The sequence below is a fragment of the Perna viridis genome, chromosome 11, assembly GCF_037379345.1.
Source record: "Perna viridis isolate PV_CMFRI_1.1 ecotype Kerala chromosome 11, ASM3737934v1, whole genome shotgun sequence".
NCBI classification, from domain to species: domain Eukaryota; kingdom Metazoa; phylum Mollusca; class Bivalvia; order Mytilida; family Mytilidae; genus Perna; species Perna viridis.
Window position 1 is genome coordinate 30,708,352 of NC_142455.1, and position 136,610 is coordinate 30,844,961.

At 32.1% G+C, this 136,610-nt stretch overlaps 3 protein-coding genes and 1 long non-coding RNA gene across 12 annotated transcripts; 2 read left to right on the forward strand and 2 right to left on the reverse strand.

The window, feature by feature from the left end:
* Positions 1-14,201: 14,201 nt before the first annotated feature.
* On the reverse strand, positions 14,202-34,755 carry LOC148603698 (integrin beta-PS-like). 7 transcript variants are annotated; one of them, XM_088552780.1, is made up of 10 exons: positions 32,160-34,755; positions 31,326-31,430; positions 30,933-30,999; positions 29,368-29,498; positions 22,022-22,108; positions 20,584-20,636; positions 18,016-18,099; positions 16,926-17,657; positions 14,697-14,773; positions 14,202-14,389 (listed from the first exon to the last, which is right to left on the reverse strand). In XM_088552780.1, exons 1-4 carry the CDS (start codon positions 32,289-32,291, stop codon positions 29,389-29,391), a joined length of 414 nt encoding a protein of 137 aa, XP_088408906.1. In that variant the 5' UTR covers positions 32,292-34,755; the 3' UTR covers positions 14,202-14,389; positions 14,697-14,773; positions 16,926-17,657; positions 18,016-18,099; positions 20,584-20,636; positions 22,022-22,108; positions 29,368-29,388. The 7 variants fall into 7 exon arrangements, with proteins under 7 accessions (XP_088408906.1, XP_088408904.1, XP_088408907.1 ...); XM_088552778.1 differs by having other exon boundaries at positions 18,016-18,214; XM_088552781.1 differs by lacking the exon at positions 20,584-20,636.
* A 449-nt stretch (positions 34,756-35,204) lies between these two features.
* LOC148603699 (uncharacterized) lies at positions 35,205-60,520 on the forward strand. 3 transcript variants are annotated; one of them, XR_015916914.1, is made up of 11 exons: positions 35,206-35,831; positions 40,238-40,288; positions 46,297-46,408; positions 46,642-46,689; positions 47,031-47,078; positions 47,697-47,735; positions 49,157-49,270; positions 49,414-49,524; positions 50,761-50,910; positions 55,250-55,413; positions 56,822-60,520. XR_015916914.1 is itself a non-coding variant. In XM_088553975.1 (10 exons), exons 1-10 carry the CDS (start codon positions 35,553-35,555, stop codon positions 53,949-53,951), a joined length of 984 nt encoding a protein of 327 aa, XP_088410101.1. In that variant the 5' UTR covers positions 35,205-35,552; the 3' UTR covers positions 53,952-55,231. The 3 variants fall into 3 exon arrangements, 2 of the variants coding, with proteins under 2 accessions (XP_088410101.1, XP_088410100.1); XM_088553975.1 differs by lacking the exons at positions 55,250-55,413; positions 56,822-60,520 and adding an exon at positions 53,920-55,231 and having other exon boundaries at positions 35,205-35,831; XM_088553974.1 differs by lacking the exon at positions 55,250-55,413 and having other exon boundaries at positions 35,209-35,831.
* A 6,263-nt stretch (positions 60,521-66,783) lies between these two features.
* LOC148603700 (uncharacterized) lies at positions 66,784-80,970 on the forward strand. The gene is made up of 10 exons (XM_088553976.1): positions 66,784-67,724; positions 71,220-71,322; positions 71,673-71,729; positions 72,356-72,403; positions 73,401-73,448; positions 74,609-74,647; positions 76,029-76,145; positions 76,450-76,557; positions 77,063-77,230; positions 78,351-80,970. Exons 1-10 carry the CDS (start codon positions 67,506-67,508, stop codon positions 78,386-78,388), a joined length of 945 nt encoding a protein of 314 aa, XP_088410102.1. The 5' UTR covers positions 66,784-67,505; the 3' UTR covers positions 78,389-80,970.
* Positions 68,220-70,228, reverse strand: LOC148603701 (uncharacterized). Its single transcript, XR_015916915.1, has 3 exons — positions 69,586-70,228; positions 69,166-69,263; positions 68,220-68,380 (listed from the first exon to the last, which is right to left on the reverse strand). It is a non-coding gene; the product is annotated as an uncharacterized LOC148603701 (long non-coding RNA).
* Positions 80,971-136,610: the final 55,640 nt, after the last annotated feature.

Genomic DNA, 136,610 nt, shown 5'->3' on the forward strand with positions numbered 1-136,610 from the left:
GACTTTGAGGGAATTTCTGGAAGCTTATCACATAAGCGTATTGCATTAATGTCTAAACAAAAACAATTAGCTACCTTCCATGATGCAAAAATGTTGATGATGGCGTATCTGAAATTCCAAAGTATCTAATTACTATAGTTGTAAATGGAGTATGTAAAGTTTTCTTTATTACTATTGCAAGTCTGAACATTTATAAGAATTATTTCTTAGTCAAGAAACTCATTTTTCTTTTTATTCAACAGTGAATTTGTTTTTCAATTTCTGTATATTTGGTAATGGTAATCATCTTCGAAGCCAATGCAGTAAGATGAACATGTTCTAGGAAGTGTATTCCTAATAAGTTATCAAACTAAAAGACAATTAAAATCTTTATTTTTAAACGTCATCGTATTGTAATACAACGTATAGAGAGGACGTTTTGTATTCAGTGAATGAGTAGATCCAGTAGTATATTAGTCACGCCACCTCTTCACTAGTTCAGACATTTCAAATGCATTTTACATGTAGAACATGTGGCTGTTGTTATTTATTTTATTTATTTTTATATTTTGGAATTATGTTGGTGACATGTATTGTATTTTTCTATAAAAATAACTGGTGTCCTCTATTTACTATGGGCTATCGGCAATCATTTAGATTGTTTGATTTTAATTGTGTCTAAGATTATAGAATAAATACTGATGATTTCCTTGATTGTGGTTTTTAACTTTAATTTTCCATTTTTGTGCAAAATATTTCACCGCGCCGAATGAATTGCTTAAATATGTATACACTTCTATTCGTATTAATGGAAGCTAATCATTTTCAATAAAGTCTGTAGTCTTATCATACTAGTGAAGTTCGTTTTTTATAATTTATTATTTTCAGGTTAAGGGACCTAAAGGGGTCATCGACCTAAAAATAGTTCTTTTAAATTTCAGTTTGATTTTGATTTTTTTCCTTTCAAAAAATTCTGGTAATTTTGTATTTGTGTGTGTTTTTACTCACTTTTTTTCTAAATGCTTTGAAATATTGATCTGATGTTTAATTTGTATGCAGGTTTTGATGAGTTACATATAGAGGTTGGGTATTGTACTGCTTTGTTGATTTTTGATGCATTACTGATTGTAGTTATTCGTGTCTTACTGACACATTTTGTGCTCCACAACAAAGTGTTTGAGGCATATAGTTTTCCCGCCCTCAATCATTAAGTTATTTCATCCGTCTCATTCCAGGACAAGTAGTTTTCTTGACTTTTGTTCTACTATGTGTTCGTCTTCAGTCGTTGCTGCCGTCCGTTAACTTTTTTTTTCAAATATCATCTCTAAGACTTCTGAAATTATTAGACACATTATAACCGAATGTTGCTTAATGTTCTATTCGGTATATTTAACAAGCTAAATTTTGATAGGACGAAAATATTGCCACCATTACTTAAAATAGATCATAGACTGAGGTCAAATTGCAGAATTTTGCAAATAACTCAAAAACTGTTCGGTTTGCTGAAATCTGGTAGGGTGAAGTTGTTCAGCTTGGTGAGAGAATCCTGTGTCAAAATGTTTGGAACGATCCGTTGACGGATGTTTCAGTTTTTTTTTACAACAAATTTGTTCAGCATGTAATAGTTTTCGTTTCCTCTTTCGTCTCTCCCGCACTTGACTTTTTTACGCAAATCGGTGAGTGTTTCTAAAAAAGCAGAGGATGCTTACCCTACCGGTGCACCTTCATATGCTCCCAGTTTTTAGTTGAGTCCGAGTTGCCCATTTGCTTTTGTTACTTTGTATGTATAATTTTAGTTACTTTGTGTTCTTTGTTGTATATGTATGTTTTCTATGTCTGGTCTTTGTCCCTGGATTGTATTCGTTTGATTACCGCTAAAACCTTGGTTCCTTTGATTATTCCTTGATTTTTGGAGACTCGAACTCGTACTGCTGTGACATCTATGGCAACACCGCCTGCATAAAGTCCAGCGCCCTAGACCACTCGGCCAGCCAGGCTATACAAATATACCTTTCGATATACCTTTCGCTGGCCGGGTCATTCCTCCTCGTAAGATTAATCTAGGGTTGTAACTTAGTACATGGTGTATGGTAGTACGGGACAGTTCATCTAGTTGTTATTATGTAGGATAAAGGATCAAATTAATGATGCAAATCAATGTTATACAAACGTCTGAGAACGTGACGACTCTATTCGCTACACTGCTCCATCGGATTTTTTCAGACCTTATATCCTAGATCTCCATACTGATTTCAGGGAAAATAAATGAGCAGATTTCAACTCAAATTGTATGTATAAGTAGTGTCAGCCTTCATGATTTTGTTATCTAATTTTTTGGAAGATTTTGATGACATTGTCCTGTTTTTAACACTTTTCCACTTAATACAAAAGAGGTTAGGGATTCATTCCAGAGAATATACTGGACCTTTTAAAAAAATATACAACTTTCATAATATCATCATGTCCACAAAAAAAATATTATGTACATACACATGAAATAATCTTTGTATAAATCAATAAAGAAAAGTTCATAAATCAGGAATTATTTTAGAACCTACCACATTAGTATTCTAAGCACACCTGCAGGGGATTTAAAAATTGAAGACAACTGCGACTTGTTGTGTTTGAGCGTCGCTAGTACAATATTCTACACTAATTACGCTCTTAGAAGAACTTGGAAGATAATTGCTTTTCGTGCGTTTGTTGAAATTTTGTAAAGTTTTTCAAAACTTTTTTAAAATTTAATGCACTTACAATTGTTTCTCTTTACATCTCTCTCCATCATTACGCTATCGTAAGATGTGCGATACAAAGTTGAGTTATTTTAACTATATATATTTTACAACTTAAATTAAAACCAATAAATAATTTACACGGTTACGGCAAAATTGTTTTACTTCAAAAAATCGATAAATCACTTCCAACTATTATACGGCATGCAACATAAATTCTAACATTTTGCCTTTTTGCCGCAATTTAATAGAATTAAATTCAAAAAAAGGAAACATTTGATATTATTTAAATATAGATACAATATACCTTATAAAGTTATCAATACCAAATGTAAAATTGACTTTGAAATAAATTAACTTACATAACATTTTACGGGATATGACAAAAAACGTTCGATACGCATGTATATGAATACGATGAGTTTGGATATTTGTTTCGAGTCTCCTCTTTGTTCATCTATATATAGGCAAAATTAAACTTTCCGGGTGTGAGCCAGTCTTCACAAAATGAGCATGGCTTTCCATTCGTTACTATCGTCGCTTTTTGTATACAAATGGGAAGCATTCGTCTGGTACTATAATAGCTGTTTTATAAGCCAGTGTATTCTAGAGATATTGTGCGGTAATTCCCTTATTTACGAGACATATGTGTCGCTTTAACCAACTTTTAGGACCGTAAATATATAAACACATTTTAAATCATTCTAAAGCAGATGCAATAAGACAACGTGCGACTTAATATAGTCGAAATTTAATGCCATAATTCGTTTATCACCGTCGAGGCAATGCTTCAGCTATTCCACCATTTTGAATTAAACAATATGTTTATGAGTTGGGAGAATTTTACCGACAAATTGTTTTTAATTATACTTTCCCAAAAATACTTTTTAAAATGCCTACAACTGTGGCATGTAATGCTTATGTTGTAAGTAAGATGTCAAATTTTAACATATATTTTTGATTAACATCAAACATTGTTATCATTATTCTCATCAATTTCAATATTTATATTCATGGTTTTTGATCTAACAAATTCGCTTTTTGGCAAAACGTTTGATTCGTAGTAACTGGCGATATGAACATGCCTTTCATTGTCGATATGATTACTTATATGGTCATCCGTAGTATTATAAACAGTGTTCCTTTTGACTGGAAACTGATATATTGTCGTCAATTTGATTTACTGTTGTATCCCTAGTCTCAAGTTCCCCTTCATCTGATGCTTGTTCACAATGCTGTAATGATATTATAGTATATTTTAATATTATTTTTCGCAGTTTGCACTTTTATTCTATTACTTTATTTTGCAAATGTTTTTTTTTTCTCATCTTAAGTTATGTGGCTGTAATTGAATTGATTTCTACATTGTTAATGTAAATAGTCATCTTTTGCGTTTTGGTCATGTTTTTTTCTCATTTCTCACTACAGATACACAAATATCCCAATTTGTAGCCATGTGACAAATCCTTATCTCATCTTACCAACGGGTGAGATAAAACACCCGACCTTTATGACGTCTTGTGAGATCAAAGAAATAAAGCATAGAGTTTCAAATTTGCATAATAATAAATAAAGAAAATTTAAAGTGAGAAAAAGAATCAAACACTGCCAGAAAATGCAAAACTAGGAAATTTCAGATACCCATTGTTAAGATTTCGATGTTTTCTTACACGCCAGAGCCTCGTTGAAAACTCGGATTCCTACCCCTTGTTGTCTGACATTTATCTGACTTTATTATTATTAGGGGCAGTCTTTTTAAGGATCATGTAAATTATGTAAAATGTGATACACCAAAAAAATAAAAGGCTACATATTTTTATTTTTGTTATTCAGTTGCTTTATAGGTCTCTATGATGAAATGTATAATTATTCATTCAAATTTGTCTGCTCTTAGGAGATAATTCGCATGGAATATCCAATAGTTTCTATTGTATTTTAGCGTCATTTACATAGTTTTCTCCCTTAATTTTGAATTCTACAGTACATTCTACATAATTTGTATCTCCTATGAACAAGGGTTATATGGAAAACCGCATGTAAATTATAGAAAATAATAATAAATCAGCCCAATAGTTAAAACGCTTTTTAATTTTATTGTTATATTTGACACTTCAACATATAAACATTAAATATAGATGCTACCATTTTTTTACCTACTGCAGCGTACTATTATAGTAGTTCATTAATCTATTTTTTACATTGTACAATTAATTATTCAAACTATGTTCTAACTATTGTTTACTATCTAATTAACAAAATTTTATGTAATCATTTACTCTTTAAACAGCTTTTCCCATTTACCCCGTTTAAGATTCCAGCTCCACTATTCCCCATGTTTGTAGAGGTTGATTAATTTATCTGATTCCAGCTCCACTATTCCCCATGTTTGTAGAGGTTGATTAATTTATCTGTTTTCAATCCACTATTCCCCATGTAAACTGTTTGTAAAGGTTGATTAATTTATCTATTTTCAATCCATTATTGATTGTTATTATGATTATTCCCTTTTATTTTAATTTGTGATTCTGGTTGGAAAGTTGCATTATTGTTGCTAGACTATATCGGATGGTAGTTACTTGCAATATTTGCCGCTGACGTAGTACATTTTTATCATTGTGGAGAATATGTTGTCACATTTTCTTGTGGTAGTGTATATTGCTAGTGCTTTAATTATTTTTGTGTAAAGTCTTGTTTATATATGTTATTTATTTTATTCGGTTCGCTAGATAATGAAGTATTCGATTCTTGTGTTCACGTTCAGACCATTGACGCAGCGGTATTTTATTTTCCTGATGTGTTATTGAAATTTAATATCCCATCGCTTTACTAATTAAAAGACAACATACAACAGTGTCAGCTAGTTCTTCGTCTCCACAACCGACCTTTCCTAGTTCACGTCTGTTTAAACACAATACAACACATCTCAAAACGGACAAGAATAAAATCCCGAGGCCGAATATCCCTAATAGCAATCCTAAATATAAACCTTTAAAATTGGCATTCCCGCCGAGTGGTGAACAAACTGAAAAAAAAAGATAACTCTTTAGCATAGAAGCTTCTATAATTTTGTACCTCTCCCTACCAGTTTCAGCTCTGAAAGGCTTACACATGACCTTCGTAAAAGTATTTTCTCAAATTTATTAAAGATACCTTTGATAAAATGCTCTGTCAACTGCATACAACAAAAATACAACATATTATATGATAATAATATTGAAATCAAATAAAGAATCCTTTAGTCTTACAGAGATACTACTTTACAAAATAGGTATATATATATCCTAAGAACAAGGGTTCTATGAAAAGCCACATGTGAATCCCTTTTTACTGACATTTTAAACAAAATATCGAAAAATGAAAATATATAGGCTTTTCAACCCCATTTTGCATAACTTTTATTTGGAGTGCTACTTAACAATTATTTGTAGGGCACTTACTTCGCCATCGTTTAACTTCTACATGTATTCGTTGATCTCCTTCATCAACCTATGTGAATTCTATTAAACAACGTTCGTTGTCTTTGATCTGACATTTTATCTAACTATAAAATACAGAATATGAGTAACAAAAATATGAATAAATCAAATAAATAAACCAAATAAGTAAATAAATAGTAAAAAGGGAAATACTAAGAAATATCACACAATGAATCATCCGCAAATATCAACATTTCTTCAGAAAGAATAAATAAATTTATATTTCTCATTCTAATATTAATGTGAATTATTTTATTTGTATTTGTAATTCCTGAGTGGTCTCTACTGCTGGCTAGACTTTGATACTAATTATATTTCAACTATGTTTGCACAAAACAAAAAATACTGGATTTTTCATTTATTTGATTGTTTTGTTTATCGATCAATCCTTAGTTGTTTTTTTTAAAGAATAATCCGTGAACAAGGGCTAGACATGGAAAACAGACAAACAAAACAAAGAACATAAATTAGTCAAAATAATACATTCAAAGTAATAAAAGTAAATGAGCAACCCTGACTTCACTAAAAATTGGGAGCATGGACCATGTGTACTGGTAGGATAAGCGTCCTCTGTTTTTATAGAAACACTCGCCGAGTGTCTCATAAAAAGTCAGGTCCGAGGTAGACGAAAGAGGAAAGGAAAACTACTACAGGTTGAACAAATCGGTGTTTATGTAGCAGATTTAACTTAGGCACTCTCCAAATAAATGTAATACTTTTACACGGTTTTTTTTACATTGCGTTAGATAATTATCATTCAATTATGAATTATAATTACCATGCAAATTGTCTGTGGTTTGTACGTGTGAACATTGCTGCTGACACTCGTCTAATGCAAGTGGTCCACTCTTAAAACCAGCACACAGAGCACAGTCTTTGTTATTTTCGCACCCGTTATATGTCTACAAAGCAATAGTGCATGTCTTTTTATGTCCATTTGAACTTTTTTTGTAGGAAAAAGAGATTTTCAACATAACTCTTGATTTAAGCTGTCTTGTAATGTTTGTGTTGTGATTAGATATAAAATCAAATTTAAATTTAATTGGCAAAATAAAAACAGAATAACTGCTAACAATTAAGATGTTGAAGAAACTTTGAAAGACTTACCCAAAATGCATAGCCATGGAATATATATAGGAGTAGACGTTCTACATTGTACATGGTTTGGTTGTTTGGTTGTATCTCATCTATTGACAAAGAAAGAATCCTCAACTATAAAGATAGTTAACTTCAAGGGAAATCGTCTTGGTCTGTAAAACAATTGCCATATGACAATATTATTGTAGAATCTTACTACATGCAATATAAGCAGGAGTATGCTATGCAATTTACTATGAATCCTGAAAACTATGCATCATAAATATACTATAGGATGATCATACTTAATACACGGGGCCTTGTTTTATTTCATCTAGCAATTCATACAGGCATATATATTTCAATCAACTAAAAGTGTTTTAAATGGTGCAAAATAATATACATGGATTATTCTAAAAGAGTTTTGCCATAAAAATCGTTAGTAAGAAAGTGCCTTTTTCAAGGGAAAATAATTGACCGGGAAATTCTTCAAAGGGTAGACAATTTGCGGGAAAATATAAAGAGAATGGGGAATTTTTTTTTAATTTACAAGAATAAGAATTCAGTGACCCCCCAATTTTCTTTTTGTTATATGGAAACAAATGACAGTTATTTGTTCTTCATATAAATTTATTAGAAACTATATATACAAGGTTTTAAATAGTTCGCAAAAAACCAAAAAGCCCCACATAATCCATAAAAAAAATGAAAAAGATGCATGTATTAAGGTTCAATTATCTCGGACCTATGTTTTAACATTGAAGTTCTAAATAATATTCATTAAGGGTCACCTTTGAGAAAAAAACTAGGAAATTTTACTGAAAGTCTATTTGAAATGTAAGGAATAATATACCCTAAACTGTTTAATTAATGTACTTTTTGTTCTTTAAGGTTACCATATCACAAGAAGTTTCTTCAATGTCAACTATTTTGCAATCGACCTTTCAATTTTCTATCTATTCCAACGTAGACAAATTTTTGACAGAACTTCCCACTATAGTTTTTATCACATGTACATTTACCACAAACACATCCTGAACAGATTTTCCGTAAAAGTAAGTTTAAGCCATCACAGCAACCATTACTAGATTGGAAAGAAATGTACATTATACGGGGATAATGACAGGGCCTAAAAACAAGGTAGTATTTGTTTCACGAATCGACTAAAATAACACACATGGAAGCCAAAGAACATATGAACAATTTGGACTCAGCATAAGTATTGGCGAATGAACCAGTTAAACGGATAAGATAACCATATTGTACTTGTTAAAATAATTCAAATTGTTCAAATATATCAAAAAGTATTTCAAAAGGTTGACTGCCATTTGCATTTGATAAGGACAACAATGGATGTTTTGGACTGAAAACCGAGCTTAGGTTACCTGGTGAAGGTATTCCAATTTTTCTCGAAAGGTAATTTAAATGTTCTTAATTAAAATTTAGTTAAACAAGAAAAATAAATCAGTACCATATTCTTTACAATTGCGAGACAATTGATAAGTAAACATAATTAAATAATGTTTTAATAAATTGCATACTGTTTGATCAACCTGTACAAATAATAGCGAAGGTATGTTTTAAAAAATAACTCACTGCAGACGTGTTTCTACATGTATCAAATGAAATATGAAATTCACAGTTGAAGCCTGTAAAGTCATCCTTACATCGGCAAATCCCACACTCACATACACTATTGCCTAAAGATTAAAGATCGTTGAACATTGAACAACATAAACAGATGCAAAACATATAAGTTTCAACTCCAAATGTGGCGCAATGTAAGCGAAGTATATGCTTGCCCTTCTGGAACACCTTATGTCACTTCCTGTTTTTGTTGGATTTTATAATGCTAGTGCTTTAGTTATTTTTGTGTGACGTCTTTTTGCCCTGATCTTTAGTATGTAAGGTATAATGTTTTTTTTATTCGATTCGTTACATTGTGTATGTAGATCGTCGCGTTTCCATGTGTTCACTTGAAGGCCATGTTTACGGATTGAATCTTTTCATTGCTTACATGATCCGATGGACAATTCAGCCAATTAAGAGGTTTACATTCTGAGACGTATACTTAATATTTATTTGATTTGCATGTATCGTCATTTGATCCTCTAGCCTTCATTACAAAACCAATTGCATGAAATATATACTATACCACGTTATAAAGTGTACAAAGTTACAATGCTAAATCAAATCCAGGACATGATATCACTTAGTAAGCCAGAGCTAACTATTTTATAAAGCCTATTTGACCGAGTGGTCTATGGCTTTTGAGAAAATTCAGGTGGTGTTGCCATATATATTTCAAGTCCGGTAAAGGAACAACAAAATGTTGTCGTTGCAAAAATTCACAGTTCCAACATACATCACATCGCCTAGTGAATTTTTCCATATAACATACTGTTAAATAGTTCTTCAGTTGGAATGAATCCGCCACATGATTTGTTGTCACATTCACAATGTGTTCCATAGTGAGTTGGAGGACAATGACATAGTCCACATCGACATTCTTCAATATTACTACATAGTATATCGTGGTTGTTTGTCTGTAAAATATTTTTACGATTTTCAGAAAGAAGTAAAACATCATGGATATCTTTTGTTTTTTAGTGGAATCAAGAGTAAGTTTGTTTTACTGTTTTCTTTAAAAAAAAAACATGCCTTACTTTCATTTTTGTACAACAATATAAATTATATCGAGCATAATTCTTCTTGTTTAAAAAAATGCACGTAATTTTCACAAAACGTAACCAATCGATTAATAATTTGTAATGAAAGTGACAATGGCAAGTTTATTTTATTTTAAAGATTGTGTTAATGGTTTCTGAGGTAGAAATAAATTTTCAAGGTATTGTTAGTAGTAGATAACTAATAAAAAAAAAGAAGGAAAATAATACCTTAAAAACAAACACCCGAGACTATCATGCCGCATGACTTCAATGTTACACATTGTTTTCGGAATTAAAACAAAAATTCACAAGATAATTTGTAAGAAAACAGAGAGACATTGATCGATACGTCAAATACAACCTGTAAATGCAAACTCAAAGGACAATGTTTAAACAATAAGGCACGTTTTCCACTCATGATTGTATATTTTGCCACAACAAAAAGGGATGTAATAAGATGGAAAACAATTTTGTGAATTAAATCAAATAATTTATGAAACAAATAAAAAAAAAATCACCCATCAAAGGAAATTGTATATAAAAGTGATAAAAAGATAAAAACAAACATTTGATAACATGTTTTACATCATGAACTCGTTGATCATTAGTGTGTATCCATCTGTACCATGATAACTGATTTATTCAATGTGTCATAGATTTTTGTTGACTTGATTATTTATGAGTAATTTGTCGTGTGTTTTTTTCAAGCAAAGTAGAGGATGCCATCCCTGCTTCTAGAAGTGATAATTCAATACAAACTAACATTTGGTCACATGTCTCAAAGACATTTGTTTCGTACGCGCAAAAAGCACCATAATATCCATCATCACAGTAACACACACCACATTCTAGTCGACCATGGTAATTACATTTCATGGAATTAGTCTTGAAGAAAAAAGTAAATTCTTTATTTAATTCAGGGGTAATAGTTCAAAATTTATTTCAAAAGTAAAACATGCTTTTAAATACTCTAGCTAGATGTATGCTGTAACAAAGGTGTCAATAAAATTTGTGTATTTAACTGAACACACAACTTCCTGGAAAAGGATTTTACTATAAACATTATCAAACGCTGTTAAGTACGCTCCATGTGTAAGTAATGAAAATACGTTTACAATAGCTTATTACACGCACTAATAAAAACCAATGATGTTGTTAGAATAACAAGTTCATTTGAAATATAAATAAGGCAACAGGTATCGTTGAGCATGAATTGATATTCCGTCTACCAATAAACTATACGTAAAATCTGCCATATAAAATTGTCTGACCTTTTTGACTCTTCAATATACTATTTGTTTTATTCAGTTAAACTAACAATTCTGGTATAGCCTAATTTACTAGCATGTTTACTAACAATAAGTCCTGTCTTTTGACATTAACATTCACAAACATACTCCACATTCACTGTGACATTCTTTCCAAGCCCTATTGGACGTAACAGAATGGTTTGGTTTGATTCAGTCGCATTTTCATAACATTTCGGCAAATTGATCAATACGTCGAATTCAAGCTGTAAATGCATAAATATCAAACACATAAGTGCATTTTTGTTATGAAATACAAACTAATTTAAGGAGTTTTTCCTAAAGTTATTACTTTTAGATTGTGTTAATGATTTACTTTAAAAGCATCACTGGATGTAATTTCGAACACATTTAGTATTGAAACATCTTTAGCGAAAATAGTTAGGCTCAACATCAACAACTTTAGAATTTAGGATTTACCAATTTGTTAATTCCAATATCAGATATTTAAAACGGGCTCTGCTTGTTTATGATTGTCATAGCCCACTTGCAATGACACGAAGCCGGGACAGAATTTCGAACAAGTCATATAATTGTTAACATCATCGCGATTGCTAAATGGAAGCTTCAAAAATAAAATTAATTCACTTTTAATTACAAGACACATCCCGGTCAATAAATAATTTAAAAAAACTGCATTTTCAATGTAGACTTGGTTTTGGCAAAGAACGGACTAAGTTTGATATTTCCAATTAATGTCTCCGTGAAAAGGAGCACCTTTATAGTATACATTGTATGTAGAAACAACAAACAGGTTCTGATCAGAGATTTCAACACAGTACAAAACACAATCAAATAACTGTATGGATTATCATTAAATTTATTTTTTTACAAGAATTGAAGTTACAATTTTAATTCACAGTATTTAGGACCGGTATGACATTAATTTATTGTTCAGAACAGTAGATGTATTGGTGTAATGAAGAGTTGACAATGCTGAAGGCAACCACAGTTTGAACATCGTGATGCAGACACACATATTTGTGTAATGTATTACATATTAAACGCACAACCATTCACTTCAGTCTGGTATTCAGCATACATATACCGCACAACCCGCCATCTTAGTGCACTGCAATCTTAATTCATTGTCATCTGTGATTTTAGTTTGTTGCTGTTAATTTGTGGATGTTACATTTTTATTTCTTTTTTTATTCCCTGTCTTGCATCATTTCTGTCCACTTTTACTCTGAGTGTGTGTTTGATTTACCTGTAGATGGAGAGCATTGTCAGTCTATGCCTCTGTGGGTGAAGTAGGTTCGATAATCTTAGCTGGTGAACTAATCCTTGTGTTTTGTAAAGTACAAGGGAACTTCAACTTGATTTGCTTGTGAATAATCAATAGTTTCAGGTAATAGATGCGAAGCAAAATTATCCATTAAAAGGAGAACAAGTGTTGATTGTCCACAATTCGGAATAAAAAGTCCCTTAAGCCATTTGACAATGAGGTCACCGTTCATGTATCTCTTTAACTATTTCTCAAGCATCCATTTTTTTAAATTCATCATGGTTTCCTTGCACTGTTTTATTGAAAATGTGCATAAGCATGATAAATGGTTAAAATCTTCCAGCAGTTGATATGCCGTATTGATTGACAAATGACCACCACTTTTATTTCTTCTCTTCTGATACGGATGTGTCTATCCGTCACTTTAACTTTTCTACGAATCATCTCTTTTTCTACACATTCCGGTTTCTTGCTATAAAATACACATTCTGGTTTATCCAGCCAAATCAATAATCGACCTTCGTCTGTAGTAGTTGGAAGTATTCCTCAACTTCTTTTATGACGTCCATTCGGGCGTTTGATTCTCTGTCTGGCCATCATAGCTTGATTTCCGTATGACGTTTTCCTAACAGCTGACAGCATTAATCACTTGGATCATTATCCACGTCTTTTTTTATGGTGAGTTCTACGGATGATAGCTGTAGCAAGTTACGTAAGTGAGCCTCCCGCGCTCAGTCATTTTTATATAATTGACTGTGACTTGCTCTTCAGATTTTGAAAGTGTGCGACCTGGATCTTTTATTCTTCAATGAAGCCGTCCTTTCATCTAATCAAGCACAGTTTTTTTTTATCTTGTAAAGTGTGGCCGTTGCAGCTTTTCCCCTGACATCTAAAATGAGAGCATCTGTGTTAAATGTTTAAGTTGCATTAAATGTATCTCATTGATATAACGTTTGTGTAAATAAATAAAAATTGCATTGATTAATTTTCAAAAGTGTTATTTATTATTGATCTAAATTAAATGATACATTACTTATGAAACAGGTTTGAAGTCATCACTACAGAAGTTTTATTGTCGTCATCAAGAACACATGGATCGTTACGGTGCATCAATCGGCACCATGAAAACTGACTTGTTCAACGTTTCATAGTCTAGACTTGACTTTTATTTGAGCAACTTGGTTCGTTTTTTTTTTAGAAAAGCAGAGGACCCTATGTATTTGTTTTGGTTATTTTATGTTCTTGTTGTGTATTTCTGTTTTCCATGTCTTTTCTTCGTTCCTGGATTGTATTCTTTTTATATCTGGTCCCCTTTACTACTCCTTCAATATTTCAGACAAATAATGAGTTTTTATGCCGGTATTAAAATATTGTAATTTCGCAAGACTGTGGTTTAATAGGGAAATGTAAACATCATTCCTTTATTCATTCCAGTAAATTTCATCCCACTTTTTGGAAAGCTCTAGGTTTTACCAGAGATCAATACATATGTATTGAAAAAATGAATTTGAAGAAAACACAGTTTTTGTGGATTGTTTTTTTTTTAAATAATATATTTCATTGATATACAGACTTCAAGCACAATTCGGTACGTACTTTTGATGTAACAACCTTCAGAATCTAGCTAAACTTGGTATGTCTGCCTTCTAATGGCTCATTGTTTTGTCGTCCGCAAAATCTACGGAATGCGCGTGAAATTTTATTGCTTTTATGGACCCTAAGAAATTATGAACTGGAAATTTATGTATTTTTATCTTATCAAAGTAGCTGTAACTTTAAAAAAAAATGTTCGAAATTGTATGTGTTCGCTATCCCGTCCGTTGGTGTCCTTAAGGTCAAAATATGGACAAAATGTGAAAAACATACAATTTCGTTGGCGCTTAAGTTTTCACATGTACTTCTCTTGTCGTAGAGATTTCGACTGAAAAAAATGATAAAAACTATATTTGTATTATAACATATATTGGTAGATAATTCAGTTAATTGAACCGTAAAGAGAAAAAAACACAGCTTAAACATTAAACACACTAAACGAGAAATGATGATACTCTTGTTATGAATTCATCTGAATACTTAAGTTTTTGTTTGTTTTCTTTTTCGGTATTACAATTTTGTGTCAACATCAAATGTAGTATAATTTGATTGAAAGCACGATTATGCTGTTTTTTAGCGATAAAATTATAAATTGTTTTTGGCAAGATGTCGAACATAATAATAATGTATGATACCCATTACAATCAGTGTTATATTCTACGTTGATTGCCTCTGCGTGGTCATGCGCAAAGGTCAATGACTCTTGCAATGTCTAAAATGAGAACATTATTTTTATGACAAATCAAACATTTATACAAATTTAACAAATGGAAATAAAACATAATTTGTAAAAATAAAATGTTAAGAAAAGTCATATGAATAAGGATTCGAACGGTATTCAAAAGAATAAAATCCAAGGATTACCATGATACAGGAAAAACACACACAAAGAACACAAAATAACCAAAAACAATGATAAAATCAAATGACTCCACAAAAAATAGAGATACATTTCCCGGAGACGTCATGGTTTTGATGGTTTAGTTTGAAAAACAAACTGTCGGTTCTGTAAGTTGTTCAGATGCTAATCAGAGAAAGATGCAACCTTACTAGCGATTGACATTTTCAAATGTCTAAAAGAGTAACCATGGGGACTATGATTCGAGGCGTTATCAAAAAATATATTTCAGGGATAAATACTACACAAGGACAACGGCCATACACAACAAAGAACATGAACAAAAACCCAAAATAACACATACCAAGACCCACAATGAACTTGTAATCCAATGAACCAAGATTCTAGCAGAAATCAAAAGAAAGTAATCCATGGACAAAGACCAGACATGGATAACAAACACAACAAACAACATCACGAAACTAAAATAATACATACAAAGTAACAAAAGTAAATAAGCCACCACTAAAAACTAGCAAGGACTAGGTGCACAAGTAAGGTAAGTGTTCTCTGCTTTTCTAGAATCACCCACCGAGTTGCTCATAAATAATAAAGTCCGGGGTAGACAAAAGAAGAAACAAAAGCTATGACATATTGAACAAATCAGTTTTCATGGTGCAGATAGATACACCGTAACGGTCCACGAATGCATGATGACGACCATAAAACTTCTGTAGTGATGTTTTTAATATGGAAATAACATAACCCTGTTCCAGAAGCCTAATTGTATGAAGTCTAGCGCGATACAAAAAGTCTGTGTAGTTACGGCAAGCTCTGGGGTAACGTAAGAGTTGTGATATGAAAACTCCATATGCAGGTGCTGAAGGAATGTTGCCACAGATGAAAAGGAAGTTGACAATTCTGAATGAAAATTCATCACGTTTGTCATACGATCGATTTCCTATTGTCTGAAGTATTCTTCATCTTACGTTCTTTTGGGTAGATGCGATGCATCAAATCCCCGAAACTAGGATCGTTTAAAGATAAAACATCATCTATATAGCGGAAACTGAGATTAAAGGATCTAGCTAAACGATATGAGCAACCCGGACTCCACTTAAATTTTGAGCATGGACCAGGTGCACCGGAAGGTTGAGCGTCCACTGTTTTTTAATATCGGAAATTTGTCATAATAAGTCATGTCCGGGGTAAATGATAGAGGAAATAAAACTGATGACACGATCAACAAATATGTTCTCGTGGAACAGATGATGGATGCACCCTAACAATCCGCGATACAAAAAGTCCGAAACTTAAATCCTAAAGAAACGTTTTTCTAACTCAGGTCATGGCCCTCAGTATTTTACCTTCTTTGGTTATGCTAGCATATAATTTTTATTATATAATAATTTGTAAGTATTTGTGTCTTTCTTAACAGTCTTGTTTTTGTTTGTATATTTTCAGTCGTGCTCGTGACAATGTAAAAACGGAAGCTTTTAGATCACTATTCGCTCGTAACACGAACCAAAATAAAATGATATGTCTAAAAACAATTTTAAATATTTTTGTTAAAAGGGACACGGATACATGTAGAAGATTATTCATGGACTGCATAACCGGTTTCAGTTCTTCTGCAGTGATTCCGTTTTTATTGCTTTATCAAAAAGTCGATTTAATGTACCCCTTTATTTCAAAATAAACTTTCTGGTCATTTATTGAAACGGATTCAACTGTTTTCAATCCAAATCAACAAATGGTACTGCTTACTTTTCTATTTTCCTAATGCCTGATAAATTGAGAACAGCACTGCAGAAATATAAGAGGACAATTTATATTCAGTATATATATGTCTGCCTTTTTATATAAAGAAAACGTTTGCCTGTCAAACCTCTTCTATATTTTTATGTAAAAAGCAAATATTGGTTTTCTTCAAGAAAATGACTACAATACAAACAATTGACTAAAATGCAATATGAAATATGCTTAAAAGAGATTAGAAATATACAAACATATTTAACTTACTTACTTGATACGCTTTTCTCATAACTGAGATAAAATTGCTTGCATCAATATCAAAATTGTAAGTTAATGACCCTGGTATGTGTAATGTCGAATAGTTGCCACCACTCTCCTTCGTTGTAAAAAAAAACGACATTTATGTTGTTTTTGATTACGGCTGCTACGATCTGCCCTATTAATGGGTAATCCTAATTGAGAAAAAAAAACACATTCTTTTCCGATATGCTTTCTTATATGATAATCAATTCTAGCTGAAAACGAAAGCACTTGATCTAATAGTTTTTTTTCTTTATCTAAGGATGAGTCATTTTTTAAACGTGTTAAAAACTGCACTATAGCCTTCAGTTAAAAATGGTACCTTTTTTCTATTTCGATTAAATATGTTTTTAATGCTTCTGAAACAATAGGTATATGGTGACTTGTACCTCTATCGTATTGTTAGTAGATTTTAACATCTTTTTTTGCATTTTTTATTAATGTCTCCTGATGCCATGCAATTTTTGCACGATAAGAATATGATATTACATGTTATCACATATTTGGAATTGATAAATACCTTGAACAACATATAAACTGGAAGCCTTTCAGGAAGATGTATCAGAATGGTAAACAAGGGAATAATGATAATAAGATTGAATATCATAAAACATACCAACTCGGCTTCATAAGTGTATTTTAGATAGCCATTATCACTGGATAAGTGACATTGTGCGTCATGTGGTTGAACAATGCCTGCCAACTGTAACAAACATATTTCGTTTGAATCTTGTTTATATCATCAACATTTCCAAAAAAAAAAAGATAAAGTGGCATTCTTAAGATACAGAAACGCTTGACAAAACAAAAGCAATACTCCTTAAATATAAATAAAAGTATAGATGCCCTCATAAAATTAAATTACATTGAAGAAATACACTTTGAAAAGGACAATTAAGGACAATAAAGGACTTTCAAGGATAGTAAACAATTACAGTATTATTGATTCATTCCTTAGTTTGTTTCTTAAATATTGTCTCGATGACTAAAGACTTAATTGACAACCAACTCAGCAACTTGAACAAACAAGACCGTTCAAGAAATCATCTTACACTGTATACCTTTCCATCCCCGGCGAATTTGAAAGCAGCATCTGTGATGTAAAAAATGATTTTTCTTGCGTTATTTCTCCATCCCAACTCAGCCTATAAAAAATTGTTCAGATGTGATGTTTCTTTAATATCTCCTTCTTTGAAATATTCAGTAAAATTATGCCTAGCTGTTATGGTGTTTTAGAATTCTTTAAGGATGTTCGCTGGTCTATAAAAGAATAACATGGATTTCAAAGGGTTATGCAATCTTTGAGGATCTTTCATGCTAAAACAATATCAAAAGAAAAAAAATTGTTGCGGGAAAATATTACTCGATTTTCCATTGGTATTGTATAAGTAGGTTCTATCTATTCAAATGAATGAAAAAATAACAAGTTTTCATGAAAACTTCCCAAATACCATTATGACGGTGACTTTCATGAAATCATAAAACGGAAAATGGGGTCAAAACGCGAAAAAAATATTAATGCTATGAAATGGATAAAACCGGTAAAGTCCGTAAATCGGAGCAAAAAAGGATGCACATGACTAGGTATTATCCTTAAACAAAATTTTATGACGTAAGTAACTATTTCCTGTTAAGCGTTGACAACAACGATAAATATATAATACTAGGAAATGCGATGGTTGCGCTGATCTGCAATGGCCAACGCTTAATTTGTAACGCTAACACAAGGATGTGCGTTGGTCTACGCTGTTGTACATTGGTTGATAAAAAACGAAGATATGGAAGGGCGTAAGTATCCCATTCAACGTTACAACGAAATATTATGTGCATAAGCGCATATTAATGAGAGATTTTACTTAGATCGATTTCCGTTCTCTGTGTTGAGTCTTTTAGTTCATGGGATATATAACGATACATGGTAACAGTGAAAAAAATCGTGAATGATTTTGATACATTTAAGTCTAAAAAATAGTTAACAGGAGGAATAATACATTGTGTCCGTTAAAGTTAAAACATATTTCTTTAAAGTTTTAAGTTTTAAGCTTGCAAGAAAGTATATCAAGTTTCATAAAATGTGGATGCAAAAGCCAGTTTTCCTATGGGGCACCTTATTTTAGATGGCGGCCATCTCCAATAATCTAGAATATGAAACTTATTCATACGTAGATGGTTTTATATATCCTTTAAGTTTGGTGAAGATATCTCAAATCATTTTCTAGACTGTTTCCGAAAAGCATAGGACGCTTACCCTACCAGTGCACCTGGTCCATGCTCCCAGTTTTTAGTGGAGTCCGAGTTGCTCATTTGCTTTTGTTACTTTGCATGTATGATTTTAGTTACTTTATGTTCTTTGTTGTGTATGTCTGTATTCCATGTCTGGTCTTTGTCCCTGGATTACTTTCTTTTGATTATCGATATAACCTTGGTTCCCTTGATTACTCTGTCATTAGTGAAAAATATACAAACAAGGTAGATGTTCTAGATTTAAATAACCAGGAGCTGGCTATGAAAAGATTTACAGATAAGTAATCATCTCTACATAACAACGGAAAAATCACAAAAATCAGCCAAATTTTTCATTTTTTTTCGTTACCATGACAACACCTGAAATATCAATTCACTTTTTTGGGATAATATTATAGGGATCATCAAACTCTACCACAACACCAATTTTCAAGTTGATAGCTAATAAGATTTACAAGATATCACAATGTCCTATTTTTTACCTATACCCCTTTTCGACCAAAGCAGCTCTCCTTTCATATTTTTGTGAAGTGTACTACTATGGATTAATATTCCAAAATATTTGAATTTAGCATTTAATTTTAATGCTAAATATTAAGTTTCATAAAATCTAAAGACATTTACATAATGTTTCGAAGGGGGCACCTTACTATGGATGGCGGCCATTTAAAAATGGTTGGCATCTAAAACAAATCCGAAATGTGCATTCAATTAAATTTAGATTGTTTTATATAGCTATTAAGTTTAGTGAAGATATCTCAAGTTATTTATCTACATAAAGAAAAAAAACATCTAAAAATTGCAAAAATGGCGAATGTTTGTGTTATTTTGTAACAAAAAAATATGTTACCGAGGATTTCATTTCTTTGTTTTTTGAGCTTACTTTAAGGTGTGTTTACAATGACTGAATACCTTTTGGTGATCTCTGAAAGTATTTACTATTTTATTGGAGTTAAACGATTGTGCATTCGTTGCATTTTACGATACTGTTCTTTTTTCTATCAAACTATAAAGATATACAATCTTCTTACTTCTGATATGTTTTCGAAACTTTAGACTAGTAGAAACAATTGAGCTTCTTATAATATGGGATCATGAAAGTCATAAACATCGTTATATTAAAATTAAGTATATGATTTATTTCCATTTTTTCAAAAAGTGTTCATTTTAAAGAAACAAATGTGCAAGATAAGTTTACTTTGCCTTACTTAAAAATGCGTGAGAAAGGGATATCGTGATATATAACTACATTTGACTTTCACGTAATTGCATATATAACAAAATGAATTCAGAATTTAAAATGTGAAAGCCGTATGATGGTAAGAAAATAATATCCATGAATAACAACGTTTATATGCATGATCAACAATATTTTGAATACATACCTCCTCACTATGTTTCGCGAAAATGAATTCATTCATGATTACCACTACTTTGTCTATAGAAATTGAACAAAAATAAAGAATGAAAAAATGAAATATAAAAATTCCCACTTTTCCTTCTTTTACCATCAATCTAACAACACATGAAACAGGTTTATCAGATGTATATGATTGCAATACAGTTATGGAAATAAATGCAAGGGCTCAACTGTTATAGTCAAATTAGAGTCGAGACTTGACTCAAATGCACTTCTAGCACATTGTTAATATACAAAATTGCACAAGCCTCTTCGGAAGCCTATTATTTGTATGTATTTCTGAAATAAGTTTGATTAAAGTCTTTTCCATGATCAACATAAAAACTTTAAAAATTCCCTTCATATTTATGCTACATTAATTTTGCCTGCAACTGGGAGGGACAATTTTCATGAAAAATTAATGCTTCAATGCTGTAGTTACAATTTTGCAAACAATCAGGATTAAGTTACATTAATATCAGGATCTAAACACATACCTGACTTGTTTATCTAAGGGTTTACAACATTTAATAAAACTACCAACCATTCACCAATTCAAAAGTTAACTTCTAATTCAAATATTGTCAAGTATATGCATTGTCGTAACAAAAAACCCCTCAGATTTTATTAAATTCAGCACTACAATATTCAATGCCTTATTTTGTTTCGTAAATCCTGAACTACTGCTGTTATTATGGGTTTAAATAAATGTGTTTCAATACAAGTACTTTAATACAAAACTCCTTGAAAAGACTACAAAAATCCCTTTACCAAATGATTCATTTGAACATAAAACAAAAGTTTGGGCCATTGATCGAGTTATGTAGCCTATAAGTCAATTAATTTGGGCTTGACATTTACATAAAACGTAAAATCGTGGATTTGTTGGCACGTTAACACCCTGCCTTAGTTTGAAGTTAAATACAAAAAGTTCCAGACAAAAACTGACAGAAAAGTACAATGTTTTCCAAAGGTGTTAATATGATTCTTTATACAGGTCATGGGGGAATTTTGTCCTTAAGTTTGAAATTTTTTGAAAAATACATTAAATTTTGAAGGATCGTTCTACACGATCTTTGAATTAACTTAAGGGCCTTATTTGGAACACATCTCTAGTGTTTAAAGCGAAAGTTGTGGACCGAGTGTCTTTTGGTTTGGTAATTTTTAAGCTCTAGTTTAAAGTTCAAAGCATGTGCAACATGAAAATACGTTCAGCCGTTTTACACCCTTTTCTATGAAACAATATTTCAGGAAAATCAATGTTTTACTCGATTTCAAACAAATGTGACATTCAATATAACCATTTTTGAGTGTTAACAGTATATGCGTTTCATGCTTATTCAGTAACAAAATTTAAAAGATACATTGTGCTACTCGAGTTAACTGTACTGTAGTTAATATAAGTGCTCTTCACTAAAATATACCATGTACACAGAAACTTCGATAAGTCCATCAAGCATTCCTTCTAAACTATCTCGGTTAGCTGTCATTTTAATCCCAGAAAATGTTTCCTTGAAAAAAATATTCAAATTACAATGTAATACAATAAGATATTTAATATATAGACAATAATACAACATTCACAGCATGGTGCATAAATATTGAAAAAATGAAGACTACTAATGAAAAATCATGTTAAACCTTGCAACTTGAGTCAATCAGGTTAGACCAATGAAAGAACGATATTTATAAAACAAAGGACAATAAGCCAGAACGACAAAGAGTAAACGGGTGCCGACACAGCTCACAATAATACAAGCTAATCGAAATAAGCAAAAGAGAAGGATTAACACATTATATTGAACGTGTTTTGCTTATAGAAATACCTATCAAATCGTTTTAATAAAACATGTTCTAAAGAAAAAGTTTTATAAAACGACCACTAAAAATTATAGAATATGTTTTTATTGAATTGAAAAAAATCATAGTAGAAAATATTATAAACGGATATTGTCCCAAGAAAAAAATCCTTTTTTTCTTTACATTATAAATTGTTCATTTTCATAAACTACATATGTTTGTGTAAGACAAGTCAAATGGTATCTAAAAACAAATGCATTGCCCGTATACATTTATGTTGTGATTAAAACTGTTTTGGTGAATTTTTAAATTGAAGTAAAAAGTGAGATATAACTAAGGAACTTTGATAAAAGCAATGAACTCAATATAAATAAAAAAACACAAAATTATATAACCACTTTTAATTTAAAAACGATACACTGAACCAATCTTGCGTTTAAAAGTTTGTTACATGTATTATGATGGGATAAGTCATTCCTTATTACAATACATCATGTATTAAGTTACAGCCCTTTATTGATCCGTCGGGGAGGAATGACCCGGTCACCGAAAGGTATATTTTATATAGCCTAGCTGGTCGAGTGGTCTAGGGCATTGGACTTTGTGTAGATGATGTTGCAATAGATGTGACAGCGGTACGAGTTGGAGTCTTGCAAAGGGAACCACCAAACATTTGACAATTAGTCTAAACAAAATTTTGATACTTTTACCGCACATACCAACAATGCTCATCCAACAATCAAATTCACCCAAAATATTTCTGGCACTAAAAGTACATTTTTGGATACTACTACGTCTGTAAGAGACGGTGAAATGTCAATGGCTTTTCAAAGCGAATTCACTGATAATCACCAATACTCGTCTCGTAATAGCTGTCACCCAAAACATTGTACTAAATGCATGTCATACAGCCAGACACTTGCTCATCTGACGATACCACTAACAAACGTCTAGATGAACTGCGTGGTCATTTGTGATCGCTTGGCTACAAATCAACAGACTTACATCTGGGATTTGAATGTGCAAACAACATCAGCCTAAATTATCTCCTCTAGTAGAAACCAAAGAAAAAGAACAAAAAATGTTCCTTTTGTGCTGAATCACTATCTAGCCTTTGGGAAACTCTCCCAGCTACTTCATTCGAATTGGAAAGCAATTCACAGACATCCTAATCTCTCCAAAGTCTTTCCAGAGGCACTTATCCTGGAAATCCGCAGACCTCAGAGTCTAAGAGATGCCCTGGAAAGAGCAGAAATTTCATCTCAACCAAATCAAAATACAAGAGGCCAATGTCAACCATATGGAGATGCAAGATGTAAGAACTGTACCCACACTGCATATCCAAACGTTTAAAAGCTAGTGCACTGGATAGGAATACGCCATTTATGCAACGTGACTTGCAAAACCGAAAAAAAAACCACCATATACCGTCTCCACTGCCGATGTGGTATACATTTCGTTGGCCAGACAGAACAGTCTTTCAAAAGGCGAATGAATGGTCATCACAGTGACTACAAATGTAAACCAGACATCCAACTAAGTCTTCCAAACACACCGAGGAGGATCTCAAAAACGTTGTTACCATCATAGATCATAAAAGCAACCAGTCAAAAAGTAAACGAGTGTCTCAGGAAAGCTTTTGGATGAAAGAAATTACATTTTTTCAAGATGGATATTACGAGAATACAAAATTCATTGTTAGGTCCTGGTATAAAGCTGGTACAGCATTATGCTATACATCAATACACTGTACTACCATGATTTTACTTTACTTATTTGTTTTCCATTTTTAATTCATTTCTAGCTTCAAAATCTATTTTTTTATCTTAAACTTTGTTAGTTTTATGCTGAAGAAGGAAATTGGTTATCCGAAACATTCAATGTAAAGGATGAGGGTACAAAAGGCGCTGTAGCCTTATGTACCCTCATCCAAAAATGAAATTGTCTCCCTTTAATAAATTCAAAATTGTTCCATTTTGTTTAATCAAAATTATTTATTTCATCTTCGTTTTTAACAAAATTAAAAGAGAAAATTTGTTTTGTTTATAAAAGAAATAAAGTTATATGCATATTCAATTAGCATATGTTGTATAAAGTAAAATACAAGTACACCGTAGTGCTGTGTTTTACGCAATATGTTAGACAGTAATAGTAACAAGATGTGAAGAAAAACCTGGTCATAGGGGCATACAAGTATTTCTCTTCTAGTGTTGATTTGTTGTGTGTGTTTTTATCAATTCAACACAATATGTTACCATATCATACATGTAATGTTAATATTTTATAGTTTTGGGTTCTAGAATCAGCCAGAAAAATGTTTCATGTAGCGTTTTTTGTCTGCACATGGATTAATCTTTGAAGCTTTAAATTAAAGAGGCATATATATATTGATTTATCTTCAGTGCCCGATGTAACAATTCGTCGGGTAGTTTCGAATTGGTGCAGTCGCGCACTTAGCCCTGTAATTTCTACAGTTCATATCACAACTCATATGTTATTCCAGAGCTTGCCGAATCTACGCAGATTTCTTGTATCGCGCTAGAACTCTAAAAAATGGGCTTCTGGAACAGGGTTATGTTACTACAAGATTGAAGTCATCACTACAGACGTTTTATGGTCGTCATTATGAACTCGTGGATCGTTATGCTGTATCCATCAGCAACATGAAAACTGATTTATTCAACGGGTCATAGTTTTCCTTTCCTCATTTGTCTCCCGACTTAACTTTTTATGAGCAACTCAGTGGGTGTTTCTAGAAAAGCAGAGGACGCTTACCCTACCGATGAACCTGGTCCATGATCCCAGTGTTTAGTGGAGTCCGAGTTGCTCATTTGCTTTTGTTACTTTGTGAATGATTTTAGTTACTTTATGTTCTTTGTTGTGTATGTCTGTATTCCTTGTCTGGTCTTTGTCCCTGGATTACATTCGTTTGATTGCCGCTATGACCTTGGTTCCCTTGATTACCCTTTTATAAAGCTTTAAACAACTAATCATTTTTGTCTTCCCTTCCGTAAAATATCGTTTTACTTGAATCAAACTTGTATAAAATTAAAAACAAAATAAAATCATCAAGTCACAGAGTAAGTTCCGCTTAAAAAAGAATCAACAGAGATGAGGCAAATATACAAATCATGTGTTGTCGTTTCTTCTTCAACTACATAATAACACTGCATGAGTGGCTATATATATATCTTCATAACCAGTTAAAAGTCACTAATGATTATCGTGGTTAACTACAGACAAACAGACAGATCCCTGAGCAATGTGTTAAAAGTTTTCCGAGTACAATAGCTGAAATATAATAAGCACGTACATGCACAAATCATTGTTGGTACACTTATCAATACTGTTAATTAAATCGTCAATTTATATAATATTTGCGAAGTTTTAAAATACATAAACGAGAAAAATAAAAATGAAACATTTTTTTTATTAGAATTTATGATTACGAATAATAGTATATTAATGTGGGAAAGTTTGAAATAAATGCATATATATATATATATATATATATAGATATTAAATCTCCCGCTATCGTCCGTTTTTGACTGCAGCCTCTCAACATTTCATCATAATTCCGTAATCGTCAACTGTCTTGTCAGTCTCCCGGTAAGAGCTTAAATCCTGCCGCTTTCGAAATTTTCGCTATTCATCATTCAAAATATTGGGGATAAAACTGGGAAGTTAAGAAACCAAGGAGTGACACACTTCAATTTTCGATAAGAATAACAGGGGTCTCCATTTGTAGGATTTCCGAGAGCATCAAGGTACTTCCTCAGCTAACAGCTTTGATATAAAAACGGGTATTTTAAGTGTCTACATGTTGTTTGGCGTGTGTGTCAGTGTACAGTAAATACGTATGAAATGTTGGAATATTTACTTTATATACAAGAAACATAAGCAACAGGATTTTATCCACAGAAAGTTGCGTAAAATTGACCAGCATTTTACATATATTAAATTTGCAATATCGAATGCATGTAAGGACATGTTTAATATGTACACATGGTAAATGTATATGCATTTTCCGGAATAAAGAAAGCAGTGTTGAAAGAACTTTGTTATATAGAACTGTACTTAATCATTGCAATAGATAAATACCCAGACCTGGATTTTTTACAGGCAAACAAAGCAAACGGTTTTTAATTTTTCTACTTTCAAAATAAAAACAGAAACGAGTAAAACACTTTATTCGCGCTTGATGTTATAACAGTGTTCCCGACTTTGCCCGATCGCATAAGGAAATAAAATGCGTTGCACAGCATTTATAACAAAGAAAATTATCTTTAGTCAGCGTGCTGCAGGTTTCAATACACTAATGCTTATAGGAGCTTATTTAAAGTTTCTCATTTTGTTTGTTTGTTTGTTGGGGTTTAACGTCCGAGCAGCAATATTTCAGCTATATTCAGACAATGAACATGAAATGGATGATAAAATGAACATGAAATGAAAAAAAAGGATGGGTCACAAGGATAATAGTGTCGACAAATTTTGATTGCCACTGGAAAAAGGGGGGATGGGTAAGGTCGGGCAATTTAGCCTCCTGTGGCGGAGGGCAAACGTTCATACTCCTATCGAATACCAAAGCAGGGTTCTTTAACTTGCGAGAAACGTGGCACCTTTCCCAACACGGTGCACCACTATGGTTAGCGGTCGGGTTTTCCGTATTATAGCCTGACAACCCCAGCATGTAACACGCCAGGGGTACCCCATTCCACCACCTGGGGCACACATCCCAGTTGCTCTGTGGGCAGAACGCCTAGCCCCCGACTAGGTTTCTGAGCACTATTTAGTCGCCTAATACGACAAGCTTAGCGCTGCTGCAGTCCTATTCTTTTAAACCCGGACCTGCACGGGGCAGTTTCTCATTTTTGTTTCTCATTTTTGTTCAAAGTTCCATGCAAAAGTAAATCATAATGTAGAACAATCTTTTATCGATGAGATTTATACAGATATTAGAGCAAGAAAAAAATACTGAAAACTATTGGATTCCAATAATAAATTCATAGAAAAAAATCCCACGTAAATGACAGTAACGCGGGTCAAAGTATATAAGTGCATTCACGTACATGCATGCATGTTTATAGCAGTGGCTATATTACATTCGACGTCTGATCAAAGATTATTCAGACTTTATTGCATTCTTTGGCATAAAGGTGAGATAAAAGCTCTTTTATTAATATATCTACTCCATTTGTACAGTGTAATTAGGATTTCAGTGTATATTATACAGGTGGCCAGGTACTTAATCATGCGACAGTTAGCTAGGTCACATGATACATGTACCGGTTAAGTACGACATTCATTTTTGAAGGGATTTTAAGCATGATTTTAAAAGGTTGTTTTGTTAAATTCACATATAGATCCAGCGTTAACACAAAAATCCTTTTTCCTGTAGAAAGATTTTATAAATGCACACTTTCAGTATCGATCTTTTTTGATTAACGCACTATAAACTATGTGGCAGAAGAATAAAACAATGCTATTTTATTGACAGAATAGCCTTCCAGGCGGTTTTTGTGCATTCGTTTCTGTATTGTCACTCTTTAAATCACAAACTGAATGCATAAAATTAAAAATTTACCATATGTATTACATTATTATTTAGTTTTCTTTCGAATTCTTGATAATTTTTTTACCAATTATTTCAGTAGGCAGAGCAAGGCCTTATGGGCCCCGTCCTTCAGTATCATTTGGTGATGTTGAACATATTTAGACATTTATTGAATTTTTTGTTCCCAACTTTGTTAGAACAGTCAAATTTGCCTAGCAAATTTTTTGTCGTTTCCTCCGACTCGAACTCGTACCACTGTGAAGACTTTTATATATATATATTTGGCATATGATTCACAGATTAATATAGACATATCGCATGGCAAACTTGCAGAGAGACATGGATTTTGTAAGCTAAAACATAAATGGATTGTTGTTTTTCATCATTCCCAAAGAAAACATATGATAAGGAGAGTTCTCTATTTTGTATAGGTGAAATACCGCTAACAAATCAACCAAATCTGAATGTGAAAAAAGTTGATTTATCAAGAAATGAATCAACTTTTATGAGAACTATTTTTTAGCAATTTGGCGGGTGTTTTTAGAAAAGCAAAGGACGCTTGCCTTACCGATGCACCCGGTCCATGCTCCCAGTTTTTAGTGGAGTCCGAGTTGCTCATTTGCTTTTGTTACTTTGTATGAATGATTTTAGTTACTTTATGTTCTTTGTTGTATATGTCTGTATTCCATGTCTGGTCTTTGTCCTTGGATTACATTCTTTTGATTACTGCTATAATATGTTGTGGATCATTCCAGCATTTTGAAAATATCTTCTTTTGTATATTTGGAAGGTGATTTGGATTTATTCATTTATCTTGGAAAAAGCTATGGTTTGGTTAGTATTTAATCACGAAGCTTGCGAATGTTTCCATGACTGGTGCGGTTATCAATCACATTTACAAGGTATACGAGCCAAAATAATAATTTCAAGCTCCTGGTGTTACATACACATCTGATATTAATGATTTTTTTCTTTCTGGCTATACATATAGTGGACCCTGTTGATAATATAACTATAAACGTAAACGTATGACATTTTTTCATAAATTATAATTTGACATAAAATAATATTTTATGTCAAATTATTGCCTTAAGGAAAGGGTACTTAACTCTTATTTCAACTTCAATGATTCCAATACCGTGTTTGGTAAACGTCGTTGCCTTTTATCACCTTCATAATTACCCCGTATGCCGTAAGAAGTTTATAGTGATAGGGCTGTCCGTCCTTCTGTTCGTAATACCGTTCCACAGAGGGGTACCCATCTCTTATACTCCTCCTAGAAGTTTGTGTTACTTTCACAGAATGTTTAAAAATTTTGAAGACAGTGACTAATTTTCGTCAAGTGTTCTTGAATTTTCCCTATAAAATGTGTTGCAATTCATATTTTATACACACATGCAATATGAAATATCGTACCTATAACTGCAGCTTTTCCTGTCAAAAGATTAAAAACTGTCTCATTGAGAATGAAGGATCAAGAAGAATGTAGACATCGACAGGGCCTGTTGGAGCAACTGTATACTTTATTCGCAGTCTATATGGGTTATCTGAAGAAAAAATGTAAATGTAGTAGTACAATGCTTTGTTTACACGATATAATTAACATAACATTTAATAATTTCACTTCTTAACATACACCTGTAGTTGTTCTTTTTTTTCATTCCTATGAATAGCATACATATTCTGGTGTTTTCTGTTGTTGATATCTTATTTTAAATTCTTTAAATAATTGTCTTGTTATAGAAATAAAATGCCAGTTACCAAATCAGTAATTTATAATTTTGGCGATGATAAGTTCTATATTTCATTTTAAGTTTTTATTTGTTTTAGTAGAATTTCATTTTTTAGATTTAAAGCATTACACAATGATATGATGTTTAAATAAATTCCTGTCGTTGGTTAACAAAATGCGTGTTTTTAAAGTTAACATATATGCATGTTATATAGTTTTCGTATTGTTGGAAATGAGTATCGAGTATTAATGAAATAGAATTATTGTTAAGTGACTCTCTAACTAAGAATCATGCAAAATGTGATTAATGGGTAAAAAGCCTACATATTTTTATTTTGGATATTTTGTTTGAATTGCCATAGTACAAAGAAATAAATATGCATTTCTTCATACAACCTGTGTTCTTGGGAGATAAACATTTTATAGAATGCACTATAGATTTCGAAATTAAAGGTGATAAATCTGTAAATGACACTCAACTACAATATAATCTATAATACTTTTAATGTTGATCACATCTCCTAAGAGCAGGCATTTTGAATAGTTACACATTTCATAGTATAGACCTATAAAAAACAAGTTAATTACGAAAATAAAAATATGTAGGCTTTTTTGGGGTGTATCAAATTATTAAGATTATGGATAATTCTTTCAAAGACAGCTACTTAATCAATTCACCAGCATTGTTTATTGTATATTTAATACTACCATGTTACCAAATGCAGTTTGTTCATGAAAAAATGGACAGATAAGAGGACTTAAATAATAAGAGCTGTCATAGGTACAAAAATCTTCTCATATTCAAGTGCTTGGAATCGAAAATTAATGTTTTTGCAAAAGTTCCACAAACATCTTCAAAAAATACTAAAGCGTCAGCAGAAAGATTAATTCAAATACGTCGAAATCCACAACGTAGACTGAATGTGAACACAGAAACAAAGACAATCTACAAACAAAATGAAGCGAACCGAATAAAATAGATTTCAAATAAAAATGCAGTATGAACTCCCAGAAAAAAAAACAACAACTAAAAACAGAACAAAAACAAAAATAAAAAACAAAAACAGGAGCCACATCAGGTATACAAAAATGTATGGGAAGGTAAGCATGTCCTGCTCTGCCAGCGGCACCAGTCATACCATACGTGAGTATAGTCCTGCACAATTAGTTCGTTTTTTTAAGGTAGAAATACTTATATTCGAACTAGAATCTGCTGGACTTTAAGTGGATAAAAATATTTAAAACTTACTTGGAGCAAGATTTATATTGAGTTCCTGGGGCCGCATCTGGACAGTGTCATCACTGAATGGTTTATCCTTAAACAAAACAATTTTTAAACAAAAAAGATACTGTGTTTTACCTCCATACATTATTTGTTGTTTGTGTGTGATGGCGTTTATGATATATGAGCTTATTATCTGTTAGAATGGGGATATCATGACTGCCTTTACAATAATGTGTGCTGTTTAATATACGAAAAACTATACTTTTAAAACTGAACACACAATTCTTAAAGACGTACCACAAAGAAACTGTTCTGATATTTTTATGGTTGCATGAAATGTTGTAACACATTTTATCATTAGGCTCAATCAAAATTTTCTTATCACTACATTAATTGACGATTCTAGTCGTGACTTACTTTCACAATGGTTGATGCCGAGTTTGTGTGTTTTAGAATTTCACTGATCTCACAACCATTGGCTATTAAATCTGATTCTTCTGAACATCGTGGTCCATTGTACACCTATTGTATAATAATTTCCTTTTGCATCTCAATTTTATAAAGTCAGTAGTTACTTATCCTATTTTCAGAAGCTTATGGATGGTTCAATTTGGGCTTGAATTACAATTTATTTCAATTTATTTACCGTTAAGGCTTTAATATGGTTTCTATTTATAGATGTGTTTAATTACTAAAACGAATTGGTGTGATTTTCAAAAACGTTTGATTCCATTTTTGGTCCCAAAGTAAACAAAAACATAACACAATTTGGTTTTTTGATAGTTATTGCAACTGTCATCTTTTGATTTTCAAATGATATATTTAATTGACCACAGTATAGAAAGAAAATTTAACTCGGAAAAAAATCTAAAGTGGCTGAAATACTAAAGGCAAGAATTGTTACAGTTACACAGATAGTCCATGCTTTCATCATGAGTGAAAAAAATGCAAACCAATTCAATTAAGCAGTTTAAAATATTCAGAACGGAATTTAAGTATTTCCATTTTGATTAGTAATACCAGTCAGGAAGTAGATTGGCTTGATTTTCTTTAATCCCTCAAAATTGCAGGTTTTATTTCACTCAGACAATTTCACTTGTCATGTAATTTAGCTACACTATCAAGTTTATATTTCCATCATGATAGGTTAGGCTATTGTTGTCCATGTACAGTTCATGGTTGGCAAATTCTCTTTGAACCGCTAACCCTCTTAAAGATTTGTTTCTTTTTTTTTATTTAGAGTACACGTACCTCTTGTTTACACCAGTCAAATTGTCCTCCACTGGTAAAACACCCATTGCAATCTTCGCCGTTGCATCTCCCATCAACAGGTAAAAGCACAAATAGAAGTGTAAATATATATAAGTTGACAGCATAATTCATTTCACAAGAATTATCACAATACAGTACATGTGTGACAATATTTGACAATTCACTCTTTACTTATCACAATCAAATAGGTTAAACAAAATACCAATAATTTTGAATATCTATGAATTTTAACCAGAGCTTGAGATAAAGAATATAAACAATTGGTAATATCTGTTTGGATCTGCCTCTCGAATTCGACATCTCAGTACTAAGATTTATGATGAAAGAAAATACTACAGTTTTAAAATTACAAATTCCCTTTCCTTCATCTCCTGTATACAGTGCTCATATTTAAAAACTGATACGCTACACAAGAGAAAGTATTAACTACTCTGATTTACTTGAATGCAATAAATATCTGCATTACTGATCATGAGTCCTGAATCAGGGGTATGAGGTAATGCGCCTCAAAGGTTTCTTACCAAATACTTTTGTCATATATCCGTCCTTGGTTGAAAACTACTCAAGTTTCTTCCAAATAGTGGTGTAATGATTACTTTTTGTAAATCATTTTTTTCTCCTGATATGAACACTAATTTGCCAATATTGCCACTATAACATTCAAATACTACTTTATCACCACCGGTATATTTACGCTGCAACATAGAAAATGGAGATGAAAATGCTGCACCAAGTCAGGACCATTGCGATACCAGCTGCTTGATTGGTGTAATATCTATTTGATGTAAATTTTGAATATAATTTGATTGTGAATCGGATTAGTGTTCGGTAATAGGGTTGTTATCCTTATTTTGAACACTTGCTTAGATCACGTTGAGTGTTATTGTTAATTCTCACACAAACAAATATCAGGCTACAAAACGTATTAATATAGCTTTGCATATACTTTAAGATTTAAAACCTGCAAATAAGGTTATGTAGTCATTAGACATATAAAATTTAACTGACATATTTAAAAGATGTATTTTTGTTTTGGATATATATAATCATGATCTACTAATGCATGAACGATTTGTCTAGTTTTTCACTGGACTGTTTAATTTAAATGAAGTCATTTTGCCTTTTCATTTAAATTCAGAATCTCATTCAGGGATGCACAATTTTATTTAAAAAAAAAAACAAAAATGCTTCGTCCTGTAAGATTACGGTAATAATAAAATGATATAGAAATTTTTTATTTTGAAAAACAAATCCAGAATAGACGTCGCTTTCTTGAATATGTTGTTTGTAGACATTTTCTTCATAATTTTTTAACTATTATATAATAAAATCTTTTATTTTTAAAACAGAACCAAGACTTTTTATAATTTGTTTTCCGAAGGTTGTTATCATTAGAGAATTGAAACCTGCAAAGCACTTGAAAAACATAAATACACTATGTTATCGGCAGACTACACTTAAATAACACTTTGAGATGAAAAATGGGATAAAAACAAATAATGAGACTGATGATCTTTTTAATTGATTTAAATCACATTCGATACATGAAAATTTACTTTCAAGAAATCTCTTACTGTAATATAGAAATTGAGCTTGTGACATTAAAAATAAAAGAGGCGACAGTTACAGACTACTGGAAATTTATAGAATCACCCAAATCTTCATACAAATATTATGTAATTAAATGAACACTTTACAGAAAAAACTTTATGAAAACACCGAAAGAATTTGAATAGAAATGTCAGCTTTAATTATGATATTTATTACTTTTAACCATCCTCCATAACTTAATGTTTTAAGCATACCTTTCAAATTTAATTTAAATGGATACAATATGGTAAAAATGAGATATAAAATTCAAAACAATCTCATTGGCGTACAATCATGAGCATCATTCATCATATGCACAACACTATATGCTTCTACTGCATATGCTTTTCTATATCTCAAATGTGATAGATACTGCACTGATTATGCACATTTAAAAATGTCATTGTAATCGTAAGAACAGATTTAATATGGGACAGATAATTTTAAATACATCAGTCGTTTAGTCTTACGTAGCGTTAAAACATTTTACTTGTTTTAACAAATACGGTAATGGTTGGGACAAAATGCCCTCGGAGTAGCAAAAATGACGGCTGTCCCGTTTAACCTCCCCCGCATGAAAGCTGGAGTAATTGGAAAAGTAAACCACATATTCAAGTAAACCATCAATTTAATAAGTATCAGTATAGTATTAGATAATCTGTCAGCCGTTTAAATAAATGTTTTGACTGGAAGCCACAGCGAAAGAAAAGAGACAGTGCACAGGCGCTAAATGTTGGGTTTAACCGACTTGTACTTTTTGTCGATATTAGAAAGAACTATTTTGCTGTAGGTACGTACAATGTTGTTCTTGTTTTGGGGCCTGCCCAGTGGTGTGAGGGTTTCTTCGTCGTTCATTGAAGACCCATGGGTAACTTTTAGCTTACATTTTCATTCCGGTGGGGTTGTTACCTGTTTAAAATACTCACCATATCCATTCCACTTACAATATTCCACTGTAGGAACCGGCTAAAGGATCTTCCCTCATGCATCTGTACATAAAATACTCAGGTAAAATGTCATTTATTTGTAGGTAAATGTATCCTTTGAAATCTAGGTGAAAGACTAATGTTGAAGCAACTTCACTTGCAAAATCAGAAACACAATATCTTACCCTATGCATTTTGACATTTTTTTATCAATAAGTGCGTGTTGGTTAGGAGGAAATGATCTAACATCTCTTTGCATTGATACATTATGTTTCATTAGTTCCTTTCTGTACATATAAGCATTATACTTAACTTACTATAAAGTTTCATCAAAACCCCTTTATTCATTTAAAAGGGGTTGCACGTACGAGGTGTCTACCTAGGTCTTAACAGTTGAAACACTTAGATTTGATTATCGCCGCTTGCAGATATGGTGCCTTCTAATTCAATTGAATGTTATCGAAATTCGTTTAGCGATTATAGCTTACAACTTATGTAAACAAACAATCGGACAAAGAACGACACAATCCTTTTTTTCTGATTATTACGATACCTTAGCATACATGTGCCTTTAAATGGACAATTTGACATCGTGTCGGGACGTCATTACGTAGACTTGTTAATGATATTGTGTACAACATATTTCTCCTGTATTACTGTTACTTTATTCAATTTCACAAATTCAATAGGAGATTTCCGATCGAATAGTTTTTCATATTTAAATTTAATAAGGCAATGATATTTCTCTCGGTGACATCTTCCATGGTCATTTATAAATGCTATTTATAACATTATGCATTGACTACAAGGAACTGATATAGATTTAGATTTTTGTGTTGAACATTTCATTTTACCTATGTCGCGAAAACATTCATATAAAAGATATTATAGTGTTGTGGACCAAGACGAATATGAAGCTTCACGTAAACGGAGTGGAAGTTTTGATCAACATAGTGAAAACGAGGACAATTATGCATTCGATGTATTCGATGACTTAACAGCAAATATACAACATAAACATAAAAATCGACGACGAAGATCACAAGGCGATATAAACGACCCTGCATGCGAACAGTTAATGTTAACCACTGACCTATCTGAACCAGCAAACGATGTCATCAGGGACAGTAAAAAGGTAAATTTTGATAATGCTCTTTTACACACTATAAACATTGTGATATATTTTAAAAGGCCAGTATTAATGACATACACTACTAGTACTGTGCATCAACTAAATCATTGTTTATATCATTCGTCATACAGTGCATATTTTATTGTAAATTTATGTGTATCTCAGTACAAGTATCAAACGTTAAAACTCTTACGTTTGCGTCGTCTTGGTTTTACCTTTATTTCTCTTTTACAAACTATAACCTTTGTGATCTATGTTAAAAGGCCAGAATTAATGACATACATTACACATAAATGTGTATCGTGTATAAGGTAAATCACTTTTAAATCATACAATTATATCATTCTTCATACAATGTATATTTTGCTGTAAATTTATGTATATCTTAGTGGAAGAATCGAATGTTAAAAACACATATATTTTATAAGAATAGAACTCTACTCTTACATTACGTCGTCTAGCTTTTAGCTTTTAGCTTTATTTCTATTTTAGTATAGTTCTCAGTATAATTTTTTTCTTAGAGTTCTCGGAAACATATTTTAAGTGAATTGAAATAATAAGTAGGCGAACACGTATAAGTTAAATGGAAGGACTGGTATCAAAATGTTTAATCTATATATAGGAATAGGACGTACGACACACATACATTAAATGATTTAAGTAAAGATAACTGTCGTGCGTCTGCATGAACGAAGTAGGTAGAATTAAATGAGAAGTAAAAATTAGTCAAATATGACTACGAATACAGCGACGTAAGAAAAAAAAACTCAACGAGACAGAACAAAACAGAGACAACTAACATAGTTTAAAAAATACTAACATATGCATAAAAAACAATAATTCTCCCAACCTTGGATCAATGACCAGTAAAATATTATGATATTGATAAAATGTTCTTTAAACCGTGGTCCATATATACTTGGTCAAATCAGGAAAGTTATCGACTGGATATTGAAATCAATATCAAACAAAATTGTATACGTGATTCAATTATGCCCTTATTTGTTATACAGGGTTCATATAAAACTATATGCATCTCACTACCGATTTTTTACCCAAGCCACTACTTTTTAAGATAACTATCATTTAACTGTAATCTAATCAGTCATATATCTATCTAGCAGTTTACACTATATGGATGACGTAGTGTCGTTAAACAATCCCAGTTTCGGGGATTTTATACCTTGCATCTATCCCAAATAACTTTTAATAAAGGATACTACATACACTGTGAAGTCAGCTTCGTATCTTGATCTACACTGAAAGGGTGATTGAAAAGTGATTTCATTGACAAAACTGCATGACATACGCGATGACTTCTCATTCCATATTGTCAACTTTCCTTTTATCTATGGCAGCATTCCTTCAGCACCTAGATATGGAATATTCATATCACAACTCGTACGTTATGCCTGAACACCGTGCTAGACTTATTACAATTAGGGGTTATGTTGAAGATTGAAGTTACCACTACAGAATTATTATTTTCCTAATCACGAAACTTTACAGTGTATACATCTGCACCATGAAAAACAATCTGATCACCTCACCGTGTTAGAGTTTTCCTTTAGGTTTCTCGTCTACTCAGCTTTGTCATTTTATGAGCAGCCCTGTGGGTTCTTCTAGAAAAACAGTGAACGCTTTTATTACCAGTGTGCCTTTTTTAGTGGAGTCCGAGTTGCTCATCTACTTTTATTTCTTTGTGCATGTTACTCAGGATATTTCATGTTATGTGTCGTCTATGTCTCCTTTTCCTGTCTGATCTTTATCAGCTGGCGATTGCATGCTTTTGATTTCCGCTAAAATCTTTGGTACAAACTTACTCGGCATCCGTCACTGCTGCTCGGACGTTAAACCCAAACAATCAATCAATCAATCATGGTAACATTCTGGACTCAGTTACGTTAGATTAACAGAAATCAACTGTTTGGTATCTGTCAGTTAAATAGATGGCCCTAATTTTAAAACTCAAAATTAAATAGGAGCCTTCCTTAGGTCATCAGTAAAATCATATCAAAATGTCATAATTGATCAACTGAAAACAAAATGAAAATGGACGACGAGGACATGGACGCCACCGACGATGATGACGCTGTTAGCATCATACCAATATATGACCGCAATTATTTGCGGTTACACTATTATATTAAATATATACACAAAAATTAGACAGATTCGAGGACATGCACATTTCCAATTCCCTAAAAAGCATGTCAATTACTTTTTTTAGGACCAAATTAGTAGAATGTGAATTGCGAAGAATTTACATCTATAATGTCTTTGTTTTTACATTTATTAGTCCTAGTTAAACAGTTCTCTAGGAAAATAGAATAAAACTGCATAATGGAAAAAATTCCCACTTACAATTTATACTCAACAGAAAACATTCGAAATTCTTATGAAACAAAATTACAATACCGGTATAAGCTCAAATGAAGAAAATAAAATTTCACCATATCCAATGGAAAAATAATACTGAGGGAGAATCTTGAGTAATACAAATACATGCACATATATACAGAAACCCAAAAAATGATAAACAGCTTTGTCAAGTTAGATGTTGTTCGTTTTTACACATGTATTTAAGTGTTTTGATTTCAATAACAAGTTAATCTTTTATGTACTTTTGAACAACGCACAATAACATGTATATAAAGTCATATTGTGATAGTTTTCTATAGATCGGAAATTTAACAAAAAATGGTAATGTCATAGAATATTTCGCTCAAAATATTAAGCAAATTACTTTTATTTAAATTTCATTAATTTAAAGAAAAGTTAAAGAATTTTATTAACTGTAAAAATTTCTATATTTGATTTTAGTAAGATATTTCCTAAAACAACGTAGTGATTACTACAGTACAAAATGACACATTTTAGTTTACATAAAAAAGAGTAATATTTACATGTACAGTGTTTAAGCATGAAGAACAAAAAGTTAGAAATGCTGGTAAAAATTATCTCAAGCGCAGAATTCCAAAATGGATTAGGCCGTTGACTAAGTCTATTACATGTTTAGTCTTTCCATAGTTGGCTTTCATTGACTTCTATGACTTATTTCTTTTCAAAAAATTCAAAGAAAAATAAATTCCTACCTTCCAACCTTAAAAAAATTGAGAAGGGTGATAGGAAACATAACATTATTTTTTCGGCTTTGGAACTTTCTCATCAACTGACTGGCTTGCACCAAAAAGGTGACTTGCCAATCTGTCTTAAATGCACTGCAAAGTGTATTTTTTATCCAAAAAAGTATTTTGCTGGGTCAAGGATTAAGCAAATGCTGTATACTATACAAACATGCAAATATTTATACCTTTACCATTGCTTGTGCAAAGTCTTTTCAAACCGCAGTTACAGCACAACGTTTCTATTCCATTACCATGGTTACTATGCATTGAAAACTCCGATGTTTTCAAAGTAGTAAAAGACTTATCCCTGTATACCGGTTAAGGGGGTAGACCTAGGGTAAGGGACACAACCCTTACAAATCATTGAAACGTTTGTATTCAGCATTTTACATCAATGACATTTAAGCATCAAAGTAACTTAGATTTCATTCTGTGTCAAATGAAAGCGTGATAGGCTTTGGTAAAATTTAATATGATACAAATATATCACTGACTTCATGAGTTATGTCCCTTACCCTAGGTCTACCTCCTCAAGTGATATCATACTTGGGTTTCAAAGCATTTTGTAAGAAATGCATAATTATCATTCATATGTCATTTCTTTATAGTGCTAAAGTATTAAAGGATTTTTTTAATCCGTTGGTGCTTTGCTATTGAATTGATAATTGAAAGGTAATGTATATTTTTGTAGACATTACACGAAAAAAGTATATGAATAAGTAACTTATTTTACAAGAAACCGATAATGTTCGAGTCGCTAATGATAGTAAGAAAATATTTTTGTTCCAAATAATCATATTTAAGAAGTTTCAAAAAAGCAAAGTAAAACAAAATCAATTTGACGTAAACGTATAAAAATAACATATGCTCTTAATCTGATCTACGACCATGTTTTGAGATTTTTTTAACTGACAAAGGTATCTGTAAATAGATTGGTCGTAAATTAAAAAAAAACCTCCTGGAGTGATGATTCCAATCTTATTACAACATGTTCCAAAAGCCTAATTGTGATAGGTCTAGTACGGTACAATAAGTCCGCGTTGTCGGCAAGTTCTGGCATACCGTATGTCTTGTGTAGTAACATTATCAGGTGCTGCATTGGTGTTGTCGATAATAGAGGGAAAGTTGACAATACGGAATGAAAAGTCATCGAAACTATAATTCTCAAGAGAACTGAGATATGCTGGTTAAACGATGATCCTTCTTATGGATCAGACATCAGAGTCATTCGAAAAGATAATCAACAAATGTGAATGCATGTATTTGCGTCTTACATTTCAGAATAGATTGATAGTATTTCCGACATTAAGAGCTTGTTCTATAAAGAAAAAGGTATGTAGTTTGTGACGTATTAAACTTACCCTATATCTTAAGAAAATGTAACTAAAAGAAGCGAGTTCAAAAAGAGAAATAAATTAAATAAAATGCATGGGAATTAATTGAATAACGGGAAATAGCTTTGTAAGAGAACTTCAAAGTTATCTTCGTAGCAATTAATTAATCTTTTTACTTTTTTATATACATACACCAACTGAAATGTGTAACATTCCTGATTTAACGTACTTCGTGAGCTTCGTGTGCTTTGTGTGTGTGTTTCGTGGGATCGTGTAACGTACAGTGTGGGATTCGTGTGGGTGTGCCTTTGTGTAACGAGCAATCTTCTATCGTGCAACGTTCTTCGTGCAACGGTTCAGTAATCTGATTGGATGATAAAAATAGCTCCTATGGTAGATCAATTTTACGGAATACCGTTTTAATTTCGTTTTCTATGCCAAAATCAACATTCCTTTTACATTGAAAAGACAATATTTTGTCATGAATCAGTACATGTAGGAATTAATTGGTTTCAAATATTCGAATATTATTTGTATATATAATGAAATACCGCAAAGATTTGAAGGGCCTACCAGAATGGATGGGGAAAAGTGTTCCGAACTATAGCTGTTTGTTTGTCTTTTGAGAATAAAAATTGAGTATATATTACCCCTATTTTATGAAACTTCAATATTTTCATACTCCCAAACCAGTGAAAATGCTGCAATTTACCATGTATAATAAAAATTGACATTTTTCATATCAACAATGTGATATTTTCCTTTTTAAACAAATAAAATTGTATTGAATCTGTTAAAATAACTAAATTACTTCAAAATAGAGTATGTTTGACCACTACATTTTGAAATTTTGATATTTATTATTTTGAACATGTGTTCCAAATGATCCATATACAACAAATATGGGCATTTTTTGCATAACAAATACTTTTTATTCATATTCAGAGCAATAATATGGTATTGCATAAGTCAAAAATACTCTATTATCTAAGAATGGAGTATATTTTACTCGAATTTTATAAAATTTCAATATTTTCATTTATGAAAATGTTTTTGCAATGTACAATGTGTCATAAAAATTAACATTTATCAGATCAAAAATGCTACATTTACTTTATTAGACAAATACATGCCACATTAGCTCAAATAGCTAAATTTCTGCAAAATAGAGTATGTTTCACCAATACTTTTTTTTTTAAAGTTGTGGATATTTTATTCTTCTGGAACAAAGAAAATGTAGTCCCAATGATCAGCATACAAGAAATATGGACATTTTTCACATGAAAACTACTTTCTTTTCATATTCAGAGCAATAAGATGGTATCGCATGAGTCAAACATACTTTAAGTTTAAGCTTTACGAATATGATAAGTATTTGTGACAGATATGAAGTAATTTTCAAGTATTTAATGTTTTGTTACCGTACTCCTGAAAAAAAACGACACATTTCACGGAATAGAATAAGTCCATCCTGTCATGATTTTTCCACCTGACTCAAAATGAAATAATTTTTATATCAAATTGTGCCTATTACTGTAAGCTTTAAGAATAAATAAACTTTATTTGACGAACGTGAAACATTTTATAAATAATGAACTTCATTCACCGACATGTCCTTCTTTTTTTTCGCCATTTTATTGTCAGAAAAAGTTCGCCCTGTCAAGATTTTCGCTTTATTTTTTGACATTTTCCATTAAACTTTATATCAAATAAAAGCACTTTTCTTCTTTTTTTGAAATCATTAAATTTTGTTGAATTGCTTTTATCAATACTTTATGAAATTTGATACTTTAATTCTCCTGGAACAAGGAAAATGTGTTCTATTCAAAATGATTTAAATTCAGGAAATATAGACAATTGTCACATAAATATAGTATTACTTTACATTTAAAACAATATGATGGTATGGTAAAAAAAAAACTGTATTATCTAAATGTTTTGGAATTTAACTTCAATTTTAAGAAATTTTAATATGTTCATAATCACATGCCAATGAAAATGTTTTAGCAACGTACGTACGATGTAAAAATAATGCTATATCTAAAGTGATAAGTTCGTTAAAGCGTTACTCGAGATTTTCATTGAAATGACGAACGGACGGACGCACCAATAAGGATCGTGTGTTTGATGAAGTGGTAATGATGACAGTTTCAATAGAATTAATGAACAAACTAGGATCTAACTGTTTTCTAAATCATTGAAAATAAAATCAAAATAAATATTATGTCTTTACAAACTGAGCCTTTTATTTATTAGACTGAAAATCGAATTGAAATCTAATACATGCCTTTCGTTCAGTAACAAAGAAATACTTATCGCCGGGATTATGAAAAGAAGAAACGTGTAATTGGTAATTGTCGCCCATTATTTTTTAACTTTATAACTCTTTCATACAGTTTTTCAATGTTCATTTTATTTTATGATATAACCAGATTGACGGAATTATTAAATTTTATGTATTTTGAAGTTTGTAAAATTCAAAGTATTATATATTTACCTACTTCTGACCTCTAAGTGACGACATTTTTCTTACCTGTGCAGCAATATACCTTCAACTCCTGCATATGATATTTCACAAGAGTTTCACTATGCTTGAGCAAGTACTAACTACTCTGATTTCCTTGAACGCCATAAATATCTGCCTAAGAGACTCCTGAATTAGGGGTAAGAGGAAAGGCGTTTCAAAGGGGTTCTCATACCAAAACCTTTTATAAGATATCGGTTCTTGGTTGAAAATAAGTCAGTTTCTTCCAAAATAATGAGTAATGATTGTGTTTTGTGAATTATTGTTTGTGCTGTTGTGACCGCTGATTTACCCATTGTGACGCAATTTTTGTTCTTTCTGTTTATTTTTGTAACTTCCCTGAACATCCCACTTAAACCATTTTCAGATAATTATTAACTTAATTCCACACCGCGGTGTTGACTCAATGATATGCATACATAATTATATTCAGAAATAATAATAATAATAACTTTATTTTACATATTATTATCAAAAAGGAGATTAGCATAACTTGTGTATTTAGTAACTCGTGTGCGGACACTTTTCGTTCAGAAAGAGCTTTGAAAATCGTCAAATCAAAATTATATTTTGTGTTGCGTGTACATACAGGAACAATACACAGGCGAAATTATTTCACATAATTTTCACACGAATTTCACATGATTTTCACCCGAATTGGGCAAATAAACAACGTGACAGAGTTCACGTGAAATTCGGGTGAATGGAGCCTTCATGTGAAATTCACACGAAATGTTCACAAGAAATTCGTGTTTAGTGAATTTCACATGAAAATCATGTTACTTTCATGTGAATTTAACATGAAAATCATGTTACTTTCATGTGCATTTAACATGAATGTCATGTAAAGATCGATTGACAGGAATTTCACGTGAAAAATAGTTGCCTGTGTATGTTCTTCTTGTGTACAAGTTAGCCTTTGACCCATTTCACATGTAAATTCAAAAAGATTGAGAATATTATTACTTTGCTTGGTATTAAATGCAAAGGGGTATACCTTAGAAATATTTTTATTTTCCAAACTATATATCAAGTTTGAAGATAGAAAGTATGATGTCGAGCGATCGACCTGCCTTTGGACATTTAAAAAGGACATTATATGTTAAGAGATCTTGACAGTCAATATGAGATAATACCCCACTTAGATATCCCGAATAACAAATATATCACATTTTAGGCCTAAAATGCACTTCCGGTTGTCTACTGAGTAATTTTAATACCTCTTTTCGAGTTCACACGTCGTTTGTGACGTTACACATGTTAATAAACGTTATTTGTCTTGAATATTTCACACATTCTTTTGACGTTGACTTCACAAATAATAAATCCATACTATTTTTTCTAACTCTGCCGTCATAAAAACAAACAACACGTTTCCTGACCCGCTCCTATATACCAGGGTCTACCACGGGGATATTGTCTCATGTTCCCTATCCAATTTCAGTATTACATGAAATATTTTATTCCAGTACGATATATACATCTATTTGACTTACAGTAGAATTGAAAAGGACAAAATATCTCGCGCGTCATAAAAATATGCTTTATTCCATACTTTAACATAACCGATTAACAACAAAATTTCTAAAGATATGACACTTATTAAACTCTTCGTTTAACCTAACGATGGACTTGGTCCATGCTCCCAGTTGAAGTGGAGTCCGAGTTGGTTGCTCATTTACTTTTATTATTTTGTATGTACTATTGTGATAATTTTATGTTCTTTCTTGTGTGTGTCTGTTTTCCATGTCTGCCTTTTTCCCTGGATTGCATTCTTTTGATCTCTGCTAGAATCTTGGTTCCCTTGATTACTCCTTCTCCACAATACTTTAAAGTTTAGAAAATCATATAGTATATGTATATAAAACGCAGACAACCCTGTATGCATGTGAACGAACTTCGGGTTGATATTTCGAGCCCTCCGGACTTTCAATGAAAAAACAATGACTTATCTACTCTTGAATAGTTCTGTCCCAAGATTTGGAATCCCTCTTTTTTTACTGATAAGTTTGCTAGTTTCATGCACTATGACGACAAAACGAGCTAATAATAGCCTTGGCTGCCATTTTCTCTGCTCCATTCTCCTTTTTTGTAGAATCTATGGACACACCCTTGCTGTCAAATTTATCTACTTGTCGGAAGTACTGCATAAAATATATTTTAATACATTTATCTAATGTTGTTGGAAAACAAAAATGAATGGCCCGCGATTTTCACCTACACTAATTTATGAACATTTCTCCCTTCCTCCACGGTCTGTCGCGTAAGGTTATGTCAAGGCGATTTTCTCGGAGTTATGTTCGTCTACGGCGAATTCTGTCTATTTAGTGGATTAAAGATTTATCTGAAACTATTCATTTGTAATTAGTAGTTTCAGGTAGATTTATTATCATATAACAAATGATATCTTCTTTGATATTTTTTTTCTAAATATTAATTTTAGGTTGTAAGCTTCCATCATCTCTTTATACAATTATTGTTGCTAGAATATAACCGGATTATACTCACTAGTAGTATGGCGGGTGCCGCTGGTGGAACAGGACATGTTTACCCTTCTGCAGCACCTGATGTCACTCCCGGAATTTTTAGTTCATATTACTAGGGCTTTTTTTGTGTGTGACTTATACTTTCCCTTATCTTCATTTTTTATATGTAATATTTTTATTTGGTCCGTTACAATGTAGATCGTCTCTGTTTCATGAATTCACGTTTAGGCCATTCTTGATGTATTTGAATCATCCAACTGCTTACGCTTCGGTATTTTTTTGCGGATATTTATATCAATTTTATGTATGTAAAATGGGCAAAGAGGGCAATTTCCTTGGTTATAACTTTAAATGTATTTTTCCTTTTATCAATGTTTATAATTGTGTTTTTTTATGCAAGATTGTTGAATTGACTCAATAAATTTCATTGTGTATAATTTAATATTTTGTTTTGAAACAAGGCAATAATTAACTTATCTACCCAAGCAGTTCAGAAAACAATCTTATTACAATCAATTTAATACGTAACAAGCTTTCGAAGTGTTTGGTATTTTGCTCAAATTTAATTGATACTTTCGATCTAGCAGAAGGCTAAAAATGTTTGGAAGTATGGGAAATAAAATAACAAAGAAAAGACGTAGGAAAAACGAACCAGTCAATAAAGTATATCTTAAATAGAAATCAAATGTTCGTTTTGACTTATAAGATTCTTAAATAATTTCTTAGACAAATTGGAGTTTACAATGAAAACATCAATGAGACTTATGTGTAGGGGATATATCAGTACGGTTTATTACACATAGAATCCCCTACACCTTTTGTAATACAAACGAACTGTGAGAACTATTGCATACGCAACCAATTTTTTCTCGAAAAGAAATCGTCATCACTTGCAGCAAATAACATTTAATTTGTATCTCGCTAAAAGTCTTGGATATTATATGATTATTTTTTGTTGTTGATGACAGTCATACATACACGTGATTTTTTTCCCAGAAACTGCCTCTGATTTGTATCGCCATTACTGTGTTATGTCTCGTTTCCTTCTTTATTGGTAAAAACACATGTAAATGTGAAAGCAAGGAACCTCCTGCAGTTGGAGCTTTAGGTAAGTTTCTGATTAGTTCTGTAAAACGTACAAGAATAAGGATGACACCATCATCCAATGTAAAATTTGAAGTAAACCATTCGCAAGTTACATTTTTTTGTATTAATCTATGGGTCAAATTATAAGCATTTTGTAATAACAGAGCCTTCTATACTTGAATTGATCAACGTTTTTTCTCGCTACATGAAACGTTAACACTGCATAGGTGTTAAATTCTCGTGTTTTTGTTTTAGAATCATTTAACTCTAGTACAACCCAATGCCTGCTAAAGACTGCACAAGGTAACAGTCATGTTTTAAAGATTATCATCAGCAACATACACTTTAGATGTTACATCCAATCATGATCTTAAACAATTTACAGGAGAAATGTTTTCTCTATCTAACTCACTCTTTAGCATGCATATACAGACGTCAACTAATTTTCATGAATAAGTCCATTTATCATAAACAGGAAAAAAATGTTATTTCCGCATCAGATTCCATGTGAATGAACATGTATTCATGACATCGTCAATATTTGATAAAGAAATGCGCAGTATATTTGACGTCTTGACATAATTCAGACATGTTCCATTGCCTTTTTTGATTTTATTAGTTTCTTGCTTTGTTTTGTTTAACAGAGTTGTCTATCCATAATAATGATCCTTTACATAACAAATGCGACAAAGGTATGTACATTTTACATTTGTTTTGTAGATTCTATAGATTTAACATTTTTAAGAATAATTGTATTCATATAATGAACAATCAAAGCGGTCGTCAGAAACCTTAAGCTTGGTGTAGATGCCATGCTTTGTTGCCATGCTTGCTAAAAACTGTACTACTGTGGAATCTTTTAAAAAGTCATATTTAGAACTGTATTTCAGTTAATTTAAGTGTATATAACCTGTATCATTTTGTAAGTAATCTTATCATGAAATCTTAATTTGGTTTAATAATATTGCGGAACCATTGTTAAGTAGTTATGTAACTAAATATGTCATCCTGTTTCAACAAAGGATATCATTATTGTTATTATTATTAGTTTTATTATTATCATTATTATTATTATTATTATTTTACCTTCCAAAGGAGAAAACATCATGACAATTGGTACTTACAGGAAAAATAATATTGAATGCAGTCTCTGGGAGGGTATTTAATTATTATCCGGTACAATTGAATACAGGTGGTCATTTAGACAAAATGGACTGTATTTAATTCAACGTAATGCCATTTTCAGGAAAGATATTGATATGAAGTGACTGTCATACCTGCATTGTTATCATTTTTCATGTTTGTTGCAGATTCAGAATTTGTCAAAACGTATTGCGATCCAAACAAATGTAAGTTGATTTGAAATATTAACAGTGGTATTAAACTACCTAAATCTTCATCAAAGCATAGATTCATAGAGATAAGATTAAATAAAGAAATGTAGAACAATAAAAAAAACGAAAACAAAAGAATGTGAAACAATATAAAAAAAAAAAAAAAAAAAAAAACAACACACACACGGAACATGAAACACAAAAAGAAACACGATCAAAACAATATTTCAAGAATTCTTCAATAATTGCGTACATTTGTAACATTGAAAAAAAATTCTGCACATTTTGAAATTGTTTAACGTAAATGTTAACGGTATGAACGTTGCGTGGTTGTAAAAGATTTATCAGTTACGAGTATATGTATGTATAGGCTTGTAAGTTATATAAAATGTGCTATTTCTTGCATTGTTTGGACGCAGATTGGGCCGTGTGTGTATGATTGGTGTTGATTTTACTTTTAAAAAATCAAATCTTTATATACTTTTCCTTTTAACTACTGTCATGATTTTATCAGTTCGGTAATTTTGTTATTACGCTTCACTGCATGATAGGAAATGACACACACACACACACACACACACACACACACACACACACATGTATATATAAAAGTGAGGGGTAGGACTGAAAACATCTTTTTAATAACAAACTAAATGCATTCGTTAAAAAATGAAATACTTCTGTTAAATGTTTTTTTTTTGTCTTGCACTTTGTCATGTACAGCGTATGCATTAGATATTGATTATATACAAAAATACCATTCGAACATTGAATAGCTTAATTTCATAGACCAGTTATTTCCAATGTTATCAATTGTACACAGTTCTTTTTAATCTACAAACACAATGATGTACGTTATTACAGCTCTGGCCGCATACGGTTAAGTTATATGGAGAAAACGTATCGTACGTCAATATTCCAATAATATCAACAACACCAAGAATGAAGTGCCAATTCCATATGCTATCTATGCTGTCAACATCGAATGGAAAATTAAGAATTCGAATGTGGTCTTTCATTACATGTACTTGTGACGAAACGACTAAATTAAACTTGGTAGGATACTAAAACGCACGAATCCCCTCCTTTCTGGTCTGTACAAAAATTGCTACTTTAATTGGTATCCGTTTTTTGTATTTGGCACTATTTTTATAATTTAATCGGATGATCATTCTCTTTATGTTACGGCGTGCAAAAATAATGTAATCGCGTCATTTCTATCTTTGACAGAACTTAAATAAAGAATGTAATTACGTGATCCTTCCTTGTATTTGAAAATGTGTACAAATAAAATGAAACAATGGTCCTTCTTTGTACTTGGCAGTTTTCAAAATAATATAATAATGTGATAGTCCTTTTGTTGAAAGTTTATACACAATATTCCTTCTAAATTGATTTTCTTAGTTACACATATTTTATACATTCTACAATTGTAGCATTACATAGATGTCTACAATGTAAAGATGACGCATGGATTCCCAAGTTCTGTTTTTGTGATAAATCAATTCACTGTAAAGCTGGCAAAGATGACAGACCGAGGAAAAGATTTTGTAAGCACTTCTATGGATTAAATTTTGGTAAAAAACGCGTCAATGTACATTTAAGACGATAGTGCAATTGTATTTGTATAAAAGAGAAAATAAAATATGTTCCGAAGTTATAGAAAAATAAATAATATTATTTCATTTGACAGGTAGGGAATGTAAAGGAAACTTTTGTCCATGTTTAAACGGGGGGAAGTGCACATGTAACAAAAACGTGCTGACGGCCACAGCAGAAGAAATTCGATGTGAATGTTTACAAGGTACGTGCATTTCTTCGTTAATGCTAGAACATATGTGCTTACATTTACTGCAATTTATGGTTTATGAATCATGTAAAATAAAAAAGAAAAAGAACTTCTTGATTTTCATAGGAAAACATCTCTACTAATCCCATATACAATTGGAATGTATTCATCCAATATCCAATTTTAAAAACATTGTAGATATTAAACACACTTTTAGGCATTAAGATGGTAAAATATTTGAAACATTTTATCTTATAAAAGCTACGTGTTCCAGTATGCCCTTACCTTAAAACTGCAGTGACAGAAAAGGGGATATCTTGTTTTTGTTTTAGAACTGTTTATTGAGCCCCAGTGTTTTCAAAATATTTTCATCGAAGTTATGTTGTTATGAAGCGAAATATGGCGAGAAATCAAACATATCAAATACAAAAGACTGTTTACACGTGGAAATTTCTTTACCAGTACAAGTAATAAAAACATATTGGATTTTCACTAATGTTCATTTAATTTGTAATAGTTCAAAATAATAACTCAGAAATAGTTCCTTTTACTTAGCTTCGTTTTTGTCCTATAATACCAGGGTGAGGTATAGACCTTAATTACCTTAACTGGAGATACATTTTTTACAAACGTAATTATCCGTAGATGTAATGTTATCAATACATTTAATTCTTTGTATAACTTACGACTGTGCCTTAGGCCGTACTTTCAAGTAAGTACTTAAAGACGACTTCGGTTATGAACTTGAGTAAGTTTTAATGCATAGTTGTGATCCCGATTAATTCAAGTAGATAAGTTATGTTTAATTTTGTATACCCATGTATTTCTCTACAGGTATATAAATGAGTTCAATGAATCCTTCTATCTGAATCTAACCAAAATTTGATACGTCTTTGATGAGTACTAATATTGCTAGAATATTAAAACGAAATTGTTTTCAGAGTAATCAATTATAGCTACAGAAGACGAAATAGTATTTTCGTTGAAATATGATTATTCGCCTTGTTCCAGAATAAAGAAATAAGAAAATATATTTGAATTTATCCATTTATCAAAATTACGGCCGAACACAGAATGCAAAAAATTCACGTTACTAAATGTTGAAACAAAACATTATCCTACCGCAAAATGAATTTTTATATAATATGTTAGATATTTAAGGCAAAGATAGAACCTCACAATGAGTAATTTAATAAGCAGACTTACTCAACTTGCAGTTAAAAAATTAGCATTATATATATCGTATTTCAGGATTTACAGGCGAGTACTGTGAAACTGTTGTCAAAGTTTGTTCTCGTTCTAAAACAAAATTTGAAACAATTTGTAATAGTTCTACAACCAGTACGTGTACAACATTCTCATCATACTTCAATCAGAACGTAATATGTTCCTCACCTAAAGGTTGGTTTGTTCTACTACTTTAATGCTAATTAGAATATAATCATATATTAAAAAGGAATATCAATTTGTAAATGTGTAGGACATTGTATGTTTTGGTATAAAACTGTACCATTTTTGAATTTCGTCTTTTGTAATCAAGTACACTAGATAATATTTATATTTGAAGAAACAAACACAAATACGTTCTCCCATTTTAATATATGATTTGCACTTCGGAAAAAAAACAAGTTTCTGTTTGCTTTTTTTCATGAAATAATTCAAGCGTCCACTTATAGAAACTTTTCAAAAACCATGATATTCTTTTGTTATCTGTCTTCTGTACAATACAAAGGATTGACAAGGCTATTGGAATATTAAAACTTACCAGTTCCTATTGAAATACTTGATGATTACTCATCTGTGAATCTTTTCATAGCCAGGACCCGGTTATTTAAATCTGAAACAGCTACCTGGTTTATATATTTTTCACTAATGAGAGAGTAATCAATGAAACCAAGGTTATAGCGGTAATCAAAATAATGTAATCCAGGGACAAAGACCAGACATGGAAAACAGACATACACAACAAAGAACATAAAGTAACTAAAATCATACATACAAATTAACAAAAGCAAATGAGCAACTCGGACTCGGACTAAAAACTGGGAGCATGGACCAGGTGCACCGGTAGGGTAAGCGTCCTCTGCTTTTCTAGAAACACCCACCGAGTTGCTCATAAAAAGTCGAGTCCGGGATAGACAAACGAGGAAAGGAAAACTATGACCCGTTGAATAAATCAGTTTTCATGGTGCAGATGGATACATCATAACGATCCACGAGTTCATGATGATGACCATAAAACTTCTGTGGTGATGACTTCGATCTTGTAGCAACATAACCCTGTTCCAGAAGCCTATTTGTTAGAGTTCTAGTGCGATACAAAAATTCTGCGTAGTTTTGGCAAGCTCTGGTATAACATATGAGTTGTGATATGACCACTCCATACGCAGGTGCCGAAGGGTTGTTGCCACAGGTGAAAGGAAAATTGAAAATTCTGAATGAAAAGTCATCACGATTGTCGTAAAGTTAGATCAACAGTTTTCCTTTACCATCGATTTCTAAGTGTAGGTCAAGATATAAGGCTGATCTCACAGTGTCTGTAAAAAATAGTATCCTTTATCTCAAGTTCTATTGGGTAGATGCAATGTATCAAATCCCCGAAATTAGGATTGTTTTCTATGTCTGGTCTTTGTCCCTGGATTACATTCGTTTGATTACCGCTATAACATTGGTTCCCTTGATTACGCTTTTAAAGATAAGACGTCATCTATATAGCGGAAACTGAGTTTGAAAGATCTAGCCAAACGATAGTTTTTCTTTCTGATCAGATCAGCTATAAAGTCAGCCTGATAAGAGAGAAGGAATAGGTCAGCAAGTAAAGGAGCACAATTTGTTCCCATTGGAATGCCGACCGTTTGTTGAAAAACACGTCCACCACACTGGACAAATATGTTGTCGATTAAAAATTCGTTTGACATATTTATCATATAGATTTTCGTCATATTTTATGGATATTTTCAACATGGATTATAAATTTTGTGATTGGCAGATTGATATCAAAGTTTTGGCGGGAAACAATCAGAGAGTGGAATTACCGAATTAATTTCACATTTTGAATTGTCGAAATTTATTACACTGGGAAGAGTAATCAAGGGAACCAAGGTTATAGCGGTAATCAAAAGAATGTAATCCAGGGACAAAGACCAGACATGGAAAACAGACATACACAACAAAGAACATAGAGTAACTAAATCATACATACAAAGTACCAAAGCAAATGAGCAACTCGGACTTCACTAAAAACTGGGAGCATGGGCCAGGTGCATCGGCACCGTAGGGTAAGTGTCCTCTGCTTTTCTCATAAAGTCAAGTCCAGGGTAGACGAAAGAGGAAAGAAAAACTATGACACGTTGAACAAATCAGTTTTCATGGCGCAGATGGATACACCGTAACGATCCACGAGTTCGTGATGACGACCATAAAACTTTTGTAGTGATGACTTCAATCTTGTAGCAACATAATACTGCTCCAGAAGCATATTTGTTAGAATTCTGGCGCGATACAAAAAGTCTGCGTAGTCTCGGCAAGCTCTGGCATAACGTATGAGTTGTGATATGAACACTCCATACGCAGGTGCTCATAGGATGTTGCCACAGATGAAAGGAAAGGTGACGATTTTGAATGAAAAGTCATCAGGTTTGTCGTAAAGTTTGGTCAATAGTTTTCCTTTACCATCGATATTTATGTGTAGGTGAAGATATGAGGCTGACTTCACAGTGTCTGTAAAAAAATCAATTTCTTTGGGGTACATTCGATAAAACACTCTATCAATATAATAGTTAAATTCAAGTTGAAAAGTTAAAATATGAAAATTACTGTGTAGTATGTACCAATATGATATAAGCTACAATGTCAGATGAGACACTTTAACCTATCATAGATCCTCATGAATAAAAATTAATCTGAAAACAATGATATCAATAAAGAGAATAATACAATATCCTTACATGTCCATAGCATTAAACATTGTATATGTTCTGTGTTAAGGGAACATGAAAATGACTGCAAATCATAAACATTTTTCGAATCCCTCTATAAAAAAATGTATATAAATGTTCATTTTCATATTTTTTCTGTTTTCCTATTTTAAGCTTAATTTTTAGCCAAACATTATTACTATATTGGACACAAACACAGATCTACCTCAAACGTTCCGATTGCCACGAAAGCTCTGGAAATCACTACCTATGGCTCCAGTATTTGAAATATTTTGTTGTTAAATGTTTTATATTTCCAACCAAAGGCCTTCATGGCATGGCGACCTTTTTGTTAATTCCTTATTTTGCCAATCATAAGCATTTGTGACGATCCATTTATAAATCAAGATTTCTTCATTTTTTGTTCTTAACGACAGCCATGTTTTCTAATATGACGATGCAAAATAAATACAGATAGTTTATGATTTTTTAGCAAAATGTTTTAATCTGTTCAACGGTTTCTGAGACCCTTCACAGAAATAAAAAAGGAGAAGAAGAAGGAAAAGAAACTGAATACAAACAAAATGTTCCTAGCTTCTTTTGGGAAAAAATAACTTGAAATATGTTTAATAATAAGTATCAATGAAATTCATGTAATTTAGTAAAGATGGACTTTTAAGTCCTTTACCTGTGCTTGATCAAATTGCCGCTGTTGTATAGACAATGAAATAATATGTTTCAAATAAATTAAACAGAAATCAACGTATCTTTTGTAGTTGCACTAAAATCAAATATATGGTTCACTATTCGTAGCCGCGTCCTGGCATAACTCGTTGTTTTTATACAGTTTATCAAAATAAAAACAGAAAATTATATTAGATACAACATCTCAAATGTTATTTCTCAAAAATAAATATATTTCTAATCTTTAATTTCCTGCAAAAACGAGAAACATTATAGACACCTTAATTAAATGTTTTCACCTCCTTGATAAAATGCAAAGGACAAAATTTTCTTTGTATTTTCTGGTTTGTTTGTTTTTTGTTTGTTTTTTGTTTTTTGTTTTTGTTTGTTTTTGTTTTGTTTTTGTTTTTTTTATTATGCATTCTCCTGTATTTGTTGAAACAGTAAGAAAAATGAACAAAAAGAGTATTAAAGATTCTAGCGGAAATCAAACGAACGTTATCCAATGACAATTACTGGACATGGAAAACACACACACACACAACAAAGAATATACAACAACCGTAATAATACATACAAAGTAACAGAAGTAAATAAGCAACTCGAACTCCACTAAAAACTGGGAAAAGCTCCGAATTATTGGCTTACGAACTTTAAAGGCCTCCATTCATGATCAAGCTATAGTATTTGACTTATATTATCGTTAACCGTTCACGTTTATTTTTTCTCGTTTGGCAATGTGACGGGGTGTACATATAGTTTGGGGATTACGTGTGCTGCAACGGTGTCCATGAATTTAAATAACGTTTGTAGATTATTAAAGTGCAATGATATTCATTAGCGTAATAGGTAGTTTGGAATTTAGTGCAATGGTTTTCAATGAAATTAAAGATTAGGCTATTTGAATATGTATATTTTAAATACTGCATAATGAAAACACGGGCAAAAAAAATCATAAGAATCGCAACTAATCAAAGTAGATACTCCGAAGTATATAAATGTAGTATTGTGTATTTCGTCAATGAGACAGTCATCCACCAAAAGTCAAGTAACAAACAATTTAATTTCTCTCTCCGAATATATTTTGAATGAAAAAGCCCGTACACAATAGATTCAAAATTGTTTTTGTTTGTTTGTAGTTTGTTGGGGTTTAAAGTCCGAGCAGCAATATTTCAGCTATATTCAGACGATGAACATGAAATTGATGACAAAATGAACATGAAATGATGATGAAATGACAAAGGGATGGGACACAAGGACAATGGGGTCGACAAATTTTGATTGCCACTGGAAATAGGGAAAGGTGGGTAGGGTCGGGCAATTAAGCCTCCTGTGGCGGAGCCCTATGGTTCCTACTCCGGGAGAATACCACAGTAGAGTTCTTTAACGTGCAAAAACGTGGCATCTTTCTCAACAAGGTGCACCACTATGGTTTGCGGACAGGTTTTCCGTATTATAGCCTGTCAACCCCAGCATGTAACACACCAGCGGTACCCCATTCCACCACCTGGGGCACACATCCCAGTTGCTCTGTGGACAGAGCGCTCTTGCCCCCGGCTAGGGTTCTGAGCACTATTTAGTCGCCTTTTACGACAAGCTTAGCGCTGCTGTAGGCCTATTCTTCAACACCCGGACCTGCACGGGGCGATTCAAAATTGAGATGGAACTGTTGGGTAGTAGCATAATATGTAACTTCAAATTATTAATCATTTAGGGAAAACGTTGAAATAAGAAGTTTGATATTTTTTCTTTTAATTTTTCCTCCATTTCCTGTTTGCTGTCCTTTTGGATACCTAACAAATATGAAAATATTCACAACCATTGGTTATCCACGTTAGTATTTTATCTATGTTATCAAGTATAAAAAAGACATTGAACATGTTTCTAGCACAATGCTTAATGCAATAGTTAAAAAACAATAATTTATACAGTGAAAAAGCAAATAATCCTCCCAAACACATTGTGAATAATAATCATAAGCTAAACTTATTCCATAAGATATTAAAAAAATGACGGTTTTTGTTGCAATACAACTCTCAGGTAAATTTGTATGGGTAAGTAGCTATATATAATCATTGATTCTTACAATGTCAACTGGTCAATTTACATGTCTCAATAGCCATGTCAATACTTTGTTTGGTTCAGCAGACGGGTAACATAATACTGTCATGGTTGTAAAGAAGTCGCTGTTAAATAAACACTTTTGGAAATTGGTTTGTTTCCTATCGTTTATAAATGATCTAAAAGTTGTAACGAAATATGGGTATTACATATTGCATCTTATATTTTCGAATCAGTTATTCCATTTGGTCACATTAGATAAGAGAAAACTACATCAGTTGATATATATTGCGTACAAACTGTCAATGATATAGACAATAAAACGCCAGCAGTGGTCTATTGAACCACCAGAGTATATACATATACTACTGGGAGAGTAACATGTGCATTAACGTGTCCTATGAAAATTCTACCAGAAATAATATTTATAATACCATAACAATATAATTTATGATATCAGTGACAGTTATTCATCAATCGGCAAATCCTCAGCCAATCCCGGCAATGCTCGGAATCAACGAGATTTGCCCATAAGTTGCGATTGAGTTATCCATTTTAGCAGTATCAAAATGCTAGCTACGTACATTAGATACATTTAATACTATGATGATATACAAAATACATACAAATGCTTAATTCATATTTTTCAGATGAACAAGATCTCCAGACATTGAAAAATTGTCAACATCCTAACACGATTTCAAATTAAATATACATTTAGTTATTTACGTATTGTGTATAACTATATATTTACCTTTTAGTGCTGCGGATGGTTAAGGATTGTTCGAAGTTTAATGGTTCTAGGGGTATACGGCTATATCATATGTCAACGGAAATATAAATTAATGTAGTTTTTGAATATCATTCTTTTTTAACTGAAAAGTGGTAAAGTGTTCTGCTATTTTGCATTAATTATAGGAGGGTTTAAAGTAAATCGACCCCAATACACTTTAATAAGAGATAATAAGACACCGTAGAATATAACAATGTATATCTTAGTATTATTTACTAAATAACAAATAAAATAAGCACAACGTTCTCGATTCGATCTGCAACATGGGCTTTGCAAAATGAGTTTGAAGTTGCAAATTTTGAAATATTAAAACTATTAATTGTTCTAAAATTATATAATACGGAATCCTTTCCGGACAATTTGTCTAGTAACCGGACTGTTTAATGAGCAGAGACACATGTAAAGTATCGAGTCTACCTTACGTTTTGATGAAAAGACTTAAGGTTTTGAGGTTTTTAATTTTGTACATACAAAAATCATGCATCTATTTTTGTCTTTATATGCTTGGACTTCAAATAAAACGTTAAAGATTTAACCATGAATCAGGGATTCTAAAACAAAATGCTACTCGGAGGTTTATGATAAGGCTGGATTTCGTAATAAATTTGACTATACATAAACTGTGAACTTTGAACTTTGCATGTCCCAACATGTATGTCTTTTGATGTTTTACTGTGCGCCAGCCTGATGCTTGTAATGCAATATCCTCTGCAATGGCGAATCATCCACACTGTGAAACGGGGTGCCAAACGTGGTTCCTCAGAAAAGAGGGTGGGTTTTGTGTAGGGATGTCATTTACCATTTTTTGTCAATTTTAGACACGAAAATAACAACGTTTCCAATAAAAAAGAGGTGCCAGCCCCATTCACCCCTCTGGATCCGCCGCTGCTCTGAATAGATTGTGCTAAACGAGTTGATAAATCAAAGCAGATTCCTTGTAAAAATTCTGACGCAAAAAGAGGAAAGAAGTTCAGACGCAAACAAATTTGTAAGATTTGTTTACCACTAAAATGACTCCAGTTTGAATAGCCGTATGACACAAGGGTAACATAGTTGTTATAGAATATTAGTTCAAAGGAAACGTTATCGTCCAGCCAAGGGGAGAGGCTCTGATCAAGATCTTTATAAACAGGAGATACAATCTATCGTTTGCTATATTTACTGTCTAAAAGTTGTTATAAACTTACTTTTTTTGCGGCGTAAATATACATGTACAGAGCAGTTGTAGTAAGTGGTTTGTGCATTGAATTGTGCATTACTTCTGTTGTCATATTTTGACACTGTAGAAAAGTTGTTTTGAACATTTACAATGTCGTAATTTAAATTTCGGGCAGCCAGTCTGTCTGCTTCATGCAAAAAAAAATGAATAAGTCTGCCCCTTTATGGTTCAATGTTCGAATTCTGATATATTATAATACAAATACCAATAAGAATTAAACTGTGATAGTGAAGGCCGATTTTATTTGAAATGAACTATTTACAAAAAATCTTCGTTACGTTCTTTTTTTCACCGTCACATACTAGATGACTTTTAAGCAATACCAGAGTTTCCCTCCTACGTTTAAATCTGAAATGACATCATTTATATGAGAACAAATCGACGGGCGCATATTAAAAAAAACAGAGAAAAGGCGTTAAAATTATTATTCCTACCAATGAACCTAGTCCGAACCTCCAGTTTTTTTTATCAGCTTGGCTTGCTAATTAATTCTTTAAATTTACATATGCTATTATTGAGACTATTTTTGTATTTTTTGGTGCTTTGTCTTGACTTTGGATGTCCTGTTATTCATTCAAATTTCCTCAAAACGAACATTGTTGAGCGCTCAATTATTGAATAACAGAACAAAATATGTCAAATTTTTATCTTTCTTCGTAAAAAACACTTAAAATATTAATCATGTCAAAAAAATAAGTTACTTTGGACAATATTTATGCTTTTCTGTTGTACCAGCAGTTCGGAAACAGAGCAGGTTGTCCGGAAAATGATTTCGTATTTATAATTTTAAAATATGTAAAAGTTTGCAACTTAAAACACATTTTGTCAAGCTCATGTTGAAGATCGAATCAAGAAGGTTGTGTTTATTTTTTTATTTAGTGAAGAATATATAGATATACATTGTTATATTCTACGGTGTCTCATTGAAAATGTACTAAATGCAACCATTTTTAGGGGCAATTTTGTTCTGTGAGTAAATAGTCAACTTTTTTTTCGGAAAATTTTGTTTTTTTACATTTTTGAAATTCTATATATGTGATCTTTACATGTTACTTGTTTTCCAATACCTACGAAAAACGATTTTACTTAAATTACTATTAAAGTGTATTGGGATCGATTTACTCTGACCCCTCCTCTAATTAATGCAAATTAGCAGAAAACTTTACCGTTTTTCGCGTAGATAAATACGATATTCAAAAACTACACTGATTTTTCTTTTCCATTGACATACGATATAGCCGTATACCCTCTAGGCCCATTTAACTCGAACACCAAAGCATATTTAGATACCTGTGCGCTATTTGCACATAATTGCAATCTTATTATAACGTTTTGTTTTTACTGTCACAATTTTTTTTCTGTATATACTACAAATTTCACGTCCGGCTTTCAAAATCATCTGCTTTATCAAGTATTTTTTAATTAAAAAAAAATCTCAGATCAGACCAATCTTTCATCAAATTTGTATTGTATCTATTAAATCTATGATTAATTACCGGAGATGTGTAAATGTAAAATTGTGTTGCCTCCTCCTCTGTATTCATTTGTATTGTAAGTAATCATTTGATGTTAACTATACATTTTAAAGTAATCTTAATATCCTTTCTGATACAACATGTGCAATCAGCGTTTGTCATGTAAACTGAAAATGAAAATACAAAATCCTATAAAATTGTATACTTATATTGTAGTTGTAGACTCTTACTGGGTGCTATATAACTTGTGATCACTATGTTTTTTTTTATCGAATTTTGATAATACTAAGTTTTGTTTAAGTTTGTTTGTCTTTTTAAAAATCAGACAGGAGGTGATTCATGCATGTAAAAAAACACAATATTAAATTTTATTTCTTATTTAGAAAGAGAAACTGATCACATAACATAACAACATGAAATTGGCACTTTGCAAGAGTTATCATCATTGGTAATGTCTGAATTTTATTTGGACTTGTAAATTGTACAAAACAAAAATATGTTTATTATTGGTCAGATATTCGGCAAATTGAATAATAATACATATTATTAACACTGCATCCACGTAGCATATGCAGCAACGTCTTATATGCTTATACAAATATATGCTGCATACTACAGCAGGATATTACTTAGTTTTTGGTTTGTGTTGGGTTTTATTTCCCAAGCTTTTACATTTTATGATTATTGTTAGCATTTTAATTGTTTGTTTACTTACATATTCAATGAAAATCTGTCCGAGTACGATTGCTTAGAAATTGTATCTTCGATTGTCGTCCCAATTTATCCTGTTCATGAAAAAAGTACATGGTACAGTGTATGATATGATTTTTGTTCTTGCGGGGAGTAAACTCTATATATATACTCCTATATCAGCATTCTGTTTCCACATCGTATTAGACTACATAAAAATGTATGTATTGGTCAGACAAGCAAATGTATGGCAGCAAAGGACAGCTCATCTAGTTAATTGTTTGTGAATGTATAATGACCATGTATTACCTTTAAGTACAAAATAGAGTTTACATCGCAGCAACAAATGCTACTATAGTACTTTAATGGTTGCTATAGAACAAACCATATGTAAAAATGCATACATACGCGTTTTTCACCAAAACACATATATTTCATTCGATATTTTTTTTTATTATTATAGGAATGGGTATAGCACGAGTCCTATGAACGGGGGTGCGATGCTTTTATCACGGTTAAGTAAAGAGCACACAAAAGAGCTCATTTAGTATATACATAATAATTACATTATTGAGATGGTCCCCAATACAAATAATCAGCCAAATCGGAAACGGTTCGGTGGTCTGAATGGAAAGTAGTTCAGCAGCAGGAACATGAGAAATTGTCACTTACTGAGATAAAGAACGAAAATAATTATTTTTATATCAATGAAAATACAAACTACTCTGCAATGCATTTTTTTTTTTCATTTTTTTTTAATAGTTTTTCTAAGATAGGATAGGCAATTATGCAATTATTTGCCACCCATTAAGAACTTATTTTTCTGGAATATGTACATAGACACGATTAAAATTTTAAAAAATTAAGCAGTTTGTAATGCTGAAAAAGAAAATGTTGGACATCATGTTGCGGGATTCTATCGGCAAAACACATGCTTACAACATATTAGGGCATTTTCCTTTTTTTTCTTATTAATACAAGCTGATTTCCATTTAAATGGCGAAAATACGGGTACCTGTCTAAACCTACGGTTTGTTTTAATCCACCGATAACATCCACCTTGATGTACTTCCTTAATTTTATTTACCAGAAAGTCACTGTTATATGAAATCACAATATTTCATTTTGTCATTTTACAAAAACTGTTATTATCTATATATATGTAACATACTTTTTATGTGTTATGATTAAGAGGTTCTATTATTTAAGCTCTGTCTGAGGCCTATAATGGGTGATTCATGCATTTCTTTATCCCGAATATTTTTTATTGCAAATCATTTTGAAGGCCTATGCAAATAAATGTAGTCCATTGCAGATATTCAGATTTAAAATTTGGTTATGTTCTACTACACAAAAAGTACGGGAAAATCCCCCCCCCAGAATTTTTACACTATAATCAGTCAACAATATGTCCTTATATATATATATAGGAAATCCCAAATAGTTTTTGATTGGGTATCCTTCAGTAGGCCTCATAGAAACTGTGTTCAAAAATAAAAGTGAAAATGAAAGTTATCCACTGGAAATATTAACACTTAGATTTTGGTTATGTTCTACTACAGAAAATACAGGAAATCTTCCCGCCAGAAGTTTTACAATATAACCAATCAAAAAATATTTCAAGATAAGTAGCAGATCCAAGGACATGAACAAAGCAAGAGTTGTTTTTAGGACCTAATAAATGTATTTATACAGTTTCATTGATTATCTTAAGATATCATAAATCACCCCTGCCTGGTTTTTAAGTATCAAATGGTGTATTCATGTCAGTTCAATTTTTACTTGTATATTATCGTGTTTAGATGATGTACTAACGTGTCAAACCCCTAAAGTTACTGTTTTAACGCCGCATTGTCGGTTATTCGAATGCCAGATTTTGTTCATTTTTCGTCATTTCCACAGAAAAGACATGGTCTCCATAAATTAATTACTCTTAAATGAACTAGTTACATTTTTCATATACAATTATGATTCGGTGCTAAAATGATACACGTTTTAGCGTTTGCATGTCTAATTATAAAGGAGTATTGATTTTGTACAAACATTCGTTAGAAGTGATTTAAACAAAGCAATGTTTGTCTGATGTATGTTCTTTTACCTTATTGCAGACTATTAGAAAATTCATAAGTGTACATTCAGATTTTCTCTCATCTTAGCAAAATAACAGATTTTTTTTTGTTTTAATAAATCTTGTTGATCCGTTCAAAACAGTTTGAACGGTATCAGTTTGTTATCAAAACAATAGAAAAAGAAACAGATATTGTAAGACGCCATAATTGCGCCATCATAAAACTAGTAAATACCTACAGTACCTGTATGGGATAAACTTCTCATTTTATGGGGTATGAGGCATGGGGAATGGGGCAATGGGGAATGGGGGATGGGCAATGGGGAATAGGGGATGGGCAATTGGGAATGGGGTAGATAAATAGGGCAATGGGAATGGGTCGAGGGAATAATTTTGACTGGTCAATCAAACATATTGTTCTGCCTTTTTTCGCTAGCAACGTACCAATCATAAGTCTTTGACAGCAATTAAAATGATTTTTAAACAAGCTTGTTTTAGAGTAATTTTTAATTATTACAGGTGTCGCAGTTCATTATCCATTGACATTTGTTTTTAAATATTAACCGGAAGTACATTTGTACAATATTTTATTTCTGGTCGTTATAGATTAAAAATGTATCGCTGATACGATTTTTAAACGTAAATCATTCTGGAAAATTTATACTAAAATAATTCTTTGTAGAAGACACTCGTATAATTTTAATATTGACAAATTAAACACATTGAGAAATAATAACAAGATCATTTAAAAAAATATAAAATGCTGATTCCTTTGATTCCTTCAATTGACAGAAAATGTCATTCGCCGCAACCTCGAAAAGGATAATAATATTGCCATTTTTAATATTTTATGGAAGAATTTTAGACCCTTATTGAAATTAAAACTGTTCGCATCCTTACAATCTTCAGAAATATGTCATTCTTGAGTAATTTAACTGAATTCAATATGTCACAGCCAAACATTTGATGCTTATTTTGACAATTTAACGTTTTAATCAATAATATAAGACCATAAAAGTAATTTCAAGTGTTTGCAGTCATTTAATTTGCAGTGCTAAAAACTTGACCTTTCCCAGTTAAATTGACATTTGTCTAACAAAAAGGACAGCAAAACAGATCATTGTTTGAATTGATATCCCCCTTTAACTGCTGATGACACATAATTTAAAAACAAATCATAAAACTTCCTTAAATGGTTTTAAGATAAATAATGCTTTTTTTTAAAGTAGAATAATGTTTATTTCTAAAATTGATTAACCATTTCTATGTTATAACATTATTTTCCAATCTTGGTGTCCGGAAATAATTGTCTGGTTTAAGTATACTAAAACTAAATTCAAAAGGGGTCACCTAACATCTTCTCTAAACTTTAGTAGGCTCGTTTAAATATCTTGAAATTCTACTCAATGTTTTACTTTGAAAAAAGAAGCACAATACATCAATTTCAAGAAATTTTAACCAAATGTTTCATGGGAATAATTTCAATAAACATATATAATTTAATCAGCAAAGCTTTTGATCACTAAGATGTTTTGAGGCCGATATTAGAATGTAACAAAACAACATTTTGCTGAATTTTACGTAGTTATTTCCCTTAGGTGTTGTATGCCTCCTCAAGTATCATAAAACTAATTTAAGATAAAAAAAAAACTATACAGTTATTCCATCAAGTGAATCACGTTTTGTTTATATTTTATATCTATTTTGTTCTTTTTTATTTTTCAATTTGCGGTTAAATAAGCAACGTCACAAACCTTTATCATTTTATCTTATTTGTACCTTTAGAGTCCGCGTAAATACAAAATGATTACCTTCTGAAACGGGTCTTTCCGTTATCTGAAGCATCTTACATTTATTAATACATATCGATACATACATGTAAAACACTGAGTGTGAAAGAATAAATGAGTACATGAAGGATTGCTTTTAATAGATTTTTCTGAGTGGACAAAAATAGGTACGTTACTTTAATAATGATATAGACGTAAAAGAACATTGTAAAGATGCACAATTATTTTTAAAAATATGCATTATTTAAGGTTGTAGACATTGGGTTATGGAAGTAATCTAACTTGAAAGGATTTAAATCAATAGAGTGGTTGAATGACTCCTAGTATGCAAGCTTCAAAGTGATACTGATGCTAAAGAGAAATAACTCCAAGAAAAGGTTCAAGATCTAGAACAAAGTCAATGATGCCAGCCCCCAGTAACTCTGCTCTTTTGAAGTATTGATTAAATGTTTCAAATGGGTATTTTAAAAAATATATGTCTATAAGGTCGGAAAATGTTAGAAATGATACCTTCGATTGCAAACCAAGATTCCTTTAGATAAAATATATTCAAATTGAAATTTGAAAATAATCTGTCATGATATGGGACAGTAGGACTAATCAATAACCAGGCCAGTTTTACTTAACTTTTTAGAGTTTAAATATATTCTTTATAATAATTCCTTATAAGACTTCAAGCTTTCTGTTTTCATTTTGTTGCTTTGTTTAGCATAAATTAAACAACTTTATACAGCATTGAACTATGTTTAAGTTTGTCCCTTTATGCAGAAGTATGAATTTTTGTGTTACATTAACATTTGCAACAGTAGTTGACTCAACTGTACCCTGCAATGCTCTTTCATCAATATAACACATTATTTTGTTTATATTTGGTAACCATATTGAATATTAACACGATTTTAGCTATAATGATTAATTATTTTAAAAAAATGTTAATGCCTTACCCTACAGTCATAAAAACAAAAACTACAGGCTGAAATTTTCTGAAAATGTGTCTATTAACTTGCATATAATATTCCATATAATATCAGTTTTGTATGGAAAATTGATTTTTTTTTCTTTTTTCTTTTGCAAAATATAGGTTTTATATAAACAAATGGCTGAAAAATACCCCACTTTTTGTTATTTTGGCAAATTAAAAGCCTAGTATCTCTTATAATTTCATTTAAAATCTGATAAATTAATCATTTTTAAGTGAATTTGACTTAGTATTCAGTTAGGGTACTATCATGTACAAATTTAAAAAGAAAACATAATTATGGGAAAATTTTGTGGATACCCAAGGTCTACTACCTCAAATATTGAACAAAAACAACGTCAAACGGTGTTTTGTGGATTTTGGGTTAGCTGGTTTTGATAGCTGTCAACAGTTTTGACCTTTTCATATTCGTAACATTTTGTCAGTGTACATGTATATAAATGTCGGCAAGAAATACTAAAGCGTCAATAATGGAATTATTCAGATTCTTAAAAATCAAATACATGGTCTCAAAGTAAATATAGTGTGTCTCCCATTTAAGCTTATAAGCAAGTGTGAGTGAAAAGTAAAAAAAAAATATTGGAGCATTTTCAGTTGATATTATTGTATTCCATTACCTTTCTTCTTAGCAAGAACTGATTTTTTTCCTTAAATATATTATCTGTTCCCACTGGAAGTTAGTACATTCATTTTCAGTATATCGATACTATTGGCTTAAAGCCTGCCATTATTGTGTTGTATTAATTGAAATAAAGTAATAGTTGAATAAAAATCGTGACTAATCGTTCGAAAGTAGTATATAATGTATCCATGTATCGTTTGCCCATGTTACATTGTGCAAATTATCGAAACGTACAGCTTTCTCGCTCAAATTAAATTGATCATAACTCATAAAACTCTCCTCTAAAAGATATTAACTAGTGGTTTACATTGTATTAGTGTTTTGTATTTTTTAGGAATTCTACCAAGAATGTCAAATTTATGCTTGTAATATTCCGTAATCTGCCCAAGATCAAATTCATGAGCGCATGTCATACAGTTTCGAAAAATAAATAAATATATATATATATATATATGTGTGTGTGTGTGTGTGTGTGTGTGTGTGTGTGTGTGTGTGTGTGTGACAATTGATTTTTTCCGTTTTAATGAGTAAATTCCGACTGGCATCTCTGCAACGTTTTTAATTAGCAGGTTCTTGATCTATTTTAAGCTCCTGAATATTACGATTACCGTAAATAGTTAAAATGTACAACATCGGCGCAATAAGTCCCCCATGATGTTTTAAATGGAATAGTTCTTCACATTTCGAAATAAATTATTACTATGCATTTTTATAAGCATAGAAACAACTACCCCTTTATATGCCAAATCAACATTTATGCGTGGATAAATCTATCCATCCTTATTCAACTCAACCGGAAGCTTTCTTTTGAATTTGGGTTAAAGTAATAATTTTTCCTCATTACAAAGCAAATTATCGATCTAAACCTTAACTTCCATTCGAACAAATTGTTATTTGCGTCCTTGTCGTTGACAAATAATTCGGTTTCGTTTTATTCTGAAAATATACCATTTAAAACGGATTTAACGAAGCCATTTGAAAAAAAAATATACACTTGTTCAAAATAAGTAAACACAGATACATCAGAATTTTAGGTGTTCTTGGACGTCTTACTTTGCACTTTAGGTGCAATAATAGTTGAATAAAAATAGTTATGCTTATATTGTTATATTCAGAACACGCGACGTAAACCTCACGAACCAGAGTCGAGTGAGGTTGCCTTGGTCTTTTACTGCGAAATGGTAAAATTTACAATGATCAATAAAGTATAAATATCTGTAACATGTAACAAATCTTACTTCCGCTTGAATAAATGGGATAATAACGCAGACTATATTTGTGTACTGATATACGGCTGCGAGTGCGTTATGATCAAAACTATTTTTAATTCGTATTATGTAATGTAATATTAGTTTTAGTATTGTTATAAATTTTCATTCGAGTTTACGTTTCATCAATTGAAAACACACAAAAGATATCTGCATCACTGATTGTCGTATTTAAACAGAGGCCAGTCACTTTATATTCCTTTAAGATCATTACTTGTCCGCTATATACGGGGTAGTTAAAATTAAATCACAACATAGGTAATGATTTATCATTCTCGCATTGGACTAGTTCCTATGATAAATGAAATAAAAGCTTGTGTTTTGTGTGTATTTGAACTTTACCATTTTTGCACTGAGACATCTTTTCAAGTATACTAGATGGCTCACTGATGTGAAAGTAACTATCTGAGGATGTATTTTTGATTTATAAATGTCGAACAAACACCACTCAAAAAGGTGTTATAGTGTGATTGATCAGGAGGAATATGATAACATGAGCATTATGAACCCACAAGATGACATACTAGTCGCACAAACCGTCCAACAAAACGAGTTCAATGATCAGCAACAGTTAACATCAAACGGCGAAGCATTTCAGAATAAACTAAAGAATTCTAATACATGTAATAACCACATAAATAATAAACAGGTAAGTTTTGTGTTAACTTAACACTGTAAAAAACCTAAGCACCATTTTTTATCCCTAAACTGTGCAACTAAAATTCAAACGTTTAGGTTTTGAACATGTTCTAATTCAGAATACGTTTTACTTTGAACATGTTTAGTGGTTATGTTTGCTTGCCCCCTCAACACGTGTTTTTCTGGTTTTCATCTTACTTAGTTATTTACATAGTGCTTAGCTGATGTTGGACAATTTACCATGGTATTTTAATGGTTACTTTTTTCATTCCACTACAAGTATCTGGTCTTTCATCTATTGGAATTTGTTGACAAGACATGTCGTAAAATTTTAATGGGCCGCATAATATATCATGACGTTTTATACAAACTTCTTACACTACATATGAAAAGCAAACTATGCAGGTTTTACTTCCAATTTACTTTCCATTTGTAAGTGGAATTAAATTTGTACATAAGTAATATCTACCAAACATACTACAGTGAGAAAAGACAAAACCATGAAGACTACATCATATATATTAAACAAAATTGTAAATCGAAAGTTGCCATTTCAAATACAAGTAATTGATATCTAATTAAATGTCCAAATAATCTGAATATGCAAGTCTCCTCTATGTAGTGTCAGGTCCCCAAATGTGTTATTATTGCACTGTTTATACTTCCCTGAAACATTAAAATGTAGGGACATCCGATGCTTATGTTATACCATCCTGAATGTGCTTCAAACTTTAGCAATGAAGCTCTGAACATTTAATCCAGTGAGGCTGTGAAAAATTGTGCACTTTTAAATGAATTAGGTTAACCTCTCATATGCTTGATATATCATCAAAATATATTTGGCAAAAATATAGTTGTATATTTAAATAACATCACCGCTTTAATCTTTATCCAGAATCCCTGTGAATACAAATAATCTATTTTTGTGAGGACGCTTACCCTACCGGTGCACCTGGTCAATGCTCCCAGTTTTTAGTGAAGTCCAAGTTGCTCATTTGCTTTTGTTACTTTGTATGTATAATTTTAGTTACTCTATGTTCCTTGTTGTGTATGTTTATTTTCCATGTCTGGTCTTTGTCCCTTTTCATTACCGCTATAACCTTGGTTCCATTGATTACTCTTTGATTACCGCTATAACCTTGGTTCCATTGATTACTCTTTGATTACGGCTATAACCTTGGTTCCATTGATTACTCTTTGATTACCGCTATAACTTTGGTTCCATTGATTACTCTTTGATTACCGCTATAATCTTGGTTCCATTGATTACTCTTTGATTACCGCTATAACCTTGGTTCCATTGATTACTCTTTGATTACGGCTATAACCTTGGTTCCATTGATTACTCTAACAAAAGAAGTGGACAGGTTTTCCATATATTAGATTTTCCTCTGTACTTTAAAATGTTTATCTTCATAAGTAGCAATAATTTATTAAAGTCGTGTACTTACTTGCATTGTTTGTTCGGTTTGTAGCTAACCATTAGTCAACTTATTCTGAAGTTTCACCATAAAGACTTTGAAATGTTAATAAAAGCTTCTGATATGATCTAAAATGAAGAAGTAAGGATTTACAGCCAACCCAAGCACATGTGTACTGTCATTTAGCAAAAACTAAAATTCTAATTGTAGAATCAAATTTAAAAAATAATAAAAAGCTCAATATTTTGTTTGAAAATAATAATCAACCACATAAATCTATTGAATTAAAATATAAACTATACTGTTGTGTCTGAAAATTAAAATTCAAAACAAAAGTATTTGATCCACCTTTAACAAAACTTCAACTCGTCTCCCTAAGCAACAATCATAATACCAATGTGAACCAAAACGTAATAATTATATTTGATATAGAATTCTAATTATTCTTACCATAACAGAAGCAAAATCCAGTCTTAAATTAGTTAATTTTCAAATTTTCTTTTCTTTTTGTCCTCTTAAATGGCGGCATTATTTAAATTGGTGCGCATGTTCAATAAACACATTTAAGCACATATCTGTGGATCTGTTTAGCTTGTATTCTCAGCCTAAATGTGTATACCAAACTGACGTTTCACATAAAAGGTTTGGAACATTTTCCTAAACAAGTTAAAGTCTTAACATGTTATCTAACTGTTCTATCTCTTCTTATCGCCATTTTTACACTGTAATTTACAATATTAGGTATTTTTATTTAGCGAATGTGAATGTATGTGACTGCATGCATTCTTTTATCGTGTTTAATACAATATATGTACACGTGTACCTAATAGAACTAACAAAATATATTCAAAATAAAGAAGTAGACAATTTCAGAAAAATCGGCACTGTTAAAAAGCGTTTTTTTAGAGAAAACTTAGCTATTCAATAGCATAGATTTTTTTAGGACTAATGTGCTAAAATCTATATTTGATAATGGTGATAGGTGTTACTATAGCTTATCTCTTTGCAACAATCGGGAAGCATATCGGGTACTGCAGTAAGATGAGAAAATCCAGCTTCGCCAGTAACATTCGCCACAGTGCTAGTGATTCCGTTAGTCTAGAATGAAATTTCATTTCAGTTAAGTCCGTTTAATATAAAATACTGCTTATTTATGCCTGAACGCAAAACGTTAGAAAAAATCAAATTCTATTATCTTAACGGGTCATCATAACATTGTAAAACGTAAATAATTGTTTACTTTACTCAAATTTTATCATGAATAAATCAAATGTTAGGTATCTGTCCATGTAAGAATCAAGCAGAGGAGAAGCTTTAGTGATAGCAAAATATCATAAAATTATATACTATGGGTTCATTACGAATAATACATATTACAACTAAATGTGAGTAACATGGTATGGAAAACCCATCATTTTGATAGTGTGATTGACTATTTGCTCCATCAGAATCAAGGAAAACAGAGTTTCCATTGAGTCACAATTTCATTGAAATGAACTGGAAATGAACATTTCAAGCGCAGATAGTTCTGTTAAAAACCTCATTTTTCTAGGATTCTATTGAAACATTTCTGAGCGAATCCAATGAAGCAGTGTTAAAAAAATGGTCTTTCAAATAGAGAAAGAATAATTGAGAGATATTTTATTGTCAGATGGGTGGGGTTTTGACATACATGTTTCTGATTTTTCCCATTTTGACTGATTCGTATAATGAACACTTACACTTAATGCATTCTTGTGCGAAATTGTGTAATTTATCTCTATTCGGCATCGAGTTTGATGATATATATACATTACACATTCGGACAAAATTATATGACTAAGTGTGGACAAACCAAATAGTTAAGTCTAATCTACACCCGAACTCTGGAATCCCCCTTGTTTAAGTAAGAGACAAATATGTTCATACTTTTCATGGTAAAAAAATAGCTGGAGATCTATTTAGGCAAGAAATAATATAAGACTGATGTCAGTAAATGAAATACGTTTAACAGAAAACATTGTATGTTCAACGGACAAATGGCAGATAACTGAAATTAATGAGAAAAGAAACGAGTAGTTGTACATGACTATTTTACTTTACAGAGATGTATGGTTGTATTTGGTCTTGGTGTTGTCCTGGGTATAGCTTTTGGAATACTTCTGGGCCATTTAGCCTGTAAAAATAATCAGGGAACCTCACGTAAAGGTAATAGTTGATGGCTTGAGTTAGGAAATTTATTGCCTGGGTAAAACATGTATGGGAGTAATGTATACAAACAAGATTCTGTAGTTTCTCAAACCTTGTATTTCAAAAATAAATGTCTTAGTCGTTCATTTTTATTAATTTTTAACAAAAAAAGTTGCCTTTATTATTATTTATTTTTTAAGTTTGTGACTTTTATCATTTATTGTAATGTTTGAGTTTATTAGTTTCGTGTTTTTTATGTATTGATTATATTTAATTTTTTGTATCTTTTCTGGATAAATTTATATTTTTAACTTTTATTTTGAATGCAATTAGTCAATTTATTGACAACATTTATTTCTGCATTGTAGGACAAAATATAACTAGGAATTTATCGGCTGAATCATACGCTTATAGACAACCACCAGGTAAATTTGGAAAGATTACAAGTGATATTTTAAATACACAATTAACGAAAACCAAGTATAACCGAAATAAAGACCTGAAAAGTTAAAAAAGAAAATTCTTGGAAGTATTTAAAGGGACTATTCGTAGAAATGCTAAGAAAAGATTTCAAGGAGAACCAACAAATAAACACGGGGTTTTGTATGCAACCATACTGATTTAGATTATAGGAAGATAATGAATGTACGGCATTAAACTTTAACACTTATGGTATGGCACTCAGTATATATGATATTCATTCTTGTTCTTTCTTTAAATTAAATCTCAATGATCAAGTTTTATTTTAATTTTAGAAAACACAATCTAAGTTTTTTTTAAAGATTGTTATCTTACATTGGAGTAAACTCTCATCATCTCATTGAAATCAGATATATAGGAATATCTTAATCCAAATACTAACTGTGTACAAGATGTACTCAAAACGAAAACTATCCAAATACGAAGACAGATCCATCACCGAGTCGTTCTAAATTCATGATTTTCAGAATTATGATCAAACATCCCGACTAATTAGCCTTTTAAAACCATATGCTATCTTATTATCAGTGTAAAAATACACAGTATTAGAATTGAGATGTACATTTTACAGGAAATGAAAAGCCAAAAGTTGACAAATGTGTTCTTGAACAGTGGTCAGGTAACTTTATTTAATTTGTTTCTTTTAAGTGAACACAAATCAATATTAAGTGAAATTCTTTGAAAGAATCGGTCTGTGGGTGGAATTAAATAACTCACCACTTTAACAACATTAATGCCATCTGGTCTGAGGAAAAAAGGCAAATTTTCTCTACCATTTTGGTAAAATTAATTTTAATTGAATTGAAATGCACTGCAGAAAATTACCAGGGCAGATAATTCTGTTAAAAAACTTAAATATAAAACATGGAAAACTATTTTATTGTCTAGTGGTTAATTCAAATAGCGGAGGCTTTCTTTAAGGAAGGTATACTGTCAATTCAGTGGGATTTTGACATAAATGTCCCAAATTTTGCTTGCTGCTTACAGATACTTGAAACTAATTACACGGTATTACCAATAAATGTTAACAATGCATCAACGTTAAATGTCATCGAAATGTCATTAAAAGAGGCATTACTACAACTATAAGTATTTGATATCAATAAATGAAAATGAATTCTTTGGTCGTGCAAATACTATAAAAACATCTTAAATGTTTAAAAATAAGTTAAAAGCGGACTTTGTACAACGCTATGAACACAGAAGAAGCTTTAGTGATAGCAAAATATTATAAAACTGTCTAATATGAGTTCATTACGAATAACACATATTAAAACTAAATGTAAGTGAAAATATTAAATGTGAAATAATTAACCAATTAAATAGAGTTCCTTTTTAAATTTAAAGCAATTAAAATGTAATTAACGTAAAAATGATAATATCACGAGTGAGCTGTATACCGTCAGTATATCAGTGTTGAAAACAGAGCTTCATCAATACGTTTTACAAATTCTAATATGTCTTTTGTAAGATTGTAAATGGTCTTTTCCAAGCATACTGATATCAACCATTTGAATCCATGTTTCATGCATCGTTAATCTCTTCATCGTATCTGCATTTTTAGGATAATGATTTAGATTTTTTTTTAATTTCATTTTTCTATTTTTTTTTCACAGATGTATTTATTCCCAATACTACTTTGATAAAGAATAGATGTGATTTTGGTATGTGTATAATTGTTACAAAAAGTAAAAGTAAATTGATGAATATAATTCTAGTTCACACCATATCAGTGTAGATTCTGAACACCTTTGAACTGGGCAGTTAATGCTGATATTATAGCAGTAAAGTAAATGTTGAAAAAAACAATTTGATTCGTTTATGCAATAATTTTACGATTATGTTAACATACAATATTTTATGAAAAACAAATATACATATAACTTGACAAACTATGTAAAGAAAGAAGTATTTATACTGAAATCATGATGGAGGAGAAATAATTTAAGTAGCAGTCTTTGTAAAAATAAGACAGGAGGTGATTCATGCATGTCACAATCCATAGATGTTGCAAGAGTTATTGTTCATGATTTACTTTGATTTGGTTAATGTTAGTGTGAGATAAATACAGATATAAATACAGAAAAGACTTATGTTACCTAAAACTAGTATGTAAAGATCGAAAAAAAAAACATTGTTTGTTCGGTGGGTTTTTCTACATCATGAATCACATGTACAATAGGCAGTTTATGGACTAGTACTTAACTACACCAGAAGTATAATATCACTAAGCCTGCGACACAAAAAACTAAAACGTACAAATTATAAGACGAACTGCAAACGGAAATTTATTTGATCTGAAAGTATACATGCTGTCAGCTATCTATATGTGTTATGTATGAGACTAAAGAAAAGGAAAGCAATCTTAGACAGCAAACCTCTAATCAGTCAAAATATGTTTCTTTAGACATTACAAATAAGACTCCATTATGTTAAGATTTGTGTGTTCCGTAAGATCAAAGTTTTCTTACAAGATTGTCACGTGAAGAATCTAAGAGATAAAGGATGTGGGTTTCTTGTGAGGCTATATGTTTTGCCAGAAATTATTTTCATAAGTGCATGGCTACCGTATTCAAGAAACTGAAATGTTATTGTATTTGTTTGAAAATGTTGTAAAAGACAGGTAAGTTTAAATAATTATCGTGCATAAATTTTAGCGATCAAGTAAGCCGTATTGATAATTTAACAGGGATAGACCATAGTAATATAAATTATATTTATTTCAGTTAAAGATCTAATTACATTAAGATCTAATCTCCATCTTCTCGATTTCATTTAATATATGTTAAACACTTATCTTATTGATCTTTTGAACTTTTTTAAGGATCGGCATTTGTAAAGGAGTACTGTAATGAAGATAAATGTAAGTAGTGTAACTATACGAGATAGAAAAAAAGATTGTGTTATTTTAAAAGCATTGCCTTTTTAATATAAGTCACGGTGAAACTGCGAACGAATAAAACATGAAAAAGGAGTATAACTATTCTTTGTTATTTCTGTTTCGATGTTTTGTAGAATACCTAAACCACTAAGTATATTAGTATTGTATGTGATCTAGGGTCAACGGGATCATTATCCTAAACCACTAAGTATATTAGTATTGTATGTGATCTAGGGTCAACGGGATCATTATCCTAAACCACTAAGTATATTAGTATTGTATGTGATCTAGGTTCAACGGGATCATTATCCTAAACCACTAAGTATATTAGTATTGTATGTGATCTAGGTTCAACGGGATCATTATCCTAAACCACTAAGTATATTAGTATTGTATGTGATCTAGGGTCAACGGGATCATTATCCTAAACCACTAAGTATATTAGTATTGTATGTGATCTAGGGTCAACGGGATCATTATCCTAAACCACTAAGTATATTAGTATTGTATGTGATCTAGGGTCAACGGGATCATTATCCTAAACCACTAAGTATATTAGTATTGTATGTGATCTAGGTTCAACGGGATCATTATAGCTTGTTTTTGTTTTGGATACCTTCTTTTTACAGCTCTTGAGCAGTGGTACATTAGAACTGGTTAATCCTATGTAAATACATGTAACATGATTTTACATTCATTTTTTGTCATATATAATTTCTGTATAACCTGTACTTTAATCGAGATTATATACCATAACGTCACTTTAACTAAAGTTCGGGAAAATGTTATCGTGACGTCACATGAATGTACCCCTTTTTAGCATAACAAATACAGGTTTTGATATTTCTTGTATCATGTGGTGGTAGTAGTTAGGTACCTGTATAAGGTATGAAAGTCTCGTTACGCGACTCAGTGGTTTCACAAAAATGATCCTAATCTGCAATTTAAATTCTTTGGAATTTGTAATGCACACAGTGTTGAATTTAGTATTAAAATCAAAACACTTTGAGTGAATAAATACTGAAAAATTAAGTGAGTTACAAAATGAACTAATGTTCGAGGAGAATAAAAAGATTATATATTTATATAAAGTAACTGTGCGAACGGGAGCATGGAAGTCAATAAATGCGTTACGCAGCGTTTTGAGATCCTGGAAAAGTACAATATTATCAGATCGCTCTTTGGATTTCAAAACGTTCTGCAAACAAAATTCATTTATGTAAGTGAAACAAGAACTGTCGAATTTTACTACTACTTGTAGTGACTTCGGTGTACACGATGTATCGATGTGATACAGATAGTTGTTTATACGTTTTATGTATGTTATGTGAATTGAATGTTTTCTATTATATTTCATGTATAGCAAGACACAGATGTCAACAATGTGGAAAATATATGATTCCTAAATCTTGCTTTTGCGATACAGAAATACAATGCAATTACAACGGATTTAAAGCAGATAATCCAATAAAAAAGACATGTTAGTATTCCAACGACTTTTCTCAGTTTTGGTTTGAAACATAAGGTTTCAATTATTGTATACCTGAAACATTCCGGTCATGAATAAAAATATTTCGTCCTTTAAACTTGAAAATTGTTAAGTTACTTACAATTTATTATTCGAATTAAACATTACATTAGAGGTTCATATGCAAATTCTATAATATTATCAAATAGGTTCATCAGTTTATATATCTAAGTACGATAAGAATAAATTGGAATAAAATTATTCATTATATTTGATTAACGTAAAAGTATAAGTGTAAGTGTTTCTTTTACGGTAGGCGGTGAATGTAGGAAAGAACTTAACTGTCCTTGTATTAATGGTGGAAACTGCACATGCAACGATGAGACAGCTACGGCGGACACAATCCACTGTGAATGTCCAAGAGGTACGTAGTTAAATTCCACTTTTACTCGAGCAAAATGATTTTACATGGTTTTCACACGAATTTTCACTTTTCACTTTATTTTAGCAAATAAACTTTGTGACAGACATTATGTGAAATTCGTGTGAATCGAGCCTTCACATGAAATATTTACCTGAATTGTTAATATGCATTTCGATTTCAGTGAAAATCACGTTAATGTCATGTGAATTTTCACGTGAATTTCATGTGGAGCTAAATTATTATGAATTTCATGTGAAAAATATACGCTTATGCATAAGAGCCCAATATTTTGTATCCTTAACTCATGGCCAAAGTCAAAAGCATAAATAGTCTATCAAGTTTAAACGATTTGGAAAAACATTGAAGAAGGGTGTTTACATAAAAGCTGACAGAAAGACGTAAAAATACAGTTATTTTTGTTCAGTGAACATTTTTGTCATATTGTTTGATCGTTTCAACATTTAATGTATTTTTACCATAATTAATTTATATATTTTGAAAAAAGGACATACAGGTCAATACTGCGATGTCACGATACAAACGGAAGTCAGGTATCGAATTTGTGCTCCGTCTACCAATAACGCTGAAACAATTTGTGATGGTGCGGAGATCGATGCATGTACAATATTCTCAACATATTTCAATCAGAATATAACGTGTGTTACAACTAAAGGTTGGTATTTTACCCAATGTGTGACCATGTTTTCAATTGTTATAGAGTTAATTTAACAGTTGTAAGATATTAAAATGTAAGTCAAAATTTCAAAAGAAGACTACTGAAGTTCCAGTATTGTTTTTATGGTAGAGAAATCGTCACAAAAACAAGAATAGCTGTTTAAAGGACCGAACCATTGACCATTCTGAAATCTATTAACGCAAATAAAAATCCCCAAAATATTCACGAATATTTTATCTACGCGCCTATATGATTGTTTATTATTCAAAGGACATACAAATTATTGTTAGACCACGCACACTTGCACATTAGTTCAATGGCCATTGTGATCTTTACATCATATCGTTTAGTCAATATTGATTACGAAACAATCCATGCAAAAGTCAGAAACAGCAAATAGTTCAGGCGATACAGAATGTAGAAAAAAAAAACAACCGAACACACGATGATTTACTGTTTACATTAACTAAACCCTCTGTGTTAATATTAATATTGATAATAATTTGAAAGAACATTCTTTGAAATCAACCAAATCAAGAACGATAACTCATGGAAAGTCCAATTTCATGAACAATATATGGTATCACCTCATCCTGTCTGATATTTCATTCTTTTTTTATACATTTTTTAAAATGTGAGTTTTATGGTTATGTTGCCTCAAGATTGAAGTCATTACTACAGATGTTTTATGGTCGTCATCATGAACTCGTGGATCGTGATGGTGTATCCATCTGTACCATGAAAACTGATTTATTCAACGGCTCATAGTTTTCCTTTCCTCGTTTGTCTACCTCGGACTTAACTTTTTTTTGAGCAACTGGGTGTTTCTAGAAAAGCGGAGAACGCTTACCCTACCGGTGCACCTGGTCCATGCTCCAAGGTTTTAGTGGAGTCCGAGTTGCTCATTTGCTTTTGTTACTTTGTATGTATGATTTTAGTTACTTTATGTTCTTTCTTGTGTGTGTCTGTTTTTCATGTCTGGTCTTTGTCCCTGGATTACATTCTTTTGATTACCGCTATAACCTTGGTTCCCTTGATTACTCTTTATGTATATGTCTGACCATTGTTCCTATTGATTGCAAATTGGTCAATTTTGCAGTTTTTTTTTTTTTTTCAGATGAATTTGAAATCAAGAAGTTAAAAAAATGTTCTTAATATTGAAACATATAAAAACAAATATAGTAACGAACATACATATACGTTCTATTGTTTTACGTTTTCAAGAGAAGGAAATCATAGTTTTGTGTTGGTTTAGATCCATTGGAAGCAGCATGAAACTATCTTTACCCTTGAGAATACAATTCTTGTCTCATGTAATGTATTGTTTTGATAGATTTATATGCGCTTTGCTTTTTCTTATTTTCTTATTTCAATATATGTTCACAGAAAAATACTTACAAGTCAAATGCATGCTACTGTTGAATTTATATAACATAGAAGTAAGTTTATCGTTTGATAATGCAATAAACTAATAAAGCTGCCTAAATAACTCCATGACACCCCCCCAAATGCTTTTAGACAGTTACATATTATAAAAGACAAAAAATGAAATAACGAGGAAATTGTGTTTACAGTAATATTTCGAGGTTTGATTAGTAAACACATCATAATTGAGCATAGTTTTTTTCCGATTATGAACATATTCTACTGACAATTAAATTCTTTATACAGATTAAATACTTGAAATATAAAAATAAATGACAGTTTCATTTTTTTTTCTTTTCTATGCCACAAACGTGGTATTTCACCAAGGTAATACATAACACAAACAAACACAAAAACAAAAAAACTACAAACATATGTCTATAATTGTCATATTTCTGAAATCATCCACATTTTCTACATAACGTTTAAAAACCCAAGCCCTATTTCTAAATTTACCATTTGCATCCTTGAGTTCCATTCAGTAATATGTAACGACAAAAGTCGCGATGTGTCGGGGCCTTGTTTTTCTCTTCAGTTTCATAACCTGTTTATTCCTTCGTGTGATGAATCCTTCATGGGTTAAGTATTAAAAAGTTATAGTTTCTTTTTACCGTTTGAAAGTGTCTATTGTTAACTTATTTTTTTTCAAAAGCATAACACTGCCAGCCTGAAATGCCCAATGCAATGTTTTAATCTTTAAATTTGGGTTCCTAATATTTTATTTTTCAACTCACAATTCACTTTTGATTTATTAGGTCACCGATCACGAATTTGGTTTCTTGGGCGGAAATGACTTGCTAAATCTAAATATGGGAATTTCAGATCCATGAGAAAGTTGGTGACTGATTTCCTGCCAAAACTTTACAATACTCAATTTTGGCAAAATTTGATTGTTTGAGTGAAAATAATGTGCCGCATCGAAATTTTGAGGTTTCGAAGCAGTATGTATACAGGAGGTGACTTGCCACCCCTTTCGCGAAACGTGATTTCTTTTAGTTTTCCTTATTTCTTTTCTATTTATAGTGACAGGTCGGGTATACAATTAAATCAATTGAAATGTAATAATAAAGAAAAGTATTTGACTTCATCTTATCATTTATTGTTTTTTAGTATTTTTTGTTGTTTTTTTTTTTGTCTCGTTGTGTTTGTTTTTTTGTATGTTTAATTTTTATTTATGCACGTATGTATATCGCTGCGTACTTTATAACTTCCGTCTGATCTAACATGTTAGAATTAGATTGTAAAGCATGCACAAGGAGTCCATGTATGTTTAAACGTTAATTATTACTTTACATTGAATACGACGTCAGAAGAAAGACACCAACATTCAAGAAGAATCTGGGTCACGAATTGGTTTGATATGTGTCTATATAACACTTCAATGTATTCCTTTTGTTTGTTCTTACAATATTATTTTTTAATAATTTTTTAGTATGCTATATGAGTGACTGTAACAAAATACGAATGTTAAGGAAATAATCATTAGCTTTTTGCATCCGTTATTCTACATTTGCAAACACAGAATCACACTAGCTTTGTTTACATTTTTATCTTTGTCCTTGTGAATTGACCACAAATCGTGTGTGTTTGTCATGTATTCTATTTCAAAATCAAATTCGCAATGTGAACAATACAGTGAACACAAGCAATACAACAAAAACCGGCAAAATAGTCTAGCAAACTATCAACAGACAACCACAGCTATCACTAAATATATAAAACAATACTAGGCACTGTCCATTTTGTAAATCTCTACGTGATATACTTGCAGTGTCCCTCGATATCAAGAACAATTAAGCGACTAGCGCTTAATTGACACAGCTCAAGACTAATACAAACCTACAATAAATTATGCCGAAATCATATGTAAAATCAATCCCAATTCTTCCCATATGGGGTTGTGAAACACGGTAATCATGAGTCATGCAATAAGGTCACAATCCGTGTCGTACCAAAAACTGATTTTATAAAATATGTGTTAGTTTCTATGAAAAGTCACCATGATCGAATCAGTGTTAAAAGCAAAATTCTATATTTCACGATTTAAAAACAATACCATAACTATGTCCCTTATGAGTTCACCTATTCAACGGTTTTGTAAATTATTTGGGTTCCATGCTTTGTGAATAATATTAACATAAAGTAGAGGGTGGGAGATACCCGCATGTATTCATTGCTAATAAGTACATCTGTATTTGAGAATGAGTTGTGTAATTCTTAAGCCATTATGAAGACAGAGAGAACATGTTTTTTTTCTGTAATTCAGAATAAATGTACAATTTTTTTACCAAATAAACTTAATTCTAAACAGATTGAAGAGTTATGTCCTTTGTTAACGATACTTATGGTTTCTATGAAACTTTTTTTCAACTCTTACCTTTTCAGCAAATTACAAACAAATAGTCATTTGTTTTAGAAATACACGTATTTGTTATATCTAATGGATCATATTTTAAGACAAAGTCTTTAATTAGCCACCCAATGCCTAGGTCTTCCATGAACATCCCCGGACTTGACTTTTTATGAGCAACTCGGTTGGTGTTTCTAGATAAGCAGAGGACGCTTACCTTACCGGTACACATGGTAAATGCTCCCAGTTTTATGTTAAGTCCGAGTTCCTCATTTAAAGTGTACTTTTGTTTCTTCGTATTGATTATTTTAGTTACTGTATGTTCTTTGTTGAGTTTGTCTGTTTTCCATGTCTGGTCTTTGTCCCTAGATTACATTTTTTTTATTTCAACTAGAATCTTGGTTTCCATGAATTCTCTCTCTCAGATGTATATCTTTCAAACAACTTAAATTTGTTGAATATTTCTGGCATTGATGAAACCTGGTCTGGCCTGGGTTGCATAAAATATCTCAAGTTTAGAATTTCCTCAAATCTGAGTTTCATCATCAAATATTCATATCTGATTAGTCAGTTTGATTTGAGGAAGGTTTTTTGTGGAAAATCTAAATTTGAGATTTGTTATGATTCCGGGCACTAACCTTGAGCACTAGCATCATATTGTATTTCTGTCATTACGAAATGTACAGGAAGCTACGGACTGCAAAATCATTGAATATTCAAACTGTGTATACAAAGGTGCATAAGGTAACACGAGATATAATTGATGTAAGCCGATCTTATTTCAATGATAAAAAAATACACCGTTGTATTGTTAAGATTTAGAATTAGAAGATAATTCTAGGTAGAACGGTAATATTTATGCAGTTAAACAACCTAAATATATTCTGTTTTTCGTTTTGCTAAATTTCTATTGAATTGGGTCATTTCTGAGATCTTGTACAGAAAATAGGAGAAAAATATCATCGTAAGAAATTCAATAAAAGTTCTATGCTCATTCTCAATTGGTTGAACATTAAAACGGCTAAGCAAAGATTTGAGTTTTTAAGCTTGATCAAAATTTAAAATAAGTATTTGTTGTTTATACTTTTGCTATTATAATCAATGAATAGCAAACTTTAATGTATATATACATCAATTAATATATTTTTTCGAGAATAGGTATGCAGAATATGTCCAGGAAGTAGACTACAAATAGAGTAAAAGGCAATCCTTATTAAATCTTTTAAATATATAACCCCGAAAATGTCTCGCTTTGCTAGATCTTTGTCTTTACCCCCTCAGTAATACAAAGCAAGTGGATATTGTTCCCATGGCAAAAGAATGGATAATCATTCAGTAAAACCTGTCTTAATCGAACAAAATAAACTTATGTCCGATCCCATTATTTTCAGTTGAACAAATAAAACTGTTGTGGACTTATAAACTGGATCGGTTTGGACAGGTGTTCGGATTATACAGGTAATCGGTTCAGGCAGGTGTTCGGTTTAGACAAGTATTCGGTTTGGACATGTGATCGGTTTCGGCAGGTGTTCAGTTAAAACATTTGTTCGGTTTAGACAGGTGTACGGTTTGGACAGGTGTTCAGTTTAGACAGATGATTTGTTTAGACATATGATCGGTTTAGACAGGTGTACGGTTTGGACAAGTGTTCGGTTTAGACAGATAATGGATTTAGACATGATCGGTTTAGACAGGTGTTCGGTTTAAACATGTGTTTGGTTTGGACAGGTATTCGGTTTGGACAGGTGTTCGGTTTACAAATGTTCAAAATACATTTAACTTGATAAAAATATATTTGATTACATGACTGGTTTCGTCCGCTGTTCGGATTATTCAGGTTTTACTGTATAATGATCAGATCAAAGCGATATATAATGTTAAGTATAAATAGTATTTCCTTTCATTTCAAATGATGAACACTTGCAGGTATTTACTGTAAACATTGATGGATGGCCGATTAACGCCTCCTTATTCTGGGTCCTCACAATGGCGTTTAGTATTACGTTCTTTTTTTCCCATTCTGTGTGAAATGACAGTGTTGTTTTGAATTCGTATTCGATTTAAGCACTTATTAAAAAAATCACACAATAGTGTTTTTGTGGTACAGAAAATTTAGCCAACTGTGTCGTTTAAACAAATTTATTTATTCATTCGTCCTTCAATGTCACAAAATGTTCACCAATTTTTTTAAGCAGACGACAAAATGTATATTTATTTTTTCGATATCCATACATGAGTATGTGATCTAGCTTTGGAATGTAGAAATATACTGCTCAATGTCATTTTTGACATATTATTGACCTGAATAAATAGGAAATATCAAATTAACAATATGAATTATTGATGTAAAATTCTGCAACCATTTTGATATCTTAGTCGGACTTTCTGTCACTAAAAACATTACCAACGATAAAAAGTTAAATAAACGAATGAATCGAACGATTCTGCACTGGATTGCGACAAGCGTAATGACTAAATGAATTTGATCTGACCCTTCATATCCAAACTTATAAACATTGTATACATAAATGCAAGCACCTTCTTTTAAAGACTATTATTTCGTTGGTACGATTTTCCTGTAGAATAATTGAGAGTGTAATGCGAATTGTTACGATTTAATCCAAGCTCTTACGAATACTTGCGGTTTAGTTACGATTGTTTTAGAGGACGCTTACTCTACTGGTACACCTGGTCCACGCTCCCTGTTTTAAGTGGAGTCCGAGTTGCTCATTTACTTTTGTTACTTTGTATGTATTATTTTAGTAACTTTATGTTCTTTGTTGTGTTTATCTGTTTCTATGTCTGGTCTTTGTTCCTGAATTATATTCTTTTGATTTCCACTATAATCTTGGTTCCCTTGATTACTCTTCCATGTCTGGTCTTTGTTCCTGGATTACATTCTTTTGATTTCAGCTATAACCTTGGTTCCCTTGATTACTTTGTAATGAAATTTGTTTTTGAAATATAATTGGGCCACAGTGGGATATCAAATGCTCAATGCACAAAGGACACCATTACTTGTAACTTATATATAATAAGGGACAGAGTCGATCATCTTCTTAATGATAAATAACAGTATCTGATCAGCAATACATGTCGCGAAAATTACCGTGTATCAATATCGTATTCGGTGTCTAGTTATTTGTTCTTTTTATTTGTCTATACAGCGTGCAGACTTTACGTTTTTAAATCAACTACTGCTCTTGCAAAACGATTTATACATGTAGTATTCAAATATCTTTGTTATCAATTCAATATATATATATATATAGAAAGTTCTGAAAAAACTATGTTAGAACTGTGAAACATCGTTGGGAATTTTTCAGACCTTTCTATACGTTTATGTATCTTCCCTGTATCAATTTGATCCGATGGAGCAGTGTAGCGAATAGAGTCGTCACATTCTGAGACGTTTGTATAATATTGATTTGTTGTGACATGCATCATTAATTTGATCCTCTACTCTACATAATAACATCTAAAATGAACTGTCCCGTACATCGTGTACTAAGTTACAGCCCTAGATAGCCTCAGTTAATGATTTTTATTGTTTGTGACTGGTACCAAAGTTGTCTTTAAGGTACACGATAATTCAAAAGAATTTTTTTTCTTCAAAATTCCTGCCAAAAAAAGTTAATAAAACATTGATGCACTTTTGAATAATTACGTAAATACCGGGTTGAACCTTGACAGGCTATATTTTTATATAGCCTAGCTGGCCGAGTGGTCTAGGGCGTTGCACTTAGTGCAGGCAGTGTTGCCATAGATGTCACAACGGTACTAGTTTGAGTCCCGCGGAGGGAGCGACCAAAAACACCGCAACCCTTTTGGCGACAAGAAAGCGAGAGATTTGGCGAGAAACCCACTATTTAACTTGACTATCCCTGTACTAAATCAAGAAAGAAGTGACAAATTTAATTCCCCGGTGTATCCTTGATTCGTCCTGTTCACTAATTATCCAGATTTTTATTTGGAAGTTGGTAATTTTGTAATTGTTTTTATTTAAATATATACGTTTGTGATACAGGATTTCCTTTAATGTTTAGGTTATTTGCAAAAGTTTACGTATTAAATATCCATGATATAGTTTCAGCAACAATTACGTCCCGTAACTTGTTCTGCAACAGTCAGTTACCTGTTAATATAAATCCTTTTCTCGAACGTTTATAATTTTTCAAAATCTCGAACTTCATATCATGAGAACACAATAAAAAAAGTAAACGTTAAAGCAAGGGTAACCGAAATACAAAACTCTCATTAAGTGATTAAAGGGACACATATGTAGATAGAAAACTGAGATAATAATAACGTAAACACCGTGACACTGGTTTTAAATGCAAACATATTTTTTTTAAATTTCGACCATCCGTCTTAAAGAATGAACCTTTTGTGCTAACTGTAGGATAGTCGATGAGCACGCGTAGAGTAAGCTCAATTTAAACTTCCGCGAGGAAAATTCTTTTGTTCTACCAAAGCCCTACCTCGCGGAAATGCATATCGAGCATGCTCGTCATCTTATCCGAAATGGGTCTAAATGGTAATGTGAAGGTGTGTTGCTTTGATTTTAAAAGGTGAAATATGGAATCTTGAGTCATTCCAATTAAATTATTGCACTGTCTTATTTTCGGTCGGGCATATTATTGCAGAAATTTTCCTCAACTAAAGATATAAAATCTTGTATTCAGTAAATGAATATGCATTAAAAAAATGTAACGAATGAAAAAATTAAGTTTAAAATATTGGCACTCATTTGTTCCGTTTTAATGTCTTCAAATCGCTGTCATTAAATATAAGTGACTGCTGTTTGATTATATCCAGTTACTGGTGTTAATAATTCAACACAAGCATTTTAGCCAAGTATAATTTAAAATCGTAAGTACCATTCTGTGTACGAATCCGGCAATGGGTGGCACATCATATTTCTCAATTTGGTCTTTCTTGCCTAAAATTTTCAATACATCTAGACAACAACTGAAAAGCTAATCAAATTTATCTTGATGCGTCTGTGACTTAGATATTTTTTGACTGCTTATATATGGAAAAAGTGCGGGAAATTTTTCCCGACATTTTTCCATAGTGCATTGCAATGAAATTTAACCAATCAATATCTTAAAAAGACAAATTTTACAAACACTTTAATGGTTATTTTTGGAAGTTATCGGGTATAAATACATGTTTAATGCAATAAAATCTCTGTGGTTTTTTTTCCTTCATATGTCACACCTTATTCACATTTTGCCTGATTCTTAGACGGAGAGGTATTTTAGTCAATATTTTAAGTACATTTGCTATATGTAAACATTCGGCATTAGACACTGAGTACAGTGATTCAAAAGAATGTAAAATAGTGTAAGTTAGAGTGTTGAAAAGACATGGTCAAATCTTATGACCAGGTAGAATCATTGACTCATTTATTTAATAAGTCATATAGCTTTTAGTCCAAACGAAGTACCATTTTCAGTTACGGAAATGCTGTTTGTAGAGCTATTGAAAATTGGCATTAGTTATGAGCAACTCGGCGGGTGTTTCTAGAAAAGCAGAGGACGCTTACCCTACCGGTGCACCTGGTCCATGCTCCCAGTTTTCATTTGCTTTTATTACTTTGTATGTATGATTTTAGTTACTGTATTCTTTCTTGTGTATGTCTGTTTTCCATGTCGGGTCTTTGTCCCTGGGTTACATTCTTCAGATTACCGCTATAACCTTGGTTCCCTTGATTACTCTTTGTAACTGATTGACGGTTATGTGTGATTGAACGCGTCAATTATTTACACAGTTTTAATTTATATATTGCAAATTAAAATATTTGTAATGTTTACTAATAGTACAAAATGTATATGAACGGTAATAGCATGCAATGATTTTAACACACTGAATTCTAATCAAAAAGATGGTATGTATAAATCCTACTTGATATTGAGATCGTTTTTTTTTCCTCAGATAAATTATAAAATTCGGATATTTTGTAACTTGATAAAATTAACATGCTTTACCATTTATAGATTTGAGTTAAACAGACGGAACTACTTTTCGTGTCTTTCACAAAATGTGAACAAAATGAGAAGAAAGGTTGAATATGACGATACAGAAATGTGATGTTTATTAATTTTTCCTTTTAAATCTTATTTTATCTATTTCAATATTAATCGTTAGAATTTCTAATAATTTTGAATTGTTGTTATAATTGATTTATTATAACTAAACTTGTAAAAAAACACCAGATGAATATTTATTAATGACTCGACTGTATATAGCTGGCCACTACTCGGCGATTACACTTCTATTAATGACTCGACTGTACATAGCTGGCCACTACTCGGCGTTTACACTTCTATTAATGAAACGACTTTACATAGCTGGCCACTACTCGGCGTTACACTTCTATTAATGAAAGGACTTTACATAGCTGGCCACTACTCGGCGTTTACACTTCTATTAATGACTCGACTGTACATAGTGGCCACTACTCGGCGTTTACACTTCTATTAATGAAACGACTGTACATAGCTGGCCACTACTCGGCGTTACACTTCTATTAATGAAAGGACTTTACATAGCTGCCCACTACTCGACGTTTTAGTTTTATGATGAAACGACTTTACATAGCTGGCCACTACTCGACGTTACAGTTCTATTTATGAAATGACTGTACATAGATGGCCACTACCACTATTACTGAGTTTTAAGTCTTGAACGGCCATTTCGATCTTAACACAATCTTAGACCGTCTTAAAATGAACTGAAAAATCTTGACAAAAACATTGTCCAGACTATGTAAGAGAGTAAGATCGATTTCAGTTCGAAATGTTAAGACTGTTTAAGACTACAGATTGTTTTCAGTTCGACACATGTAAGACGTGTTCAGACTTGTTCAAATAAACAAGACCAGCTGTTTTGTTTTCTGTTCAGACTAGTTCAGACTATGTTGGATCATTTCAGATTGTATGAAAATTCTGTGTTAAGATGCGACAAGATCGCGTCTAGACTTGTAAAGTCATAAAATTGTGAACATTGTCCCCCTTTGACAATATTCTTTAATTATGTGCTGCTTTTAGAATGTTTTTATAAATGTAATTAATAGTTCATTTTGATTCTAAATATATGTATTTAAAAAAAGATATATCAAAATAATTTGAGTCGTTTTGATTTTAAATATAATTTTCATTTACTTATAACAAACATTGTTTTGTTGTTAGATTTTTATCCATATTTAGTGTATTAAATATCCTTCCAACCTGACAAAAAATATTATGCTGATGATTTTGAATACACAATTATGGATTACGGTCAATTTGTCGGGTAATTGTAGAAAAAAAATTTGCAGGTGCTACTATGTGCTGAACTACCTCCAAATTCTGTTTATAGTTACCTTGCATTCTAAATATCTGACTAAAATATATCCATATTTAAAGTTTTTAACTAATTCCAAAAGAAAATTTCCGAAAAATTAAAAGCCATGGTAAACACCAATTAACAATGTCCGTTTTCTATAATGTCGTATACTTGCATTATTGTCTTTTTTGCAGTTTTATTTTTTTGTTTTTATTTGTTGTTGTTTTGTTTTTTTCATCAAAAGACTGCAATCTACAAAAGGCATTTGCAGATTATGGAAGTCGCTAGCCGACACCGGGCAGAGATAAAAGTATTAAACCGCGCTTGCTATCACACTAATCAAGCCCTATCGCAACGAGATGTTTATCAAAACTCTCAACTACCAAATTAATTCATTAATCGCGTTTAATTGCACTGGATTTGTTTAATCTAAACACTCATGTGTTTCACTTACTATAAACTAAATTTAAAAGTGTTAGAAGAACTCTTGTTGAAAAAAATACTATGTAGCTCATAGATTTGAGCAATTTAAGATTCCAATGAAGTTGGAAAGTCAATGGTATGTGGTGAATACAAGGAATATGATGAATAGTGGAGTCCGAGTTGTTCATTTGCTTTTATTACTTTGTATGTATGATTTTAGTTACTGTATGTTCTTTCTTGTGTATGTCTGTTTTCCATGTCGAGTCTTTGTGCCTGGATTACATTCTTTTGATTACCGCTATAACCTTGGTTCACTTGTTTACTCTTAATCACACATGCACTTTCAGTACAAATCCATCTTTTTTGTCTCCAAAACAAAAAACTTACTAGTGAACCCATACCTCATGACTACCACTTCTGAATCACTATTTGCTGAGTGTTCTATACCTGACTGCCTTCAATAATGTATGTGCATTTCTTTCACTTTTTTCTGCAAGATTGTTTCACAAATATATAAAAGATTACAATTCAAATAACTCTTATGTTTTGTAAATATATAAATGCTAATTTTTTTTATAGTTTTTTATTAAAAGATGTTGACATATACATTTACAGCTACTTTATCCTGCACATACATATGTACATGTACCAGACTTGAGAAACATGAACTTTGTTTCATGCTTAAATAGTGTCCCAGCACAGAAATGGTCTGTTTTACTTTTGGTTTCTTCTCACTTCATCTAGTGAAACTTCTATGTGATAACAACTGAAAAGAAATCAATGGAAAACATCACAACAGTGTATGATATATGCAAAATGTTACAATGTAAATTCATGAAAATATACATGTATTTTAACTATATGATATGGAGAAACCTCCTATTGTTGGGAAATATTGTTACATGTACATATAATTTCGTGCAAATCAGGCAAAAATAAAAATTGGATGGTTATAACAGTACCAGGTTTTTACTGGTTTTTAAACCAACTGGTCAATATTCCCAAAGTGATCAATACTGGTCGATTAAAAATTTGCAAATAATATTTCTGTCATTATTCATAGTTTTTGTCCTATATTAACAATGTTAATATAGTATATATATCTTCCATATTTCTAAGGTTTTATTCTTTTAATATCTGGTGTATTAATGAATAAAAAATAAACATTTCTTTCTCTGAATAATTAAATAATTCAAATTTGTCTGAAATAACATAACAAACTTTACAAAAATGTACAGTGTATTTCATGAGCACATCTTTGTTTCAATAACTGTTAATAAGCGGTAACATACATGTAAGTACAAGTAGAACAGGTTACTTATCACCTGTCATTGTTAAAACAACACCCCCTCATAAGCAGATAGATCATAAAAAGTGGTTTGAATTTATGAGTTTAAATTACAAGTCATTTCATTTACCAGACAAAAACCTTCTATATACAGACAATGGAAATCTTGCTAAGGATATTGCTTTAGGGCTTCTTCCATGTATGATTTTAGCCACCAGCTGATTTAAAATGTTGTCTGGACCCCCCCCCCTCCATTTCAAAATCTCTGGATCAATCCCTGAATGTTGATTTATCTAGGAGCAATTAATATAATGTCAAATTGTAAAGTAGAAAACAGATTTGATACATGTATTACTATATTACAAATATCATAATTTCATGTATGAAATCTTTAATTGACACTGTGCTGCATATGCCAGTAACCATAGTTAGAGAACATGCACATGTATTTTTGTATGTTTCAGTGTAAATTTCTTGTTCACAGACATACAAATGTAAACTGTAAATTTGCTAAGAAACATGACTACACTGTTCTACACTAGCAATAAAAACAGTATACCTATCACCAGTTTTGAAAATTTTAAATACATGTGTACATACAAATTATATGAATAAATAATGTATACCTTCAACACTTACCTAGTACATTGTACATGTAAGAATGTCCATGAAAATCTGCTCTTAGAAAAGGTCTACTTTTGGTAGCCTTGATATCCAACACATTTTCAATGCACTTTCATGGCCACAGAATTTCTAAAATAACTGTGTCTTTCTTGTGTCATGAAAATCCTGTTTCTCACTTTATAATCTGCATTCTAAATAAATGTACTTGGTATATCTTGACAATGTACTGAAAAATAACCATATTGATAATCAGTTATGACTTATATGGATATAATACACATGTACATGGTATTACTATTTCTTTAAATTCCATACTGAATAGTGCATGCCAAAATCTGTATCATATGCAGTATCAACAGAAGACTCCTATATCAACTCAAGGGCCACTGGCCCGCGGGGTGATATAGATTGAGGGTTGATTCTGCATATCAAACAGATTTTTGCATGTCATGTTCGTTCTTTCTTATATTTTATTTATACAAATTGTACCGGTACTTTAATTGTGTACTGTGCAAAGTGTGATATATGATATGCAATATATATATGTCTAGGGGTGTGATATAGGGTATACCATATAGGTCTAGGGGTGTGATATAGGGTATGCAATGTAGGTCTAGAGATGTGATATAGGGTATACCATATAGGTCTAGGGGTGTGATATAGGGTATGCAATGTAGGTCTAGAGATGTGTTATAGGGTATACCATATAGGTCTAGGGGTGTGATATAGGGTATGCAATGCAGGTCTAGAGATGTGATATAGGGTATACCATATAGGTCTATGGGTGTGATTTAGAGTATGTGATATAGGTCTAGGCGTGTGATGTAATGTATGCAATATATGTCTGTGGTGTTATATATTATATGTTAATAAATTGGTAATTTCATATTGGCCCTGTTATAGGTTTGAGGTCTGTCATATTAGTCGAGGCGGTTGTATTGGTCCCAAGGCATCGGCGAGGGCCAATACAGCTGTCGAGGCCAATATGATTGACTGAAACCTATAACAGGGCCAATATGAAATTACATATTTATTGACAATCTTATTAACCAACTCAATTAGATGATTTGTTTTCGTGTTTTACCAAGAAAATGTAGGTTTATTTGCATTTATTAGTCTTAAATATCCTTTTTGTATAAAACTTAAGATTTTTGTGTGTGTGTTTCTGCAGCTTTTAGTCCTGGTGATCAAAATTCATGAAATCCAATTCTAAGTATAAATGGCGGTGTCAAGTGACATGAAGTAATGATGCCGTATTGGTTCTGGTTTCATCCATATTGGCCCCGTATAGATGCCTGGTTTGAATTAATGTCAATTGGTCAGTTTTTGATGTATTTTAACATACTTTGGGTAGTTGGTTAATAAAGGGTGCTTGAAATGGCTTTAGGTCTATGCCATATAGGTCTATGAGTGTGATTTAGAGAATGCCATATATGTCCTATAGGTCTAGGCGTATGATATAAGGTATGCAATACATGTCTGTTGGTGTGATATATAGGGTACTTGAAATGGGTTTAGGGGTGTGATATACGGTATGCTATATTTGTCTAGGGGTGTACGATAGAAGTCTAGGGATGTGATATACAGAAGGCAGTAAAGGTGTAGGAGTGTGATATTGAATGCAATATAGGTCAAGGGGTGTGATATAGAATGCAATATAGGTCTAGTGGTGTGATATACAGTATGAGATATGTTTAGGAGTGTGATATACTGTATGTGATATATAGTATGCGATGTAGGTCTATGGGCTTAATATAGGCGATGTAGGTCTATGGGCGTAATATAGGGTATGCGATAAAGGTATATGGTCGGTGTGGAAGTTTGGATTTTAGGAACATGTACAAGTGTATGTGTAATGTCATGGCTCATGTATCCACTTGCGTCCCAAGGACATTACTTTATTTCACTTGATACCCCTCCTTTTTGATAGTTCAAGATTACCTACTGAATGTAATGAATATGCCACATACCGTTGAAACAGAGACATTGTTTATGTCTCTGCTTTGAAATCATAATAGTTGAACAATTCTGTTTATTTTCTATTTTAAATACTTCTTTGTTTGCTACATGTATGTACATGTGTGTTTACCATTTTATATAATTTATGTAAATGTACATGTAGTAATTAACATATATGTACACAGTGCTTGCATTTTATGTACAGAAGTTAAATTCCTGGGATCAAATTAATCACATATGAAATATTCTACTAAAAGGAGGGGTGCCAACCCGGTGCACCTTCCCCTGGATCCGCCACTGTAATCTATACTTACTACACAAAAAGGTTACATTGCAGCTCCGAAAATCCGTCATTAGAAGCTCCCGACATCTTCATTAAAAGTGTCAGATGGAGAGAAATAAATTGGCAAATCTCGACTGAGCTTTCCTCCCTGCGAATGTTCGGGTAAATTTGACAAAATAGTCCAGCTCTCTGCGTCAAAATAGTTAACATCATATAATCATTGAAATCTTCTACACATATTAAAAAGCCTCAATAAAGTAAAGTAATCATCACATATTTGACATTGAGTATGATCGGCGGCGGAGCGATATCTTAATGCAAACTTTGCAAGGATAATAAACCACGGAGTGTTATTTTGGTTGTCATATGTTGAAATGTCTACCTTGGTTACGTAATTTGGTTGCCGGCGATCTCTAAGTCAAGTTCAGTCTATTAATAGACTTCCTTGACAAAAATGTCCATAAAAAACATGTCGTAGCAGCTTGTCTTTTTTTAAAGATGATTCTTTGTACCAAATACCCATTTTTACTAAGTTTGCTTTAAATAGATTAAATTCTCAATCATAAAGGAGGTAAAAACACTTAAATTAAAATTGACAGTACCTACATGTATATTACCTACATGTAATAGATTATGTGATACTGTCTCAAAAGTCCACGCTTGAAATATTTTTTAATTAGTGAAACAAATAAATGCACCCATCCTGAAATTGTCTGTATAAATGTATATACATTACAAAGATATAATTGGATTGTGCGCTGTTTATATCATCAACAAAACCATAAAAGGACCATTCCCGATTTTTGTGTGTTCATATATCTAGTGTTTTATCACTATTTTTGTTAAATTTTGTTCTTTTTTCTTATCGTCATGACAATTTTGTCTACCCCTCAACACGTCGTCGCAGGCAATTATGTGAAACCCTAATTTCGCGTTCTTCCGAATTTTTCCTGTAATGCGAATTGTTTTTTTTTTTTTTCACTTTTTTTACCGCTACATTTTTCCCGATGATAACTTGAAAACAATTGGAGAATTGCTTTGAAACTATTCATTGTTTTTAGTATCATGAAATACATGGTAAGTTCCATTTTCATCAAAATCCTAAAACAAAACAATTATTTTCGAGTTCTACTTTTTTTTAATCCTACGTTGGAATCAATTCAGTTCCATTGTTCTCTCAATGCTTTTGATGGTACACTGCTATAAAACTCATTGATATCTTTCAATAGAATGTGGCACATAATAAAGTAAAAGGAAGCTCAGACTATATACTTCAGACTTGAAAATATTAATAAGGATACCAGTCAGTAATTTGAACTCATGAATAGGATCTCGTGTCTATCAGTTTGGTGGACTAATTACTAATTTAATGACTAATTAACAGAGGTCCGACGTGGTTTATGTGTGGGTGTGATCGAGTAAACTAAACACGATCTCAAACACTTAGAAAAAAAACAAATTAGCAAAGTATAATTTTTCCATTTTTTTCTCCTTTGTACACTATAACATTTTTCTAAAACAAGAGTATGTACTTATGAAAAGCAATACAGGGCATCCATCACAGTTGGTCATACATGTAATTTATACTATTAAATTTATATATCCAAATCGGAAAACCATAACTTTAATTTTTGCACACTCACGTACGGTAATATACCGGAAGTTATCCCCTCCCCCGGATCGTCTGTTAAATAATAAAATACGAAATGGTGACACATGTTTTAAGGAATCATGTCACACTGGCATTCCTACATCTACATTTTTTGTGTGAAATTTTCCACGAAAACGATAAAATAATCCCATTACATATGTAAATGTATGCGAAATACTGATTTCAAAATGTTTGTATGCATACATGGTATAAACAAATGAAAATGTAGTCTGAATAACACTAGTGGAAAAAAAATCACAGAACTGCATTACTTCTGATCCCTAAAAATATTATGACGCAAAGTTTAAAAAAAAAACCCGATACATCTTCATGCAATTGAGATATATGTACATGTAGGTATACAAATGGTTAAAGGTTGAAGTAGCTTCAAGTCTGTGTAGGTATAGGCAGGAACGCAGCAGCAGGAACGGTTGGCATCGGGCCAGTATTGTTTGTTGGTACGGCACACCGTATCTAGTATGCTCCTTTCGCCGTGCCAAAAGAGGTTTGAGTGCTGTTGGTATACGTATACAATACACCATCATTCATACATGGTATGTGGGCATGCATGTACATGTGTATTTACAAGTTAGAAAAAAAACAAGACACCCTCAAATGTTATACCGACAAGATTGTTACAGGTGTAGCCATTAAAGTCCAAATTCACAATTTGAAAGGTCTGAACACATTGTACATCTATTTTTATGACTCACAATCTTGCACAATATTGGTGACTCTGAAATGCTAAAATAGTATCTAAACAGTATCCCCAGGAAACAGTATATACTTTTAATGTCTTTATGAACACCAATGACTGTATTTTTTCTGCTTTAAAGATTATGGAAGTCTATTGCTGTTATCGTGATAAATAAATGTCGCGAAAAATTATCTCGAAAAGTCATGATAATTTGGGTATTTTGTCGACATAAATGACAATTTTATCTCAGAAAGTCACGATAATTTTTCGCAATAGTTAAGATAATTATTGTCGACCGTTCAATATAATTACATGAATTATCGCGACTTTAAGAGAACCGACGACAACTTGTGTCTTTGACATAAAATATTTTCACGATAAATTATGACAACTGTGTACTAATACAACGACTTTATGTGCTAATTATCATGACAAATCGTGATATATTATCTCAACTGGTCGTAAAAGTTATGATGTCTAAGATATCTGTCGACATAAACTCTGGTAATCTGAGAATTTAAAGTTGTGAAAATGCCAAGTAGTGTCAACAACAAAACATATGAGTTGCGATATATCATGTTGACTTTTTCGTAAATTAACTTGGCTTATTGACTTTATATCTCGACAAAAGCTAGTTTTTCGTGGTAAGTTACAATAACTTATCACTAAATTTCGCGTTCGTCGAAATATTACGTCAACAATTCAAGTTATTTCACAAAAAAGGTCAATATGATTTATCACAATGTATACATTTTGTAGCTGACACTACTTGGCATTTTCATAACTTTAAACTATAAAATTGCGATAGTTTATGTCGACAGATATCAATACGTTCACGACAAGTTGAGATAACTTGTCTCCATTTTGTCACAATAATAAGCTGTAATGTCAAGATTTTGGTTAAAACCTATCGCAGAAATATTTATGTCGAGGCCACATATTGGCATGACTCTCTATAAGTCGTGATGATTAACTGGAACGGTCGACATAATTATCGTAACTATCACGAAAAATTATCGTGAGTTTTTGTGATGAAATTTTCATTTATGTCGTCCCAAATACACCAATTATCACGACTTTTCGAGATAATTTTTCGCGACTTTTATTTATCTTGATGACAGAAATAGACTTTTATAAAAGTTCATTATAAATCACGTTGATCTAAAATATTACCTCCAGATATAGGGTTTATACAAACAAGATGTACCGAAATAATCTAAATTGAGAAATGTTAACGCGAAGTGAAACTATAATTAATTAAGACTTGATCTAGGCCTTAATGACCTTTGAACCCCTTTGTTGTTTTATTTCGCGTGAATATCATCAGAAATATAAATAATAGTATTTTTTTTTTGAAAATTGAAATAAAAGTAGCATACATGCACAACAAACAAAAAAGAAAAAGAAGACAAATATATATTATAGTTATTGTATTACAAATTACAAATGTATTGGAGTTATTGCACATACACATGTAACATAATTATGATAAAAACAATGCAAGATTAACAAAACACGAAGCACTTTCAGAAATACATTAAAAGCATAGCACAAAGTCAATTTCAAACAATTTATCACTACCGAAGTTCCATAAGTATACAAAAGGTGCCTAGTCTCCATAATCTTGAGCTGTCATCTGTTGGTTGAGGAATCCGTCATTAAGGACGGCAAGTCTGTTGTCGATGTTTCGGTATTTCTATCAATTTGTAAATGTTCAGCTTGTTGTGCCATCCTTCTACGTATTTATTGGTGCGTGGACCTTCGGTTGAGAATTTGTTCTATTGATTCCTATTTTGTCCTTATATCCAGTATTCGGTTACATAGTCGTCGAAAGCTGTTGTGTTGTAGTCTATGCATTCTGCGTTGAACCGGATAAGTGGAAGTACGGCTGCTCGTCTCACCAAAAGTCGTAGGTCGTCGGTTTCTTTGTAGGCTGTTGCGAGTCAAAGTTTCTGTGCTTGCCGCCAAATACACTGAGTATAACGGAAGAAACAGCTTTTGAGTGACACATTGGGAAAAGCCCTCTATGCGGAATTGCCGGTAGCAGTCTCGAAGTCGGTGCAGGAAGTTGTAGTCCTTGTTGCTGGCCTGCGGTCTTGAGTAGGTTGAAAAGTCGGTCGTATGTGTGTTTGCTCTTTCCAGGAAGAAGGGAGAATACTAGTGGGTACTTCACGTCTTCAATATCTTCTGTCCCCGCTAGTTGTATTAACCGTGTACTGATAGCCATTAAACTTAAGTCTGACTCTGCCCAACTTATTTAGTACAAAGTTCACTGCAAGCATTGCATTTGCCATCGCTGTCTCGTTAAAAGCGGACCTTAACTGATGCATTGTCTTACTACAAGGCATCAATGAGTTCTGTTCAATCTTTCATGTGAGCTATGAACAATGCTTAGACTACATTTCTTGAAAATTGAAAGTTCTTGAGAGTTGATTAATAACTTGTAATTAATAATAATCAGGTATATATATATTTGATGACTATTGTAATTAATTTAAATAAAATTTTATTGCCTAAACAAATTTTAAATTATTTTAATTTCAAGAAGAATTCAAATAATTACGTTAAAAAAGATAGAAATATATTTTTTTAAATGTTTTAATATGCTAATTTCTTTTTGCAAAAACAGAAAAAGAATTATGATAAAATATTATATTAATATTTGTGTCTCTAGTCAACGAAATCATCTAAAAATATCATCCAACATTTTTTATTGGAAAAGGTTAAATACAGGTAAATTTAAACTATCAAACCCTTTTGAGGACTTCATAAGGTGTCATCCCAGTTGTCCCACATTTTATAATTACAGGTAAAAATGTGTGGGACAAGTGGGAATTGTGTACATGGTAATTAGTTGTTTTCACACCCTTATTACAATAGGTAATTATGTATAGTCTTTTTCTGAATATTATCTAATTGTATTATGTAGTATCTATAGATAAATTGTTCCTGAAGTATATTTATTTCTATAAAATATGTAACTTATTATAAAATAAAATAGATCTTTTCCAATCCTTTGTACTGATGCCTGGTAACAGAGGGAGATATTCCATGTGGATAGTTTGAATGCATTATGAACTGTGCTTTTTGATGATGCTTTTTCCATATTAATATTTTTCTCCTTTGGGTGATAATTGAAACAACAATAATTTTTTCTAATATTTATTAATTGCTTTATGATATATTTCAATATTTATGAAAATAACAAGATTCACAAAAATTAACAGAGAATGATAATAATGCACTATTACAGTATAAAACAAACAGTAAAATGTTCATACACTTCTACCCAAGGTGAATAAGCTGAGATGCTGCATCAGCATAATTGATAACTGTGATTTCCCCGTTGCGTAGTCTTTGTTTGAGTAGTTGCAGTCTGTTGTCAATATTTCTGTATTTGCGGCGCTTTCTTGTTGGTAGTCCCCCTGCTCTAATTTGGATGATATTTACTTCATTGGCTGACTGGATCTGCTTGAGATGAGTAATGAATGTGTAGATGTTCGGATGTGCCTGCTGTATTTGTTTCTTAATCTTGGAATGCCATCCCTCTAAGTGCTTGGTTGTTCTGGATTCATCATGGTCAAAGTGGTTCCAGATTTGCTGATCAGACTCTACCCACTGCGTTGTTACATAGTCTGTAAATGGTATTGTGTTGATGTTAATATCGGCATTTCCCAAGTCAGTCTATGCATTAAACCACACATCTTCTACACTCTGCAGAGGAACTAAGGGTAGCACTGCTGCTCTTCGTACCAGTGTCTTGATGACTTCATTTTCTTTGTACTGTGTTTGTAGTCCTGAATACTGTGTCTTCCTCCAAATACACAGCGTGAAATGAAAAAAACACCCTCGAATTGCAATGTTAGGAAAGACAGTCTTTGCCGCATTGATTGTCGCAGTCTCGAAGTCCAGAAAAAAAGTTGAAGGCTGAAGTTGAAGTTGTGGTTGTGTTGAATGTTGTAACCTACTGGTATGTTGTTTAAGGTTCTTATAGTAGATGGGCATGTTCTGACAGCACACTGCTAGTAAACCCTTTCTTCACGACGATTCTTTACCTTGAAACGGTAATTGTTGTGAACAAGACTTTGTCCACCTCTACTGTTCTCTATGAATTCTATGTTTAGCTGTGCATTAGCCATTTTGACTTTGATTCAAGTTGATATTTTTACTTTCTATATATACCTCTTTTGAGATGTGTTCACATTCATTTCAACAAACTGGAGTGGCATGTTGCTCATAAGCAAGCCCACTTAGAAAGAAATTGATTAGCCAATTAATGTGGTCAGTTATTATAAGTTATTATATGACTTCTGGTTTAATTAGTTAAAATAATTAACTTCACTTATTATTTTTATTATTATTATTTTTTTTAATTCCAATCAAAAATATGTATCTACATGTATATGACTAGATGGTGATAGTGGAGTACTAGAAATAAACTATAACTTTGTCAAAACACTAATTAATTATTTGTTGTTATAAGAATGTTGGACAACTGGGAATATAGTTTTTGCAAATGTGGGACAAATGGGAATAAACCCTCCATAATCCCTAACCTTAATTGATGTTGTTTTAGTCTAATAATTAAATGTTGGAGAAACGTGAACACACCGTATTGTATACCCGGCCGTAAGTTGGTAAACCGGCCCAGGGGCGAAATAATTAATTAATGCTTTAACAAACCAAACAATCAAACCAAACCAAATAACTGTATTACAATTAAACAAATGATATACATAAGTAGTGACTATGACAAAACATTTGGACGTAAAACAAATAATGAAATCAATATTAAACATGATCCTACAATTTACAAGATTTAATGTCCTCATTTCGAATGACTAGAATATTTCCCTTGGTGGTCGGATAATACAATAGTAAATAAAGGATATCTGTTAAGAAGGTAGACCTAGAGTAAGGGAAATCACTCTTTCAATCAATGATATGTTTTTGTTTATATGATATCAAAAACGTTTGTTTGTTCATGCTCAACAAGATCTTTACTCTGTATTAGATGCTACTTCAAAAGGTAGAATTTATAAATACGTAGTTTCTAATGTTGAACTTCAATTTTTTTTGAAAAAAATGTGTTATCCCTGTTGTTTATCGTAAATATATCACTAAAATCAGATTGTCTGCGCACAATCTGCTTATTGAAACAGGGCGGTATTATAATACTAGTAGAGATACTAGGCTTTGTAATATGTGTCAAATGAATGTAATTGAGGATGAGTTTCACTTCATTTTACAATGTAATTGTTATATTGATTTACGTAAAAGATTTATAAAAAAAGTATTATTGGTCTAGGCCTTCCGCCTTTAAACTTGTTCAACTACTAGCTGTTGAAGACACAAAAGAGTTATGCAACTTAGGCAAATATTTATGTCTTGCATTTACACTAAGAAACGCATCTATATAATATTGAAACAATAATTTCTGACGTCTATATGTCATTATATATTTTTTTGTTCACCTTATACTGATAAACTGTAAAGTTTAAAGTTAATAAAGAATTGAAATGTTTGAATGGTGTCTTCAACCTATGCGAACATTTTAAAATATCATATTCAAGCAATGCCAATAAACAAAATACAATAGGTGTTTATTTAACAATTAAGCCATGATTTATGGTTTAATTACAGGTAATTTTCAGGTAATAAAAAAAAATCGAAAAAAAATCATTAGTTTAAACATATTTTATTTGCGTAATTATGCAAAAGGGATTAGACACAAGTTAGACAAACTTATTAAGTCTTCTCCCATATACAATGTGTAAAAATACATATTGAAAGCATGCAAAAACAATACAATAAATATATAAACATAATATTGACATGATATAACTAGCAAATATTGTGATGATGTGATGATGTATGTGGTTGTTATAACTATACTTACAGTATCAATGATACTGATTATACAACCTCTTACATCCTTTTATATAATTATATACATGACTAAAAATTATTGTATTTTGCTCATCGGTAAGAGCCGGGTGACCACACGTTAAGGCACTTAAATTTACTCGACAATTTTCCGGTAACCAATTTAGATTAATAAGGAGTCTCTTTCTAATATCAGAATAGTGAGGACATTCAAAGAAAAAAATATTTGAATCTTCAATGTTAGCACCACATCGGCAGGATGGATCAGTTATAATGTTAACTCTCGAAAGATCATAATTTAAAAAAGAGGTCGAACATCGTATTTGTGTTAAAATAATGTTTAATTTACGATTTCCATACTCGAAATATTTAGGAACTCTGTTTGCAGGATTTGATTTACTCCTCTTTAATTCATTTTTAACTTTACCTATAGATTCAATGTTACGAATAGACAAATTGAGTTTATTCCATAAACGTATAGTTGATGGTAAAAACGAGTCTTTTGTCAAAGACAGTCGACAAAAAGGATGTATCAAGTCATTTCCATTACGTAAGGGGTAAACTGTTGTACTCTGAATTGTTGGTGGGATCAAATTGTATAAATATTCTGGAGCATTATTATGTTGAATACTATAGAACAACTGTAGTTTTCTTCTTTCACGTCTTTCTGCTAGAGTTTCCCATCCGATTTCACTATAAATGATTCGTGCACTAGTAAAGATTGGAAGTCCAGTTACTATTCGAGCAGCCTCTAGCTGCAATTGTTCAAGTTTATTGCAATAACCCACGCCCATATTGTCCCAAACTTCACATGCATATTCAAATAACGGTCGAATAAAAGTAAGATATAGTGATTCAAGATTCTTTCTTCCTAAACTATACTTAAGTTTCCGTAATACATTTAAATGTTTCGATACATTTTTGATTATACATTCAACATGATTATTCCTTTTTGCATCGTTACTAAATGTTACACCTAAATGTTTATGCATATCTGTAACTGGTATATTTTTATCATTAAATACAAAGTTTATTTCGGGAGTTTCAATATTAGAAAACAACATAATTTCCGTTTTGTCAGGATTAAAAGACATGAGCCACTTTTTGGACCAATCACTTAGCTCTCTGAGGTCATGACCAATCACTGTCTCTATGTGTGATAAGTCACGAACAGAGCAGCTCAGAGACGTGTCGTCTGCAAATAGTCTACATAAGGACAAAAGATTTTCAGCAATATCATTGATATATATTATAAATAACAGAGGACATAAAACTGAGCCTTGATACACACCAGCTGTAACGTTGCAAGGTTGCGAAGACGATTGTTTGATTACTACCCTTTGTTTTCTATTGTCTAAATAACTTTGAAACTAATTCAATAAATTTCCACATATACCATATGACTTCATTTTGTGTAATAACCCATGATGCCATACTTTATCAAAAGCTTTTGAAAAATCGCAAAACACAAAACAACCTACCTCCTTATTTTCTAAAGAATTTAAAATACAATTATAAATTTCTATTAGTTGATGAACTGTTGAACATTGTGGAAGAAAACAAGACATAATTGAGCTTATTTCTTTGTAAATGGTTAAACACATGTTTATAAACAATGCGTTCCGTCACTTTTCCAACACAACTTATCAGGGATATTGGCCTATAATTAGATGGAAGAGAATTGTCTCCTTTTTTAAAGATCGCAATTACATTTGCAATTTTCCAGCTGGTGGGAAACTTACATTGTTCTAGGGATTTCTTAAATATAATACTTAAAGGAATTGCTACTTTTTCGGGGCACATTTTCAACATTCTATGACTTATCATGTCAGGACCAGATGCTTTATGGGGATCTAATGTTTTTATTATGTCTACGATTTCAGATTCATTTATTTCAAGTTCTGTTAAGAAAATATTTGTCTTTTCTTCAAAATCAGGAAGAGGGAAATTAGACTGAAGTATTTATTAAGCAAATTACATTTATTGTCGTCTCCGTATGCGGTATCAACAATATTTTCGTCATTAATAATATTTTTTAAGTGGGGGTATTTCACCGGAGCCCTTATGAGATTTTATAAGCATCTTCATTATTTTCCAATAAGTTTTTGAGTTAGCAGCATTATTGAGTATAATATTATCCAAACTTTTTTCAAGTTTTTCTTTTAAGTATTTTTTAAGATTATTTATCGTGTTTCTTTGCTTTTTGTATGTATTAATGTCAGTTTCTCTTTTAGTTCTTAGGGCCTTTTTACGAAATCGGTCCCTTTTTCGAATTTCCTTTCTAAGCTGACTATCAAACCAATGTTTATCATTATAGCGTATCTGAACTAATTTTGTTGGGATACTCTACCTTGCAATACCAATCAACCTTTGGGAAAAGGTTTTACACATATCATCGACATCCTCGGTGTTAGACAAAAGTTCATCCCAATCAACATTATCAAGTTGTGACGAAAAATGTTCTAAATTAATGTTATCATATTGCCAAATTTCTCTTTTGAATGATTTTTGTACATATCTTGGACATTTTAGAAATATTATTGGGGCATCATGATCACTTATTTCTGATGGTACTTTAAGTACATCTGTTAATGAATATTGAATTGTATCACTTATCAATATTGGGTCCAGCAGTATGCTACTGTGATCAGTCAGCCTTGTCGGTTTATCGATTACATTTTTTAAATTGAAGAGATTCATTGTGTCATATAATCTATTATTGTGGAGCATAAATAAATTCGAGTTCAGATCACCAGTTATCACAATATTTTCGTTAAATTGGTAACTGTGCTCTATTTAGTTTTTTAGCCTTGTCCAAAAGTCAGCGTCCGTCCATTCTGGTCGATAAATACAACAAAGTAGAAAACATTGACCTTTACCTTTTATCTCTACCCATAATATTTCGTCAATGGGGTTTTCGAGTTCACCTTTTCGTATCATTGATATACCATCCTTTACAAAGATCAGTATACCGCCACCGGTATTGTTCCGATCCTTACGCATAATATTATTAGAAAAAGAATGGAGCTGCAAGTCATCATTATTGACACTTGGATCTAAGTGAGTTTCAGTAACGGTTACTATATCAAATTCATCTGTGAAATTTTCTACTTGACCTTATTTCTCAGACTATGGATATTGATATTGCATATGGAGAATATGGATTCGTTAACACTAGAGGTAGACCCACTTTCCGAATTTGGACCCGGGTTTGTTTCAATATTGCCAATGATAGTGTTCTAAAACAAACAACAGGAAAATAATATTAATGTTGGGACTTAAGCTTTGGAGAATGCAAAGAGAGACGACGAAAAATGAACACCTAAAATTTGTAAGTAATATTTCTGTCATAGAATAATCATTACTTTTAGAGGTATAACAAACTGTCTCAAATGAATAATCACGAAGATTGAATAAGTCAATAGCCGCCCTATATTGTTCAATACAATTACCCATTTGGTCTCAGTTTAAAAAAAATACACACAAAGAGGCGACTAAGCGGCAAAAATAAAACAAACAATACTACGCAACCACACACATCATCAGATTTCACGAAAGTAAAATTCAAAAAAGACATACAAATTATAATTAAACAAAAATGAAAAAACACGGTTTGCATTATAAATAAGTGTTGTGAAGCCAATACGGGATCTAGCCATCCAATTAGGAATTAAGCCGTCTCCGTACAATTCGTCTTATTGGACCAGTTTAAGTCCATATTGGCCTAAATAAGAAAATTTTGAGTGTAAATTATATGAATTGTCATTCCATCCAATTATTCCCTCCCAATTTTTAGTCGGCGATACGCCCGGCACATCTTCCCTAGGATTCTCAACTGGTGTATTTCTAAAGTATAAGACATGCAGCAAACTGCTTCGGACTCCACACTATATACTAGCAAATAGAAAAAACAGATATGGTAAAACGCAACAAACGCACCAGCGTATTACAATTAAAAGGCTAATTGTTCCAGAACAATTGAAAGGTCTTTCCCACCAATTCTCTCCTGACAACAATCATGTTCATTAGAAATGAGCTTTGCCTCACGACTGTCGGCTTATTGTGTTATAGCCTGTAGAGACGACTAAGTAACTAAGGGGGTTTTTAACGTCATTGACTACCCTGTCGGGTCTCGCACGGACGGAACCTTGATTCAGAACAAAATGAACTTGTGATTTTCATGAAAATAGATAAATTCAAAGGGAGATAATTATAATTTAAAAGTATCCCAAAGCAAAAGGTCTCAATTGTCACTTCCAGGTCAAATGGCCACCCCTCTATGAAGTACTAAAAAACACTTAACCTAGAATTATGCATTGTAAAGGTATTATTTGAGTGTGTATTGAATAATTGTGGTCAAAATAAAACTGATTGTAAACTCTAAATTCGTACTTTTAAGTCTCTACAAAAATATGAGTATTGTGTGTAAGTGTGAATAACGTGCCTCCATTGTTTAAGTTGGAACAACAATATCGGACCAAAGTGACTTTACAAAATTACTGTACAATAGCTGTTTAAATATCTTGATAACCAAGAAGTCGGTTTCTGTTCTCGCTATTTTATGGCAACTAAAAGAGTCAGTGTAAATTGATTCAATACATGAGTATTTTTATATTTTAATGACAATTGAAAATTATTAATACACGTTTATCTATCGTGATATTCTCGCTATGATATTGTTTAAATGTTAGGCCATCCATAGGATTATTTTGCATTTAAAGATCGTAAATAGTGGTTTTTACTGATAAAAAGCTGGACATTCCCAATTTAGGTGTTGATGATAGGTCTAAGGCCACTTTTAAAAAATGCATCGGAAGTATACCTTTAAAGACAGTTTTCAGAAACTAACATTCACGCATGTATTAACATTATTTACTTATTGTCTTATAACATAGGGTTATTGCATGAATACTGGTGAATATTGTCCCGAGCAGAATAATATATTGCACGAGCTTGCGAGTGCAATATAATGTTCTACGATGCTTTTTTCAGTAATATCTTTCCCAATTGTCTTTCAACTCTTCATATTAACACCCACTCCCCCAACCTGAAATCCCGAATCCGCCCTTGAGATTTAGCATCCGTTAAAATTTTATAAATATGAATAAATGAAATAAAAAAATATATATATATTCTACTCTACCATGTCTGTAAATTTGATGGTACTCCGACCAATTCGTAATGTTTATTTTAAACTGATGCTGTGAAATGTTTTTTTTTTCCTATTCCACGATTTGGTTTTACATATGAATCTATTGTTAGACGTTCCGAATGCAGACCGACTTGACGTGCGCGGTAAAAGTATAATCAAAATACCCAGAAATGTAAATACAAAGCAATTTATGCAGCTTTCCAATTAAGACATTCCGACTACTGTTGTTTAGTTACGTAATATTCACATTCAAACATTAGTTGATATATTTTACTATAATTATTTCACATCTAAAAAAGGAAAGTTTTAAATAGTGTACATTGACCTGCTAACTTAAGGGAAATAACTCTGTTTTGGAAAATTTCAAAAATCTTTTTAAAAAAATAACATAGTAATTTGATCAGAGTAGAGACTTAAACCATCTTACCACAGCCTAACATCGTCTTAACAACATTTTCTGGGCAAGTCTGAAATAGTCTGAACGGGACTGAACAGGTACTGGATACGAAAGGCTGAACCGCCTCAAATAGACTGAACAAGACTTTAATGGTTACTTCCGATAACAATCTTAACAGCTACTGAATTAGTCTTAACAAATTTATGTTCAGACAAGTCAGACTTATTCAGACCGAAATGGCCGTTTAAGACTTCAACTAAAGTACTAGTGTACGCGACAGTAAAGTGTTGTATTTATGAAACGACTGTTCAGAGCTGGCCACTACTCGACGCTGCAGTTCTTTTAATGATACGACTTTACATAGCTGGTCACTACTCGACCCTACAGTTCTGTTTCTAGAAAAGCAGAGGACGATTACTCTATCGGTGCACCCGGTCCATGCACCCAGGTTTAGTGGAGTCCGAGTTGCTCATTTATTTGTGACCTTGTATGTATTATTTTTGTTACGTTACGTTCTTTGTTGTTTTTGTCTATATTCCATGTCTGGTCTTTGTCCCTGGATTACATTCTTTTGATTTCCACTAGAATCTTGGTTCCCTTGATTTCACGCGCCAAAACAGTCAAAATATGTTTTTCTTGTAACGTTTACCTGCATGTCACTGATGTTTTGGGCTCTAAATTTGCCGGTTACAATATTAATAAATTTTAAAATAATAATAAATAAATAATGATTCTATATAATCAACAGGTTAATCAATTACTTATGGACAAACAATACCAGTTTTATTTATTGTAAATTTCGATATGCTGTACACGTGTTTCAATGAGTAACCTCTCATCAGCAGCATTAAAATCAAATATGTATGAAGATCATAATCAAACTATTAGTTGTATACCAAAAACCAAAATATAAAAACTTGTGCCGATAACACTTAGCGATTAAATTGGACATGGAACCAGTTTTGCACATTCGTTAAGTATTTGCGTTCTCGGCACTTGCATTAAATATTGGTAATACAGTTTTTCATTTTTTTTTGTTCTCATAAATCGAAGCAGATAAAACGGTGTCGTCTTTGGTTAACAATCTAATTTAGTCCTGGACGTCCATTGTGTCATCTTAATTATTCCAATGAGACATTTTGAAAGCGTTAGCAACAAATAGGTTTAAACATGGGTAGTTATTTTAAACTACGGTTGTAATGTTTACATTGATTTGTTACAGGACAAAGCATATTGTAACATTATAATGATTCAAAGAAAGTTGTCATAAACTACGCATAGTTGCAAAGAAAATATATACAAATTACAGGCAATAGATATAAATAATCACATGTGTGAACAACATCATATGTATATTAGCTAGGAGGACTAACGTTAATGATTTTTTTTATAAATCTACATACTAGTTTTTCTGATATATCATTATTTGTAGAATTAATTAAACTGTTAAACTTAAAACTATTTGGATTTTTTCCAGCGAAATTCTAGTAGAATTGTTTTTTCTTTCAGCTTTTAATGAACTGCAAGACAGTATATAAAAATACTCGTCACCGATGTCACCCGAGGCACAAAGATTGCGAAGTATGTCATTTTTAGTCATACCGTACCATATTCCCGTCTCGGCAATTGATAACATCCAAATCTAAATTTACATAATCTATACATTAAATTATTAGGCAATGCATCGACATAATGCTCAAATTTGACTTCCCTTTTAAAGATTCTATGACACAGATATTTTGGTGAAACATATAGCTGTGACAAACAGCTTAAACTGGTCTTTTAAGTATTTGTTAAATATGTTTGATATCCATTTATTAGCATATTAATAAACCCCTATGTTTGACATACAACAGTTATCAAGTACATCTTTAATATACATCAACCATTTCTTTTCTAAACCATAGTTATTATAATTTATTAACAATAATGTATATAACAAGTGTGATATTTTACTATCTTAGTCATTCAAAAGTCTACCCCAAAATTAATCATACGTACTTTTGCGCTTAAAGCAATTCGATATTTTCCAGGCTCTGCATAGGCAATAAAACCAGGTGTCGATTGTTTTAAATGCAACAACGGTTTACAAAATTTAATTTGAATACGTTCCAAATTGTCCATGTTTTCGCATTCCATAATTTCAGATTCATATAGTAAATCAGGCAACAGCGATTTTTCAAAAAGTTCTAATTGACATTCAATAGATAGATTATTTTGTCTATTTTTTTTTTTCAAAATTACATACATAGCTTTTGTACCCAGGTGTCCCGTGCGGGTCCGGTTGTCAAAATCATAGGCCCGTAGCAGCGCTAAGCATGTCATAAATGGCGACAAAATGGTGCTCAGAACCCTGACCGGGGGCCAGGGCGCTCTGCCCAAAGAGCAACTGGTTGTGTGCCCAGTTGGTGGAATGGGGTACCCCTGGTACGTTACATGCTGGAGTTGTCAGGCAATAATACAGAAAACCTGTCCACAAACCGTAGTGGTGCAACGTGTTTGGAAAAATGCCACGTTTCTCGCACGTTAAAGAACCTTTCTGTGGTATTTTCGTCCGAGTAAGAACCATTTGGCTCCTTGTGTCCCATGCCGTTTTATTATTTTCATGTTCATTTTATCATTAATTTCATGTTCATCGCCTGAATATAGCTCAAATATTGCTGCTCGGGCGTTAAACCCCAACAATTAATCAATCAATAAAGTACCCAGGTCATGTAAATATTATTATGTTCTCAGAAAGGAACCACTTCTAGTGGAAAATATACCAAAATATTTATAATCTTTTACTATTTCTAATAAATGTAGCCCTTCAATACAAACGTATAAAACAAATAATGTGTTTGTGAAATCAAGGGAACCAGGATCAAGTAAGGAACTCCGATATAACTGTTCACGTAAATGTGTTTCTAAGTGTTACTTTTAGTTTTAATGGTATTGTTGGATGGTCAACCGGGACTGTTTCATCACCTATCTAAAGGTATTTGATTGATCTTTCCATTCTATATAATGGTAATGATCTTTTCATTGAGAGCAGATACTACTTTTTTAATGGTATTGCTGGTATCAGTCATTATCGATGTAATCCCGTTGTGCAATATCATTAAGATAATTATTTAGTTGACTCGATGAACAACTTTGCTCGTGTACTTCTATGTCTTAATTATTTTCACTGTCGTGTAGTTAGGTGCATTTTCAAGGTTATAACGTTTGTTTCCGTTCATTCACTCGGAGGTTCAGAAATCGAGTTACTTCTCTTTCTCATTATTCAGATCCGTTCACAATCATTTCGTTCAGTAATTCATAGTTGATTTGAAGTGCGTTGTTATAATTTAAGGTAATTCCTCGCACTTTATAACAGGTCGTCGTTCAATTATATTGTGGTTCGGTTAATTTGAAGGCATATTTTTTGGGGCCACCCGTCTCGAATTCTTTGATCTTGTTTCCTGCTACTTAATTCGTCTGGTCTCCCAAATAATCTTCCAGGGTCTGTTTCCATTCTCCTTCTACAGTACAGAGCACGGGGTCCAAGCTGTTCCAAGAATCTGTACAGTTTCAGTGGAGCCTGAGCTGTGGTATATGCAGCAATGACCACATTTGTTCTATACGATGTTTCAACAAATTCTCTTTTAAACTGCCATCACATTTTCATTATTTCATCATTCACAAAATTGTTTCCGGTTACGTGAATCTGATCACTGGTTAATATGTCGAAGTACTCAGCCGGTTCTGTTAGGTATTTAAGTTGACACAAGTTCGATCGCTTTCCGAATTTTCCCCAGAAGCTGTTCAATATAAGTTTTGAACGACTTTATACACCAGTGCTTCCTGTCAAAATCAACAACACTGATGTTTCCGCTATGCAGTACGTGTGTCCAACACTATCAAACTGAGTGTTACCGTACCTACGACGAAAGAACATTATCTGGAACATGGGTAACAGATAAAGTAAAGAAATCTCTGGAGATGGGATATGAAATTAACAGGAACTAAGAAATCTGGCATTTTGAAGAAACACCGCGAAAAAGAGGGAATTGGCTCGAATACAAGAATATAGGGAAAAATCACGGAATGAGAAACTTGGCAAAACTTATATTGAACAGCTTCTTGGAAAAATTCGGATAGCGATCGAACTTGTGTGAACTTTAATACGTAATAGAACCAGCTGAATGCTTCGACATGTTAACCAGTGATAAGATTGACGTAACCAGAATCAACTTTGTGAATGATGAAATGATGGAAATGCGAAGGAAGTTGTTGAATTTCTTGAAACACCGAATAGGACAAATGTGGTCATTGCTACATATACCACAGCTCAGACTCGACTGAAACTGTACAGGTGCTTAAAACAACTTGGACGCCGTTCTCTTTACTGTGATACCGACTCCATAATATTCAAAAGAAAAGAAGGAGAATGGAAACCGACACTTGGACATTTGGGAGACCTGACGAATGAAGCAGCAGGAAACACGATCAAAGAATTCGTGACAGGCGGCCCTAAAACTATGCCTTCAAAATTAACCAAACCACAATATGATGGAACGACAACCTGTTATAAAATACAAGGAATTATGTTAAGTTATAAAAACGAACTTCAAATCAACTATAAATTACTGAAAAAAAAAACGTTAGTGAACGGATCTGAAAGCGTCACGGTAGAAGATGACAGAATAATGAAAAAGAATAAACAGTTGTTGACAGTGCGACAGCAGAGAGATTACCGAATCGTCTTCGGTAAACGCTCTATCAAGAAGGACTCGTACCAATTGTATCCGTATGGATATTGAATTGTCAATACATTGTGGGATCTCCGACCCATAATGATCCTATGACGGAGAAATACAATAATATGAAAGTTAAAAAAGTGTTGTTATTGAAAGAGAAGTAACTCGACTTCGAAACCTCCGGGTGAATGAACGCAATCAAAACCAAACGTTATAACCTTGCAAATTCACCTAACTACACGACAATCAATAAGACATAGTAGGCACGAGCAAACGACACCTGTCCCCAAAGTCGTTCATTGAGTCAAATAAATAATTATCTTAAATATGAATATTACACAACGGGATTACATCAATAATGACACATACCAGCAATACCATTCAAAAAAGTAATATCTGCTCTCAATGAAAAGATAATTACCATTATATAGATACGAAACATCAATCAAATAATTTTAGATAGGTGATGATCCTCTTAACTGCCAACACTATGAAACAGTCCCGGTTGACCATCTTATATTGTACGACGTTACCCCCAGCAGAGCTATTGAAAAACAGTACTTTAACGGGTGTTACACGGACAGTTTTTGTGAATAGAACCAATCATGCGTACTCAACTTAAAAGTAGATCAAAATGAGCAAAACACACAATTGGTTCTATTCGTAAAAGTGTCTGCATATAACATACACGTAAAAGTGCTAATTTTCTATAGCTCCTTGGGCGTCAAATCATTTTTGTGCAATTTTCAAAAGGTCTGAAACAGATGAAAACAACCTTTACGTTGACAAAGCATTGTTACTTTTCCAATAAATTGTTCGAGACTATGTACACAAAACGATAAATATATATGATATGAAAAACATGAAAATAATCCTTATCTACATGTACATGTACCTTGTAATACTACGATGTTCAAATAAAATTTTCCGGTCAAAATTTGAGTTCAAAAGTGAAACCTTTATTAATCCCCCTCCTTTACTAGCACACGTGTTACTAGACGGGACACTTACGTTCCTTTCCTTTGGTGTTCCGGTGTCAGATGCCGCAGAAAATTTTCCACTAGGAGGACGTCAGAGATTTGTCTTTCACTTGATCTTTTGTATGCCTGGACATCATCACGTTTGTGGCCAGCGCGTTCTTTTATCAGTTGCTCTTCATAATTATGATGAAACAGTGTGTTTGCGGTCGTTACCTGAAAAATAAGCATTTCATTGTTTTATTGTGTAATATGATTTTTTTAAAAATCACTAAAATCTAGCATTTTACTCTACGTCATTTTTTTTAACACAGCGTGATCTTACAAGAGAAGTGCAAATTTTAATGTCCAAACAGAAAAAAAAAATTATGTAGTGAATCGGTCATAGTATGTCCTACTAGCGGCTGGGCTGCTGTGTAGACACTCTGGCCTACTCCCATACCCCACGTGGGTCTCGAAACGTTTCCCCAGTCTAACTGTCTTGGAAGTACGTCTACGGAAGAGTGAATTCGGTGAAACACATTTCTTGCTATTAATGTATACTAGTAGGCCACACCAACAATTACCAGATCACATTTATTGATCTCTGCGTTTTGCCTATTTCCTGTGTAATAAAAATACCCCCCCCCCCAAACCACAAATGAAAACAAAGAAAGAAACAGCAAATGTATTTATTAGAATTTATAATGTTTCATTCCGGATGTTTCATCGGCGTGTATAAGCGTCGACCGTTGGCCCTAACACAATTTTCAATGAAGCGGTCGCCAACTTTGGGCATGGAAACGTTGCTACGATCGATGTTTTTACGCGCCGATGAAACATGAATAAAAAAAGAAACACCCAGTTTATGTATCAAAGTAGCACTCCAGCTACGAATCATGCAAAATGTGATTCATAGGTAAAAAGCCAACATATTTTTATTTTTGATATTTTGTTTGAATTGGCATAGTAAACATAAATTAATATTTAGTATTTTCATATAGCTCGTGTTCTTATGAGATAAATATTATATAAAGTGCACTGTAGATTTCAAAATTAAGGGAGATAACTGTGTAAATAACACTCAAATACAATAGAATCTACCGGATTTTCAATGTTGATTATCTCCTAAGAGCAGACAGATTTGAATGAATAATTACACATTTCATAATATAGACCCATGAAACGACTGAATTTCAAAAATAAAAATATGTAGCCTTTTTTTGGGGTGTATCACATTTTTCAGATTTTATATGATTCTTACAAAGACAGCTACTAAAAACCTGAATAAAACGAATACCTGTCGAAAAAGAACAAATTTCCCAGTTTTAAAATTTTATTAAGTATTACCAGTGTATTAATGCAATAATTTTCTTTGTTATAAAAACTACATGTATTTTATCTTAATTCCATTGTTGTTTTGATTTTAACCTAGGATACATTTGAAAAGCAAAATTAACCGGGCTTTTTATAGGTTATCGTAAACCAATTAATTCACAAATTATTCAACAGTTCAAAAGTGCACCCACATTAAATTTCATACATGTTCTGAAATGATCCGGCTAATTAATATATTGTCAAATACACCGTTACTCATTCTAACACAAATTTTCTGATTTTTTTTTTTTTTTTTTTTTTTTTGTGAAACATTTTACATGTACCAACCTCAACAACAAACTAGGAAAGCCTGAAATCCAAGTCTTCGTCGGTGATTACCGACCTCAAAGTGGGACTAGAGAGTATAGGTCAATTGAAGAATGTCCATTTTATCTAGTACAATCATTTTGCCACCGTCCCAGGCATCGTAAGTGGTAATTCCCCAATTTGTTTTTTCACCGTGTTTTTCAGTTGTTGATGGACGGCCAAATCTCTTGTTAGATTGACTGGGAGTCAGGTTGAAATCTTCCCTGTCGTCAAGATCAATACTTGTGTTGTAGGAATGGTTCCCTCTCAGTTCTTCTTCCACATGAAAGAATTTAAATCAAATTGAGACAGAGCAAAATCTGCTTCAACGTCAAATAGTGTGTCGTTCATTGCTCTACGTTAAAGCGGTATAGCTCCGTTCAACATAATTTTTTACGACCTTGACCCAGTATGTGGGTTCACTCGAATATTTAAATATTTCGAATGTATCAATAATACTTGTTATGACGTGGATAACAGATGCGGGTCCAGAGTTTAAATTCCATATTCCATAAAGAGGGCGGTTCCAGGCAAGACGTTGCTTTTTCATACCATATTTTGCTCATAACAAACAAAATACTTAAGCAAAACTGTTTGCTTTATTTCCCGAAGCCCCTGGATTCGCCTATGGATAATTTGATTGATAATTTGAAAATAAAAACAACCGAAGAAAAAAAGGAATATCATGTACATGTGCATGTATGATGATGCGCGATTAATTTTATGATAGGCTAATTAAAAGGTCCTCGCATATAAAAAATGTAATACGGCATGAGATCGTGATGATATTGATTTCTCTGTATAATTCCAAAAATAAAGATATGTAATCGTAAGGTTTTTTACTTATATACATGTACATGTATGTCTATTCAATGGTTGTAATTTATATTTCTGTCTATACACAATATTTAACCTCAATTATTATTCGACTTAATTTTTTTTATTGTTCATGTTATATATATGTAACATTATAATATATTTCACACGTATCTATACACATTTCAGGGGCGAATCCAAACCCTTTGAAAAGGTGGGATATCAGCCGTGATTCCTCAGAAAAAAGGGGGTGCTAATACATTATTTACCATTTTTTTTTTGTCAATTTTATACATGAAAATAGCAAATGTTCTAATAAACGCATAATTTACCTACGTTTGCTTGACGGTGTTTCAAGCAAATAATAAGATTAGATATTAATCTTAACGTCGTACAAGTCAGATACAGAACAAAAATAACAAAAAAACGGGCTGTAGTCAACCGTTACCAAATAGCTTTTCTGCACTCGTAGTCAGGTCAAGTGAACTCGGGGCCTCGGACCTTGACCTGACTACTCGTACAGAAAAACTATTCGGTAACGGTTGATAACCGCCCCTTCTTTTGTTACCTTTGTTCTGCACCTAATACATACCATTCACTACAAAAGTAACAATTAGAAGTACATTTAACGTAAACAGCTGTATCAGCGTTAAAATCAGTCAATCAAACAATCTTATAGACGCTGTCACTTCAAGGTCAAACTAGTTCATGTATGACAGACAATCAATAATAGACCATTAGTTATCACATTGCACAACCAGGTGTCCGCTATAGTGCACAATTTACTATAGAAAACCCAAAAGAGAAGGTCATTGAAGCCATCTAGAGCGACGACCTTGACTACTTGCATTTTTCTGATGAATGTTGACGCCGACAGTAAGCATGACGATGTGAACCAATTGCTGGCCCTCTTAAAGATGCAAACTTCGTTGTTTAAACTATTGTTTAATACAGCCCAAATTTAGTTTCTGCTTCACCATTAAAATTTTATCACTTGGCAATTCTAATTATTCACCTACCACGGAAATGAGCTTGACATAAAGGAAAATGCAGTCAAACTGATGGCTGTTTTATGTTTTGACCCTCATAATAAAATTGACAGCTTACAAAAAATCCCTTGGTTTCAACTGTTGATTTATATAGCAACATTCAGGCTGCCTAAGCATATTGAGGTTTTAATTCAACTCGTACAATCTGTTTTGTCAGACATTGCAATTTTGATTCTGAGACAGAAAAAAATACAGGGACAGGTATATATTGACCTTTCATTAAGGTAGTCAGTCTAAAATTTTAACGGTTGTCATCATGACCTAAATTGACCGAAGAGTAGTGTCTGTTTTAATAGACAACGCCCAAAACAACACTTCAATACTATATACTTCTATTCCCCATACTCATTTAAAATCCCGACTCAAAAACAGTATACATCGTTGTTTCTAAAAAAAATGGTACCCCTCGATACAAATATATAGATCTTGGTAGAGATTCCTCATACTTTGAAAATTATAATTCCAAATTATCTTCCAAATATACAGGAGAAGATGTCTTGTAAATGCTGGAATTTTTTTCCAGTGTGTTCAACAAACGGTCGGCATTCCAATGGGGACAAATTGTGCTTCTCTACTTGCTGAAGTATTCCTTTACTCTTATAATGCTAACTTTATAGCTGATCTGTTCCGAAAGAAAAAATATTGTTTAGCTAGATCTTTTAATCTCAGTTTTCGCTATATAGATGACGTATTATTTTTAAACAATCCTAGTTCCGGGGATTTGATACATCGCATCTACCCAAAAGGACTTGAGATAAAGGATACTATAAACAATGTGAAGTCATCCTTATTTCTTGACCTACACTTAGTGATCGATGGTAAAGGAAAACTATTGACAAAACTATTCGGCAAATTCGATTTTATTCAGAATTGTCTGTTTTCCTTTCATCTGTGGCAACATCCCTTCAGCACCTGCGTATGGAGTTTTCATATCACAACCCATACGTTATGCCAGAGCTTGCCGTAACTACGCAGACTTTTTACAATCAGGCTTTTGGAACAGGGTTATGTTGCTGCAAGATTGAAGTCATCACTACATACGTTTTATGGTAGTCATCATGAACTCGTGGATCGTTACGGTGTATGCATCTGCACCATGAATACAGATTTGTTCTACGTGTCATAGATTTCTTTCCTCTTTCGTCTACACCGGACTTGACTTTTTTAGGAGCGATGCAGTGGGTTTTCTAGAAAAGCAGAGGACACTTACCCTACCAGTGCACCTGGTCCATGCTCCCAGTTAGTGGAGTCTGAGTTGCTCATGTACTTTTGTTACTTTGTATGTTTTATTTTAGTTACTTTATGTTCTTTGTTGTGTATGTCTGTTTTTCATGTCTGGTCTTTGCCCCTGGATTACATTTTTTTTATATTTTTGCTAGAATCTTAGTTACCTTGATTACTCTGTAAAAACGACCGACAGCTTATAATTTAATTAATCTTTACATCTGGGGAGCAGCACGATGGACTTAACAAGATGTTCATCGCGTTTTCAGAGCACTTACTTTGATATAAAAATGGGTGATGTGGTAGGATTGTTAATGAGAAAGTCATCCACTAAATTACAAGCAACTAACCATTAGGCTTCTTCATGTCACCACGCCGTCCTCAATGAAGATCTCGTTTATAGTAGGGGTGGTGCTGTTCAGTTCTTTGTTCGAATGTGTTTTTACGCTTTGATTTATAGTTTCTTTTCATTGTGTGTCTGGTGTTTGCTGCAGTACGATCCAGTAATCGTGAGAGTTATAAAATATACAAGTTTTGAGAGGAAACAATTTGCAATTATTTTTAAATGACAGAAAAGTATGAATAAATGATCAACGTGTTAAATCAGTAGACGGAGCATTTCATCTTCAACCACGTTCCTGAATGGTTCTATAGTTTTAAGCCTTTTAAGGAGGTAGACCTGGGGTAAGGGGCACAACTCTTACAAATTAATGGAACGTTTGTATTCAGCATTTTACATCAATCTTATGTAAGCATCTCATTAAATTGGATTCATTTTATTCTTCTTCAAACGAAAACTTGAGAGGCTTTGGTGAAATTGAATATAATACAAACATATCATTCATTTCATGATTTATGTCCCTTACCCTAGGTCTACCTCCTTAAACCTGTACTTCCTTGATAGTGTGTAGGTCAAGATATGAGGCTGACTTCACATTATCTGTAGTATCCTTTATCTCAAGTTCTTTGGGTAGATGCGATGTATCAAACTCCCGATATTGGGATTGTTTAAAGATAATACGTCATTTATATAGCGGAAATTGAGATTGAAGGATCTAGCCAAACGATATTCTTTCTTTCTGATCAGATCAGCTATAAAGTCAGCCTCATAAGAGTGAAGAAGGAGTAGGTCAGCAAGTAAAGGAGCACAATTTATTCCCATTGGAATGCCGACCGTTTGTTGAAAAACACGTTCACAACACTGGACAAATATGTTGTCGTCTAAAAATTCCAGCATTATGTAAACATCTTCCTCTTTATATTTGGAAGATGATTTGGAATTATTTCTTACAAAGCATGAGGAATCTCTACCACAGTAAACCTAACAATAAGATCTATTTGTGGCATTAGTAGAATAAAAATATCACGTAAAATATCTTATTGGATAAGACTGAAATAAAATTGGAAAATTCAATATTTTAGTGGATAAGAGTGAAATGATATAGGAAAATTCAAAGCCTTTAAAGGATTGTACCGATGTATAAAAATGCTTAATTCCTTAAACGCTAACAACAAATTTCAGGATAGATAACATCGGCCACACAGGAAATTTCTTGAATATGGGTCTTCAAGTTTGACTGCTGTTTGTACGAATGATGGATAACTTTTCATCTAAAGTATCCCAGCAACTCAACATTCTGCAGCTTTTGCTTGGTATAATTTACAATGTGAAAGTTTTTGGGCTAGATTGAATGTAAACTTTCGGTTGACTGGAAGACCTTTTTTATGTCTTCAAGGTTTTTGTAATTTCCCTCCAAGGATCAGGTTTCAACACCCCTCATGAGAAAGATTTGAAACTCGATATATAGTTTGGCGTAAAACAGTCATATTCTATTTCTTGTTTTTATTAATCTTGTAATACTTTTTTTTCAGAAAGTCTATACATTTCTAAAGTAAACATTTGAACAATCAGTAAACAATTCTGGGACATGAATTTCCAAAAGAAATTGTTTCCTCCTCCAAAAATAGTCGTCGGTTATACAATTCTAAAATTTAATTTATATGTAGGTGTTTATAATTGTGTATGTGCTACGTGGATTGTCTTTGTTTCCTGCTTTCACGTGTTGGTGGTGACTTTTAGTCTAGATATACATGAATTGCCCCTCTATTTTGATACATTGGGTAGTTTAGCCATTGCGCACAAATCCAATTTTTTTAAAATCTTTGGAAAAAAATATCGATTTAAAATTAGGTTTAGTTCTAGCGAGTCTCTCAATAGATAAGCAATTCCGAAGTAATGTGTTGGATATCATATAAAAACTTAAATCATTTAGACTCAGAAAGAAGCAATATTAGGACTTTGTAGTATGCTTCAAATGAAGAAACATTAAAGAATAAACTTTAATCTTTCACCTTTATTCATCCTCTGACTTGTGTAGTAAAAATAGACATAGGCCACACAGGAAATTTCTTGAGCGCAGATGTCCGAATTAATTAAAGCAAATAACAAACCTCAAATCAAAATGAAATATATGGTATCTGGAATTTATTCCAGTTTCGGATGAGGAAATACATTTGACTTTATCCCGAGACAAAAAAAAAACATATCAAACATATAATCATTTATTCAAATAAATAATTAATATTGCAAAGTTTGATGTTGTAACGTGAATACAAACTTAATTTGTTATAGAGCATATTTTCTTCATTAAATTAGAAATTTCCTTATCCGCGAGTATTTGCTTTACGTTTATTTCAGTATTTCAGACAAACAGGATTAAGGAAATCTTTATTACTTGGAACTGACTATACTGGAAAGCCAAATTCAATTGCTCTTACCAACAATATAGATGTATGATCAGATTGTATAGATAGGTAAGGTCATAACGGTAGACATAAGCGTATCAAAATACTTTTTCTTTATTAATTTTCTATAAAAACAAATAACTGTCGTTTTGAATGTCAGCTTCGACAATAATCCGCTGTAAATTAAATATTATTTGTTGACTATGAAAAAAATGTGAATAACATAAATCATGTTAGTTATACATTTATATGTGAACGTTCCTTTTTCTAACTTTTATCGGTAAAATTTGAAAATTGATTTGAGGAGGTAGACCTAGGGTAAGGGAAATAACTCATGAAATCAGTGATATGTGTGTATCATATTCAATTTTACCAAAGCCTTTTAAGTTTCCTTTGAAATAGAATGAAATCAGTTCAAGTTACTTTGATGCTTATATGAGATTGTTGTAAAATGGTAAATACAAACGTTCCAATGATTTGTAAGAGTTGTCTCCCATACCTTAGGTCTGCCTCCTTAAATTTGTGTTACCTTAGCTGTATTATTTATATAATACAATAAGTTGATCAATGATTATTTTGAGACTCACTTGGTTATATTATGAATGGTTTGATTAAAAAGTTTCAGACACCATTAAGCTCATATAGATTATACGGCTTTCTAATCTCATCTATTCGGTTTTTATTATATATATTGTTCATATTTCATATATTCCGTTCGTATTGAAAATCATTGTAGATCTTGTTTATAGTTTAAAGACTTGAAAAATAAAATAACAATCGAGGCAATGAAAAGATACGTAAAACTGAAAATGATGAACAACGACACAAAATGAATATGTTATTCCTTGCATGCATATTTTTTCTGTTATTTTTCATTTATTGAAAAAATGATTGTGGTTAAACATGCTTTTCTTCAAAAACTTTATTCTAACTGTTAATATCGTAAAGAAGCTTTCTTTTACAAATGTAAAATTTTGTCCTTTTGGGGAATAGAGCAGAAAAAGAAAAAAAACCATTCTCTTCTTAGAAGATGCTAATTAAAGCGAATTAAATTTTTGTATGCAAAGAGATGGCACAATGTCGCTACTGGTTCTCTCTCACGAACTAATTTACTATTACAAAAATAAGATGATAGGGTATTAATCATTGAATCACATTCAGTGCTTATTTCTAACAAAAACAGGTGGGACGGGTAATGTCTCGAAAAGAGAACAGTTTATTCCAATCTGCTGTAAACGTCAACTTTCAAAGAGATTGTGACTATGTTTTTTTTTATTTTTAATTAACATCATGTTTTTTATTACGTTTTGATTTGTTCTCAGAAGGACCAGTTAATTATGCCGATAGAAAACGACACTTTTCCCCTAACAAGTACTTATTTTGATTTGCAATAAGACACTTTTTACAGTAATAGCATACTACTAATGACGATACAAAAATTACAAGGCAAACGATTGTAAACTGCTATTTCAGGGTATGATTAGAAATTACATGAGACTAAAATTTATCTTGTTTTTACCAATTATATTTAGCTTAAGACAACCAAGAAACATACATAAAATCAACTTGTTTCTTTAGAATTTTGTTTGTGCTCTTCGAACATACATAATCATTTAAAATTATTTTATCAACTAAGCATTACAACAAATGAAGTATATATGTCGTTCTTAATATGAGAAGGTTTACAACATTCGATATTGTTTAATTCTATTTTATACCGGATATAATATCATGGGTATTACGAGAAAACACAAGACGTTTACGATTGTCGATTACCGGAAATATAAACATCTTCGAAAACAAATCTCTCTGTAAGTTCCTTTCTAAAGGTCTCAGTACCGCGAACCCCTCTCAATACGTATTGAGTTTTCATATCACAGCTCATACGTTATGCCAGAGTTTTCCATTCAGTACGTAGACTTGTTGTATCACGACTTTTTATTAATAGGCATCTGGAACAGGGTTATGTTGCTACGAGATCGAAGTCATCGCTACAGAATTTTTTTGGTTGTCATCATGAACTCTTGGATCATTACGGTTAATCTATCTGCACCATGGAAAGTGGTTTGTTCAACATGTCATGGTTTTCATTTCCTCTTTTTTTTTACCCTGGACTTGACTTCTTTTGAGTAACTGGGCGTGTGTTTCAAGAAAAGCAGATGACGCTTACACTACCTGTGCAACTGGTACGCATTGCTCTTTTACTTTTGTTGCTTTATATGTATTGTTTGGGTTATTTTATTGTCTTTGTTGTGAGTGTCTGTTTTCCATGTATGGTCTTTTTCCCTGAATTACATTTTTTTATTTCCGCTAGAATCTTGGTTTCCTTGATTACTCTGACCCGACGCTGTACCCTGCAATCTTTCTTTTTGATAATGTTAGTTGTGTTCATATTGATCAATTATTGCCATCACTTTCAAATATCTTGATGGTATTTTCGCCGAAAATAGTTCCCCGAAAACTATGTTCAAGATATCGACCCAAAAGAACTTACGTTGACCAAGTCAAGCAGATAATAAGACCCATGTGCCTTTTACTTGAATAACATATTACACTAGAAAATTACATCTGTCATACTAATTTTTTTACAAAAGAGGTTGTTTGATTGTACTACTGTTAATAATCTACTCTTAGATGATGATGCTCCTGAAGCACCCTCCTACGGTATTCACATTTCACAACTGTTCCGTTTTCTCATATATGTAATAAAGGGTCAGATACCAAGGTACGTAACAAAAAATCTTAACAGAAAAACTTATTAACCGGGGGGTATCCTTATCACAAACTTATAAACAAAATTTCACTCCAACAAATCTTTAATTCAAATATACAATAGGCACTTGCTTGCAGGTTCTTAAATAAAAACAGTATTGCTCATTCAGTTTTACGGGAAAATATTCTTTACAACACATTCTTTCAAACTAAAACCGATTGATATGCTAACTGTCTTCAATAGATTTGTTCGTAAAAAAGACGATTTTCGAATTATTGTCTATTCGTCGCCACTTTGTTCTTCGCAAATGTAGGAGTTCGACCCATTGCATTACTACTTGATATAAACTAAATCATTTTGTAATATTGCAATTCAAATAGTCTTGCAAATTCAGTACTTGACATCCCACTCAGTCCCATGAAATTGTTTGACAAATTGTATTTAATTCTGGTAATTCTGATTGTATTGGTACGGATAAGATGGCAGTAACTGCTATTGCGAGCATTCTATAAATGGAGATTTTGTCTGTTTGGTGTTTTTGGGTATTTTATAGAGAAAACCTAATGTCAAGCGAACTGCATACAAAAGCATTGACATTTTTGTATTTGAAGATGCAGTAAATATCCATTTATTCATTAAATATTTATAATTCAAACAACATCAAGATGCAAAGAAAATATTTTAAAACATCGAGCGAAATTGAAATTGAAATTGGCTAATGTTTCAGATGTTATTTTTATCATATTGTGCTTAATGTCAGTAATGTTATTATATAAGCGTTTATTTTGACATATCCATCTCTGATTGTTTTTACTCTGAACATGTAAAGCATGTTAAATAAGTAATGTTTTATGAACTTAGGATCAAACAAATGCTTACCAAACTGATGGTTCTATAGGAGGCTCGGATACATGAAAAAGGCCCCTTTTACAATGTAATATAATCCAATACATTCTGTTTCGTATTTATTTTCCTGATTTATATATATTTTTAAAATCTCAACAAAATTCTGATTACAAAGGACAAAGTCTAAGGAAAAGATCAATACAAAATAATATATTCCAGGTACCAATGAGCAGTCAACACATAACTTATCACTGATGACAATTAATGAACTAAACATGCAAAAGTGTTTTGATTGGTCGAATCTCAGTTTAAGTTCATGGTTTTGATCTACCTGCCTTATTTAAGAGTTATTTAAGAGTAAGTTTCTGTGCAGATATTAATACAAAGTAACAATATACTTATTCAATCTAAGCCAAAAAAAGGTAAGTGGTTCATTTTATTTTATGAATTGATAAATAACACTTATGGCTTTTTATTAACTTTGTACGTATGTTTTATCATTCATTTTCTGTTTACTGTGAAAGTACTATTGTTTGTGTGGTACCAGTTTTTTGGTTTTCGTGGTTAGACCAAACCACGAAATTTTCCCAATGAAAAGGAAAATCCCATCGATGTGTATACTGAAAACCTCAAAACCCGAATTCAAGAATCCACGAACTTGTGATTCTACTATAATCCACGAAAATTGGTATCCTCGAATTAAGGTACTGTCACAGTATTTTTTAATATAATCATTATTGTTAATCGTTTAGCTCGCTTTTTCATTAAAGCTAACGAAGATCGATACCAAAACTTGTGGTTTGCAGTATCCCAAATTGCCTTCATGGCATTTTTAATTGCTTTCTCCATTGGAATTGACTATAAGATCCTGGCGACGATATTTCGAAAACCTGCTTTGAGAACACAAGCTAATGTCCTAATATGTGTACTTGTCGTCATAGAAACAATACTTGCTTTATTATCCTTTTTGGAAGCTAGTATATTTTTGGTCAAACAAGAGTTTTGGTTAAATCAACAGACTTGTCGGATTACAGCAGCTTTTTCGGTCTGTCTAATAACTAGTCACCAGTATATTTACACTATTGCATCCTTTGAGAAGTTTATCTATATAATGTTCCCCTTCACATATGACAATTGGTTCACGAAGGGAAAGCTGCTCTGCTTTATTCGTATCCCGTCCTTTGGTCTTTTGGTTTTTATTGTATACATCAGTGTAATAAACCGAGTGTACTTTATGACATATCTTCTCTCTTGCCTTATCGAGACGGACAATATCTGGATAACACAATACCTTTCGCTTACTTCATTTGCGGCCATTTTTTAAATTTGTATATTCATATTTGCAATTAAGACAGGGACAAAGATCAGGAAACAAGAAACTTCATCTGAGGAGGTGTCATTGTATATAAACTTGCTTAGAAATGCATTAGTATTGTTCACGATCGGACTTTTAAACTTTGTTGGATTGATTGTTTACAACATGTTTTTTTTATGCCGCTGTCGTTTCTTGTGGGACGACTCTTCTACTTTTTTTATATTCTTTACAGTTCCTTTATGCGACCCGTTAATTATGGTATTTGGAAATCGACCGCTCCGAACAGCTATGATTTCATGAAACACAGTTACAACACAAAGTACATAAAGTCAATCAACTTAAATCAGCTTAAAAAACCATGAACAACTGATGTTAAAATGTTTGTTGCTATCCATAAATGATATTTTTTTACTTGTACTCTCGTCTGTGTGGAATTCTTCTTATCGGTACAAAACAAAATGCATTACGATTACGATGTTAATATTGCGATTTAAAGCATATAATTTAAATATTACAAGAAAATAATTCCCAAAAGGAAAAAATTAATACGACTAAAATCAAAGAGTAAAATATACTTCTTTAACATTAATCATTTTAGACACAACGGAAAACAGGTTATTTATCTTGAGACTATACCTTTTCTGTTATTGATTTGTAAAAAATAAAACAACCATAATCTTGGAATCACAGTTATAGTAGATAATGTTCACATGACAATAATACAATTTTGTGTTTATTTTAATTAGCACTTTTTAAATTATTTTGAATTAACCAAACAAAATCTATATCTATGATACAAATAAAAAAATATAAATGTCACAGTACCTCCGTCGTATATATATGTATAATGTTTGTTGACCATTTTGAACAACAAACACATGATAGATGACTTTCACATTGGCCATATAAGTCGAATCTGGTGAAATCTGGTTTACCGTTTTATACTAAACAAAGCAAAGAAAGAATATCGGATTTAAAGGCTCCTGAACAGCAATAGTAATGTGGAAATACGTCTTCAAAAAATCAAAAATATCTCAATTGCGTCTTTAATATGTGTATCTATTAAAAGTTCTGGCAATAGTGGAAACAATTTTCTGTTCCCTTGGCTGCCATTGCTTTGTCATCTAATTTTACGCCTGTTGACCCCAGTTGACCTCGATATAAATGAAGAACATTTCCAGAACGGAAGTGAATGTGAAAGATGTCTATTATAAATTAAAATACAAGATCAAAACGCACAAATCAGAAGAATAAAAATGAACCAACAAAGTTCTAAGAGTAATCAAGGAAACCACGAATCGCACAAAACAAACCAAAACCAGATTCCCTTGGAGGATAACCGTTTTTAAATTCAATGATTTTACAAAGAGCGCTAATCATATTGATGCCGAAAATCCATATCTGGCATTAAGGTCATGTTGGTGGCCATAGGAAGTTGGAAATGTAATGAAGTTGAAATCTATACAAATTATATACTTGTCCATAACATCCACGTCTGATTAGCGGTTGATACGACATAGATTAGTCTCACATTGAATTAAATAGACAGTAGGTTATCTTGAAAATATTATTATAACTCTTTTCGCTTGTCTTATTGATTTAAGTTGAAATATTTCATACCTTGTCAATTTCAAGAACAACCTCATTGAAATCGGTCTCATGTATGTAAAAGATAAGAAACATATTTCATTGTATCTGTATTGCTAATCTCATATGCGTATGTAGTGAAATGCAGATATCACACAATCAAGGAGGCTTTAGTAATAAAATATTTCCTTTAAATCGTACTTTGTAAATGGGAAGATCTAGGCGCCTGATTTTACTACCTGTAGATTGACCAATTCTGCTGGTTAGAAAAAAAGGAAATAAACTCACAAAAGCTCGGACTTGACATTCTTATTATCATGTTATACATACATTATAGGCATGTGTAATAGCGAATTACAGTAAAGTTTGTTACAAGCATTAAAATACTGGTATATCTTGCTGTCTTCATTTATCTTATGTGCATTTTCTGCATTGTGTATGGGGATCATCGCTGTTTTGGGTTTTGTGCATGGTCACAAACTATCTTTACCTCCTCAAAATCAAGAATGATTTTTGATTAGAACTGACCATATTTTTTTTGCGATTTGGTATCATTTCGTACAAGCGTAATTGTTAGTATGTTTATAATGCCTTTACTTAAAATACCTGTTTAATCCACATGTTTCACAAATTATGGTATATTTAATTAATTTAACTGCTAGAGTATTTTAAAATAAAATTATCCTTTACGAGTGTAAACATTTTTGACGCATCTGCAAATTTTCGTAGTGTATATATATAGCCACTTGAGGAACATTCGTTTTTTTTTTCGTCAATATCAAGATCACATTGAAGACTATTCCGGAACAACGAAACAAATTACAGATGCTTTATCACTACAACACTACAAGTCATATTGTCGAATGATGAGTTGACTAATGTTACCCATTTGTATTTTTGTGTGCCTAACATTGGAATTCTTATGATCACTACTTAAAAAGGTGTATGGCTAGCAATCAACCTGGTTTAATCCATTTAATTCATTTTACTTTTAAATACTTCCAGTTTTTAGTGGAGTCCGATTTGCTCATCTACTTTTGTGACTTTGTATGTATTATTTTGGTTATTTTGTGTTCTCTGATGTGTGTGTGTCTGTTTTTCATGTATGATTTATGTCCCTGCATTACATTTTGTTGGTTTACCCTGGAATCTTAGTTCCTTTGATTACTATTTTGCCGTTTAATTTTTAATTAGCTTGGTCTTATATTATTTATTCCTCTTCCCGATGATGGTTATGAGTTCCGTAGCTCTGTTATTACTTTTTAAGGTCTTTTCAAAATTTAGTATCCATTCAATGCAGTATATTGGTAATGTAATCGATTTCATCATATAAAATACCAATTGAACGCTAGAACGAAAGGTGAACATTAACACATGATGTAATGCATTGTTATTTATATCTATGGTGGAAAATACAATAGCAATTTGAGAAGAAGTCGTCAGAAGTCTCAAACTTTGCTCCGATGATCTAAATCTGCGTACATCAATAAAAATCGAAAACTGAATTATTAATCGCTAGATTTACACAATAGGTTAGTTTCGGATTGATGCAAAGAAAATAAAAACAGATATTGTTTCGCACAGTTATTCAAATAATAACGACTATTAAAACACATGGGGTTGACGAGGTTATGGTAAAATGCAAATGCATTCAAATACCATAACCAAAAACAATATTTACTAGATTTATTTTGGACTAGAGTTAATTATGGATCGGATTAGTATTCGGTAATTTTGTTGCTATCCTTGTTCATAACAAACTTCAAAAAACTTTTGATTTTGGTATCTTATACTTAAAGGTGTAGTTGTAACAATAGTAAAGATGAAGATGGGACATTTTTAGTATGTAATAAGTCTATTAATCTTCTGAAGAATCTTATCTTATCGCAGAAATTTTACCATACTATAATGATTGTTTTCAATTATGAAGCGTCAATAAACATTATTTAATATTTTGTCGAGTCTTTAAACACCACTAAAACTAAACCATCGGTAAAATTTGAATTGTCAGTAATATATAATTAAAGTTAAACAGGCCAATGTGATATATTTAAGTTTTTGTTTTAAAGTTTGAATATGTTATTCAAACTAAAACAATGAAAACCAATAATTTCCTAATATATCTATCAGTATTTGAAAAACGTGATAATAAGAATTGGATTTTTGAAAGTTCGGTTATGTTTTTAAATTAAAGGAGTGTGATATTATATTGGATTTGATTTCTCTATATCTTTTCCTTGCGTAGATGATGTACACGTATTAAACATGTCTAGTGTTCGTATTTTGTTTAGGATGTTAAAAGAAAATCTTCAACCTCTAAATTAAAAAAAAAATAACTTATGGAGAAACACCCAATGTGACCACAGTATATTGAATATGAATGCACTTAGTAAATGTTTTAGCTTTAGACATGCCGTGTTCGTCATGATTCTTGTGTTTGCTGTGTTTCTGGAGCTGACAGCAGGTAAGCTTTGTGTAGAAGGTTTATTAGTACACAATATTATTAATCAATAAATTAGCTGTTTTATAAATTATGATATTAATGATTATATTGCATTTGGTTTTTAATTTATGCGTATAGCATGTACATGTGCATATCTATAAGAATAACATTATGAAATAATCTTTGTTTTTACCGAAATATGAATACATCAAATACTGTTATTTTCGTCAATTTTTTTGTTTAGTTTAGTTTTGAATCATTTTTTTTTTATTTTTGTATTACCTTTTTGATGAGTAATCAAGGGAACCAAGGTTATAGCGGTAATCAAAAGAATGTAATGCAGGGACAAAGACCAGACGTGGAAAACAGACATACATAACAAAGAACATGAAGTAATGAAAAAAATACATACAAAGTAACAAAAGCAAATGAGCAACTCGGACTCCACTAAAAACTGGGAGCATGGACCAATGACAACGTCAACAATATAGGAAACCATTCAAGCCAGTATACCTATAAAGTAAATGTGATAAATTTATTTGACAAGAATTTTAGACGCATAAGTATTCATGACCACCACCGCTAAACATCACCTAAATGCATGATGTCTTAGAAGATGGTCTCCTTCCTTTCATATCAAGACCTCTCTATACATCTCACTACACATCTTACTACACTTTATTACACTCCCTTTACAAAACAAGTATTGACACTCCTGTTTCTAGACATGCCTCATCATCATACAGTATTGTGGCCATCATTTTGGATATTGGTTTCCACAGACTCTTGAAACCAAAAAGGTCAATATAAAGAAAACGATCATTGCCTCCCCTACCTTAGTCAAATTTGGCTAAAATCCTCCATCATAAAAACGTCACGAAAAAAATTCCCCGTATTTCATAGACAAATCGATAGCGATAATTTCATATTCTGATACTTCATCTATTGCATCCAAAATTTTCAATTATCAAATTATTCCCATAGTGGTAATAATTCAATGTTGATCCTGAAATTCAAAATTATTATCAAAATCCGATAGTATTAAAACCTATGATTTTTCAACTCTTCGTCCTTAATTCCATTCCTCATACTCAGTTAATATCCCGACTCAAAAACATTATACACCTTTGTAACTGCATAAAACGGTACACCTAGAAATGTATGTATTACGTGGTAGAGATTCCTCGTACTTTAAATTGTAAAAAGGATACCAAATCTTCTTCCAAATATATACCGAAGAAGATCTTATTAAAAGGCTGGAATTATTTATAGACAACATAAGTGTCCAGTGTGGTGGACATGTTCCGCAACAAACTATTGGCATTCCAATGGGAACAAATTGTGCTCCTCTAATTGCTGGCCTATTTCATCGCTTTTGTAAGGTTGACTTTATAGCAAATCTGATCCAAAAGAAGGAACATGGTTTAATCAGATCCTTTGATATCAGTTTCCGCTATATAGGTGACCTATTACCGTGAAACAATTCTAGTTTCGGGGATTTGATATATCGAATCTACCCCAAGGAATTTGATTCAGGTTCATCATGAACCGGTGTACCGTTGCGATGTATAAATATGCACCATGAGAAATGATTTGTTAAACGTTTCATAGTCTTTCTTTCCTCTTTCGTATTCCTAGGACCTGATTTTTATAAGCAACACTCGGCGGGTGTTTCCAGAAACGCTTACACTACGGGTGCACCTGGTCCATGCTCCTAAGTTTTACTGGCGTCCTAGTAGTTCATTTACTTTTGTTACTTGGTTATGGTATGTTCTTTGTTGTGTGTGTCTGTTTTACCTGTCTGGTCTTTATACCTGGATTTTTCATTTCCGCTAGAATCTTGGTGTCCTTGATTACACTTCAATCGATGCATGATTCACAGGTATTTTGAACTTGAAGAGAAGCAAATTATTGCCTCATCAAAAAAGACTTTTTTCGTCTTTTGTCTATCGTGTATATTAAGATTGTTTCCATATTGTTCTGTGTTAATTTGTAGTCTTTGAAACAACTGAAATTGGCAGCGATAATTGTGGACGACACAATGGCAAACGAAAAGCATTAGGGATTTTTTTCTGATGACTCCAGTTTATAGTAGAAGTGATGTTTCCTTTATTTGTATCTTATCCGTTAGTAGGCATTTGTAGTCTCCGTTCTGGCTGGCACTTTAATTGAGATGACAGAAGTTTCTGAAAAATTCGATCTTTCATATGGGAAATAAATTCTGTTATTTAACTCTTGGACTTCCCCCACCCAAACGTCATAAACACCTATATCTAACTTCCACTCGCATAACTAAATTTTTTGCTGAATATAATAATAAATAAGAAAATCTATATTATAAAAAGGATAATCAATTAGGTATCGTGAGTAACCAAAATATGATCACGAAACATGGTTCATTTTTGTTGGTGATGGAATACATTGTACATGTTGTATTTTAAAGGTTACACCTACTTAGGCTGTGTAGGTGACAAAAGAAATCCTAGAACCCTACCGCACAACAAATTGGTATCGGCCGACATGACTCCTCAAATCTGTGTCGACCACTGCCAGGCCCTTCATTACGTTTACGCTGGAACAGAGGTACGTTCCTTGTACATTTAATATATATATATATATATATATATATATATATATCCGGGTTCTTAGGAGATAAAAATTATATCGAGCCCGTTTTCAAATCAACTTGTAATACTGAGTACGGACGTTTATTAACTTTGCATCTTTAACAAAAACATAATGTTTATCTATTTGAAGCTCATATTTTGAAGGTTTGTTATATTATGAAGAAATATAATTCTTAGCTGAAGTAAAACTGTAAAAGGCGTCATTATATGAAGAAAAAGAAGTATATATGCATAAATATATATTCAAATATGTCAGGTTAGAGGACGCTTACACTACCGGTGCACCTGGTCCATGCTCCCAGTTTTTATTGGAGTCCGAGTTGCTCATTTACTTTTGTTACTCTGTATGTCTGATTTTAGTTACTTTATGTTCTTTGTTGTGTATGTATGTTTTCCATGTCTGGTCTTTGTCCCTGGATTACATTCTTTTGATTACCGCTATAACCTTGGTTCCCTTGATTACTCATTCCAATGATAAAGACTAGATACTCAAGGAAAACAGACGCACACAATAAAGAATATGAAATAACCATAATAACGCACACTAGAAAACAAAAGTAAATGAGCCACCAGAACTCCACGAGCATGTACCAGGTGCACAGGTAGGGTAAATGTCCTCTGCTTTTCTTGAAACGATCACCGAGTTGTGAAAGTTAAATAAGTACGATTTGTATTCAAATATAAGTCCAATAGTTTTTATCCTACTTTTGTTCATGTTTAGTTATTTTTTTTTTGATAGGATGGACAAGAATGCTTTTGCAGCAATGTGTCCAGTAATTTTCAGTTCAAACCGCAAAGCGATTGCTGGGTAGTCTGCACGGGAGATAGCACAAAGATATGTGGAGGACAGTGGAGACTATCGGTTTATCATTTATTTAATATAGGTGAGAAATCATTTATGTAAATACTGTCTTGTGTATTTTTCATTTTATTTGTGTATTATGAGATTCACTGTTTCCAAAAGTTTTGGGTGGAATGAAATAATTTCTTGGAAATCATCCATTATTATGTCTAAATGAAGTAATACGATGAGCATTTAATAATTAACAGCAGTAAAACCATTAGTGTGGACACACAGTAGTCTTGTACATTGTATCCTGACCTTTCTCTATATTCTTTAATATTGATCGTAGTAAATTTCAATTACAACACACTTAAATGTAAAATCAAAATGTGATTGATAGGAAAACCAAATGTTTTAAACTGTGACTTGACTTGACTGTGTATGTTATTTTATTTGTTTATTCGTTTAATCAATTGTAAATCATGAAAGGGGGTATTAAAATGTTCGAAGTTAAAACAAATAATAGTGCTTTGATATTGAACATTGATCTTCATTATACAGGGGAAAACGATATTATCAGCATTAACCTACATATTCATTGGAACAAAAGTTCACTACAACTGCATTGGTGTCGTTTAGGATGAATAATATGAATACTAACCGTTTGTTCCTTTTAAAAGGCGGTATGGGTTTTGTCCGAACCAGTAGTCAATTATCATTCTAGGTGAGGAATCAAAAGTACAATCGAGACCCTTCAGATTTAAGAACTATTTATTACAGATTTATGTACAATTTCTAAGCAGTGTAGTTAAGAATGTTTACATTGACTGTGTATTGCATGGAGTGACAGCTAATTATGATACCACCCTCACTTCACCTTATCTATAGGTCGTCAGATAAAGTTGTAAATGCAGCCGTTGAACAGATTACAATTCCCATTAATAATTAAATTCATTACATTCCCTTGCCCATGATGATAACGACAGACAGAAGTGGTGCAAATATCTCTAGGAATACATTGTAAAATCATATATAAAGTGGCATATATTTATTTTGTACAACCTGGTTATATTATGCGTGTTATATTAAACAACAATTAATCAATATACTTTCAAAATACAATTAAACAAGTCAACAAAATACAAGTTGTCGTTACGGACAATACACCAATGCTTTCGATATGCATTTATCTGTAATCGTACAATACATATCGTTCATTAAATCAATGCTTAAAGTCACAATTATGGGCCTCTCTCGCTGAGCCTTCGGCGCTGACAGTGTGCTGAGAATGATCATTCCTTGAGTACGTTAGGTAAAGGTAACAAGGGATGAAATAACAAACCCAGCAGACATCCGAATCTATCAGGAAGGGGTATCCCCAACCTTGTGAATTTAAGTGTAAAGTAAGAATATTAATTAAGTGATAGTAAACTATAGTGGGACTGTTGAGCGCTGGCCCAGCCCAGTGCTCAGTACTTACCTTACCACCCTACTTGGGACAACCTTCGTGAATTGATAAATGTATCCAGTTTTGTTCTAAATTAACATCAGAGCGAATCACGAGACAAGGGCTTATACCTACAGGCTTATACCAATTGACTTATACCTATAGGCTCTTATCCTAGGGTTTATACCGAAAGGTTTATACCTGTTACCCCAGAAATTAGCGCCGCCTAATATTTTGGGTGAATAATTTGGAACAATGTATGAATGGAATATCCATTTACAATGCCCAAACGAGTAGTTACATTGGTGATGCCATGTAACGCAACAAGTGTCCTCCAAATTATTTTAATATTTTATGCAGTAGATAAGAGATTACGTCTTGCTATTGTGACAATATTGCATTGTTTAAATATGTTAATTACAAATTTGTCGAAGAGTCTCAGTAATATCTTTATCTGATGTCCTAATATATTTGGTGTAACAGTCTGACTTCCAACGACCTAATGTCTTTATCATATTGTCATGTAAGAAATTAGAACTGCACGTCGTAGTTGCGCCTATTCTAAAGGAATGTCCACTGTATCTATTGGAGTCTAATCCCAAATGATTTAGGGAAGTTTTTAGTTTATATATGAAAGTTGATCTATCGAGAAGATAGCCATTACTATAAACAAATAAAGGGTCATCATCTGATGCACCGCATTTACGTCTATAGTCAATGTAGCTGTTTAGTTGAACATAAGGACAAATCATTTTGTTTGTCTTAAAAAGTTTAATCACAACACCATTTCGAAAGACATCAGTTTCCGACAATTTTAGACAAATATTCACTTGTGAAACGGATACAACCGTAATGTCGCCCACTGTCAAATTGCAGGAAGGCTCAAACGAATGTCTACAAGTAAATTCTGCACATCTTAAAAGAAACGCAGTGACGCACTCTGTAGCTAGAGTAAAATCCACATGTTTCTTGAAAATGTTATTCTCAAAATGTTTGTGTAATATAGACAGAACATCATATTTTATTTGTAACTTTTGCTAAACACTATTATAACCACTTTACTTAATACCTACAATGATATTTTCTAGCCTTAATACGACAAAAATACAAGCTTTAACTTCCAACTTAAAACTTCAACTGAATCATATGCACCTGCAACATTGAGGTCTCGCTTTAACTCGTAAATCCTACCAATTAAACCTAGCATTGGCATTGATGAATCTGGACGCTGACAGATCTGCATTCCCATGAAAATGACTCATAAGCTATAATTGATTTCTTAATTCACAGTATTATTCAAGAGAATGAAAATTCGAGCGATAATAAAAAAATATATATATTCAAAAGATAAAAGAAAATAGGCACATACAACAAAGAATATAAAATAAACACATTAGCCTGTATAAAGAAACAAAAGTAAATGAACAAAACGGATTCCATTAAAAACTTAGAGCGTGAAGCAGCTGCATCGGTGGGGTAAACATTCTTTGCTTTCCTGGAAACACCCGCCGAGCTGCTCATAAAAAATTGTTATAGGAATAGCATTTAAAGTTTGTGTGAAAAGATATTTCTTAAATGATGACAAGCGGAATAATATAAAATAAATATTTATTTCGGAATTTCTGCATATTTTTCACACATTCCTAGTAAGTCAATATTGGTAATGATATTAAAATTGAACTTTGTTCATTAATGATTTTCAGTAAAATGCTTTACTGCTTGTGTGTTTACGTATTTCAGAAAACAGCGTATTTATTAATGTTCACAACGACGGAACAAATTCGTTTCAACGGAAAATTAAATACTTACAATGACAAGTTTTACTTTTTATGAGCAACTCGGCGGGTGTTTCTAGAAAAGCAGAGGACGTTTACCCTACCGGTGCACCTGGTCCATGCTCCTAGTTTTTAGTGGAGTCCGAGCCGCTCATTTGCTTTTTTTTACTTTATATGTATGATTTTAGTTACTTTATGTTCTTTGATGTGTATGTCTGTTTTCCATGTCTGGTCTTTGTCTCTGGATTACATTCTTTTGATTACCGCTATAACCTTGGTTCCCTTGATTACTCTTCCAGTGGTTTGGTAACAAAAAATTTTTGTAACAAGAGTCTTGTCTTGCTATATCAAATTAATCTACTGTTTTTTTTTCACGCTTCTTTAGATATTGACATGATTTTATGAAATAGACAATTGAACTTGATTTTGTTGATGCGAAATGCTGTTTTATATCTATAAGGATGTATTTTGTGACTGGTCATTTTTTATGTTTTAGGTTTCATAATATGTATACATGTATTTCAAATTTACTTTCATCTTTATACTCCTGACTGGCATCATGATGTTTTAACAAGTATCATGTTAAAACCAACGCGATGGAAAAACTGTTATGATAGAAGTATCCATACTTTGACATGAACCACCACTCATACAAATGTATGGTCTGTAACGCAATAAAGTTCTGATAAACATTTTTCTATTGTATTTCAATATATGCTTTAAAAAACAAATGTTTTTAAATGCAATATAAATATTTCTATAAAGATGAGGTTTGTATTTAATTATTTTTTTTACCCCACTTGATTTTTATTCCCTCCCCCCACAAAAAAAAAACAAACAAACAAAAGACAAAAGACAAACAAAAAAAGAAAAAAAACAGCAGTATTACAAGGTACTTTTGTGTAGTTTAGATCAAATGTCTCTAATGAAATGCCAGAAATATCCAAAAATGGTTCTTTGATAGGAACCAATCAATTTAATATCTGAAAACAAAAGGGTTTAAACATATGCCCGTACGTTTCTTATCTGAATTTACTTTGTCTTTAAAAAATAGAGGCAAAAACCACTTAAAGCACAAAGGATGAAGTCAGTGCAGACGAAACATTTTTGAATCATGTTCAGCATAAAACAAAATTAATGATGTCCAATATCCGTTCTTTTTCAGAGGCTTTTAGTGAG

What these genes read in the sequence shown, in the direction of transcription:
- LOC148603698 (XM_088552774.1), bottom strand. Translation starts at nt 20,709, where the DNA reads ATGGTAAAAGAAGGAAAAGTGGGAATTTTTATATTTCATTTTTTCATT. An exon ending in TCGCGAAACATAGTGAGGAG is followed by an intron (nt 18,100 to 20,583) that starts GTATGTATTCAA and finishes AATTTTTTATAG; the next exon opens with GCTGAGTTGGGATGGAGAAA. An exon ending in AATTCGCCGGGGATGGAAAG is followed by an intron (nt 17,658 to 18,015) that starts GTATACAGTGTA and finishes TGTTTGTTACAG; the next exon opens with TTGGCAGGCATTGTTCAACC.
- LOC148603700 (XM_088553976.1), top strand. Translation starts at nt 67,506, where the DNA reads ATGTCGAACAAACACCACTCAAAAAGGTGTTATAGTGTGATTGATCAG. An exon ending in ACCACATAAATAATAAACAG is followed by an intron (nt 67,725 to 71,219) that starts GTAAGTTTTGTG and finishes TTTACTTTACAG; the next exon opens with AGATGTATGGTTGTATTTGG. An exon ending in CGCTTATAGACAACCACCAG is followed by an intron (nt 71,730 to 72,355) that starts GTAAATTTGGAA and finishes TACATTTTACAG; the next exon opens with GAAATGAAAAGCCAAAAGTT.
- LOC148603699 (XM_088553974.1), top strand. Translation starts at nt 35,553, where the DNA reads ATGTCGCGAAAACATTCATATAAAAGATATTATAGTGTTGTGGACCAA. An exon ending in CAGACCGAGGAAAAGATTTT is followed by an intron (nt 49,271 to 49,413) that starts GTAAGCACTTCT and finishes TTCATTTGACAG; the next exon opens with GTAGGGAATGTAAAGGAAAC. An exon ending in TCGATGTGAATGTTTACAAG is followed by an intron (nt 49,525 to 50,760) that starts GTACGTGCATTT and finishes ATCGTATTTCAG; the next exon opens with GATTTACAGGCGAGTACTGT.